Here is a 121,896-nt window from a genome sequence, read left to right as displayed (position 1 = left end):
GCCACCGGCGGCTCCAGCGCGGGGCAGCTGTGAGGGCCGGGCCGAGGGGTCTCCCCGCAACCGCCGGGGCGGGAGAGGAGGGAGCCGCCAGGCGCGGGCTGCGCGCGGGCGCATGCGCGCAGTGGGCACCGCCGCCTCCGCCGCCCTCGTGCCCGCGGAGGAGTGGCGTTGCCGGCCGGCCGTTGAGCCAGTCGCCAGCGGAGGGCGGCGAGCGGCGCTCGGGGCGGCAGCGCGCGCAGCGGCAACACCCGTCAGCCGCGCGGAGCCACTGCCCGCCCGCCGCGAGGGAGCGGCGCCGCCGCCCGGCCTCCCCCTCCCGCCCCTCCTCCTCCTCCTCCCCCCTCCCACCACTCCTCCTCCCGCCGGAGCGAGCGAGCGAGATGGCGGCCGCCGGGGCTCTGGCAAAGCACGAGCAGATCCTGGTGCTCGATCCGCCCACCGACCTCAAATTCAAAGGTGAGGGGGAGCCCGGCGCGGGAGAGGGGGGGCAGCGGGACCACCCGGCCAGGTGTCCCGTTTCGCCTCGGTGCTGGGCTGCCTCCAGGCGCCTCGTTCTCCGCCCCGCTCCCCCGGGCCGCGGGGCCGGGCCCTGCCCGCCCCGGTCCGTCGGGGGGTGGGGGTGGGGGCGCCGCCGAGCCGGTGAACGGGTTCGGCCGCCGCCATCTTGGGATCCCATGGGGACTGGAGAGCGTGTCCGCGGCCCCGGCGGGTGCTCGCCCGCCGCCCGCTCTGCCGGGCGCGGCGCTCGGGGGCCCGCCCGCCCCCCTCCGGCCCCCGTCGGTGCGCCAGTCCGCCCCCTGCCCCCGCGTGTCTTCCTGCATGCCGTGTCACCGCTCCGCTCGGGAGGCCCGGTAGCCGGGGCCCGGGGAGGGCGAGTCGCTCTCCTGTCATGTCCGTGGCCGCGGGGGTCTGCGTGGCCGCCGGTCCCTCCTCGCGAGGGAGCCCCTCTGGCTGTAGCGGGTCGGAGAGGCCCCGAAGTGGGCGATTGAAGCCTTGCCGCCGTGCGAGGAGCGGGGCGGGGGGTGGGCACAACTCGCTTGAGGAGGTTGCCCTCCCGTCAGAGCCCGGCCCTGGCCCCCGCCGGTATCCCCGCGGGGGCCGGTGCGGTTTTGCACCCTCGCTCCCGGGGCCGTGGGAGCAGGCGGTGTGCAGGCACTCGCAGCCCTTCCCCGGTGCAGCCTGGCCCGGCGAACGGCTCCCCGCCCTTTCCCCCGGGCTGTCGTGTTGCGGGCAGGGTGTCGGTGCGTAAACAGGCAGCTCGCCCCTTTCTTGGGGAGGAGGGAGAGGAATGCGGGCATTTCGGAAGTTTCTGTGCGTGGGGTATTGTGTGCCGACCGCATGACTGTGACCAGCGTGACATGCTTCTGTCAAAGTAGGTCCCAGTTAGTGCTGTTAATATGTGGGGGGTTTTCTCTCCTAATAAATTAGATAGTTGTGAAAAGGAAGGCTCTTGCAGAGATGAGTGGTGCTTGAAAGGTAAAGCCATAAAGAAAAGCATGATAGAACGAGTAGTTTTCAGTAGTATCCTGTGAATGTATTTTATACCAATAAGGGGCATTGAGGAAAATCTCAGAATGTTTCAGATTTAGAATCAGCAATATTAGATTTTTTAAAAAAACCTGTTAATATTATCTGAACTTACATTTTAAATTTTGTGACTAGTGTCAGCACATGTATTTGCCTAATGCTATAAATGTTTCTATTTTATTTTCTGTTTTTAGTAGACTCATTTTTCATTGTTTTAGAGGGACAGAGTGGAATTTATGATGTTATAAAAATCTTTAAATGGAGAACTAGAACAAATTAGTGTTTATATCACAGAAGAACACTGTATTGCCCCAAAATACCTTGGGCTGGCCCGGCCTTTAGGAATAAAGCTTAAGTCTGGTTTATCAAAAAGATTTTTAACAAGCTATACTTGTTTTATTGATCCATCAAATCAATTAAAAACCAGAATCTGATTGCACATACTAATTTATTGATGGCTTCAGTTTTTAGATGGCACGTTCATAGACAGAGACAAAGCCACAACAGGGACTTACCTTTTTCCCTTCTGTTCTGTGTTGTTAAAATGCTGCCAGGTCTGACTGCACTCAGGTTTCAGTACCCTGTATTGTTACTCCAAGAACAGGTTGGAGGAAAAAGCATGGGTTTTTTTTTTGTGGTTTGTTTTTTTTTTTTTAATTAAAAAGCTACTGTGCCTGATTTGAAGCTTTCAAATGTTGAGCTGTCTTCAAGCTGGAAGTAAGCTGTATTGATGTGATATGAAACAGTGTTGATACAGGGAACGTAGAATAAGTACTAGGTGAGAAATTCTGTCTGTACGGAGCTATTGTCAGTCAGTGATCTTTATTGTGCTCTGTGTTTATGTACTTAGAGTATGAAATGTGTATTCTTTAGGCAGAAACTTTGGTTTCAGGCTGATGGATATATTAGGAAAATTTCTTTAGAACAGACTAAGCAAAAACAAAATCTGAAGCATAGTGAGACTGCAGTCTTGATACTGCATGGAAAGCCCTCCCTATTCCTGTGTTATTACAGTAATGTGCTATAGCAAGAGCTGTCTATTGAGAGAGCATTGAATGTGCTCTCAATAAATATTTTTTAACTGCTTCTGCTTCTGAGGTGTTTAAAAAGGTTTGTGGGCCACAAACTAACTCACTTCTAAAGTACTGCATTGACAAATACAATATTGGGAGAAGGGAATTCCTAGTGTTATCTTTCTAAAAGTAGTAAGAGTTTGTATGACAGACTAAGTGTAACTTGATGTAGGAAAATCGTACAACTTCGTTGAAAAAAAGAAGTGTCTATTTTTTTAGTGCAGCTGGTTATTCAGAGTTATTTTATTGGGAGAATTATCTGTTATTGTTACTGACTTAATACTGCTGATGTGTGTGTAACAGAGATACAGTTTAAGTCTAAATACCTGAACTGAACAAATAGTTTTGTTGGTTTTCTTGCCTCAGGAACTTATGGATTTGCTGACCTTTAGGGTAACACTGAAATGATTTAAATTAAATAGTACATAGGACTTAAGGAGTTGTTGGCAAAACTTTAAATTCATAATTCATCATTGCCTGATGAAACTGCCTTTTTTTTTTTTTTTTTTAAGCCTACATTACTCAGTCAGCAAAAATAAGGTCTATAGGACATTGATCCTGAATTTTATTCCACACAGTTCGGGAGGGTGTTTAAAGAATGTGTCACATGGTGGCTAACGCATTACGTATTTCCCATAGTGACCACAAATTAGAATTCTGTTTTTGTAGTACTTTGCATTCCTATAAATTTCAGTCATTAATAGCATTTTGGGTCATGGTTAATTCCCTCTGCTTCTATGGTAGCTAGGTTTCTTTGGATTCTGTAACCGTCAGGAATACCTAAGGAGAACCACAAAACAAATAAGTACTTTTCAGAGCCTTGTGCAAATGTGACAAGGGGAAAAATTGTACTTAAAAATGATGGAACTAAGAGGCAGTTGCTAGACTATGTAATACTGCTTTCAGAGACTCAATATGGAGCACTGAGAATTTGCCTCGTGGTTTTTGTATCCAGGTCTTCAGCCATATTACTCCTGTAGGCTAGATTTCTTCTGTGTTTTAGTCTAATGTATTTTGTTTAGCTTCTCAAATCTGAAGTTGTTTGGCTTTGTTTAGGACTGGATAGGAAGAACTGAAACATAAGACACTTAAAAGCAACTGATTTGGAAGGTGGAACATCTTTTGCTTCTTATTGGGGTCTTTTTCATGTGACTCATGCCTATAGTCATTGTGTATAGGTCTAGTTCAGTGAAGATTATGGTAATTTGGAATTGGTTTGTTGTTTGTCCTTAAATCAAAGAAGCCAGTTTTGCAATTGTGAGTAACGTGTATTTAAGCCAGTCTTGGAGACGGTCCTTACATAAAAAGCTTGGCCAAATCTTTAAATCAGTCATAAGACATGCTTCTGCAACACCTGATTGAAAATAAACACTAGTTGATTTGATGAGCCTTAGAAGATTAGTAGACAGTGTTCAGAATTTGAATTTCATGTGATTCAGAGGTGTCTGAATATTCTGAATTGATATCCTTTATTGAAGTTTGTGCTGACAAGTGTGTGAAATCCAGTTACATTACCTTTGTAAACTTAGTCTCAAAATAATGAGGCACACATTTTCCTTTTTTTTTATTATTACCTCATGGGTAGAAATCAGTCAGCAAGTAAGCAGACTAAAATCAACTTTTTAACATGTCTGTATGCAATAAATTTTCCCTTTGATGGTTTGAGTTACTGGGAGAGATCACTATAACAGATGATGTTTCATTTCTGATTCGTAATCTAGGATTGTTAGTGTATAAAATCAGCTATCAGCTGGTATATGTTCAAATGACTTCAGGTGAGGTTAAGTATTATGGCTCATTCTGAAATGCAGGTTTCAACAACCTTTTAAATAACACAAAAATATTGCTGTGGATTATTTTGTAATCGTTACAGTGTTATTGGTAACATTGAAAGCCACAGGCTGTGTGTTACTGCAAGTCGAGAAGGTGGAATTTAAAGGTAAAAATAGCTCAACGTTAAATGCATCCCTTGCCCTCAGGGTCTGTTGCCAGAATTGGCCCAGGATATCTTTTAGTGTAGGCAGGGTTGAAGCCCTCAGATGTCATCCTGCTGCCTTAGTTTTGTGTGTCTTGGTTACCTCAGATTTTACGCCTGTTTTCACTCTGATCGGACTACCTGCGAATTTGTGGTATCCCAGCTTTTTACGATAGGTTAAATAAAAAAGGCGATTGGGATGTCAGTTTTCTGGTGTCTTCATTCGAGAACATTTTCAATGCTAAACAAAGTGGGTACAGAAGGGAAGAAGTGGTTGTTAAGTTATTACTGACACAGTTGTGGCTTTTTGATACTTTGAAATGATTCAATTTCAGTTAATATTTTTGCTGGCTGAGTATTGTGTAACAACAAAGATTGAATATCCCATAGAATGACTCAGTATTCAAAAGTAGTCTTTGACTTCTTTCTTTTTAAAAAAATTTTAAATCCAAGAAGGATTCCTGGAATTATTTACTCTTGCTATATATCTGTACTTCTATCCATTGTTTCCTGGCTCAAATATAGTATTTGTTAGTATTTCAACTTTTTTTTTAATGATAGGTATTAGTGAAAATTGAGACACAAAATGATTGGTGGGAATGTGTTGAGGAAGATAATGTAACATCACCTCATAAGCAACACCTGGTAAAAAAGTTAATACGTACATTATCTATCATGGCGTTAGACTGCACTGAAAACTGACTAATAAAAAGGGAGCCGTATTGGTCTGTGAAGTCAGGTGCATTATAGGTGATCGATTATATTTTGGCAGCTCTAGTTTGCTGTTTGTTTTAAGATTCAATAATGGAAGACTTTCCTGTCATGATAGAGCTATACAGCAGTGAAGATTTGGAAGTTTTGTCCTTTACCTGCAATTTGAAGGATGCTGTTTTACATAATACTGCATCTTCACTAAACAGAGAAACACCATGCAAACCTCACCTCAAGTCTTGTACTTCTAGTGTAGTTGTTGGTATAAAAGCTTCACGTTTACATTGTAATTAGTATATAAAGTGCCTGCTCATTCTGCTTGTTGATGGCCTAAGCAAGTGTTCTAGATCACTGTAATACATTATTATTATTAAAATCATAAAAAATACTTTATTATACATGAACACTGTGCCATTGTTCAAGGCCAAGCTGAAAAGTAGAAACTTACTGTGAGCAAGAGGCTGTTTTATGCATCAGGTAACAGCTCTGAATATTTAGTGTGCTAACTGTCCATTGTGGTATTATAAATTGTTCCTGTTTCAGCTTGACTGTGGTTTATGAAGTTTTACTTTCTGACCAACTTTGTCTTTGGGAGATGTTTGGTAACCAGATCTTTGTGACCATCAGTCATTAAAGGGTTATTACATGCTCAGCTTACAAGCCATAAATTCAAGTTGGAAGAGGCTGCTGGAGAGAACTTGTTGTATGTAAAGTGGGGAAAAAAAATCACTGACTAATTAGATAAGTATTTCATTTTCCAATGTGAAAGTTGTCAAATTACAGGGATTTTATTGTCAGATGAGCCACATAAGTGTGCATAAGGTAATTTAAAAAAAAAAAAAATCAGCAAAATGACTCTACTAAGATAATTTCTGATTTGGTATTGTTGAAAATAGAAATGCAGAAACACAAGTTAGAATTTTAGTAACTTTGATTTCCTTAAGGTAGTAGGACTTTATTTGGTGCATAGTGATCTTGGCCTCTTTAGCTTCTCTTGACTTTTAGTGGTTTTTTTAATCTTTTATACAGTTATTTCATTGCATTGGGAATTAATTGGCAATGTAGATGTCATTTCATTTTATGGTTTGAAAGTATTTAAAATACATGGTTATGTAAATGAAAATAAATACTTTCAGTTTACTTCTTTATGAACAAGGTCTTGAGAGTTAAGATAGTATGTTAAATATTATCCTTGTGTAGTACTTCAGGTGTTTGGTTTTTTAATAACATGAATAAGGAAGAAAAGAAAAAGTGATTATTTGCCTGAATTTTAAAAAGATAGTCACATAAGAATTTTTCCCTCCTGTGTTTGTCAAAATGTGGCTTCACTTGGAGTAATTCTTAGTTTGACACTTCAGTACTTGAATAGGTCTGACGTCAATAGTATGCAAAGCCTTAGAGGAAAGAATAATTAAAATGTGGAGAGAAATAGAATGTGGAATAAAATGCAGCATGAATGTCCCAGGTAGAATGTGCCAGTCTGATCTGAGACCTCCTTCTTTCTCTGTGCCTCTTTTTTTCATCTCTTCTGTGTGCATCCCCCAAACAAAACCTGATTTACCACTGGATTTACTGGATGTTATTACATTATTTCATAGAATCACAGAATGGTTTGGGCTGGAAGGGACCTTAAAGACCATCCAGTTCCAACTCCCTGCCATGGGCAGGGACACCTTCCACCAGACCAGGTTGCTCCCAGCCCCATCCAACCTGGCCTTGAACACTGCCAGGGAGGGGGCAGCCACAGCTTCTCTGGGCAACCTGTGCCAGGGCCTCACTGCCCTCACAGGGAAGAATTTCTTCCTAATATCTAATCTCAATTTCCCCTCTTTCAGTTTGAAACCGTTACCCCTCGCCCTATCACCACCCTCCCTGATCAAGAGTCCCTCCCCACGTCTCCTGCAGCCCCCTTTCAGCACTGGAAGGCGGCTCCAAGATCTCCCCGGAGCCTTCTCTTCTCCAGGCTGAACAATCCCAGCTCTCTCAGCCTGTCCTCACAGGGGAGCTGCTCCAGCCCGAGCATCTTCGTGGCCTCCTCTGGACCTGCTGGAGCAGGTCTGTGTCTGTCTTGTGCTGGGGGCCCCAGAGCTGGACGCAGCCCTGCAGGGGGGTCTCAGCAGAGCAGAGGGGCAGAATCCCCTCCCTCGACCTGCTGGCCACGCTGCTCTGGATGCAGCCCAGGATGCCATTGGCTTTGTGGGCTGTGAGTGCACCTTGCTGGGTCACGTTCAGGTTTTCATCTACCAACACCCCCAAGTCCTTCTCCTCGGGGCTGCTCTCGATCCACTCATCCTCCAGCCTGTGTCTGTGCTTCGGGTTGCCCTGACCCAGGTGCAGGACCTTGCCCTTGGCCTTGTTGAACTTCATGAGGTTTGCATGAGTCCACCTCTCCAGCCTGTCCAGGTCCCTCTGGACGTCCTCCCTGCCCTCCAGTGTGTTGACTGCACCACACAGCTGGGTGTCACCTGCAAACTTGCTGAGGGTGCACTCAATCCTACTCTGTCATTGATGAAGACATTGAACAGTATTGGTCCCAGTACAGTTCCTTGAGGGATGCCAGTTGTTCCTAGTTTCCACTTAGACACTGAGGCATTGTAACTCTTTGGACACAAGCACTCAACCAATTCCCTCCAATTTAGAGGTAAGGATGTTGTGGAGGATTGTATCAAAGGCCTTACAGAAGTCCAGGTAGATGACATCCATACCTCGTCCCTTGTCCAGTGATGTAGTCGGTCCATCATAGAAGGCTACTAGGTTAGTCAGGGAGGACTTGCCCTTGGTGAAGCCATGCTGACTGTCTAGTATTACCTCACTGTTCTCCATGTGCCTTAGCATAGCTTCTAGGAGGATCTGTTCCATGATCTGAATATTGATTATTTGGTACAGAGATATCTGTAAAACTAATAATTAAGTTGGAGGTGAAAGAGCGTAGTGTAAAAACGTAAGGTAGAGAAGGGACAAGCAATAAAATAAACCACAGCAGTGCTGTTAGGCTATTGGAAGCTTAATATGGACATTTCTGAAGCATGGACCAGCGTCGTGTTGGAACTTGGTTTACTGTCTTCATTAATGACGTTGATATGGGTGGGACTGTGCTGGTGGAGCTCATTTGAAATGCAAAGTTAGGAGATGTGATGAACACAAAAAAAAAGTGTGCATTTCATGTGTGCTAATAATAGAACTGCTATTTTCTCATTTTTATTGGAAGTGATGAACAAGGAGTAAAACTAGAGACTAGTACTTAATTACAGGTTTATTGCGAGTGTGACGAGTTATGAAACGGGGCAAATATGAGACTGTAATTTTGTAGAGAGGGAAGTATTAATGTCAAGGTTTATGGCATTGATGGAGCTTTATCTGAGTGCATCACTGGCAACACCTAGTCAGAGAAAATGAGCCCAGATGGGAATGGTGCAAAGAAAAAGTTATTAACATAAGTGAAGTAGAATAGCTTGGCTTGTTTATCTTGGCAAAATGAAGACTGAAAGGGGATCTGATTGCCATCTATAAATAGAACAGAAGAGGGAAGCACTGGGGAAAAGAAAAGCAGTGTAGGCTGAAGGGTAGGTTTGGTACAAAAAGGAATTGGCATCAAGTGGCTATGAATGTATTTAGATCATTAGAAACTAGTTGAGTTTCAAATCTGAATCATGTCAGTCTGAACCAATCTTTTAAAAATTATGTGAGCAAAAATAGTTTTAAATTCATCAGATACCATCTTGCAAAGCAGTTTGTTTCATGTGGACTTTAGAAGGCTTCTCCTAGGTTGTGAGGCTACAATGGTCTTGAAAGTTTGGTTGGATGGTGGTGATACCTAATTATGTACTTCAGCTAGAAGCTGGTATGTCATGTTGCATTCCAAGACGCCAGAATAGCTTGACTGAGGTATGTGTTTAATGTTTTTTTCTTTGTAAGAAAGGACGTTCATAAATTTAAAAATCACATATGTAGGAGTAACTGCTCCATATGTGAAGTAAACTTAGTAAGTGTAATTCATAGGAGCATGATGTTGATTTAACATGTTAACAGAACGATGTTAATATGACCACAAGTGTAGTAGACCCAATGAAAGTAAAAACTGGTTTTTAATTTAAATGTCCACTAGGCATCTACTAGACATGTTCCATGTTGCAGCTCAAGTTAGAACTGTGGCTGTTCTATAGAAGTGATCTGTCTGCTCCTGGGAAGTGTGGCTCGTTAGCTCAGCTCAGTGCTGTGATGTGAAGGTAGTGAGGGAATGGAGTTTGTGATCCTGTTTGAGTGACAGGACTGTGACTGAATGCAACTTTTATTTAAAGCTGGTGTTTGTTTTGCTGAGTGACTGTAGGATATGTTGCGCTTGGCTTTTTGAGATTTGGAAGGTGGAAACCTGTAATCTGTGCTTCCAGAGAATAACAGGTCACCCTGAAACGGAAGTGAGCTGTTCGTGTCTTTGGGAGGTAGTCCGGTATTAGCTAGACCTGTCTGTAGGAAATTGTAATGTCTGATGTATAAGCCTGTTTAGATCGGGCTCTGTGTTATGTGCTGAGGTTGGACACTATCCAACAGGCAAACACCTGAAGCTGGTTGTCGGAGAACTTTCTGGGCTTTTGTCCACACTCGGAGAAGTGTGAAATTGATGTATTTGTGACTTTGTTACACTGTTGAGATAGTTGCGAGGAAAGAGGTGCAAACCACAAGAGCTCTGTTTTTCTGTTTAATGTTTGAGGCTGGTCTCTGGTACCCCTGTGTTGGAGCATGCTGGGGAAGTGCTAGGTGTAGCCTTTGGTCAGGTCTTCTGTGGAAAGACTGATTTTTCTGTGTGCCACTACAGCTGTCATCTGAGATGATTAGAAGTATTCTGATTACTGCTATGGAGTTTGGAGAGTATCTTGTATATTGCAATTCCGATCAGAAAGGGGTATCCAATTGGAAATTCTGAACTTGAGGATGCATACATATTTTAAGTTGCTGAATATTTGAATATTTTAAACAGCAAATCTGGGCTTTTCAGCATCACTGAAACATTTTGTAAGCCATATCAGGTTAAAATACAAAGCAAGTTTGAAAGAAAAAAGAAAGGGAAAAGTTACTTGTTTTAGTTCGCTTGTTCAAAACTGCTAGTGTTCTTTGAAATTTAAGAGCCTCTGTAATTATCAAATTCATTAGTTATCCTGCCATACACAAGTAAATAGAATAGTTGCTCCAGCAGGAATGGTTTATAATACAGCCCTTACTGAATTTAAGTGTTAATATTGCATTTGTACTGAAAGATTGCTTGTACATGTTACTTAATTGTTTCATGACTTTGGGGATAATTTTCTAGTTAAATGTTCATGTTTAGCAGTAGTAAAATATTTCTGCTGCTCTTGTTATTTCAATGGTGAGAGTGCTTTGGGGTGAATAATACTTTATCATTAGATTCTTAAGACTTTATCCTAGTGGAATTATGAACTACTAATTTTAGTATGCTCTTAATGGGTATTTGTCAAGAATAACAGTGTAACCAAATACAGCTAAATTGCAAGTAAGGAATTCACAATAATGTGGAGGTTAAGTAATGAACATGCCTTTGATGTTAGTAACATATGACAGTTCTTTGGTAATGGCACTCTTTCAATAAGAAAAATTTCAAGACTAGACATATATGACTGAATTGGACTCAGACTGCTAGATTTTAAAGCTTAAGATGAATACAAGCATTAATATATTTGGATGAAGTTATTCCACATTATAGCATCTTGTTAATAGTGGGTTTTGTTGTTGTTGAGACTAAAGAAACCATTGTCCATATTTAACATTAAATGCAGGACAATCTCCTTCTAGTCTGTATTTTATCTAATATATAAAGTAAATAATGTTCTCTTTACCTGAATTCATGGTAATGATCTGTGGATATACTTTACCTTAGATACGTATTGCATTTTTACTATTTGTTTTGACTACACAAATACAGGCTGGGCAATGAGTGCATCGAGAGCAGCCCTGCTGAGGACTTGGGAGTGCTAGTGGATGGAAAAACTGCACATGACCCAGCAACGTGCACTTGCAGCCCACAAAGCCAATGGCATCCTGGGCTGCATCCAGAGCAGTGTGGCCAGCAGGTCGAGGGAGGGGATTCTGCCCCTCTGCTCTGCTGAGACCCAACCTGCAGTGCTGCATCCAGCTTGGGGCCCCCAGCACAAGACAGACACAGACCTGCTCCAGCAGGTCCAGAGGAGGCCACGAAGATGCTCGGGCTGGAGCAGCTCCCCTGTGAGGACAGGCTGAGAGAGCTGGGATTGTTCAGCCTGGAGAAGAGAAGGCTCCGGGGAGATCTTGGAGCCGCCTTCCAGTGCTGAAAGGGGGCTGCAGGAGACGTGGGGAGGGACTCTTGATCAGGGAGGGTGGTGATAGGGCGAGGGGTAACGGTTTCAAACTGAAAGGAGAGATTTAGGTTAGATATTAGGAAGACATTCTTTCCTGTTGAGGGTGGTGAACACTGGAGCAGCTGGCCCAGAAAAGCTGTGGCTGCCCCCTCCCTGGCAGTGCTCAAGGCCAGGCTGGATGGGGCTGGGAGCAACCTGGTCTAGTGAGAGGTGTCCCTGCCCGTGGCAGAGGGTTGGAACTGGATGGTCTTTAAGGTCCTTTCCAACCCAAACCATTCTGTGATTCTCTGATTCTTATACCAGCCCCCAGTGAAGCATGCATGCCAGCATCTGCTCATTCTAGTAAGCTGTATAGGCACATATAGGCTTTGCTTGCCCCTTTGACAGAAGAGGATGAGCTCTTTCAGTATTTAATAATGGGCATTGTTTTAGCATTTTTTAGGAGGAAAAGTCTTTGGCAGATACATCATCAGCAGGGATGTTGACAGCATGTCATTGTGGGGAGCTGTGGTGCTGCAGGCCCCCCTCATGATGTTACCCATGGTAAAGAGTGCTAGCCTAGAATTAGCCTTCAGGAGCTGTGGACATTGAGGTGTCTCAGGTTTCTTATAAAACCTTTTTTGCATTCTGACATGTACATGCAGGTTGATGATAAAACTAATAACTATTTCTCAAGTGCCAGGGTAGAATAAGTAATGAAAGATTCTGTACTACTGCTCTAGTATATGGCTGCCTACCTGAGCCATGGTTATTTGTAGCTCTTACTAATCTTGCACCTTCATCCACTGATTATTCCTGTTCATTCAGACCTATAATGTTAAAGTGTGAATCCATGAAACCTAAGCTGTTGTGCTTCATAGACTGTGAATAATTTTAACACAGGTGATTTGTTACAAGTCAGAATTTTTCTTCTAGTTGAAGAAGGTATTTGAATGGTTGTGGTTTTGGTATTTCAGGAGGAAGGAATTATGTTCATTGGCAATGCATGTTGTGGACTCTCTTCAGATTGTTTTCACAGAGGTCTGAATATTAATTTCTTAAAACTAATTTATGGAAATAAGCAATACTCCTTGCGCTTTCCTTTGTGTCACCTGTGTCTCCAGTGCCTTTTTTTTTTTTTCCCCAGAAAGTACTATAAAATTCCATTTGGAGCAATTACGTGCTCTGTGTGTATTTTAAGATTAGTTTTCTTATCTGATAGTCTAGTTTTGACTTGCTACAGAACACTGGTCTTTCATTTTTAGATGTCTGTCCTTCAGTACCCTTGCTGGAAGATGATCAGGTCAGGCACTACTTAAGTAAACTGGATGTAAGTCCGTGGGCCCTGATGGAATGCACTTAGGAGTGCTGAAGGAGCTGGCAGATGGAGAAACAGGCTGACAGGAACCTTATGAAGTTCACCAAGGAGAAGTGCAAAGTCTGCACCTGGTGAGGAACAACTGCCCGTACACCACTACAGGCTGGGGTCTGACCAACTGGAAAGCAACTTTACAGAAGAACACCAGGTTGACCCTGAGCCAACAATGTGCCCTTGCTGCAAAGAAGGCCAGTGGTATCCTGGGTTGCGTTAGGAGGAGTGTTGCCAGCAGGTTGAGGGAGGTGATCCTTCCCCTCTGCTCAGCACTGGTGAGGCCACAGCTGGAGTGCTAGGTTCGGTTCTGGGCTCCGCAGTACAAAAGAGATGTGGACATACTAGAGGGAGTCCAGGAATGGCTGCAGAGATGATGAAGGCACTGGAGCATCTCTCCTCTGAGGAAAGGCTGGGAGAGCTGGGTCTGCTCAGCCTGGAGAAGAGAAGGCTCAGAGGGATCTTGCCAATGTATACAAATACCTGAAGGGAGTGTGGAAAGAGGACAGAGCCTGTCTCTTTTTGGTGGTGCCCAGTGACAGGACCAGAGGCAATGGGAACAATCTGAAACACGGGAGGTTCCCTCTGAACATCAGGAAACACTTTTCTACTGTGAGGGTGGCCGAGCACTGGCACAGGTTGCCCATGGAGGTTGCGGAGTCTCCATCCTTGGAGATACTCAGAAATCGCCTGAAAATGGTCCTGGGCAAGTGGATCTGGGTGTCCCTGCTTGAGCAGCGGGTTTGGCCCAGATGACCTCCACAGGTCCCTTGCAGCCTCTACTGTTCTGTGATTGCTATGTCAACTGATGGGAAAGAAAAACAGTTAAATTTTGGCCTAATTAAAAAATTCTTTATTATATCATATAGATGTAGATTACATGGGGCTATGTTAATTTAACTTATTCTTTCTTTATTACGTTGCTAATTCTAATTCTGGCAGAAGGAATTGATGGAGATCTTACTTTGTTACTGTCAGGTCTATCATAAAAGTCAGTTAACTTGTTCTCAAAATTTGTCTTGCTGGCTTTATAAATGTCCTGGTTTGAATTGGAACAGAAGTAGTTCTGTTCGGTGATTTTTACTTTTCAGTTAAGCCTCTTCTAAGTAACTGCACTTTCTGAAATCAACAACGTGTTTTTCCAGACAGTGTTGGCTCTTGCTAGTGACAGCGCTGGATGTTTATAGTCAATACCAAGGAACGGCATGCAGAAAGGCTCTTGCTTATACTTGCTCCTATAGCAACCAAGATCACTGCTGAATCTGGTACCCCCTGTTGAGGTGCTGCAAGTTAAAGGGGTCGTAATGAAGTAAAAAGGTTGCCCCTGTGGGGAGGAGCGAACCAGACAGGTGACCCAAACCTGACCAACAGAGTATTCCATCCCATATATGTCATGTTCAGTATAGAGCTGAGGGATCTTGAGGGTTAATCCCTGTTCAATGGCCATATTCGGAGGAGGATTCCGTCTGTTCTGTCTTTGATCCAAATCTCTGCGTGGCTGAATCCAGTTCCTGGATCCAGCTCCTGAGTCCTGTTCCCATCTGTTTCTGTGTCCAGCCTGGGGCTTCCCCAGGGCCAGCCCTGCAGCATCAGTGGTGACCTGTCGTCATCAGGGGGATTGGGTTCGGTATTGGTTTTGTATTTATTTGTATATCTTTCATTGTTTTTTTTGTTTGTTTTCTTTTTACTGTTACTGTTTTATTAACACTGTTTTAGTTTTCTTTTCCAAACCGTAAGTGTCTCTCCCTTATTCCATCTCTCTTCCTCTTCTGGGAGGGGAGAGGGGTTAATAGAGAGTGTCTGTCCTTTCTTAGTGGTCAGCCCAACCTCAGCCCTTGACAATAATATTGCTCCTAGTTTTTATCCTGTTGACTTTAACTGCTTTCTCCTTCATTAGGGCTCCACTTGTTAAATGCAGTAAATGGTTTTTCTTTGCCTGCCCAACCTGACTTTATTTTGTGCTGAAAGGAAACTACCCTACCTGAGTTTCTTTTGGTAAAGAGACCTTGAAGTGTTCTGTATGTTTTAAGGGCTCTTGGAATTTCAAAGGTGATGAAGCAGTTGTGAAAAAACAGCATCCCATTTAAAGTATATAATCCCAATAGTTTTTGAAGTTAACAGTGTAATTTACACATTTTAAGGAGTTTGGATTCCTCTTGCCAGTCTGTGTACTTTTTTTATGTGTGCTTATATTGTTTTTAGATGTGGCTGAATATATCACTTTGTGCCAGTTTACAGCTTAAATAAACTTTGCTTCTGTGCATGAAATAGAGTGCTTTCTGGCAGAGTCGGCTTAGGTATTAGTTTTTATAACAGCTACAGTTCAGTGTCTTAAATTGGAGAGGACAATGTGCTTAAGACTTACGCTGTTTTGTATAAAATGCTGTTGAATTTGTTTAATAATGCATGCTTGTTTTTGTACAACCCTACAAGTTATCTGCCTTCTAATTATCAAAGATTTTAAGTAATTTCATAAAATTATAATTTCTTACCCAGTTTTAGGTAAAGGTGATATTCTATGACAGGCTCTGTGTGTACATTATGACAGTCTTACTAATTTTGAATGGAGCTTCTTGATAACCAAACCTGTCCTCTTCCCGGAAGTTCTTTGTGTTTGCTGTGGACGACCAACAACTAGAAATACTGACAGTGATCTCTCACCTTTCCCAGGGGTACCACAGGCTGATGAGGTTTGTCGAAGCTCTTCCATCCCACTCTAGAAAGGCATATTCACGTCATCATTTTTTCCCTTATGTTTGACCATCCCAGGTGGTAGAATGATGACTTCTGGAGCTGAGGAACTGAAGGAGATCTGAATTTGAAGAGCAAATGACACTGTTGATCAAAATGATTTCTGTACCCGTCCTACCTGTCCAGTAGTACATCGTATTTTGGTTTTACTGCAGCGTAACTGGCAAGATTGTCGCAAGCTGGGAAACTTGGCCCTGTGTTTCAGCAGTGGAAACTGGCTGTGCAGAATCTGTGTCATTTCTTCCTGCTCACTGGTTGCTGTAGTCTGAGATGGGTAGTTGCCAGAGGCAGCCCTGGCATTAATGTGGTGGCTGCACTGTAAGACTGCCAGAATAGAAATTCATATGAAATACATAATGTTGTTGGAAATCTCTAGTATTTCTGAGTGGGATTAGACAGGTGTCTGTTGTTCCTTTCTAAGGCTCTCATAAGTCAAAAAGACAGGAGAAATGTCAGCATGGATTGTCACTGCTCCATTCAAAACAGTTGGAATAATCTGGCACTCTCACAAGTTTTATTCTATGAAAACACTGTAATTGATGTCTTGAATATACACTTATTAAGTGTGTTGCTGGACTCCCTGTCCCGTTAAAGTAGCTCTAACTCCCAGAGGTTGTTAAATTGAAAATACAGGTTTATAAAGCCCTGATCTCTTGTCATTAGACATCATAGCTTCATCAATATAGTTTCAGGATTTCATTAGTCACTATGTGCTACAGTCACTGGTCACTATTAGCTTCTGAGAACCCTGATTGCAGATTCATAAGTCCATTGTTTTAAGTTGTAGAAATACGAGATAAAAGATAGTGTTTAAGCAGTTTATAATGGAAGGTTTTGGCCAAAAACAGTAGATGAGTGCTCATAAGGTATTTTTTGTGGTGGGTACAGTTAGACATGAGCCTGTCTGAGGTATAAGTGCTCAAATAAAAACCAGCTTTGGCCTGGGTGCCATATAAGCACTGAGTGAGTTGCTCTTTGTGAGAGTATAATGCTGTCCTAGTGTAGCGGTATGTTTTCTGAGATGAAGTTGGCATGCGTTTGTTCATCTTGCTGCACGTGCAGAATGTCCTAGAATCATAGAATGGTTTGGGCTGGAAGGGACCTTAAAGATCATCCAATTCCAAACCCTCTGCCATGCGCAGGGACACCTTCCACCAGACCAGGTTGCTCCCAGCCCCATCCAACCTGGCCTTGAACACTGCCAGGGAGGGGACAGCCACAGCTTCTCTGGGCAACCTGTGCCAGGGCCTCACCACCCTCACAGTGAGGAATTTCTTCCTCATATCTGACCTAAATCTCCCCTCTTTCAGCTTGAAACCGTTAACCCTTGTCCTATCACCACCCTCCCTGATCAAGAGTCCCTCCCCACGTCTCCTGCAGCCCCTTTCAGCACTGAAGGCCGCTCTAAGGTCTCCCCGGAGCCTTCTCTTCATGCTGAACACCCCCAGCTCTCTCAGCCTGTCCTCACAGGGAGCTGCTCCAGCCCCTGAGCATCTTCGTGGCCTCCTCTGGACCCGCTGGAGCAGGTCTGTGTCTGTCTTGTGCTGGGGGCCCCAGAGCTGGACGCAGCCCTGCAGGGGGGTCTCAGCAGAGCAGAGGGGCAGAATCCCCTCCCTCGACCTGCTGGCCACGCTGCTCTGGATGCAGCCCAGGATGCCATTGGCTTTGTGGGCTGCAAGTGCACGTTGCTGGATCATGTTCAGGTTTTCATCCACCAACACCCCCAAGTCCTCCTCAGGGCTGCTCTCGATCCGCTCATCCCCCAGCCTGTGTCTGTGCTTCGGGTTGCCCTGACCCAGGTGCAGGACCTTGCCCTTGGCCTTGTTGAACTTCATGAGGTTTGCATGAGTCCACCTCTCCAGCCTGTCCAGGTCCCTCTGGATGACCTCCCTGCCCTCCAGCGTGTCGACCATACCACACAGCTGGGTGTCACCTGCAAACTTGTTGAGGGTGCTTTCAATCCCACTGTCCATGTCATTGACAATGATGTTAAATAGTGCTGGTCCCAGTACCGACCCCTGAGGAACACCACTCGTCACTGATCTCCACTTGGATACTGAAATGTTGACTGTGACTCTTCAAGTGTGACCGTCCAGCCGATTCCTTACCCACTGAGTGGTCCATCTGTCAAATCTGTGTCTCTCCTATTTAGAGATAAGGGTGCTGTGTGGTAATGTCTTGCAGTATACAGATGCTTGTGTCCATTTTTGCATTGTTTGGATGCAGTCTGTGTAGTATGGTCTAAAATCTTTTCTCCTTCCTGGTTCTCCCTCTCCACCCCACTTCCCTTGTTTTTCTCAAGGAACTGTCATGATTTAGGCTTTTGCACTCGAGCTGTTAGTGCCAGCTTGTACCTTATTTCCCTGCTCCCCCAAGGGTCATAGTATTTATGTTTGTGTGAATGGGAGCTTCAGAATCCTCTTCTGCTATTGCATGGTTTCTTTTTTGAAGGATATGTCGTGCTAATTTAGATTGTTGGCTCCTCTGAATGGTAATAGATATTTTTTTCTGATTTACTATCCTTGTGATGGCTCCTGCCTGTCCATGCTCAGATCAGTGCTGTCTGTCGGTATGCCACTAAACTACCAAAATAGCTGGTTCTGCAGGAACAGTGAAATTTAGTTGTCTTTTCCTTTTGTGCACCAGTTTATTAACAGCTATTTATTAAATCTGGTGGATGCAGTTATTGAGAGGCTTTATACAGCTTTTTTTTGTTTTTTGAAAGCTTTTAGAAAACAGGTGAAAGGTAAAGCTGTCAGAAGGGAACTCTAGACCTTGAAAAAGATTTCAGCCCACTCTGAAAGAAATGTCTGATACTAAAAAATGCCCCTGAGCTAAAGGCTCTTTTTTGGGAATTATCCAGGAAATGCAAAGGAGGTCACTGCATTCTTGTACCTGGGGAACAAAACCAGACTTTTTTAATTATCTATGGTATTAGAACTGACAGTAAATATCAAAATAATTGGAAAGGTATTTTGAAGTGGATGTTGTCTACCTCGACTTCAGCAAGGCTTTTGACACGGTCTCCTGCACATCCTCATAGGTGAGCTTAGGAAGTGTGGGTTACATGAGTGGTCAGTGAGGTGGGTTGAGAACTGGCTGAAGGAGGGAGCTCAGAGGGTTATGATAATCGGTGCAAAGTCCAGCTGGAGGCCTATGGCTAGCAGTGTTCCCTAGGGTCAATACTGGGTACGATCTCAATCAGTGACCTGGGTGAAGGGACAGAGCTCACCCTCAGCAAGTTTGCTGATGATACAAAACCAGGAGGAGTGGCTGACAGGCCAGAAGGCTGCGCTTCTCTGCCATTCAGCGAGACCTGGGCAGGCTAGAGTGCTGGGTGGGGAGGAACCGTATGAGGTTCAATAAGGCTAAATGTAGGGTCCTGCACTTGGGGAGGAATAACCCTGTGCACCAGTACAGGCTGGGAGTCGACCTGCTGGAGAGCAGCTCTGCAGAGAAGGACCTAGGAGTCCTGGTGGACAGCAAGTGGACCATGAGCCAGCAATGTGCCCTTGTGGCCAAGAAGGCCAGTGGTATGCTGGGATGCGTTAAGAAGAGTGTGGCCAGCAGGTCAAGGGAGATTATTCTCCCCCTCTACTCTGCCCTGGTGGAGCCGCGTCTGGAGTACTGTGTCCAGTTCTGGGCTCCCAGTTCAAGAGGGACAGGGAACTACTGGAGAGAGTCCAGTGGAGGGCTATGAAGGTGATGAGGGGGCTGGAGCATCTCTCTTATGAGGAAAGGCTGAGAGACCTGGGGCTGTTTAACCTGGAGAAGAGAAGACTGAGAGGGGACCTTAACAACACTTACAACTATCTAAAGGGTGAGTGTCAAGAGGATGGAGCCAGGCTCTTTTCAGTGGTGCCCAGTGACAGGACAAGGGCCAACGGACACAAACTGGAGCACAGGAAGTTCTACCTGAGCATGAGGAAAAACTTTACTCTGAGGGTGCCAGAGCACTGGAACAGGCTGCCCAGGGAGGTGGTGGAGTCTCCTTCCCTGGAGATACTCAAACCCGCCTGGATACGATCCTGTGTGACCTGCTCTAGGTGAACCTGCTTTAGCAGGGGGGTTGGACTAGGTGATGTCCAGAGGTCCCTTCCAACCCCTGCTGTTCTGCGATTCTCTGAATCCTGTCTCGTTACTATGCACTTTGAGAAGGCAGGCGTGAGGGGATCTTTCATGTCTCAAAAGCAACAGAACATGGGTTTTTTCAGTTTAAAAACCAGTTTGCCATCAGTTTATAAATTCTCTGCTTCTTGGTCTTGAAATAAGCTATTTTTGAATAGTGTAGCTCCCTTTCCTTGATGACTGTGCCTTTCAAAATGAGCCTCTGAACTGAGCCTTTTTTTCCTTTGAGCAGAATTTCCGTAGTAATAGTAGAGAAAATTGAGAAGCAGAGCTCCTCAGGTTGTCTAGAGTTGCAATTAAAAAAAAGCAACCCACACCTTTGAAAGCCAAATTCAAGGTGCTGTGTGTCGCTGGGCACTGCAAAGGCAATGCCTAGGTGGCTATTAGTAAAACTCCTGGAATAACTTCCTCAAAAATGTTTGTGTAGCTCAAAAAATAAATGTTTGCTCTTTTCTGAGTGTATCACCAGTCTTAGATTTGTATTCAGCTGCCTGATTTTAGATCAGCGTGTGGTATGGGTGATGCAAGTTATTTTTGGATCACACTCTGTAAGTAATGCAACTGGATCCTACAAGAGCCATCAAGAAGCAAGTGGCAGGAAATTTTGAAGTAGTTTTGTAAATCTTTCTCTTGCTGGCTCTGTCAAATGTCCTTGGATTGAGATGGTGACTATTTTGTCCACTGTGTAAAGCTGGATTAGAAATGAAGTTTTAGACAAGTAATACCAGTTCCTGTTTTCCCAAAAGAGTCTCGCTGGCTGTAAACCTAGCTCAAATGTATCTTCATCTACATCTCAGTATTCCTGTTCTCAGTAATTCCTGGTTTAGTCCTTTATTGATTTGTATCTTGGTGTTTTGTGTCAAGACTCTGTTTAGCACTCTCTCAAAATAAAGGATTTGGAGTGAGAGTTACAGAAACAAAAGACATCGGTCAGATAGTGAGCCCTCTAGTGTAGTAACGTTTAGTGGCCAGTACCATTTCTTTCAGAGTCCAGACATCTCTGTGGAATAAGGTGTTCAGAAAAGAATTGACTTCCTCTGTCTCGTGCAATTAGTGGTTTTATTCTACCTTACCACTTGTTCACATCATGTCTATTATTCATCCAATTTAATCTGCTTGTGTTTTTTTTTTAGTGGAAAGTAGTTGTCATGTTTTCAATACTAATGAAAATTATTTTGGAGTAATTTAATGTGTAATTTTTAAAGAATGATAAAGAAGGTTCTTAGAAGTTAATGTACACACAAAATACTGAATAAATTCCATGTTCATATGAAATTCCATTTTCTAAGTTCCATTGTTTTAGTGCCTGTGCATCTTGCTTTCTGATGGCAAGCATAAGGGAGCTTAACACAGCTCGGAACACTCTGAACCTTACTTGATTTTTGTGCTGTTACTGTATGGCACCACATGGAGGTGATATCTGTTGGAAGATGTGCTTTTGCAGCTTGAGATTGAAATTATGCCTCTTGTAAGATCCAGTCTTAGAGGCAGTTTTTATGCTGATGGTTACAAACACAGTTTAGACAATACACTGCATTGAATACATAGATCTGGCAGGTACAACTTTTCTGTCGGTCACTTGGAGTATATGCATAAGCAGAGTACCATCTCTTGTCTGTTTTGAGTTTAAAAGATGAGGTTGATGCCTGTTTCTGTCAAGTCTATAGGAGCGCAGAAGAGCAACAGAAGTTGAAATCTCAGGAGCACTTAGTGTGTTTCAGTATCACAGTGTTTTCTTTCTTTAAACATTTGAAAGAGTTCCAAAGTATGGGTTGCTTCTATCCTAAAGAAAAATCCAGCAAAATTTACTTCTGCATATGACCATTACCTTCTAGGTATTTAAAATGCTAAGAATGATTTAGTGAAGTTAGCATATGTATATATGAACTTTTTGTGCCAGCAGCTGGAGTCTATCATACTATTTAAGAGTTACTTGTTCATTGCGGTACTGTATATTATAATAACTATGGTGATAAAGTGTGCTTTGGATGTAACTGTATATGTGCTTAAGAGATATATGATTTAACCTGCTTTTAGAAGTTTGTGGCCATCAAGTTATATTTTAAGAGTAATTTGTACTGTATAAACAGATTTCTTTTCCAGAGATACATGCATATTTAAAAAAAACAACCCTTTTTTCAGGTCCCTTTACAGATGTAGTAACTACAAATCTTAAACTACGAAATCCATCAGATAGAAAAGTATGCTTCAAAGTGAAGACCACAGCGCCTCGTCGGTACTGTGTGAGGCCGAACAGTGGAATTATTGACCCAGGATCTTCTGTAATTGTTTCAGGTAAGAGCAAACATATGCAGTTGTAGGTTGGTTTTAGGCCTTTCATGAAGTTTTCTAATGCTTGATTGTAGAGGCTGTTTGAAGTATGTCAGCTTTTAGAAAGATATTTTTAAAATAAAACTGTTCCCCTTCATTAGTGCAATGTCAACTTGATGTCAAGCTGCAGTGTTACATGAAAAAATCCTTCATACAGAAATACTTGCATTTGTCACATTATCTGCAGCTCTCTGAAAGGACGAAAAGAAAGTTGGAAATGGGCAGTGACATTAACAGTACCTTTGCTTCAGACTACTGTGTTCATACTTATATCTTGAAGTAGGGCATTGCTTGGCCGCTCTGATGTGTTTAAAGTTTAACATTTTACAGTTCATTGCATTAACCCCCCCCCCCCCATTCATTCACAATTGTAGACTAGTTGTTTTGACCATAATACTGGTCCCTGAACTCTATTGGTTCATAATTTTTCCATTTATTACAGTAGTATATGTTAAGTGGCAATCATTAAATTGCTTTTAAAAATTATATTTTCTGTTATTTTAGGTAAGTGGAACAGTTTGTAGCCCTTAAGTTTGAAGAATCTAGTTCGTTTCACTATAGTGATACTCTGTTCTGGGTGGGTTGATTTTTTTTTTTTTGAGTGAAGGGATTAAAAAAAATAAAAATCCTTACTTCTCAGCAGAGTGTGAGCCCTGAAGACAGACAGTATTTTCTTTTTTTCCCATGAAACTCCCATGTAGGTTTGAGTTGCCTACTTCATTCTGACAATCTGCAGAATTTTGATAGCTGGACATACAGCGGTCTAATCCAGTACTGGGCTGTACAATGTCAGAAGGACCAAGTGATAGTAATCGTGGGAGGAGACATTCTCAAGAGAATGGGAAAGGACTAGGTATCAGCCTTCTGATTTGGTAAATGATTTTTGTAGGTAGTTCTGATGATTTTGAGGTAGGAATCTCCAGAATAAAGGGGATTCTCAAACCAGTGACTGTAAGAGGTGAGAAACTCTTATTTCTCTGGACCTACCATATTTCCCAACTTCAAGAGAAGGGAATGCTCTTTTTATAGGCTGTAGTCTTACAGGTTGTAGAGATCTCCTGAGTCTAGAAGGCTGATTTTTGTAGAACCCTTGAAGAGCTGTAGAGAAGCAAAAGGGAAACATGGAGCAGTCCTCAGAGCTTTTCAGATTCGTATCCTTTGGGGTGGTCAAAAGAAGCTGGAGAACTAGCTTCAGGTGATACATTCAAATGTGGCAAGGAATGACTCGGGAAAACTTTATATTTATGATTGATTAAAAACCTTAGAGTAACTTCCATTGTAGGAGAGACTCCGGTTTTCTAATACAATCTGTGGAATGCGACCCTTTAAAACTTCAGTATTGCTTACCGTGGACGGCCCAGCATCTTGTGAGTGAAAGGTCATTTTACTGAGAATTAGGTTCTGTATTCTCAGATTAAAGAATCAAGATTCAAGTAGTCAAAAGCCTACTTTACTTACCGTCTTCAACTTCGACTTACAGTCATTTTGTCTTAATTGTGTGTTTCATCTGATGTCAGGGATCTTTCCCATGGATAGCCATACGTCATGATCAAGATATTGCTGTATGTTCTCTTCAGGGAATTGAATAGATTGAAATATTCCATTTTCCTGTTGTAAAGTGTGTTTTTGTAGTTATAAATCATCCTTTTAATGCTTTGAATATTTCAGGTTTTTTAAATGAGGCAGTACTGGAGCTGTAAACAGCTTCAGGTTCACCAGTAAAGGGAAACAGTATCATACTGCTTGACTCTTCAGTTTGCATAGTGGGGAATTTTTGATATCCCTTTTTCTGTATCGTGGGATTCTCATGTAGTTATACAGCTACAGTGACCCCAAGGTGCTTTCATGTGCAGTTGTTTAGTTATAGTGACTCCATAATGTTTTTCGGAGTTAAGTTCTCTTCCCCAAAATGTCAGCTTCATCTTTTTGTTTTTAAGCACATAATTTATTTTGGGTCACTTGGTAAGCTAAGTGCACAGATAATTTTTCTAGTGACCCACTTTATCTCATCAATCTCTCAACTAAATGTTTTCAGTGTTGACTCATCTTTCATATAATTAAAAATAGATTTCTCTCACATTGTTGTGCAGAGAGAAAGCACTATAGGATACCATGGGCTGAAACTCTGTGTTCAAAACTAAATGTTGAGCTAGTTGGAAGTCTTCAGCCTGTGTGATGCATCATGTGGATTCAGAGTCAAGCCATTTTTTAAATAAATTTTGGAAGATGTGATTTAACAGTCATTTTAAGGAATTCCATGGGAATTTTGTGTATCAGTCAGTTGTGAATCACTAGGTAACCTTCTTCAGCCGTGTTATACATTTTTTTTTCCAAAAAGATGAATTTGGTAACGCCTGTTTTTCTTGACCTTGATGCCCTACATTAACTATTTATTTTCTCATGTATTGCTTCTTGTTAACTTGTTAAGAACAATTGCTTGTTGTTGATTTTTCTTTTCAGAATATATTTCTTCCTCCTTCATGACTTGTTACTGTTACTTATTACTGTTTCCTTGTAGTTTTCAGACCCCTTTAAGATACAGTTTATGGAGATAAAGCCCTCCTGTGTAGAAAACCTAGGCCTATTAACAAGAGGCTTGCTTTGGTAACTGTTTGTTGCAATTCCCCTAAAAGTGGTCTCTGGACATCTCGGGAATTCCAGGAACATGTTGAAAACGGTGGCGTCATATATTTCTGAGGTTTTCCATGATTACTTAAAACTGTGAAGAGCTTGAATAGCTCTTTGAATTTGTGGATTGTCTTTTTCTGCTACTTTTCAGTTCAATCTGATTTTAAGCTGTTACTGAGTGGTCAAAGAACGTAGTTATTTGACTAGTTATCCAAGGATTCTGCCAGCATGTGAAGAAGTTCTCTGATGATGGAAAGCTGGCTTTGCTATCTTTCAAGTTAGTGCATCTGTTCCCTTGGCTTCAGGAAACTGAAGTACTCCATGCTCTTCAGTAGTATCTTGTTGGAACAATTCTTAGAGATAAATTGCCATAGCATCCATACCTGGAAGAAGCATTTAGTTTGATCAGTTATGTTTTGGACCACAGCGAGTGAGACCAATGATTAAGGAAACCTGACTTTTAAACCTTTCCAAATAGGATTGTTTGAAATCATGGCAAATCCTGCAGTTCTTTTATGTACTTTATTTGTGAGATATATCAGATTCACATTATTTACTTATTCTTTGATTATTCTGTATGTAACATTTAAGAAAAAAAAAAATAATGAGATAACCGTCCTGTAGCAAACACTTGCAATTTGTGACTAGTATTTAAGGCCTAAAGTTAGGTGGCAGTGTAATTAAACTCAGAAGTAACTTTCTCCATAGGTACTAGGGAGTTTGGAAAGACCAAATTAATAATTTTGATACTGTATGTAGCATTTTATAAACTAATGCAGTTCAGTCGTACCATGAGGAATTTAATCTTTGTGTGACTAGAAGCATGTTGAACTGTACATTCCATGAAGATTCAGAATTGTGGAAAATATAATTGAATTGTTGAAAACTATAGCAGGATTGAAGGCTACAGACTGAATTGGTTTAGAATATATGGGAAGGTTGTTAAGAGCATACAATATGTTTTTCTAGCTAAATCAATATTTGTGCTATAGCTTTTCCATTGCTGTAAAATAGGTAAGTGCACAGATACCTGTTGATAGGACTCTGTAAATGTAATTCTTGGTTGTTTTTTTTAAAAAACTTTGTCTGAAACTACTTCAGCTTTTCTTTTAATTTTGTAGAAAGTTATGCTGAACTGGAATTTCCATTCTGTGGAAGACAGGTGTTTGTACACTCTAATTTATCTCTACCATTCACTCGGAGTCCTCATCCTCTGGTAGACCAAATTGCAAGCATACCCACATACACATATTTAAATACAACTCATGTGGTCCCATCTGGAGTAAGGCAACTAATTGTCTCTGAAAGGGACAAGGGGGCTAACAAGATTGTCTGGAGCAGACCCTGAAACAAGCTGACAGCATGATTGGAGGTAGACTCTACTGGTTGTGTATCCATCCCTCTGCTTCAGTAGTGCCCCAACACTACCATAGCAAAAACCCTGCGTATTCAGGGATTTCTGCAAGCCCTTATGTTATGCCCCTGGATATGCAACTATATCCTATAAAAGTTCTCATCTCCTGGTCTGTATTATAGACATCATGTTATTTCAGTCCCTTTGAACTAAAGAAACCATACACAAAACAATGATGCCAGGGTAACCTGGACAGCCCCTGTGTGATGTAAAAACATACAGCTTGCTCCTGGATGGCCTTGGATGGATGAAGGTACTGTGCTTCTGTAATTAAAACTTTCATTTACAAGTGTTGCGGTGCTGTAGAAATAATGGAGGCTATAAATACTGTCAGTGATGTCATTTTTTTCGCTGAGCCTGTGTATACTTCAAAACAATAAGTTGAAAGACATGAGTTTCAGTTCTTGACCAGCAGTTTTCAACTTGGGGAAGCTGAAAGTACAGTACGAAGGCTGTCATTCAGAAAGTCTGAACCACTTGCATACTCTATCTCTGGTACTTGTACCATAAACTATGTTGTACCAAAAATATCTGGTTTCATCCAGAGGGATGACTTTTTTTTTTTTTTAAAATCTGCAGTACAGTATTTTGAAAGCTGAAAATGCAGTGAGAAAATACGTAAGATAAAATGCAAGGAGCAGGTGTTACAAATTTTATTTTCATGTTTCACTTAAATCTGCCTTTGCAGGGAATTTGATTTTTAATCCTGTCCGTCTTTCTTCACTGGTAAAACACAGTGGAGGCCCAAAACTTGCCATAGAATTAAAGAGCGTACCTGGATTTTGGAGTGCTTTTGGACAAATGTTAACTGTTAGACTGGGCTTACGGTTAAGAATGTTAAAACCTGAGTAAAATGTGTTGTGTGGTTATTACATAACTGATCACAAATTTTTTTTTAAGAGCTCCGTTTGAAAATGTTTTAAAGGTGTATTACTAAAGCACCAGGCAGCTTTACCTCCTGTAATAACTGTAGTTTGAATGAAGTATTTTAGTAGTTTTGCTCCTGGCTTAGGCTAATATACCTTTAGAAGTCAATTGAACTTGCCCCACTGCTGGGTGGTCTACCTAATGTAGGTTCTCTTTTCATTTTGTTTTGTTCCTGAGTAACTATCATAATATGTGCTACGATTCTTTAACTTTGCATCCACTTAATCATAAAACGTGTTTATTACAAAGAAAAGTCCTGTGGTGTTTGCTTAGTTGTTGGGGTTTTTTTTGTTGTGTGTTGTTTTTTTTTTTTTATTTGTCTGTTTTACAGGATCTGTTTGTTCATATTTGTACATGAAACATCTTTTAGCTTGTCCTGGTGTGGCTGGGACAGACTCCCAGCCCAGCCGTGCCAGGCAGCCGTTAGCAGTTTGGTCAGCCAGGGCAGCTGCCCTGAGGGAGCTACAGGTGCAGCCCATCCCATGTCATGTCATGGGCGTTATAAAGGGGGGAGGTTGGCCGAGGAGGGGGAGCTCCTGTGGGGTTTCTGCTGGGGTTCTCCTTCTTCATGCTCCTCCTCTGGCCTCTTCCCTGCTTCTGAGGTACTGCTCTCCTGTTGATGGTGACTGCTGCATATTCATTTGGCTGAGTATAACTTTGTATGCCTTTGTTGGTGTTAGTGCTGTTTTGTTAAATCTGTTTTCACTTCAACCCGCAGGTCTCTTTGCCTTTTCCCGATTCCCCGTCCAGGCTGGCGAGGGGTCATTGAGTGACTGTTAGAGTTTAGCCCCAGATACAGGCTAAACATAGACATAGCTATAGTAATTACAGAAATAATCATGTCAGCTACACCAGACCGAAAAACTTTTAAGGTCTTTCCTCTCAGACCCTGTTGCTACAGTGTGTATCTGCTCTTTTTTCAACACTGCCTTTGCGTTTTAACTTTCAGTGTCTGTTCAGTGAGAAGCAATCTAAAGTGGATGCTGTGCTTGTTACAGTGATTAACTGAAGAATCACAGTTTTATGCTTTATTTTTTCTTTTGAACAGTAATGCTGCAGCCTTTTGACTATGACCCAAATGAGAAGAGTAAACACAAGTTTATGGTACAAACAACCTATGCACCACCAAATATTTCAGATATGGAGGCAGTGGTAAGTAAAAATGGGGTAAAATGAGTGTTGTATAATGAATTTTTTTTTTTCTTAAAGGCAGGCTTAAGTGTAAATGAGTAATATTTTTGCAGTTTATTTTTTGAGAAGAATTGGGTTTTCTCTGAACAAGTATGACTTCCATACGTGATTCAACGGTTTTGATACTAAATACAAGCTCAATTCTTAGAACTCACCTAGTGAACTGGTTGAACAAAAATATTAATAAATCTAAGGTAAGGTCAGTTCAGCGTTAAAATACAGGCATGTTGTACCTTACATGCAGCTAATCTGAAAGAGGTAAACAGACTGTATTTGAAGGAATCAAGAGTATAGATAGTTTGGAAAAGACCTTTAAGGTCATCGAGTCCGACCATTAACCAAGCACTGCCAAGCCCACCACTAAACCATGTCCCTGAGCACCACATCTACATGACTTTTAAATATCTCCAGGGATGGTGACTCCACCACTTCCCTGGGCAGCTTGTTCCAGTGCTTGACAGCCCTTTCAGTGAAGAAATTTTTCGTAATGTCCAGTCTAAACCTCCCCTGGTGGAACTTGAGGCAATTTCCTCTTGTCCTATCACTTGTCACTTGGGAGAACAGACTGACCCTCACCTGGCTACAGCCTCCTCTCAGGCAATTGCAGAGAGCAATCAGGTCTCCCCTCAGCCTCCTCTTCTCCAGGCTGAACACCCCCAGTTCCCTCAGCTGCTCCTCATCAGACCTGTGCTCCAGACCCTTCACCAGCTTCCCTGCCCTTCTCTGGACACGCTCCAGCACTTCAATGTCCTTCTTGCAGTGAGGGGCCCAAAACTGCACCCACCATTCGAGCGGCGGCCTCACCAGTGCCGAGTTACAGGGGCACGATCACCTCCCTACTCCTGCTGGCCACACCATGGCTGATACAGGCCAGGATGCTGTTGGCCTTCTTGCCCACCTGGGCACACTGCTGGCTCACATTCAGCCGTCTGTCGACCAGCACCCCCAGGTCCTTTTCTGCCTGGCAACTTTCCAGCCACTCCTCCTCAAGCCTGTTGCGCTGCTGGGGTGGTTGTGACCCAAGGGCAGGACCCAGCACTTGGTATTGTTGAACATCATACAGTTGGCTTCAGCTCATCAATCCAGCCTGTCCAGATTCCTCTGCAGAGCCTTCCTGCCCTCCAGCAGATCAACACTCCAGCCCTACTTGGTGTCATCTGCAAACTTACTGAGGGAGCACTTGATCACCTCATCCAGATCATTGATAAAGATATTAGACAGAACTGGCCCCAGCACTGAGCCCTGGGGAACACCACTTGTGACTGGCTGCCAACTGGATTGAACTCTATTCACCACCACTCTTTGAGCCTGGCCATCCAGCGAGGAGTTTGCCCCTCCAAGCCATGAGCAGCCAGTTTCTCCAGGAGTATCCTTTGGGAAATGGTGTCAAAGACTTTACAAAGTCTAGGTAGACAACATCCACAGCCTTTCCCTCATCCACTGCAAGGGTCATCTTGTCATAGGAGGAGATCAGGTTAGCCAAGCGGGACCTGCCTTTCATAAACCCATCCTGACTGGGCCTGATCACCTGGTTGTCCTGTACGTGTCACATGATGGCACTCAAGACGATCTGCTCCATACCCTTCCCTGGCACCGAGGTCAGACTGACAGGTCTGTAGCTCCCCAGATCCTCCTTCTGGCCATTCTTGTGGATGGGCATCACATTTGCTAACCTCCAGTCAACTGGGACCTCTCCAGTTAGCCAGGACTGCTGGTAAATGATGGAAAGTAGCTTGGTGAGTGCTTCCGACAGCTCCCTCAGTACCCTTGGGTGGATCCCATCTGTCCCACAGACTTGTGTGTGTCTAAGTGGTGTAGCAGGTCTCTAACCATTGCCCCTTGGATTCTGGGGGCTTCTTTCTGCTCCACATCGCTTTCTTCCAGCTGAGGGGGCTGGGTACCCAGAGAACAACTGGTCTTACTGTTAAAGACTGAGGCAAAGGCGACGTTAAGTGCCTCAGCCTTTTCCTCATCCTTTGTCGTTATCTTCTCCCCCCCCCCCCCCCAATAAAGGATGGAGATTCTCCTTAGCCCACCTTTTGTTGCTAATGTATTTATAGAAACTTTTTTTACTGTCTTTTATGGCAGTAGCCAGATTAAGTTCTAGTTGGGTATTGGCCCTACTAGTTTTCTCCCTGCATAACCTCATGACATCCTTGTAGTCCTCCTGAGCTGCCTGCCCCTTCTCCCAAAGGTCATAAACTCTCCTTTTTTTCCTGAGTTCCAGCCAAAGCTCACTGTTCAGCCAGGCCGGTCTTCCTCTCTGGCTCGTCTTTTCAGCACTTGGGGACAGCCTGCTCCTGCGCCTTTGGGGTTTTCTCCTTGAAGAATGTCCAGCCTTCCTGGACTCCTTTGCCCTTTAGGGCTGCCTCCCAAGGGACTTTGTCAGCCAGTCTCCTAAACAGGCCAAAGTCTGCTATATACAGACTTTTTATACAAGTTTGTGTATTTAAACAAGCTTGAGCTGTGTGAAATGGATGCATTTTGTCTGAAATGTGTTTAAGTGAAATGTTCAATGGGATTATAATGAATTCAAACATTTGGAAGACTGAGAGGTCTCTTTACAAGATAACTGAGTGGCTAAACACAGCACAAATGACAGATTGATTTTCTGTTTTATTAGAATGTGTTGTAGGTTCAGTACTTAGGCAGAATCGGTCTGATAAAGGATCCAGAAAGAAGGTACTGAGTTTGTGTTTGTTAGTTCAGAAGTAAGGACACTTGTTCCTGATGTTACAGAAGCTGGCAGCAATGGGAAGGAAGCCTTCAGTTGTCAGAACATGCCCTTTGGAGTGTGTGTGAACTCCCATAACATGCATATTAAGGTGGAGGAGAGTGATGCCCAGCCATCTGCCTTTAGAGGCTGTTTTAAGGAATGGCTGAGTTTACGCAGGTGCCTTCAGTGTTCACTCAACGCAGAGGAGGAGAGAGGAAGCAAGGGATAAAGATGAGGTTTTGTAATCACTGAAATCCACTAGGCCTCTGCAGGTTTAGGCTCTGTCCACTTACATGAAGGCAAAAACTTATCACTCTTCACTGGAAGTAGTGGAAAACCTTTTAGATTTTGTTAAGCTTTTGACACGTAGCTAGAAAGTTAACATCTCTCTTCCTTGTTGGTCTGGTTTACTTGTTCTTAATATGCTCTGATAGCTCTTGGTTGTATGTGGTAAGTGAAGCTTAACTATTTGGTGAGGATATAAAAATCCACTTTAGAAATACCTTTCAAAAAACTGCTTTCTCAATGTGTGCAAGTACAGAATACTGAGAAACAGATCTTGCAGAAAATGAGTAATTGTAGTTATAAGTTAGTGTACAATTAATGCCACTAAAAAAACGAACAAAAAAGAAACAGGAAAAAAAGGAAGGATGTTACAAAAAGCCTGGATATTCTATTCTGTAAGACCTGCTAAGGTAACTTCAGAGGACCTGTTGTTGGAAAAGTTGCCACAGACTTCAGATAAGTCTCTGAGCCTCAAGATTTAAGGCAACTACGTGAAGTGTATGCTTTGAAAGCTAATTGTCAGTTGAGCAGAGAGATTCCAGCATATTTCACAATTATTTAAATATATTGGTAACCATTAGAATTTAAAATATTTTTTATAAGCAGCTTTGAGAAATTCTCTAGGCCCAAATTGTGATGTATTATGCAGTGAAAGGAGGAAGTGGTTACAAATCTAAACTATGAAGAACTAAAGAAATTACTCTGGAACTAAATACAGAATCACTAAAAGATGTCTTTTCAATCTTTTGTTTAAAATTGGTGCTTCCAAGGTGGGACCTAAGGCGTACACTTACCAAGGAGTGATAGGGCTAGAACTTTGTTCTTAAACCAACTCAGATGGTACTTGTTCCTCGATGTGTTAAAGGAACTGCTGTGTTGTCCCCTCCCTACCCTCTGCAAACCTCTGGATCCGCCCTTGCATTCAATTTACTCATTTCCACTTCCAGACTTAATTAACCGTTTCTAGCTTTCATTAGTTCGCAGCAGTACGAGTGAACAAAAAAACCATTGTTCAAAAGCAAGTCTGAAAATTGCAGGTAGGGTAAGGACAGTGTTCAGCTATGTAGGAGGCAAGTACTAAGGTCAAGCTTATGAACTGTTCAGCTGTTTGCATGAGTCTGGCATGTTAAGTAACTGTATTAATTGTTGTCTTAGTGGAAAGAAGCAAAACCTGATGAGTTAATGGACTCCAAATTGAGATGTGTGTTTGAAATGCCCAACGAAAATGATAAACTGGTAAGTAAGAAAAGAGTAAGAAACTGTCATACACTGACTGTTGGGATGTCACGGAAATTTGTTCTGAGGGTTTTTTTTTTTAACCTATTTGATTTGTTGATTAAATGGATTATAGGCATTTGCACTAAATTAGACAGGAGGAGTGTTCAGTGTGTAACTTTTCAAGGATTCATAAAACAGCCCAGGTTGAAAGAGACCTTGAAATAACCATCTGGTCCAGCCTTTCATTGGAAAGGGAGCACCCTGTCCAACTGCACCTTAATAACCTCCAGCAATGGAGCCAAGTGCCGAAAATTACTATATTTTTGCTATTTTTATTATTGATTTGCTTTAGCATTTTATTGCTGTCAGTTTAAAAAGAAAAGAGAATCTTCAGTACTGCATACAGTGAAAATTAGAGTATTAAATGCTTTTCGATTTTAAAAATTCTGTTACTAATTCAGCTGAATTAGAGAAGGAAGTACTGATTACAAATTAATGCATGCTTTGGGAGTCCTAAATGCATTTTTTAAGATAATGGTAAAGACAGATAATCAGACAAAAAAAAAAAATCCCATTACCTCTTTCATGCTCTTACCTTCCAGTTGCGTAGGAGATGACTGTTTTGTTGCATATAGGCTGAAGATGTCTGTGTTGCCTGATATTTGGAATAGTAGTTAACTATTGGTCCTAGAAGTTTTGCAGAATATTGACAAAATTCTTATGCGTTAACTTTTTTTTTTACCCTCATACTTGAAATTCTGATTTATGGAATCTTAATACTCTATATTCTGGGTTGTTTGGGTTTTTTTTTTGTGGAGGGGTTGGGTTTCTTTTTGGTGCTGCTTTTAGCATTGTGAACTAGAGTGCTAAAGGATTTCTGTAAACACGACTATTCACTTTATGACCTTGACTTTTCTTTTAAGTACTGTCCAGTTTTTACAGTAGTTTGTAAGGCATGTTGGGGAAAAGTAGCGTGAATCCATGCATGTAAAAGCCATCTCATTGTTTACGTGTATCAAGGGTCTCAGTGAAGGCTGCTAGCTGGCCAGTAGCTGTCTTTGCAACCAGTCTTTTAATACAGTTTTTGGAGCGTAAAGTAATGATATTTTTCAGACATGATGTCAGTATATGTTTTTGGTGGGCTTTGTTTTTTTTTCTGTTGTTTTGTTTTTGTAAAGGATAATTTATGAGATGCAGCCCTTTATTCAGGAGTAGGCTGCCTAAGTGTGTGTTAAATGCTAAAACTGTAAAGGTTAAACATTTGTTATCAAGGCACTTAGTTGTCTACTTTCGGTGGTTTTTTTCTTATTAAATAGAAAAAAATTTGGTTTAGTTTTATAAAATATATAATGTAGTGGATTATACAAAACTATCTCCTTTTGTACTTTCTTTAAGGTGATACCTTCATGATTTCAACTGTACTTTCTGAGTAGCAGTGTAGGGTTGCAAACCCCTGTTTTAGCAGGTGATTTAGTCAATCCCTTAAACCTGGTAATGAGAAATCTGCCAAGTCCTGAGTAAGCCTCACCTGCCACCTCAGGATATACCTACACCAGGACACAAATGTTTCACTCTGGTCAGCAAGAGCTTTCTTCGGATGCCTACCAGTTGTAGCCGGCAGATTGATGTGAAGCAGTGAGGTCGAACAGCAGAAGGAGGTTTGTTCCAGGCAGATAAGTCTTAGGTCTCCAGTGAAGTTTCTGTGCTGCTAAAGGAATTCAGTTGAGCTAGCAAACCAATTAAAAAAGCAACAGATCCTGACCTGCTTACTCGTGATAGATATGTTGGTCTTTTTAAATCCAGTTAGTAGTACCTGTGTGGAGTAGAAGGATCTGGCTCTTACGCTGCCTGTGGCTGCATTGCAAAAAATGTCAAGTGCAAGTAGATGCTGTAGACCAAGTAGCTGCTACTTGCAGAGGAACCGGGGAAATTCTTGCATCTTTTTTTTGAGTTGCTTTGTTGTTGTATAGAAGCGTTTACCTGTTAATAGGTTTTTCTGTTACATTTAGTACTTAGCCTTGGAGTACTTTGGTTATGGAAATATGGTCCTGGTCTAAGTGACATAGCTGTGAGCCACACAAGTAGGAGAACAGAAGCCTGAATCTGAGTACGAACTGTTTCTGAGAGTATCACCATATGAATATTGTGTTTTTACAAACAGTAACCTGGGCTATACAGTTAAATCTGTTTATTATTAATGTCTACTGAAGGTCATTGTATATTTTGAGGAGAGCTATGGGAACTAGATTTTTAATTTTATTTTTGGCTTTCACAGCTTTTTATGTGACTTTTCACTTGTATTCAAAAGTAGGAATGTGTATTTCAGAGATGCTGTGAGACTTAAATTCCATATTTGTGCAATACTTAATTTTCCTTCAGTAAGTGGTGCTATAAGTGCAAAATATTTCTGCCATTAGACTTCATATTACCCTGTGACACAGCCTGATTTCTTTTTACTTTGTTTTGTTTGGTGTGTTTTATGCCATCTTTTTTATGCTTGCTGGATCAGTGTTAAGCAGCTAAAGTATTAATTTTTGTCTCAGCGTGTAGTAGCAAATGTAAACAGTGCACTCTCCTTTTCCTTTTAATGCTTGAGCTAACCAGAATTGAACTGGTAGCAGAGGTCTTTGTTCAGATTACTGTAAATATAAACTTAATTGAACTAGTAGCTGGATTGTTTCAGTTTTAAGCTGTGGATGATTTTTCTCTAGGTAAGTAAAATTCTCAAGTCGTTCTTAATATTTTAGAATGATATAGATGCAAGCAAACCCGCCCCAGTACTGAACACATCTAAGCAGGATGGACCGATGCCAAAACCACATAGTGTTTCGCTTAATGATACTGAAACAAGGAAGCTAGTGGAGGAGTGCAAAAGACTTCAAGCAGAGATTATGAAGCTGACGGATGAAAATCGGCACCTGAGAGTAAGTTCTGCTTCCATATTTAAACTGAAGTGGCTTCACTCTTCTTGATTGAAAGGTCTGGTTTGTAATTAGACCAATAGATGTGTATTCCAGAAAGTAGATACAACTGTTAGAATGTCAAGATTGATTTGTAATACGATTTTACTGACCTGTATATTTTGAACTTCTCAGTCATTCAGACTTCGTGATTGACATGGATGAGATACTGAAGCTACGTAATTTTCTTCTTAAATGAAATGATCGTATTTAAGGGGGTTTAAATCAGAGATACCAAATTAGTAGCTTTTAATAAAAGTGCATTATTCATTAGGAATGAGTAAATGAGATCCAAAGTGGTAACATTCTGTATCACAGATTGGTAGTGAACAAGAATAATTGTTTGGCCAGAGGTAAGCAAACACTGCTTTCCAATGCCTTTACCTAAAGGTGCCATTTCAGTAACCTGTAACTAGTCAATATGTGACTTTATGTGACTTTTCTGTATATTTTACTTTGGGTATCTGACAATTTCATTGGTCCTGGTAGCCTTTTAAAGAACCATCAAATAATGGTGTTTCCACACCTGTAGTTCTGATGACATTGGAGCATTTGGAGAAACGCTACACAAAGCAGATGTTTCTCCTTAACAATAAGGAATTACTGCTATTTAATTCTGACAGGTAGTAAGTAAAAGCAGGATTCTTTGTTGTGCCTAGCAAGAATTTCAGAATCTTTCTTAACCAGAGCATGGAGAGAGACTGGATTACCTGTCCTGATTTCAAATGTTGTGGTTTGCTGTGTTCATGTTTTGGATTTTGATGTGGTTTAATTTTTTTTAAAATTTATTTAGGTGTTCATCAGTAAATTTGGCCTTTGAGTTCAGTTTTTAAAATTATAAAGAAGATGTGTTCATAAATATTTTCCATCTGTTTTTTTTTCCCCCCTCAGGATGAAGGCTTGAGGCTCAGAAAGGTAGCGCACTCGGATAAATCTGGATCACCCACAGCTTTGGCCCTCAGAGATAATGGCTCTAATTCTCTTCCTTCACTCCTTGTTGTAATTGCAGCCATTTTCATTGGATTCTTTCTAGGGAAGTTCATCTTGTAGAAAGAATGAGTGAGAGAAGCATGCAAAATGCAGCTTCCTTTTTTTTTTTTTTTTTTTTTTTCTTGGCCAGAAAAAGATTTGTTTACCTACCACTTCATTGGTAGTATGGCCCAAGTGGCCATTTTTGTGTACAGCATCATAACAGGCTTTGCCTTTAATGATCTCGCACGGTTAGAAAACACAATCTGAAAAGACAAACTGTTCGGCTACTGGACAAAATTGTACATTAAGTCATCAATAGCAGGTGTCAGTTGCACAGTCAGTCCTTTATGAAAATTCATAAACAAAGAATTGTTCTTTCTTTCTGTGGTTTTAATAAGAATACAAAAATTGTTCAGAGTCTTGTAAATGTTATTTTAATAATCCTTTAAAATTTTATCTGTTGCTGTTACCTCTTGAAAAATGATTTATTAGATTGCTAATCCCACTCATTCAGGAATACGACAAGAGGTATTCTGGGGGAAATGGTGCCTCTTACTGTGTAAATTTTCTCCTTACCTTACTTTGCTAATATCATGGCAGAATTTCTTTCTTATTCCTTGTGAGGCATTGTTGAGAGTTCATCCTTACAATCCTGTCCCATAATATTTAACATTACAAAAGAAATAAAATTGTTAACAGATTTTTCTGCTGGGTAGCCTGTTTGTGTGTGTCGTACTTTTAGAAGGGATTCCTAACAAGTTCATTGTTCATGGTAATTTGCTACTTGTAACAAATGGCTATTTTGAAGTTTATTTGCTTAAGTCTCTGGCTTAGACTGTTGTAATTGAAGCTTGGGTGGGTGGGGAGTTTCCATTCCATTTGTTTAAAAAAAACAAACTGTTTTCTGGCTGCTTTCAGCTACAGAGAGGATGGTTATCAAACTTGTTTTGGGACAGAATGATTTGGGTATCCAGCAGGTACAAACAGCAGACATGAATGTTTTCAGTATATTAACAATTTGCTTGAATTGTGTGGGAGTGTAATAATCAACCTTCTGTTCCATCTTTGGATCTTCTGGGTGTCTTCCAGGAGTCAACATTATTCTTTGATTTCATAAGGGTTCTTAATTCACATATACTAACTTACTCCGTTTGTAATTCTCTTTAGCAGATACTCAAAAACCCAAGTTGAATCACTTAGACACCCATAGTGAATTCCGTGATGCAGAAGAGTTGATAGTTGCTGTTTGAGCCTCAGTTGCTCACCTTTTGAAAATGAAAATCATTTTTATGCAACTCTTGGCAGATCTACCTGTGTTAACCATGTATAGCTGAGTTCTAAAGAATGCAGTTTTTTGGGGTCTGAAATGCTTCCCTGCACTTAATCTTAGTCTTGCCTCACCTCTGAATATGTCATAAAAACGAACAGTAGTATTGGAACAAAATGTTACCTGTATTTCTGACTAAGCATAATCCAATACAGGGAATTACTTGTAAACTGAAAAATTGTGGAAGGGGTATACTCCTGTAAGCAAAATTGTGTATGCTCTTGGACAGCTTGACTTGATGTGGTGCAGCTAAGTGTGTTAGACCTTGGTGTACGCACACCTTATGTAGCTGAGAAAAATGTTTTGGAGAAGATGTACATTATCTTGGTTGCCTTTTATTTCTAGTGCTTCTTTTTTTTAAAAAAACCCCAACACCCTATAATTACATCATGTTCTGTCATCGCTCTCTGTGATAAACTTTTTTTTTTATAAAATCTTGCACATGTGCAAGGAAGATGATGAAGAAGATGCAAATACTGCTTATCTTTTCACTTAAGCATGCGAGCACAGATGTTTCCAATTACTTGTTCCAGTGTCTGCATTCAAGTCTCCTTCCATCCCAGTGACTGGAAAAAACTGTGTTAAGGTCTTGATTATTTTGCTTCCACTGGTTCAGAATGGTGTAATTCTCCTGATTTTTTTTCTCTAACAGAACATTGCCACGTCAGACTTCCATAGTGTGTTCCAAACTGATTACATGGGAAATACCGAAAGCGACAGTGTGCAGGATGTAGTTTGCTTCAGACAGAGCAGTCATTCCTGCACTGAAGGGGAAAAAAAACCCCAGAAACTCCTCTGGAAGGTACTAAAGCGTTTACAGCCTAGTGTATGGAGGTTTTCAAGGGTAGCTAGCACTTTCAGGACTTGAGAGCAGAAAAAGGAGTCCTTGCTTAATGCAGCTGACTCAGGTTTTGATGTCTGGCAGAAGTTAGGTAAAAATAATGATAAAATGGGATAGAAGTAACTTTCTTCATAAATAACAAACAGGTGGTGGTAAAACTTGGTCATGGTTTAAGTAATATCTTCAAAGTGAAAGTGTGCAGCAGTCTCGTAACCAGTGTGCTTACTAATGGTGTAAGGAGACTGTCTTGGTTTCCAGTAATCCCTTCATAGCTGTATATAAAATGTAATGCTAAAACTATTTTGCTCTCAGGAGTCACTTTGGATGAGATCAACTGTATTCAGTGAATTATGTAATACGGATTAAATTGTTTGTCTTTGCTCCTGAAATGGTTAGGACTTGTTGCTTTGTCTGCCTGCTTACTGGTGTATGTAAGCACAGGGAAATACAGTCTCTCCACTGCTCCTGGTGGTATGGTCAGGCGGTGGTGCCCATCAAGTCGTGTGAGGCTAAATGTGTAACTTCAGTTAAATATGCATTGCAGGTTGCTCTTCTGATTCTCAAAAGGGCAAGATAGAACAATTATACAGTATCAAAGTAGTATTTTGAAGTTTTTATGAATATAGCACTTTAAAAAAGGGTAGTATGATGGTTCAGGGGAAAAAAAAGCCTAGTTAAATAGAAGATAACAGCTTCGGTAGTAATTCTGGGCACCAGATTTAACCCACTTGAAAATATATATATGTGAAGTTCATTTAAGAAAAAGTTATTTGTATCAATGCACAAATTATTTGTGCATTTCTATGCATTCTCTAAAAGCTGTTGGCAAACACTGTTGCCCAGGCTTGCATGTTTCTGCTGCTATGATTGAAGCCAATTTACAGATAAGAAGCAATGAAACACTAGCTTGAAACTTCATTATCCTCTTGGGAGGAGGGAGGGTGGAGGGAAGAGGTGGACGGTGACATTTTGCCAAAGGGGAAAAGACAAAGTCAATAAGCAAAACTTATCTTTCAGGCCTTCTTCAAAGTTATTAAAAGTTGAAGTGTTAATAAACCATTAAAAATGTAGTACTGTCCTTTTTATTTTGGAACTTCTCTCTGCCTGTGTGCATTCTATAGAGTGCTGAGTAGGAGTATCTGGTCCACCCCGCAGGCGGTGTGCTGCCCCGCTTCCGGGCACTGCTAGTAAGTGACATGAAGCTGCCTTGGATGAAGATTCAGTGTCGGAGTGAAGAGCAGGTGCCTGAATCCAGGCAACACTGCAGATGCTGGTGGTTTGTCAGATGTCGTGACAAAGGGTTTTCTTTTTCCTGTTCGCAGTCCCTAGGTGTTTGTGCTGGAACTGACTTGCCAGGGTGAACGCTTGCTTCAGTCCGTGGCCAAAGATGGAATGAGAGCTACGCAGTTACAGAGCAACTGTCTCATTTTAATGTTTATTTAAAAAAATAAACATTTAATGTAGTGAAATGCCCTGCTCTTCATGTTTGCAGCTGGGATGGGAATGCTGTAGCTTGTCTTTTCAGCCACGTTGCTGTGAATGTAACAGCTCACTGCTTCGTTTTCTATGCTGGGTGCTGTGGAAGGGCTGTGGGGTGTCTCCTGGAAGGCACACACATGTGTGGCACTGACTGCTGCTGCCAGGGAGGCTCTGCTTTGCTGGTCTTGATCTGTGGCAGCTTTAGTCTGGTGGCACACCTAAGTGTGGGACAAGAGGGGGAGATAAATACAGGAGTCAGTTTTCACAAGGGTTTGAGCTCCTGTAGGAAGGACTGAAACTCATGACGGTTCAATGAGGCTGATGTCTTTATTTCCTGTCTGAATTCCTTTTACAGGGACACTCAAATAATGCAGCCCAGTGTATGATCGAAGTTGGTCTGTGATGTTTTTCTTTTTGAATGCAGGTTGCATGTTTAAGAATTAGGGCTGCATAAGCAGAGGTAGTGATGGTGTCATCACCTTTATTTATTTGCCCTTTAAGTGACGAATGGCTGTGTAGAAATGAGGTCTTATGCAAAAGCAAAACAACTGATTCTTATCTTCTCTCTGTCTCATTACTGTTGGATGGTAAGGCCAGCGCCTGTTCCTCATTTGCTGGGACAAGGGTTTATGTGTTTGTGTGGTGAACTGGATCTGGAAACTGCTTTGGGTGAAATCTGTTGTTTCATCCTTTACAAATTACATTTGAACTAAATCGTGGTGTAAGCATCTCCCACCATCTTACAGTGCCATTTTATTTAAAGCTTGGTACCGGTTTATGTGATGTTGATAACACTGCCAGCAGTGTATTGAATCCCTGTTTATACAGTAGCTACCTCTTGCTGGCAGTGGTGGAATGCTGCTCTTCCCCTCCCTCTTCTTTGGAAATGATTTAAAGGGCGTTATGGTATCTAGGCACAGAGGCGTGAGACAGACGGCTGTTATTATAGCTAAGCAGTCTGAGCTCAGACACTTGAAATAAATGCAAAATTAATTGAAGGGTGACCGAAATAGTTCTTCTTACCGTTAAAACTTGTGTATAAGAAAAAAAAAGTAAGTTTTTTTTTTTTACAGTTAGTCTGCTTATCATCCAGGTTCTGCATAAAAAAATAGATTACTGTAGTCTGGGAATAATTATTTCAGGATATTCTTGAAAGTTTTTACTAATGCTGGTGTAGGTTCACATGCATAGGTGAATTCAGAGAGATTGTCACTGGTGGCCAATGTCTAGGCTGTTCTCAGAGCGGGTAGTAATTAAAGAGCAGTCTTGGTGATTATCTAGAAATCTAGTGAGTGTCTCAGTCTGCCTGGTAAGGATGGCTTCTCCTGGCTTTAGAGATGGGGAAACTGAGGCACAGGTGTTGGGACGGGATGGTTTAGGCACAGCCCCTGTTCTCTAGCCCACACTCCATCGTGTTTCTCATCAAGCCGCCCTTGAGCCTTGTCCACGTCTTTTTGTTTGCTGGATTTCCAAAATGCTGCTTCATGTTGCTTGGAAGTCTTTCATAGGCTTTTAAAGCGCCTTCTTAAAGACTTGGCTGGTGCCTTGTCTGTTCCTGAAGCTGAGTGTTAAACAGGCAGAAAACATGGCTGTTAGAGAGGTGTTTAACAGTGGATTGTGCTCACTGAGGTTACAGTGCCTGAACTCTACTGAAGACAGTAGAGAGGGGAAAAAAAAAAAAAGCTAAACATTTGGGCATGTTGTGTTTGTAGTCTTAAAACATAAAAGTGTGTCTGTGTAGCAAAAACCCTGTGGAGCCAGTGCTGTTTGTACTTTTCAAGTAAAAGAAAACAAACAGTCCTAAATCTGTACCCTGGTAGTGGTGGTATATATTGCTCTGCCCACAGGAGTGACAAAATATTTTTGCATGGCTGCTTTGATAGTCCAAATACAGATGATACAGGCAGCTGCGCTCTGCTTTTTGGAGGCACTTCTTCAGAAGAGCCAAGCACTTTTTTGTTTGTTTGTTTTAAAACCTAAACATGTTTGACTCCTGCGAGCAAAGATGCTCCAGCAATAGTAGACTCTTCCAGAGGCTAAATCCACTGATGGGTTTTCACTCAAAATTAGTAGATGCTCTGGTATGAGGGCTGGTTTGAGGAATATTAATGAGAATCCAGTGATTATGTGAATTATAAAGATGTGCTCTGTTAATGGCTGAGAGGCATTACTTTCAATCATTGTGTAGAACAGTCTAGTTTATAGAACTGTGTTTTGGAAGGGCTTAGAAGGAAAGTCTACAGAAAACAAAATTGAACCCTGGGTCAAATAGAGAGACAGCCCTCTGGAGCAGTAATCAGAGGTACTGAAGAGTGCAGCTTTGATAATGGAGGGGTTCATCGAAGGTGGGAGCTCATGTGGTGCCTGATTTTCCTTGATTGCCTTAATTGCCTCAGGTTAGTTATAATTTTAAAATGATAAATATAAGACACCCATCCCACATCTTGGGAGTGGCTGGTGTCAAGTGAAGGAAGAGGGAGTATGGTAGGGAGTGGCTTTGTCTTCCCAGGTCAGCTGGGCTGTTAGAAAGGTCTGCATGTGCTGCCTTCTCCGCAGACTTACGATGGAAGCTGCGGTGGCCTTCTCCAGGAACTGGGCCTTCTTTCCAGTCTCAGGGTGTAAAGCCTCAAGCACGGTGACCAGTCTTGTAAACAGGAGAATGCCAGGAGAAGGATTTTCATTGTATTCGTGTCCAGGATTGTCTAAGCTTGGATTCCCAATGCAGCCTTCAACTTCATGGCACTGCTTTCAGACTTCACTTTCTTGCATAATACATTGAAATACTTCAGCCCTTGGGCCTCTCATTTCATGTCCCAGCTTCAAGAAAATCAGAACGGATTGCTTTCCTGATTAGGTGAAATTATCTTCATCCTGCCTCCACAGGAACCAGATTACAATGGCAAAGGAAGGTCAGCATATTTGTGGAAAAACTTACCTTCTGAAAGAGACAAGGTTTACGTGATTGCAGTGCCTTTGTGCTGCTTCTCCCTGTGTGGATTTGAAATCTAATTCAAGCTGCACTTGATAGAGAGGTTGTTTCATGATACCAGCTACCTCCAGTTAGAGGAAGATTAGAGTTGAGATGAAAGACATTTAAATTGGTGCTCCCATCCAGGGCAAGCCTGCACAGTGAGCTGGAAGGATACCTGTCCTGCTTGCTGCTGTTTGACCAGTTAGTGCTGGTGTCAAGCTGGCTTGCCAGGCTGTCAGCGTGGGCATGGATCAAACACCTCGGCAGCTGCTGGTGGTGGCCCAGCACTTGTCAGCAGTGTGGGTGAGACAAGCATGTTAAAGGGAGCAGGTTTGCAGGCGTGGCAGGGGAAAGCTCGAGCTGTTGCTGGAGTAACCTCGTGGAGGGTGTGTGGGACCTACCTGAAGGTAGATCTACCTGCGGGAGTCGATCTACCTGGGGGCAGGAAGGAGGTGATGCAAGAAAACTACTAAATAATGGGGTGAGAAATGCTAAAAGCTGGAAGAAAGTATAACCCTGCATGTATGAATCCTCACTTCTCTGGCCTGCTCTGCTCAGGCACATCAGAAATACTAATGATTCAGTGACTGCAAACAGGACAAGGAGTCTGATGTTCAGAGTAGCTGTGACTTAGCTGAAACCTTCTTTTAGACCAGTGATTTTTGGTTTTTTAAACATAATTGTGGTTTTGTAAGTCCACTTCTAGAGGTATGTACCAGTTGCATTTGTGGAACTGGAGGCATAGAAATGAAGCAGCTAATCAAAAGTAAGCATTTTCACAACATAACCAGTGGCATACAGATAGGGCCCTCCTGAGCTCCTTGGCTCCTGCTCTGAGGGTGCAGCAGAGGAAGGGTGACGTGTGACCCGAGTCCTCCGGCGCTCTGTGCACGCAGCGTGGCTCGTTAGGTGAGCCACACAAGCATCAGTCCCCCCGTGGGCAGGCATAGTAATAGGGTTATGCAAAACCATTGTGTGTGTCTGTGTACGTTCCTATTTATGTCTGATTTGTGAACACAGATCTCTCTGGGGTGCCTGTATGCTAATGTGCAAACTGGTGGTTGCAGTGGAGTGGGTGACTGTAGGACTTTAAATTGTATCGTATGTTTGTAATCGCTCCAGTTGCCACTAATCCATTTTCCTCCTTGAATCTGCTCCTAATTTTTGAGTTGCTTTAAAATTGCTAATTTTGAAGGCGACTGGGTGCAGAAACACTTCATTCTTGCCAAATGGGAGCCATCTTGTCCAAAACCCCTTCCTAATGCGCTCTGAGCCTCTACAAGTATTAGTTTGAGACCTTCAAAGAGAAATGGGAGGCTTAAGCAGGAGGATGCTGACACAAGGTGAATTTCTGGCATCCAGAACCGTTTGCTGCTGCTTTTGTCAAATGCAAAGATCTTGGTTGTCAATGCAAAAGCATTTTTAGATTTAAGAAATTAAGCTATTTTTACAGGAAATCCTTCCTAGTCTAATCCCTGATGGCCTGTAAGTCCTGTACACTCCCTTTTGGGGAGCTGTACATTGATTGTTACAAGAGAAGTGCCTTAGCTTTCATGATTCCAACCAGGACTAGGAGATAACTGAGTGAGCCAATAATAATCTAAGATTTAAAATGATAGTGTCTGTCAAAATTTAATATTTTTAAGCGTACATAGTGCATTTGAGTTTATGTAGCTTTTAGAACAGTTTTAGTGAACATGTGATACTCCTTAAAAAATTTGATAATCCTGTGCATGAAGTACTTGCATATTAGCTCTGTGTGTGCATGATTACAACTTTCCGTTGCCATTTATATATACATTTTTGGACACGTGGGCATATGTTGAAGCAATGCAAGGTAATAGTATTTTCCTTCTAGTATTAATTAAGCTTAGACCCTGCAGTTATTTCCCCAGTATCCCGTATGGAGTGGGAAGAAGGGATGTCCATATTCCAGAGGTTCAGAAGGTTTTGCCCTGATCGTACGGCACTGGGCATGCAGGAGGGGCTGCAGCGGCAAAGCTTAATTTCAGCATTTCTTAACCGTGAAAGCGTGACTTCAGCTTTCTTCTGAGGGTAGGACCTGTGCTTTCTTCTGTCGCTGCTGCTCCCAGTGCCAGCGTGCCGCTCTGAGAAGGAGAGAGCATCGCGGGGAATGAAATGGCGGTGTTAGTCTGATCCTCAGGGAAGACTGGTAAAAGGTCTTTGAAAGCAGGGTGTGTGGTTTATTTTCTGGATGCTAAAACCATGAGCTCAGGAGAGAAACGGGCGTCAGGAGCACCACACGTCTCCTGGTCGTGGGCCCGGTTCCCCGGGCTCTGCCATCCTTTGTCTTTTGCGAGGGACGATGGTGTCACCCTCTGACCCCCCCCCCAACACTCCCATTAACCGCTGTACTTGGCGCGAGGCGGGCTGGCCTGGCAGTTACCCGTGAGGGGGCCTGAGCCCCACGGCCCGGCTGCCTTGGGCCCCGGCTGCCTTGGGCCCCGGCTGCCTTGGGCCCCGGCTGCCTTGGGCCCCGGCTGCCTTGGGCCCCGGCTGCCTTGGGCCCCGGCTGCCTTGGGCCCCGGCTGCCTTGGGCCCCGGCTGCCTTGGGCCCCGGCTGCCTTGGGCCCCGGCTGCCTTGGGCCCCGGCTGCCTTGGGCCCCGGCTGCCTTGGGCCCCGGCTGCCTTGGGCCCCGGCTGCCTTGGGCCCCGGCTGCCTTGGGCCCCGGCTGCCTTGGGCCCCGGCTGCCTTGGGCCCCGGCTGCCTTGGGCCCCGGCTGCCTTGGGCCCCGGCTGCCTTGGGCCCCGGCTGCCTTGGGCCCCGGCTGCCTTGGGCCCCGGCTGCCTTGGGCCCCGGCTGCCTTGGGCCCCGGCTGCCTTGGGCCCCGGCTGCCTTGGGCCCCGGCTGCCTTGGGCCCCGGCTGCCTTGGGCCCCGGCTGCCTTGGGCCCCGGCTGCCTTGGGCCCCGGCTGCCTTGGGCCCCGGCTGCCTTGGGCCCCGGCTGCCTTGGGCCCCGGCTGCCTTGGGCCCCGGCTGCCTTGGGCCCCGGCTGCCTTGGGCCCCGGCTGCCTTGGGCCCCGGCTGCCTTGGGCCCCGGCTGCCTTGGGCCCCGGCTGCCTTGGGCCCCGGCTGCCTTGGGCCCCGGCTGCCTTGGGCCCCGGCTGCCTTGGGCCCCGGCTGCCTTGGGCCCCGGCTGCCTTGGGCCCCGGCTGCCTTGGGCCCCGGCTGCCTTGGGCCCCGGCTGCCTTGGGCCCCGGCTGCCTTGGGCCCCGGCTGCCTTGGGCCCCGGCTGCCTTGGGCCCCGGCTGCCTTGGGCCCCGGCTGCCTTGGGCCCCGGCTGCCTTGGGCCCCGGCTGCCTTGGGCCCCGGCTGCCTTGGGCCCCGGCTGCCTTGGGCCCCGGCTGCCTTGGGCCCCGGCTGCCTTGGGCCCCGGCTGCCTTGGGCCCCGGCTGCCTTGGGCCCCGGCTGCCTTGGGCCCCGGCTGCCTTGGGCCCCGGCTGCCTTGGGCCCCGGCTGCCTTGGGCCCCGGCTGCCTTGGGCCCCGGCTGCCTTGGGCCCCGGCTGCCTTGGGCCCCGGCTGCCTTGGGCCCCGGCTGCCTTGGGCCCCGGCTGCCTTGGGCCCCGGCTGCCTTGGGCCCCGGCTGCCTTGGGCCCCGGCTGCCTTGGGCCCCGGCTGCCTTGGGCCCCGGCTGCCTTGGGCCCCGGCTGCCTTGGGCCCCGGCTGCCTTGGGCCCCGGCTGCCTTGGGCCCCGGCTGCCTTGGGCCCCGGCTGCCTTGGGCCCCGGCTGCCTTGGGCCCCGGCTGCCTTGGGCCCCGGCTGCCTTGGGCCCCGGCTGCCTTGGGCCCCGGCTGCCTTGGGCCCCGGCTGCCTTGGGCCCCGGCTGCCTTGGGCCCCGGCTGCCTTGGGCCCCGGCTGCCTTGGGCCCCGGCTGCCTTGGGCCCCGGCTGCCTTGGGCCCCGGCTGCCTTGGGCCCCGGCTGCCTTGGGCCCCGGCTGCCTTGGGCCCCGGCTGCCTTGGGCCCCGGCTGCCTTGGGCCCCGGCTGCCTTGGGCCCCGGCTGCCTTGGGCCCCGGCTGCCTTGGGCCCCGGCTGCCTTGGGCCCCGGCTGCCTTGGGCCCCGGCTGCCTTGGGCCCCGGCTGCCTTGGGCCCCGGCTGCCTTGGGCCCCGGCTGCCTTGGGCCCCGGCTGCCTTGGGCCCCGGCTGCCTTGGGCCCCGGCTGCCTTGGGCCCCGGCTGCCTTGGGCCCCGGCTGCCTTGGGCCCCGGCTGCCTTGGGCCCCGGCTGCCTTGGGCCCCGGCTGCCTTGGGCCCCGGCTGCCTTGGGCCCCGGCGCTCTTCCCCTTGTCTCCTGGGGAAGGCGGGCGGGAGCGGCGCTGTTCGGCCGGCCACAGCCGCCAGGTGGCAATGCCGGCCCGGCCCTCGGCGCCCCCGGCCCAGTTCCCGCCCGGGGCCGCCATCGCCCCCGCCCCGCCAGCGCCGCCCGCCGGCCCACGGACCGAGGCGGTGGGGAAGGGGCGCTGGAGTCGCGTCTGTCTGCTGGGAGGCGGCCGTCGCGGGCGGTTCCCGTTGCTGGAAGACTCGTCGGGATGAATTCCTGCCCTCCGGGCCTTGTAGCGGGGATCGTCCGATAGGCCGGTCCTGCCCCTGGGGCGGGCGGGGGAAGGAGGGTGCCCGGCGAGGGACAGCTCAGGCCGCCAGCTTCCCCGCTGGGGAGGGCACTGGTGGCGCGATTCCTCATAGCCGTGTTTGCTGCCGCCTCACTCGGTAGTGGGGTGGGAATTCTGTTTCTTCGGTTCCTTATTTATCGCTGGCAGCAAATAGCAATTAAAAAAATCAACGGTGGTTGCACTAGAGAGGACTAGAAGGAAAAATCCTTGGCAAATACTTGTAGCAAGAGGGAAAATTATGGAAAAAATAATGAAACCATCAAATTCAGAATGAGTGGTGCTGGGTTTTATTACCTAGACTTCCCTGTTGTGTCAGGAGCAAGTCAGTTATGCCCCGTAGAATCTCTCTATGCCCGAATCCATCCGTACCCGCTGCTTTGTGTGGAAGGGAGGGCACTTCTTCACAGGCTGTGGCTGCTACATTTGGGGTGCCCTGTACTTCAGGGGGTGCTTCCTGAAAACCGAGCTCCGCTTTCAGGGATCTCCGGAGTCACCTCTGAAAACCCAGAAATTGGTCAGCTCCAAAGCTTTTTGTTTTGGTGGTGGAAGTCTCACAGACTGCATTTCACCTCTTCTTTCTGGGCACAAGCAAGGCAGGAGCGAACCTGCACAGCACTGAGGAAAGATGCCTGTGTTACCCTGAGGCTTGCTTCCCCTTCGCAGTTCATTTCAGGTTTTTCTTCCGTTTGGAAAAAAGCGCCCTTTCCAATCCCTCCCTGCTCTCTCCCCCAGGCTGTAGCCCTTAAAGCAAGTGAGATGCAACAGCAGAGCAGTAATGCTGGTTTGTTTGCTTACATCTCATTTATGAAAATATTTTGTTTCCGTTGAACTACACCCTTTGTCCTGACAGCTGCTCTGACCGTACTTTCCTTGCAGTCCAGCACCGTGATTATTCACTGGGCACTTCCAGCCCCCATTTTATTCGGAGAACCTGAAGATGTGAAACCCAAATCATCCCAGCTGTATCCATCAGAGCTGTTCCTAGTGACATGTTCTCAAGCAAAAATGTTTTCTGGTGTATATAGTAAGAAATGAGCTTTTCCATGCACAAAGTGCTCAACAGGGGGATTTTTGTTTATCGCTTTGAGACATCTGTCATTTTTTACAGGTTGAAAGTCAACAGAACAGAAATCCAACCTGTACAGGAGGCAAAGAAATGCTTAATTTTTCAGTTGGGCTTTTTTATTTCAATCAATAGTTTAACAAGTGCTTAAACTTCCCCGGCAGTTTAATCTGGAACATAGTTGAGAAGAAAAATATCTTCTATAAATTTACAAAAATAAAAAGATTTTTTTCTTTTAAATCCTGCACTTCAAGCAAGCACACTCCAACTCAAGCAAGACAGACATTCTATCTTAAAATATGGACTTTTGTTCATAAAAATGACACTACCCCAGGGCAGCAGGCACAATATGTCAAGGGTATAGAAACAGAGCAAGAACACTTGATTTTTCTGATCCCTTCTGTCCTATTTCTTAAGTAGAACATGTTAAAACAATTTGCCTAAGAACTTCTTCAGGTTACTCTCTCTTCTGTCAGGTGGCTCCCTGAGCCGGATGTTACTGAGGGAAAAACTTCCACCTGTCCTAGCAACATTGGCAGTTATTGAAGATACCACCATTGTTTCATGTTTTAAAGCTTCTGCATTTCGGTATGGGACAAATCATGCACTTTGTAGGTCTTTCCCTGCTAAACCACTTGCAGCTTAGCTTCTTTAGCAGCCAGGGCTGCCAGCACATGACATCAGGTTGGAGAAATAAAATGAACAGAATATATTGCGTCACAAATCTATATGGTGCTGTGCAGCAGTTAATTTAGTGTGTGATGAAACCGAAAGATCAAGGAAGCTTCTAGTTCTGTGCCTGTAACGTAGGAGAAGCCATGCAGAGAACACAGATCTGCAAATAAACTATGCACTCTAAAGGCTTACATCTTTGTCCAACTTGACTTGCATTGGCTAATAGAAAAACAAAGAAAAATATATAGGCACAGGGAGGGAAGCTGGTGCAGCATGTGCTAAGAATCCAGATCATAAAATTACGTTTCTGGTCAACACTACAAATAAACTAGAGGAGCCCCCAGTCAGATTTCTTGTAATGCATTATGAAGGCCTTTTTTCAAATACTTCCTTCGCAACTATCTCTAGATGATAGGGAAAAAAAAATGCAGTTCTTGTACAACTTGTACATTGAGTCCTGTTTGCATTTAGTGTAACTGTAAGCCTCCGAAAACCTAGACTTTCCCAAGTCTGTGATTCAAAACAGTTGAGACAGGAATGTGCTTTTTGGAGGTAAGAATTAGACTGGTCTTTCTCTTGAAACTGTTCTAATATTTCTGACAGTAGTGCCTTATGCCTGCTCTGTAAATTGCCTAATAAACTGTAGATCGTTGCCCTGACGAATAGAGAACATTGTGCTGCAGAGCAGCTCCCTTGCTCTCTGCTTCAGTCCTGCATCACCAGCATGTGCCGATTTCAGCTGGGACCGAGCTGTGTGTGGCACTTGCACAGGGAAGGATCAGGGTCCAACAGCTCCTAGCCATGGATGTTTTCCCAGAGACAGGATCACCTAACGTGGCAATGGTCAGTAGTGGTGGAAGAAACTTGTCTTGTGTCATCTAAGGAATATCATGCCATACCCATCCTCATAAATAAAAACTAACGTGAATTCACTCATGCTGCTAGGTCTCAAACAGAAGTCAGAAATGAAGCTAGTATTTAAGGGATTTGTTTAGCTGTAATAGCTCAGTAGTTCTGTTGGAGATACACTGATGTCAATCTGCTGAATACAAAACTCAAGTCTAGCTAGAGAGAACCAAACTCCGTCCTGGTTCCTAGCTTCTCTTTCAGGGGCATTGTGTCTCCTTCTTGACCCTCTAGTTAAAGCTGTGCTCCTGATGCCTCCCTACCAGCAACTGATCCAGAACTGGCTCTTCAAGTAGGTTTGACTGTGTGGAGCAGAAAACCATCACGAAATGCTGATCAGAGCAGCTGTTGCTCAGAGGCTCAATTGATCATGATGAGTTGGCTTTCAGCTCCTTCCAGCAGGCTGAAGGAGGATCTGATATCAGATGGATGGATGAACACTTTCTTTGGTGATTCCTGAGCTGTGCTGAGCTCTGTTCCTGACTCTTAATGAGCTTTCTGTGACTTTTCATCTGTCTGAGGAAAAAATGTCAAAGATGTGATTTGACCCAGCAGTAAGTCTATGATACTGTTCCTTCTCCCCTTCTGCCTGCTGTCTCAGAACAAGGTGAACTGATTTTGTTACGACTCTGAGGAAATTCATGTCCAAGGCTGATACCAGCTTGCAAAAACTGTCAAGAAGGCATGGACTTTGCGGAGGTAGGGAGCCTGAGCACAGCCATTTGCTGCTCAAATGGCTTTTTCCTGCTGTTTTTGCTAGTAAGATCCATGCTGTCGCTATGTTTTCAAAGAATGCTTTTGCTATAGCAGACAGTATGGAGACTCATCTATGTAAAGCTGAAAGATCTTCATTCAAGACATACTTCTATGATGCTGAAAATAACACATTAAAGGCTTTTTTCTCCCATAGTACTCGAGTGAGCAGCTAGAAGCCGCTGATGCTAGTGAAGAAATGCTATGACCATACTCCTGATGTTTCTCACACAGGTTCCTGCTCCTCCTGCAAGCCAAAACACGTGTATGCATCAGTAAAAGCCACAGCCCAAATGCCGCAAGGTTAAGCAGTGTCCTCAGCTCACATTAAAGCAGGGGAGCATGGTTGATCTACGAACTTGTACCTCTTTGCTGGCTGTAAATATCTCCCCTACGGCCTCCAGAGTCTGTTCCGATTCGCATCAGCCAAGGATGTATTTGCCACTGGGGGAAACCTGAGCATCTCCAGGGCAGGCACTTGTTGAAGAATGCTCTCTGAGGGCTGTGCCTATCCACAGTCCCAGCAGTGTCCCCCCAAACCAATGCTAATTTAAGCTCTGTGAAACCATGGTATGTGTTGGGATAGTCCAGCAATGAGAAAAGGGAGGACATGGCTGCATTTGTGCAACTCCTCCCTCTGGTAAGACTGGGCCTGTCTCCCTCCCTCAGATGGATGCGGGTCTGTTTCCAGCTGCTTTCTTGCTCTACTAGGTGCCACGGTGAGCTTGCTGCTGAAACCCTTTACTTGTTCCTGCATGAGGTCACATCACTAAAAATATGCTGCTAAATAGGGTGGTGGAACATGTCAGACCCCACTCGCTTCTTTACTTTGCCCACCTGGCTGACACAAAATCCAAGGCACAAATACTGCTTGTGCAGTAAGTAAGGCCTCGGGAATATGAAAACAGAAGAAGTCCCTGCAGCCTTGTGTCGGCAACTGACCTGCACTGTGTGTGTCTGACAGAAAAATGCTGCTTCTGTCTGGCTTTAAGGGGGCTTGGTTGTAACTACTCACTAGATACAACGGGAGGCCTCGAAGCAATTGCATAGCTAAGGAAATTGAACAAGAAAATATTAAACCACTGGTTATTTTTACAATCTAATGATTGTAAAAATAGCTTAAATTACTTGAAATATTTTTAAATTAGAAGTAACAACCGTTTAGGACTATCTGAATTGGAGGGCTGTTGATTTGCCGTTTCTTTTTGTGTTACGAGCTGTGAGATAATGGCAAGGTAAATCTTTGTGGGTTTCCTCCTTATATACATATCTACATCAGAGCTGTGAAGTCAGAGGGGGAAGCTGCTATCACAGTACTGGCACAACACCGAGCCCTTCCCCAGCGCTGAATTCTGATGAGAAACGGGGCGCTGGGGAGAACAGTACCACAACGGTAAGATGGCAGAGACGACTGAAGCAGGATCGTAACGTTCACCCCAGCAGTTAAAAAATAATAACAAAAGGAGACCCCCTCCCTCCCCCCAGAAGTCTGCAGTCCTAAAGTGCAATTACTTTTGTGCAGTCATGTCAGGCCAGGGATCAGACTGGATGAAGTTCAAAGCACAAACATCAAACGAGTGCCGTTCGGGATTCGAGGAGGAGGGGGGAAGTAAGGAAAAGAACAACAGTTCTCAGGCATTCAAGTGCATCAAGAAAATAAATGTCCCTTTCTTTTGGAAGAAAAACAACCCCCAGTCTGGTGGAATCCTGGCTTTGTAGTCATGAAAAATAAGTTTTTTTCACTTCTAGCTGAGAATGTCCCAATATGACACAGTACAAATAAACAACACCAAAGCAAGAGCTGGGGCAGTGGGATATTTTTCCGGTGCCCTGCTGCTATACAGCCTTATTTTATTCTCCTCTGGTGACTCTTCAGATCTGGGTACTGACGAAGCACACTGAATTAAAGGCATCTGGTAGGAAGTGGCTCTCTTCTCTGGTCGGTCGGGGCTGGACCCATCGCTCGGTCTCTGGCCGTTGTACAGCAAGTACCTGCCCCGGGCGTCCTGCTCCATTTTGAAGATTTCATACTCGGTGTGAGGTAGGCGGATGCCGAGCGCGATGCAGCCATTCGTGTGGGTGACATCTTGCTGGACCCCAACTTGCCAGGACCCCTGTGCTCCACACTCGTTCCCGTTGAAGACGTTGAGCAGAGAGGCCGTGGATACATCCATGGGAGTGACCTTCATGTGATTTACTGTGAAAGAGGAAGAGAGGAGCTATCAGCAGAGGGACAAAACCAAAACCGAAGACAACATGTGGATTGAGGTGTACCTGTCAAATCAGAATTGTCTCTGCTTCTTCATTCTTAAATTAATTTTTCATATTACAGGTGCAGCCAGCAAATCTATTTGCATAATTTTACATCTTTGTCGTGATTGCTTCTCACACAGAACACACACACATGAACTCAGCTGAAGAAAACCTGATGGCCACATATCTCAGCCAGAGATTAAGCGGAGCTTTTCATGAATTCCAGACAATCCTTTACAGATAAAGCCTTGTTGGTTATATTAGGAGACAGGTAAAAGAGGAAACAATAAAACTTTACTCATGTTTTATTACGATCTGTGTTAATCCATAAGTAGGATTGTTTATAATGTATTTCTCGTCATTTTTTTTTAACATGTTACCCTGTAAAGCTAATGAAGCAATTAGTTCCAATTGGAAAATTTGGAAAGCACAGCAGCTGTACTATCTTCCTATATTACCTGTCCTTTTTTGCATGAATTATAAAGTATTGCTGAATGACAGAGAGATGCTTTTTCTTGTATCTAAACAGTGGCTGCAGCTTGCAGTATCAAATGTAGAAGGGCTGCAGCTTCTGCAGTTCCAAGTTGCCTGTATTTCAAAGGAGCTTAAAGCACATAAAGTTTTTTTTTTTCAGCCGAGTTTAAAGAGTTGGGAAAAGCCAAACTGAATGAGCCTATGGAAGCTGAATGGAGATCTTTCCTGCTGTGTGCTTGACACTGTATATCAAGAAAAGGGGATCGGAATAGATCAGTGCTGACTAAAACAGAAGCAAAAGACCAGCCTTCATGCCGCCCAACACACCAAAATCCTAAATTCTCTTGCAGGTCATTTTATAGTAAGATTTGTTGGGAGTTTTATTCTGAGAATTTATAAACATCTCAATGGCTCTAAGTTCACATTATTTGTCCTAGCTGGTGTAAAAGGCCATCTGTATAGAAAGTGAACCTGAAAGTTTTACTAAACCCAAATTAGTGATCTTGATCTGTTAAGTAAATTGGCATACCATAAACCAGAAATTCAAGCAAAAACTGGATTTCACCCCAGGAGCTGAGCTGCGACATGCTGCATGCAGCTGTAAAGAGCAAAAGCTCTGACAGGAAAGGGTATCTCCTGCCTCTGATGAAAATCCCAGATTGGTAAATTATTTCTTACAGTTAGATGCTTTCCTAAATTGGAGCCATGCAAGAAGCTACATACTTCTCACATGGTAACTGAAATAAGGAGACGAAGAGCCCACAGAGCGCTTGGGGCTTCCAGAGGCTCCGCTGGGGCTGGCGCTGTGGCGGGACATCATGTTTTGGAGATGTTTGTTTGTGTGAGTGGTTAAAGCCATGGAGCTCTTTCTAAGCAGGGTCCTATGGAGCTGTTTGCACAGGAAGGCATCTCAGCTGCAGGGACCCGGGTGGCGTCACCACTGAGTGCTGCTTCCTAAAGTACTTGAGGGGTTTCAGTTAGATCCATCTTGTCTTCACTGTGATGGGATCAATCAGAGCTGTCTTCAGGGACATCTTTACTTGCTTTAGGGCCCCTTGGAAGCTGATGAGAAGACACATGCTGCTGCTTGTACTGGGTTTGTGTGGCAAAGTTTTGGTAGCAGGGGGGGTTACAGGGGTGGCTTCTGTGAGAAGCTGCTAGAAGCTTCTCCCATGTCCGACAGAGCCAATGTCAGATGGCTCCAAGGGGGACCTGCCACTGGCCAAGGCCAAGCCCATCAGTGACAGTGGTAGCGCCTCTGGGATAACATGTTTAAGAAAGGGAAAAAAAACTGAGCAACTGCAGCCAGAGAGAGAGGAGAGAGGACATGTGAGAGAAACAACTGTGCAGACACCAAGGTCAGTGAAGAAGGAGAGGGAAGAGGTGCTTCATGCACCGGAGCAGCGATTCCCCTGCAGCCCGTGGTGAAGACCACGGTGAGGCAGGCTGTGCCCCTGCAGCCCACGGAGGTTAACAGTGCAGCAGATATCCCCCTGTAGCCCATGGAGGACCCCACACAAGAGCAGGTGGATATGCCCAAAGGAGGCTGTGACCCCATGGGAAGCCCATGCTGCAGCAGGCTCCTGGCAGGTCCTGTGGCCCCGTGGAGAGAGGAGCCCAGGCTGGAGCAGGCTTGCTGTCAGGACTTGTGACCCCCTGGGGGGCCCACCCTGAAGCAGTCTGTTCCTGAAGGACTGCACCCTGTGGAAGGGACCCAGGCTGGAGCAGTTCATGAAGAACTGCAGCCTGTGGGAAGGACTCACGTTGGAGAAGTTCATAGAGGACTGTCTCCCATGGGAGGGACCCCGTACTGTAACTATGTGACCACCTCTGCCCCCAGTGCTGCGAGTCACTCTACCTTTGAACACAAACTCCGTGCCACCCATCACTTTGGATGAGTGCACTCCCCGGCTGTAACGTCCCTTGGCGTAGATGGTGAAGGTGGGGTGCTTGCAGATGGGGTCGGAGTAGTGGTAGTAGTGACCTTCCCAGGTGTTGTTGTTGTCATGGAAGATGAAGTGCCGAGTGAGGAAGAGGACCTCCGGTCGCACCTCGCAGCGCTGGCTCACCCACTCTCCGTGTAGCCCTATGGTCAGATCTGCCTTGGGGGGTAAGATGGGAGGATGGTGCTCGTCCGACCGGTAGATGATTCTGCATGCAATGCACGTGCGGTCATGGTTCTGAAACGAAGCCGAGAGAAACCTTCATTAGGCATTATCTGCAATGAATCAGGCTGGCTGTTATATGCTGAAGTGACACCACCTCCATATTTTAAGGAATATGTTGTCATTTCTTAACTTCTTAGTTTTCTGCAGGTTCTCACCCTTCAAAGCACCTGAAACATGGCACCATTTGGTTTTGTGTGTGTAAAACTGCACAAGAGAGCAGTTGATTAATTTCCTTTCTCTGAAATGAACATTTGGTTCAGCTTTTTATTGGATCTAGAAAAGGCTGACTTTATCCTTCAAATCATACAAGAAGTTGGCAGGTGGTAATTTACTGTGGTAGGGACTTGGCAACTCTTGTGTTAGAAGTAAGTACATTTCCTGAGCTCTTATTTTGCATGTTACCTTTGGGTACTGTAGATGGACATGGGTGCCCTTAGTACGTTTTTCAGTTGGGTAGCAGCCTGGGAGAACAGTAACCGGTGATTTAAAACTTTTTCAGCTTTTCTGAGCCGTAACACAAGCTTATGAAGCGTATAACATGGCCAGCTGCTGCTGGACATGGGGAAAGCTTTATGGCCCTCTCCAGTGGGAACGGGGTCCGTGGTGCCTGCCGGGCTCCACGGCAGCTCACTGCTGTGGGCCAAGCACCAGCCTTGAGCAGCCACGTACCCCCAGCCCCATCCATGAGTGCTGGGGGTGTCTTACGAGGGGCATGCAGGCTCTGAGTCCGTACCTGCCACCTCCTGACATCAGAAATGAAACTACAGAGACCTGTACGCTGTTCCTAAGGCTGTTTCCACCTCTGCAAGGATTTATCTTGTTGGCAAAAGAGTTTGGCCTCTCAGTTCCCAAACTGCATTCTGCGTGTTTTCAATGGCGAGAGAGACGGCGCCATTAGCTTTTGTCTCTGCTCTGCTAAACCTTGAAGTAAGTTCTATGGACCAATAAGGGATTATGAAACTGATCTTTTAGCTTACTTCATTGATGACAATTAGATCAAGAAGAATAAATGCTGCCCCGCAAGATGAAAGCAGTGTTTTCTGTTTGCCTGGTGCCTGTTTTGGGTGGGTGATGTGCTGTTCGTTTGCATCTCGGGACCTGATGGTGGAGGCTTGCGAGTTGGCTGGTGACGTGCGGAGGGGCAGTGCTCTGAGCCGTAAGCAGGCTTATATTCAGAGTGAAAGGCAAAGACCACACAGGCAGCTTTGTGCCTTCATCTTTCAAGGACACTACTCGATCCTTCCTGGAGAGAGGGGGATGAACTGGGGGGTTACACACACCCACCTTGTTCAAGCTGCAAGGTGTTTTCCTGAGGTGCAATTCAGACTGCACTGACTTAAGAGCTGAAGCTCCCCACACAGCCATTGGGGAGAGAGATTTATACAAATACTTTTGTGCCCCTTTCCAGCCCTGCTTTCTGAGATCTCTCTGAGCTGCCTCTCTAACACAAATGCTCACATTCATCCCTCAGACTTTAAAGTCCATGTGAGCTGCTGTGGAGTCAGCACTTCTCCACTCACTGCCTTCAGCTCCCAGCACACTTCAGGAGTGACATTTACACAACCTTCATTAGTGCCTTGAGTTTCTTCAATAATATGACCGTAGGTAGCTTTAGAGAATCAATATACAACTCCCACAATATACCCCATTTACACATATTAAACAGAGTTTATATTTGCCCCCACCCCAGAGCAGATAGACACCAAAAGTCAGCGAGATCAATGAGAAGTCTGCTGTTCTGCATCCCTGGGATGTAGAATAATGGTCTAGGTGCAAAATAACTATAAATGATGCAGCTCAAGTCAATCTGAACCAGTGCAGGCCAACAGCCCTGCTTTGAGGAGGAAGGAGGTCGGACTTGGTGACCTCCAGAGGCTCATTCCACCCCAAAACATGTGGTCTTCTGGGAACCACGTGTCAGCATGCTATTACAGCGGATGCCGCTCTTTCCCGCTTGGAGCTTGTTAACTAATTTTAAGATACATTTTTCAGCTAAATTCCACAAGCAGGTGCAAGGGCCATTAGTGAAAATACAAAGAACCTTTAATCGAGTAATTTAAATGCAACCGGTGAAGTTACCACAGATTTGCACCATAGTAACTGACAGCAGAGGCTGGTGCAAAACATCTAGTTCTCCCGAACACTGAAAGCACTGATAACGTGTAAGGATTGTGAAACTAAGCCATTTTCTGAGATTGCAAGTTTCAGTTTAGATTTTCTTATGGTCAAGAAAGGTACGAAAATCCAGTTATGTTTCCTAGTTTGCTGTAGATTTCTTGTATGACTTTCCTGTGTGACTTAACCTCATTTCATAGAAACACAGACAACTACAGCTTTTCTGTTTGGGACAGGACTGGTAGGAGGCTAAATAAAGACACTGAGCTGTCAGAAAGCAGACAGAAATTTCAGGGGCCTGGATATGATTAAAATAATAATAACTAAAAAGTGTGTGTATCTCTATTCCTGGAACAAACCTTCAAATATAATCCAGTTTTCACCTTCCTCTTGCCTGCAGTAAAATCTCACCAGGCTTCATCTGCAGTCTTGTTTGGGACTCATGAAACCAGACTGTTGAATCTCTAGATCTCTTCAGAGAATGTCAGTTTTTTCTCCGAAAAGCGGTCTGGTTTACTGGGCAGTTTGTGGCTCAGGATTGCTGAGGGGCAGATGACTTATGATTGACTAGGAAACACGTTGGTGCTGGGGAAAGGTAGAGATTGCCTTGGCACATCTTTGGCAGCAGCAGAGCCACCTGGTTTCCCTTGAGCTCCAGCCATGAATAGGGATGCCAGAAGCTGAGCGTCTGCCTAGTCCGAGGCAGTGCTGCTGGTGCTGCAAGAAAACCGTTAGATGAGGTGTGCGATGCTGCTCACTGGCAACCAAAGCACCAAGGAAAGACACATTTCTGAAATGTAACAGAAATAACGCTTTTTCTTCTTGGAGATCAACATCCAAAAGATGATGCCACTGCCTTGCACAGCCATCTGCAGTGATTCAGGCCAAGGAGTTGCTCTGTGGAAGATGCTGGTGTCAATCAAGCACTTGTTTCTCCAGTGTGGCTGTCCCGCCATGGGGCAGACTGGTGTCACTGCTCCCTAACACTTTAAGGGCTAACGAACTGCACTGATGACATAACTTTATTGCTGTGATTGTCCCACTCACACAAAGTGAAGCAAGAAAGTGAGGAAGAGAGTGTTATAAAACTAAACATAGCTTATATAAGCTGAATTGGTCAATAGTAGGAGACAATTTCTGCTACAGACCCTTCTCTGTTGAAGTGAAGTTGAAAGCTCTTAACATCTCCCAGAGAAGACCTGGCAGAGCAGTATGGTGGTTTGGTTTATATTCACATTTCCCACTCAGGAGCCTGTCCTCCATAATCCATTTGCAAGCCAGGGCAGTTTAACCTAGGAATGAGTGGTTTCTGTTGCCCTTGTTCAAAATCTGAAGAAAACCAAATGGAAACCCAGCCTGTTGTCTTCTTGGCCACCCTCGGTTGATTGTGGGATTCCTCTGCTGTTTCTCAGGTCTAGTGGATGGACGAGAAGGAGATCTGCAATCAGTCCTATTTGCAGCAACATTATTTTTCGACTTTTTTTGACCAGAAAGGACTAGCAAGCATAAACATTATTTTTGCTGTTCTTCTAGCAGTGATTTTAGGTTTCATCTCTCTTCTATGACATTAAAAACCATGGGTGTTATGAGTCAAGGCTCTGATGCTGGGCAGGGAGTCTTATCATAATTTAATGTCTTCTCCATCATACTGGGAGCGTGCAAGTGCAGAATGGTAACACCTGCAGCTGCTTAGTCCCTCAGCTGTGGCCAGCAGCAGAGTGGGCAGAAGAAAGTCCATGGAGGTCCATGGTGGAAAAACCTTCATAACTACAAGCAGCCCCTTTCTTCTTATCAGGGTGGGTTCATGTCTTGAAGCATAAGGAGGAGTTACTTCCCAAAACTTACAAAACTTGTGCAGTGTGAGTACGCTGGCTGCCATTACACTGTGAGTGGAGGTGACTCCTTGGGTGACTCAAGGAAGGGCCAGGTTAACTCACTGCTAAACTTCACTTTGACTTCTGTGAGTTTTCTCTAGCTCATCTGGCTCTTTGATTTCTGTGGTCCTGAACTGCTGTAACTCTGTGCAGCCCCTCTAATTCCAGAGGCTTTGCACCAGCCCTGAAGTTCTGGCCAGTTGCACTGCTGAGACATGTCCAGCCTGCCTGCCTTCTAGCTACTGGTGGCCTGCCCGCATGAAGGGGCTGAGGTGAATGGGCATGTTTTGCAATGAACAGGGAGTGGGACAGGGAGAGGTTGGGGCAGTGAGGAGGGAAGCAGAAGTATCCTTTTCACAGCAGTGAGACGTCAGGCTGGCTCAGGCACCTCATACGGCCGTACCCTGAACACATCGCTTCCCTGAGACCAGCACTTGAATCTAAGCCCCAATAAACCTTTTTATTTTTTCACGGTGATACTATCTTTTACAGAGTTATGAACTTCTTAGCAGAAGAATATGCCACATGCAAACTCCCTCAGTAATACTTTTGTCCAAGTAACGGACGAGGGAAAGATCTAGTTTTGTTATGAGGCAATTCGACTTAATTATGGAGTAATTTATGTTTAACAATCGACTGTATTTTTCATTGTTGCTTTTTTAGGTCAGCTGCTCTTGGCTCTTAATTACATTAGCTGAGGCTTTGCAAATCACTCCCTTTCCATGTGTCTCAGGGAAAGATTATTTTCTAAAAACAGACGTTCAAAGAAAATAGGGAACAGAGGTGGACGACATTCGAGTCGAAACACAATTAAGTACTCTAATAAAAAGCTCATTTGGGCATGACATAAACTAAAAAGCAATAAAATGAGCAGTGCACAGGATGAACATCTGTTCTCTGTTTTGATTATCTTAGGTGTACAATGCAATATTTTTAATAGTGGGGTCTTGCTAGAAGGACTGGCCCCTGAAATGGCTGCTGCCCAATGACTGGAAGATCCCTTCCCGTGAAGGGTGCCTCCTTGCAGCTCTGCAATGCCAAATCCATGGTGCCCCAACTCCTTGCCCTCCTGGGTGTTTCTTTAAAGCCAATTTCTGAATTAATCCATGAGGCCATGTGGGCTGAAACAAGCCAGAATCTCTGGCTGGAAACTCAGTTCTTGTAGTTGTGGAGAAAATAGTGATCTGAAAATTTCCACCAACATTTTTCCTTATCCCTCCCTCCTGCTGCCACAGCTGAAGTGGTAACAGTGCCAGAGAGTACTGGAAGCCAAGCAGGGAGGTTTCCAATAAAAAAAAGCAAAGAAGAATGAGGTTCCTTGGTCTTTTTCCCAATTGCTGTGGATAGTCAGAAACATAAACCCTCTCAGCACAGTTTAATGTTCTCTTAAGTTCTACGGGATTCTATGTCTGCCATGGACTAATTTGCCTCTAATCAATTCATAGTGTTTTTTATGGCCAGGCCAAAAAACTATCCCACAACTGGAATGCTCTCTGAGCAATGGTGAAATGAGCTTTGACTAACACCTAGAAAGATATTTTTGGAAGGTGTTTTAGTTTTCTTTGTACACCTTTGTATTGCAATGCTGTTGTTACAGAATAAGATCAAACCCTTTTCAAAATGTACAGAAAATCTACCCTTTCCTTATGGTTCAAGCAGAAGCTGAAATCAATGCTTAATATTGAGGAGAGGACCTGTACGATGTACTGCAATTTGTACTTAAGGACAAAAAAACCAAGCCCTAATAATAAAGAGAAGGCTGAAAATACAGCTATTTTTCCACTGAACACCTTGTTCAAAAATATTTGCTCTCTCCCCTATCTGTTTATTCTTTACAAATTGAAAATATGTATGTATTTCAATAAAAAATTTTTAAACCACTATTTGAAACAGCTTAGATTCTGTAACTCAACCTTTCTCCTGTAGAATTACAATAGCTGGTTATTCTGATATTTTGCTATTTACATAATGTAAAATTAACGTTATCTCAACTATAACTTACTTTTTTAAGGGAAGATTCATTGGTCAGACTACTTAGAGTCTGAGAGATGCAGTGCATTCTTAGCAGAACAGACTGAAAAATTAATGTGGTATTTTTCATTAGATTCTTATTTTAAAAAGGACATGGGAAAATATCTCATTGAGTATACACAGTCCAGAGGAAGAGATATACAAAGGAAAATTTTGATTTCTGGTATTCAATTTTTCTCTGAAAAGCAAATGTTTCTCTTCAAAAAATGAGAAAAGCATTTTTAGGGGACTTTTGTATTTTTAATGGATAATTTTGACCATTTTCTGACAGGCTCTCTCTGTCATCTTTTATAGTTGCAAGTAGTTGGTATTTTACCAGACCAGACAAAGAAGAAGACAAAAAGCATAGAAGGCAGCGATGCATAGTAAGGTCTTAAACCATCCAAAAATATAGCAACTCCTGTTACAAGAGGCCTGGTGTTGGGGCAGACATGGGACTGCTGCTGTTCAGAGCTGACCTGGGCTAAGAAAAAGCAGTGAACAATTCTGAGAAGCAGTGAACCCTACTATTTTTTTCAGGAGCAGTTTTTTACACCTGCAACATCTTTAAACTTGCATGAACTTCCACAGCAGTTTCCCAAGGTAATTTGGTAAATAGTGTCTCCTCTTTTTACCTGGAGCCACTGCACAGGGGACACGTCCTTCCCATACCATGACCTGGCTGAGAGATTCAGATATCAGCTCTGCCTCAGCAAGATGGAAAAGCACATGCTCTTTGCAATTGGCTGGGCCACCTTTGGACTCCTCCTCACTCTCCTCTTTCCCCCCAGCAATGCCAGTGTCAAACCAAAACCCAACCCACAACCCTTGGCAGAGCAGTGGCTTCTTTCTGTAATGCCTCCCTGGGGCTCAGGGCTTTCAACTTCCACCTTTTACTCAAACCCAGGCATTTGACGTGGCTACTCGAAGTACACCCTTCCCTCCCTGTGCCCCGCACCATTGCCAGTCGGGTCTGGTCTCTCCTCAAGGGCTGCTGCCACCACCCCTCTTCTCAGTTACAATAATGCCATGGTGAAGTCACTTATTTCAAATTTCTGTAGCAATATCCTGCCTTATCAAGTCATGTGCTGACATTAACAGTATTTCTACAATGCACTCCTCCTGCTGTCTGAGCCCCCACATCTGTGCTGGTGGCTGTATACCCTGTACACGCTGGTGGTGTGGGAAGCTTGTCTGGAAGAGACAGGTTCTCAACTGACAAAACCACCTTTGGCCAGCCCTGATTTGCACTGGTTACCAGTGCATGGCAAGAAGAAGGTCTCATTCATGGTCAGAAAAGGACAGGTTGCATTTATACAGGATTGCAAGAAGCAAGGACTAGCAAAACCCCCAGCACCCATCGCTGCACCCTTCTGCAGCCTCCCATCGCTGGGGAAGGTGTTCCTGACCAAGCTGTGGAGCCCACGCAAGGCAGCCCAGGCTCCGGCTGTTCATAAGGTCAGGTTGCTCTTGCATCGGGGGCTTCCCTTTGAGGGTGGATCCTGTGACCAGCTTGTCTGACATGGTCTGTGCGATGTCACCAGATGGGTCATGTAGCAGTGGCTGGGTCTGGCACGTTGCACCCAGCATATCCTCGTTGCAGGGAGCTGTGTGGTGAGGGACCAGGCACTGGGTTGGTTTCCTCAGGCACAGGCTCAGGCCTGAACTGTGTGTGCCGTACTGGTGGCCTGAGTCCAACAGTCACAAAAACTGGGGTAGGAAACCCCTGCCACGTGTACGGAAGAAGAGGAAAAGAACGCTTCGCAATGATCTCTTACACCCACCCGAATACCGTGTGTCAAGGTCAGGGTAGATGGGACTGGAATGAGGCACGCCTGGTCAGGATGCTTTAAACCTCACCACCCGAGAATACCAGGTGCTGGGTTTTAGTGTTAGTAAGTGAGTGCTCTCAGGATGAGTACAAACGGAAACCCTTGGGAGAACGTCAATTCAAGGAAATGCTTTCAACTCAACAAAAAAATTTGGATGGCTTTGCCTCGCATTGCCAAGGAGCCGAGTCCACAGACAGGACACTTTTATGAATTGCTCAGTATAGTAACAAGCTCCACTCCTCACCGTTCTAGATAACTGCAGACCAAGACAACGCTTTAACAAACGGCTACAATCTCTCTCCACCACAAGTGATAATTTGCAGGCTTTCCATGACCTCATATGAAGCTGAGTTGGCTAATGTGCATTAGGCTGGCTCTAGGGAGTTGACAAGCATGGTTGACACAATTATTATTCAGCCTGCCAAATGGAATGAAGAATAACAAAGATTTAAAACTTTAATTAAAAAATCTTGAAGCAAGTGAGATGCTGGAGAGAGTGGTAACTCCTTTGCAGGCCTGTCAGTTTGGGATTTCTTTTGGTGGGGAACAGAGGAGCTGCAAGCAGGAAGGAGGGTGGAGATATGTTCAGATTTATCTGCGAATGCATACCATATATTTTAAGATATTGAGGAATGGTTTTTATTAACTGCTCCCATGAAGCGAAAGATAGTGAAGGAATCTGAAGGCACTACCATTACACAACTGTCTGATCTACGATGTTGATGCTGTTGCACAACCCTGCATAAAACTGAAATAAACACAACCGCCATGAAGTGCAAAAGTCTTCTAGTTGTTCTTTTCTGATATAAACTACTTTAACCTGGGCAAAAGACAAGAACAGAGAAGAACCGGCCTTCTTCTTAGATGAATGTGCTTGCATGTCATCTATCCCATAAAAATGATACTGATTTATGGTGACATGAATATTTTGGGAAGTATCAACAAAAAAATTCCTGGAAAACCCGAAGGGACAGCTTGAATGTCCATCTTCAGGAACAGTGTATTCCAAAATAAAGCTGCCTTATGTGTTTATTAAGCCTTTAAAAAGCAACGTATATAGCCCTCTGAACCATGTAGCGATATTACCAGTAAGTCCTCCCTCCCCTCTCACAAAAGATGAAGCAATTGTGGTTAGATGCCAACAACAAACAAGGTGTTAGTAGTTTAGATACATATGTTGAGTTGATCTGAAGGCCTGTGTTTTATTTTGCTAGGCTAAATAGTTAATTTTGATTCCTGGTACTGTATTTGTGCTGGGACAGGCTTTTACTGCAGTTGCAGAACAGACAGTGGTAGTTAAATCAACAAAGATGAATAGGGTTTAACAGCAACGCTTAGCTTTTGGAGGTTCACACAGAGAGTGAAAAGCAACCTTTCGCTTCAGCCCTTGTCTAACACTAATGCTGGTGTAGGCAGTAAGGGCAGGGCAGCACCTTCAAAGGAGCACTCTTCTGCAAGGCCACAGCCAACAGTGCTGCCAAGCATGGCCAGGACCAGCCTCAGCTAGAAGCTGTTTGTTTCTCTTATCTCTGCAGGGCATCACATGCACTGTTATTGTTCATAAACCTGGAATTAACTTATTTGAACATTCTTCTGAATATTCCTTCTTCCCTTCCCCTCACAGTTTCCCTAACCAAGAGTCTTTTGCAAGTAATAATGCACAAAAGAAACCCTTCAAGTGTTGGCTTAATCTAGAAGTCCAGTGGCACTACTCTGGCAAACAAAGGAGTTTTGTCCTCCAAAATTATACTTTTAGGTTGAGATAATGGTTTGCATATTTCTCTGAGGCGCTTCACATGTTTAACATCTTGCATTTCCCTGGGAGCTCCTCGAGTACATAGCATTCCCCTACAGATGAAGTCACTGGGTTTCAAAGAGATGAAGACTCAAATTTTAAAAAGCACAAAAAACTTTGCGCACTTTGTTCTTTCAAAGGAAAGCCCAAGCATCAGTCTCCATACATTGAATCTGTATTAGCTGCAAATGCCAGCTGCTCCTGGAAGTCAGCTCCCAGCAGCAAATAAACTTGTAATAGAGAATTGATCCATTCAAATTGCATTTCCAAGGGAAAATGTCTTACTGAATGTGTGTGGCCAGTAAACATTTAAGCACAGCAAAGGCAGAAGGAAGGTTATCCTAGCACGTTTCAGGCTTCTTGTGATGTTCCAGACCACTCCAGCCTTATTCCTAAATAATGATCTAACTAGAATGACCAGTCATCAGAGCCCTGCTCTGATCTTTCAGATGATAAAATAGCACAAGGAGTTCTTTATCTACAAAGCACTATTGCTGAGGCAATTACATGTGAAATAAGTGTCCCAGTATTACTGTTGTACCCATTTCCTGTAGTTTTAGAGCAGATATCTCTGAAAACATCTCCTGTCCTTCTGCATAGTGAACGAATACTGCATTCAAGCCTTCCTTCAAGCTACTAGTCTCTGTATGCATTCGTAAATAAGGTGTAATTTTATGACCCATCAGCTAGCTCCCTGGTGTTGCCCTCATCAGGAAGATTTTGTATACTATGTGCGGTGATGGCCAAGCAGTTCTCCCATCCTGCCCTCTCCACCATGTGCTCTCTCATGCTGGCTGAGGAAGCTGTATGTGCAATAGCTTGAACCCCTTGGTAAAACCCGCAACATCAAGAGACATCAAACATGCTCAGCCCCATTCAGCAGCCTAAGTCCTAACTGGTATCTTGAGCAAGGCTAGAGGACTGCTAAGATAAATCTATACAGTGGCCTATTCATCAGCTGCACTCAGGAACATCCACGTATTTTACAGAGGAATTTTTTTAAGGTAAGTTCTTATCTAAGAGAATTCGTAAAGCCTTAAGAGATGACATATTATATATTTTTAAAAGCTCCCTGATTTTATATGAACACTTGAGATACGGTAATCTGTGAATTTATTCAGATTTGTAGCTCAGCATAAAGCTGTCTGCTTTTTGGACAGCCCTTTTGATTTACCATCCTGTGGTGAAATCACTGCAGGAATTTGGAGAAGGTCCAATTCTGTTTGTTTAAAGTCCTGATCATGTGGCTTTGGCATTCCTAACATATCCAGCAATCATTTGCTTTTAATTACCATTCATTTCAACCACATAAGTAATGAATGTGGCTACCACATCCAACTTACAGGCTGTGTAAACTCGAGCTGGGTGGAACTTTCTTCTATATAGAGGCTTAACTATAAATTTAACTCAAAATGTGAATCCTCTTAACTTATTTTAGGCAGGCCTTTATAAGTTAAAATAAAAATAAATAAAAAGGAAATGAAAAAAGCCTTAAATGAAAGATTCCACACAATACACCTGATTCACTTCAGAAGCAATTTCCTGGCCTCCCCAACCTCTGGGTATGACTGTAGAAACCTTAAAAAAACAAGTTGATTTAACGTTTCTATTTATTCATGGTGTCCAGTTTCCAGAGGAGTCTGTGAGTTGTAGTTTTAAACTCAATTTAGCATTTAAACTCATTTTCAGCTGGGTCCCTGTGGAGCAACAATTAGAAAAGGAAAAGAGTTCAAAGAAGAAGGGTTATAACCTTTCAACGGTATGTTTGCCTGGACTTTAAAAAAAAAAAGCACCTCTGTTACTATTCTTCTTACATTTGGCAAACAGTAGGTCAGATGGCTGGGTTGAGAACCTGTTGGTATAGAGAACTACACAGTTAGGTACAAACCAACTGTCTCTTTCATTGCAACTAATGCAAAGCTTCATTTGTTAGGGGTATTGTTATTTATATTGTGCTGAGAGCTTAGTATCAGCAGGCCCAGCTTCTCTTGTGAAAAAAAGAAATCTCACATCAAATCTGAGCAAGAGGAGGCCAGCCAAAAACACAAGGAGAAGCTGCGCTGTTGCACACTTAAAACTTGTGTTAAATCTACGCATCTTTTACCCTTGAAGGCTCCAGATGAGACTGGTGTCCCAACAATCCAGAGGCTGTATATATACGTTGTGGGAGCCAAGCAGACCATGCAGGCAACAGTTGGAAGAGGAACAGAGGTAATGTAACTTGTCAGAAGTCATAAATGGCCAAACTGGGAGTCGAGCAGTGGCCTGCAAATCAGGATGTGGGGCCCCCATTTATTAAACTACAGTGGTTTTATCATGGAGAGCTGGAATCTGTATCTATTTTGGTGTACTCAAAGTTGACCTGTGCTTTCTCTAGTAATGGCACTTTCTGTAGCCAATACCACTGTTATGAATGGGCTTCCAGTGTCGTAAATTCAGCCTCAAGATTCAGCCTCTGCCGAGACCTGGCTATCAAAAATCGTATTTGGAAGCACTGTACTTCATGAATACCAATGGATACCTAGTTGGCTTTTTTGCTTTTCCTCTCCCCCAGTTCTTGTAAATATAGAATATGGAAGCCTCCCCTGGGATCCACACTGCAGGCTCTCCCAGACTGGAGCACACAGGTACCCTGGGCAGGACCTGCCTGTCCAGACATGTGGGACTGCAGGATAATGGCGTGAGGGTGACTCAGGCAGGCAGGCTGAGGCTGCTTTTATCTTCCACACGGAGATGTCACTCACTCAGGTCAGAATGGGTCATATCATATCTGAAATAATGGGCTTTGTGAATGCAAATGAGAGTTTCAGTGCTCTCACAGTTTATTTAGATAACCTGGCTCAAGAAACAGGCCTCTTATGCAAGATTTAATCCCTTAAATTTGAGGCATTATATTTTAAAGGGAAAAAGTGATGCTACAGTAGCAGAACAGACAGGCAGGAAAATCTCTACCAGTGTGTCCTAAAATTACAGGAGACCTGGACAAAAATCTTGTGTTTATAAAGCTGGTTGATAGTACACCTGATCATTCTGACTGTAATGAAGTTACTACAAGGTGGAAATGTAAGCATTTACTATGTTATCTATCACCACATAATAAGACAAGTAGATTTGACCAGAAAAAATAATCAGCTACTGTGAATTAAATCAAGACTTTGTTTCTGTTTCATGTGGTCAGAAAAAGTTCTACAATATTTTCTAGAACAGGTACAACATACAGCTGGTGTCAGATAATTTGTACCTACAGATACCTGCAAGTAAGAGATTTAGGAAAGAACCCTCACTCCCAAATAAGCAAAGAGAAAGTTGATGTACTTGTTTGAAATAATTAAAGTAAAATTTTGATGAGAAATGTGCTGTAGTTCATCTGCTGCTGCTGAAACTCTCAATTTTGTAAAGATATGTTTAAAAAGAAAATGCAAATTTGTCCTTGGTCACTTGAAGAGAGCCTAAGAATGGCAGAAATGACAGCAGCTTTCATAGAGACACAGTTGACTGTGGACTAAAATCATCCCTAGGCCAGGCTATTAAAACAATTAAAGGTCCTGAACCGTTGAAATTTGATGTTCACAGGAGGCAGACGCAACCCAGGGCAGACGGTTTTGAATGGAAGGGAAAGCCAAGGCTTTCTCATCAAAACTCTCCCTTCCCCTGTTGTGTTTCCTGCTATCGCTGATAAGCTGTGGCTGATTTTTGAACTGGTTGCGACGTGACGATTAAAAATGGTGATAACCCATTAGCTGGAAGTGATGCTGTGGCAGCGCCCAGCTGGAGCACCCCGACGGCAGCAGCACCAGCAATGTGAAATGTCACCAGGAAAGATCTACAGACAGCCCTCTTGCTACAGGCCATCAGTGTCTACTCTTCCTGTTTGATTTTTGTTTAGCTTACTACGGGCTGATCAGTTCCCAGTGAAGCTGAGGGCACTTTGAGGCCCCTTTGAAAACTGAATTATCACATGGAATTAGAGCCCCATTCAAAATTCACATGTTTTCCATTTCATTAATGTGTGTGCCTGCGTCTGAATCCATGACCTGCACAGCCCATCAGTTTTTTTTCTCCTTCATGCTGCCCCTTTCATGTGTCTACCTTCCAATTTCCTTTTTCTCTTCAGGTTATGGATCACCCAACTTCCATATGCTGATACAATTTCCTCTCTCCCTGGCACTCCTGCAGCTATACAAGCATCTACTGATGCTGGTTTCTGTTCTTTCTCAGTCCTGGATGAAACACTCTTCACAGCTGCTAGCCTACAGCCATGGTCCCAGCCAACCCCTCCCACTTCTGCGTATGAGTCTTTGATTCCATCTTCAGAGTGGCCTTTATTGACCTATGTTCATCAGACTACTTTTTGCATATTTGATGCAGTCATATAAACCACAGAAAAGTTACTATTCTCAGAAAATACGTCCTGTGAACTTTTGTTAATTGGCTGCATCATCTGTAAGGCTGCAATCAACCTCTTATTTTAGAAACACACCTACATTTTGGGTTACACTAGTGCACTGGCTCAGAAGAGCTGAATAATGTAGACTTTGTCGCATAACAGGGCACACATACACACACATACCTTGGCATTTTGAAGAGGAGGTTGATAACTAGAGGGCCGATAGTACCTCCTCTGTGTAGCATCAGTATGAATGTCTCCGAGAAATAGCTCCTCCACAAGGTGGTCTAAATTGTGGTGCAGGTACTGCTTCTCCACGCGGATCAACTGCAGTTCGTGCATGGCAAAATTCAGAGCTTTGGTGCATTCACAGCCATTCTCTTCTCTCAGCAAATCGTAGCTCACATCCTGCTCCCAGGGACTATCTTCTGGTATAAATCCAGGACACGTATGGTTCACCAACTCACTTAATTTTTTGGCTACTGCTTCGTTGTGGCATATGATCTGTATGTTGCGTAGCTGATAATCAGCTTCAGTACCCCCTCGGATGATCCAGGATGCTTGGCGGAGGCGTATTTTGCCACGTATGACTAATGTGTAGATAGGGTTTGTGCAACGATTGCCACCATAGTAAAACTGGTAGGCCTTAAATGTATTGTTGTGGTAGAACCTGTAAGATCTTGTGATGAACTCTGGGCCTGCTCTAACTTCGCACCTGTGGGAAGACAGAAAGTGATGGAAACAAAATTTTAGCAAGGTGGCACATCATGTACGCTACAGGTGACAAAACTGAGCAAACCTGCAAGGGTCCACAGAGACACTTGGGTGCTGACGTCCCTCTGGCATGAATGGGAGTAAATAGGAACTAGGCACCTGTGGCCTGTCAATTAACCAACAGTTTCCTCCGCTGTTACGCTGTTATTAATGTGCTGCGTCATGATGATCATATCTAAGGGCTTTATCTCTTTAGGTTTAAATATTCTGAGTCATGTTTTGCTTTTTCTTTTTGTCTAGAGACCACCACATAACTCGATTCTCCTCTGAAAAAAGTAGCGGCTTATTAAACATCTATTCTTATCTCTTGCATGGTAGATTTAACAAAAGGACTGATAACATCAGAAAGTGAAGTGCCAAATGTCCACAGAACAGTAGGAAGAACTGGCTTCTATGCTGCTGTAGAAGCTTCTCAGTGTAGCTCCACTAGCTCTGGCCAGCAGAGGACATGGACAATCAGGTCCTTAGCTTTTCCACTCCAACTTTCAACAGGGGTGGCAGTTAATACAAGCTTCTGACCGTTAACGCAAAACTATTTGGCTTGAATTTGGACTGTACAATATTTGTAGGGTTTCTTTTTCTCTGAAGGTGTAAATGGCAGTTAAATTCCACTTCCTGTAGCAAGTCCTTTTGTGCCTTCAAACTAGTCCCCCTTGTCACATCCACACTACTTAACATAAATAACGCTCCCTTCTGTTAAAAAACCCCAGTCTTCCCTACTACAAGTCACATCAAATAAGCATGTGAATATTGCCTGCTGAGACACAGAAAGCAAAATAACTCTCTGAATTATCTCTGAAGTCATCATGTATAGAGAGTAATAGAACTGGTGAAATACAGCTTCATAATTTCTTTTGCTAATAAAACCTGTGCTAGATGCATGCTCTGAAAACAAAGACTCATTCAACAGATCTAATGCATGTAGTAAAAGACAGTACAATGTTAAGTTTGAAAAAGTATCCATTTTGGCAACTTGTTGGGCTCCTTCCTATTCAAAGAGAGATTTAAAGATATTTCACAGCATGCTGTTTAAAATCCAGACTATGAATTAATTCATCAAGACAGCTTTATAGCATGCTATTCTAATGTACATAATGCCACTCCTTCTTCTTTTATGCATAAACATACAGAAAGCATCTGGAATGTAGAGCATCACCATATTAAAGACAATATTTCCCCTGCTGCTTAAAGTGGGAATATTCATCCTTCCCTCTCTGCTTCCTTCCCCTCTTCCACATATATCACTCAAGCATCTTGTTTTATCTTTCCTTACCCAGTAGAGACCCAGTGTCCCTCAATATTGGGAGGCATCTGCACAGTGATCCGGGCTCCATTGTGTAGGTGTTTCAGCATATGATGACACTGTGACTCCTTGAAAGCCCTCCATGCACTCTTCTCCAAGGACCGAGGGTGGGACCTGCTGTCCGGGTGAAGAAGAGCAGAACCTTCTCCCAGCCCTGTGATAGAAAAGTGTAAATTATCATGAGATCCTGCTGAGAATGGCTTCCACACGATAAAAGGAGATTGTGAACATCTTGTGCTGAAGGACACTTGTTCCCATTGTTATGTGTATGGGAATGTACTGGTTACATTTTTTCTCTCATCTGAAGAAAAACAAAATTTGCAAAGCTCTTCCTCTCTGTCAGCCCACTAATAATCCACTAAATAAATTTGCTTTACAAAATACGCTGGGGAAAAGGGCTTGAACCAAAGCGTTCCATCTCCACACCCAAGAGATGTGGCTGTCAACCTGAATTTTATAGACGCCTCTATAATCTCTGGTCAGGACAATTGAAAACCTGGATCTTGATACTCTTAGGAAGTTGCATCCAGATCCAGACATGAACTTTGTGGCTTCAGCCCACCTCTAATTTGAACCCTTCTATAACAAACTCGCAAATAAAGACTACTCTTTAAAGCCAAGGGAGAACAGATACTAAATGCAAAGCCTCCACACACAGGAAGCCCCTGTGATGACTGAGGTGGTCAATTAAAGGCAGATTCTGCTATTTTTATTTTAAAGGGAAAAAGGAATTTCAAAAGTTAATTTTATCTCCAGCACACAATAATTTTGGTTTCTAGTAATGTATACATACAAAACCCACCAGCGCTCTCTCTACACAATATTAATTGAACAAAATGAATACATAGCTTCAGAAGGAATGTGTCTTTACTCTTTTGGGCACAGCCTGATCTTAGATATGTTAGAAAACACGGGCCAAAAGAAAAACACACATCTAGAGGTTAAGAGGTGACAAATATGAACCTTACATAATGGGTTGGAGACTGTATTACTTGGCCAGAAGGAATTTAAGAACCAGCAGGCTAGAAAACAAGTATGGGATGGGGTGGAGGGGCTGGTTTTGTGCCTGGGAAGTCAGGGCGGCCATCTCGGGAGAGGGATGTCTCGCTAACACGTGCTCCTAGGGGCAGGGCCTGGGATTCACCCCCATCTTTTCTGGTGCCTTCTTGGCTGACCTGGCTCGGGAACTGGGCTGTTGGGGATCGCCAGTGTGTGGTGCACCCCTACACCATGCTGAGCTGCCTAAACGCAGGACCCTACGCTTCATTCCCCAGGCCCCACCTAACGCTTAGGCACGGGCTTGGGCAGCACACAGCATTGCTACACAAATGATAAGAAAATCAGTATTACTTTTTTTTTTAGGTAGACACTGTTTCAAACCTTTTCCATTTCCTATTGCAAAAAAGAAAACGGTGTCAGTGATTCATTAAGTTGGCTACATCCTAGATCTTCCGGAATAAACTTGGGTAACACCTGGGAAATGGCATTGCCAAAAATAGAAATACATGTCCACTATTTAAAAATAGCAATTCCTAAGCTAAATGAAGGCAAGGACTTATCCAGTAGGCAGGGCAAAGAATGATCAGAAAGAATACAATAAATACCTGAATGTAAACAGTGCTTACCACTGAATGATCTCAAGGTTTAATGACATTAACGAATACAAACTCACACAGTCTTTACTGCAAAATTCTGGTAGCTTTGTTGCAGGTTACAAACAATTCTTCCGTGTGAAGGAGAATTTATGGCCTTAATTTCTAGAGGGTAATAAATACTGGTGATGCTTTGATATTTGAGCATGCCGTCTGAGATGCCCTTAAAGGAGCCTGATTTTCAGGGGGTCAATTCTTCTCCCTTTCTGGAAGTCACGGCTTCTCACATATTTCTATACTGCTGAGCAGAGTCACTCACGTTCATGCCGAACAACTCCCATTCTGCAGCCAGAAATGGTATGGCACTTCAGAAATGGTATGGCCACAGCAGGGTGATGCTCTGTTTGAGCTGACTACATCTTTGGAGAGACAGGATTTACTAGATAGGGTCACTGGTCCATGTACGTGCTGGTACAGCCTTCTGGGCTGAAGCCAGCACCTCTGCACAGCAGCTCTGTGCTGTGCCGTGTCTGCAGCCCACCCCAACTGGAGCAGCACTTGACACTCTCAAAAACTTACTTGGTTTATCTCAAACCTTGTGGGTATGGGGCGGATATCGCAGGCCTTTGCATCACCAGGAGAACAAGTTCATCCAGGTACAGATGAGCTTACCAGTATATGTATTTTTGTCATTATGAATCACAGCTAGTGACAGAGCTTGCCTTCCAACACCCTTCTCCATCTCTAAGTCTCCACACACTCAAACCGCTCACATTACTTCAGCAGCTCATTCTGAAATGGAGTGACTGTTCCTGTCCATGGGCTCAGAGCACCTTTTGGGTCAGAAGTAACACCTCCTGCAAGGTTCCTGGTAGGGGCTGTAGCCATCAGTACTAACTTCCAACAGAAACATAGCTGTTAGGGTGTCTCCTGCAGACAAATTATCTCACACTGGAAAAGTCTTTGAAAATTTTGATTTCCACTTGAAGTATTTAAGCGTTTGAAATCTGCCATCAAGAGGAGGTTTTGAAATGGTTCAAGTGACTACTTCCAAGGCATATTTATTATACCACTTGCTTTTAAGCAGTTGTATTTTGCCTAGCTCATGTCATATGATTCATGAACACAGACGCACTTAAAAATGAATGATTTATTCATTTAAACATACTTGGGCATTTAATTTCTCCAAGCAAAAATCTTTCTGTGGGTGGATCTTGTATGCGCACATATCAAAGGAGAAAATGCAGTAACCACATTACACGTTCCCAATTATTCCCTGGAGGAAATAGTGAAAAGAAGGGGTTTTCGAAAAGGAGTCAAACTTTATGTGGTATTATACAGTGTCTTTTCTTTGATGTAGCTCAACAGCAACTGGGTCCCAGCTCTCCCTGTCACACGTATGTAGCTCTGTCTGCAACTTGCAAATGACAAACTGTAACCAGCGGACGGAAGGGAGATTTGCATTGATAGCCCCAGAGATCTGTACCTGCGAAGAGGCTATTTGTTTGGGACTCTATCCACCCAACTGTGACAAATGAGGGCTGGAACAAGTTTAAGTAATCAAGACAGGCATGAGAACATAAGAAAGGCTGCAGAGACAGAGGAAGGGATGTAGAAAACACACACATGCTAGGCAACATCACGTAAATAGGACATGAGTATCAGGATATGAATTATGGTATAAAATTAAATGGCAGTGATGGGACCTTTACCTATGTTTGTGTTGCTGAGGCAAGGAAATACTTAATTTATCCTTACCAAGCAATCATTTCAACACTTTTGTACTTGCTGACATATGCCTGTACATACGACTACCATTCAAAGGAGCCACAACTTCCCCTTGTACCATCTGAAGATCAAAGACCAAGACTGGTGATATGCTTCCCGCACAGGGCAGTAAACCGAACACCATCGTCCTGTGCTCTTCCTCGCAGCAGCTGCTCAGAGGCAGAGCAGTGTCCCTCTGCTCCACTCTTGGCAGTGCACAATGAGGTGCTCCGCAAAACTGAGGTCCTGCAGGGACGATGTCACTAATTTTAAAAGATCCACTTCACCATGATAAATGGGACATTGCTGGAAGGCTCAAGGTTAAAATGTTCTTTCATGAAACTGGGAAAAGAATTTCATGGCTCTTTAACATCCCACTTTGGAGCCTAGACACAGTTGCAACATAGTTGGAGCCACTGCTTTCATTCAAAGAGATCCAAGTCTGCTGTTCTCTACAGCACAGACAGATGGTAGGTTTTAGTACCTCCATGACATGCCATGTAAGTATCTCAGACTCTCTCTGACTGACTGACTTGTAAACTTTTGTGTGTTATGAAGGAATATTACCCACTTGTTAAAAAAAATTTAAATAAATTCACCGTATTATTACTCAAAAGTACGGCAGACTTCAAACAAAACACAATCTTTGCATGAAACGAACAGCAATAATTCTGTGAAGCCTCTGGTTGGCTTTCACTTTAGCTACATCCCAACCAGAGGTCGTAAGATTGTATCACCCACCCCATGGTGGCTGTTTACACAAAGCAGCAAGTCCAAAAGGAAAAGGAAAATTCCAGAATCCATCAGAAATGCCAGCTAGAAAAACAAAACAAAACAAATGCATTTTCTGATGAGTTGATATCCAACTTCTCTTTCATAATCAAGCCCTAGCAGCGTAAATCACAGCTTTAGCATCGAACTAACTGAAAATAGTGTAAGAGGTGCTACAGCTAGCTGGGGATCCTGCCCAGGCCCTCACAGACCACACTTTATAGGGTCAGATGCAACATCCATCTGAGTGGGAAACTGGTGGTCGGCACAGCTGCCACTCCAGTAAGACATGGGTAGGAGCATGCACTATACCAGACAGAGGACTTCAGGCTCTCAGGTTCACCTATAAACCTGTATCTGATGTGGGAACAACCATTCAAGATAAAAATAATTGTTAAGGGAAGATAGGTTACTTTCAAGTTCTTCAAAGATTTCCGCACATAGCTGCGAGTAAAATACAAATCTTAAAAGAGCAATCTGTTGGCAGCCCGTTACCCAAACGTGTTTCAAATAGCAAAATGGCTATGACAAAGCTCTTCACCAACAGTTCTGCAAAAACTGCAAGATGCTGGAATAAATGTTTCAGTTTTCTGAAAAATAGTAGGCAAATAATGTACAATTGCAACAAAGATAATGGTAAGTAGAGTTGTGCTTGAACACAAGTTCTTGTAATTTAATTCCTGCCTAAACACCCTGGCCAAATTCTGTTCTCAGCTACGCCAGATTGCTAAAGTATAACACAAATAATCTGTTTAGATTTAATCAGTTTAATGACTACCTCTACCAGAATCTAAACCATGGCTTCAAACATGTCCAAGTGGAGTGCTTCAAACCAGACTCAAAGCTACTAGGTGTTCAGGGGGTTCATCCTTTCCTAAATGGGAGAGTAAATGTTACCTGAAAGTAGGATTCAAACCTGGATTTACATTGGAATTGCTCAGCAGGAACCACTTCACTTTTTCTTTCATTTATAGCAATGTAAATCTAGAAGAGCACAATTTTATTACGAATTGTAACAACCTTGAGTGATAGTACAAGTTCAAAATACGTGATGGCTTCATCTCCGATAGAAACATTTTAACATTTGTGCTTTATTTCTGTGGCAAACTTTTCAAGTTAGAACTTGTTTCAAACTTGAAAAATCTTACAACAGATAAAGAATAATTGGCTGGATTAAGATTGTACCTCTCCTTATCTGGGCAGTTGCTCTGCACAATTAAATAAATAGACATTTGGATTATGCTCTTTCTTGATGTGGGATAGTGTTAGATAACGCCCATGACAGGCTTTTAGCTACAGCGTAAACTTACGTAATTGCCATGGAGAATATAATGTCCTGTTACCAAGCCGCGGTCTGTGTTTACCAGTGTTTTCCCTGCACTTGAAACTTCAAAGAGTCCTCGCAGGATTGGGACCTAAATTAGCTACTACAAACAAAAGGGTTGGGAAAGGAAAGCTGGGTTTTATGGCCATGGAAGCAGACGGGATAATGATTTCCTTTCACATGTATCTGTTGCCTTTCTTGTGCATACAGAATTTCCAGCTACAGCTTTCAAAGAGATGAGAACTGAATGTTTCAGTGTGGAAGATCCTGAAGAGAGATCTGAAGTATGTTTAGATGGGACAGCTAAAAAAAACCTCCTCCAAGGCTGACAGGCCCAGCATTGAGGTCCCCTGTTCTCCTACAGCTCAGTCGTTATTCAATTCCCCATCTTGGAAGAGATCAGAGAACCAAGTGTCAAGCAGCTGATAACCACTAAGTAGAAGTTCAGCTCTTAATTGGGATGACTGCTGCTGCTGCCCGTGCCAGGCGAAACACGACTGCCCAGAGCACGGGCTTCCTTATGAAGGTCTGAAGTGTGAAAGCCCATCTCCTGTCAGGGCAGCAGGAGCTCTGGCACTGGCATGAGTGGGTGCAGCACCGGGCTGTAAGTGCAATTCAATATCGATGGCAGTTTGGTCTTGCCCTCTTTGAAGGAAACATCTGCACTCTGGCAGAGACACCTGCCGTGCAGCCTGCAGACCTCCGCCCCGTCCTCCGCCCACAGCTCGGCACCAGGATTTAGTCAGGTGGAACTGCCCCCAGCGCCGATGGGGCTTGCGTCTGAGTAACGACAACGCTAAACAAGCTCGCTGCATATAATCCTGCCCTCTATCAGCCCTGCTTAGAGCGTCGCATCAGTAATAAAATCCTAGCCTTGCCTTAAATAGCTGAAGGTATTTGCCTTCAGTGTGGTTGAGGCTAGTTTTGGGCCTCATCTCGTGTCTGCCTACCTCCTGTGGACACCCCACAGAGCGCAAAAATTGCCCTTTCTCTTCATGACACCTGTATCATACCACTGTTAGCCCATAGTCAAGTTACAGAGATGAGTGAAATCAAACTTACACTGACGAAACTGGGAATAAAATTGAGTCCTCCTTCTAACTCTCCCAGCAAACTCTACAAGTCTTACACTAAGCAGCGTGTCTTCCCCTCTTTCTCTCTTTATTGGCCTCCACAATTCCAAATGCAGTATTTCACTGGGGGAACAGATCACATGCACCTCTAGCACGGAACACAGTATTTGTCCGTTTTATGGATACGGGTATTTATGTCTTCTGATACATTTACTTCTTATTTTTCTGAACAGCTTTTGAAATAAAACACTTCTATGCAACTGATTTAAGCAATATTGCCAAAGAACTTCTAAAAGCATAAACAATTCACTCTGAAAAGCCTAGCAGTCCTGTCTTCATCATCTTTATTAGTACTATTTCCATGATGTTATCAACAAATTGTTTTAAAGTTTCTAATTCATTACTCTAACAGTAACATAATCAGAAATACGCTAAAGTTTCTTCTTAGCATCTCTATTTGTAAAAAAAAGTTACATTTACAAAAGAAATTAGCCAAATTTGTTTTGAATCCATTTGAACATAGCTTTTATCAATTGGGTTTTCTGGAGCTGAATGATCTCGACATCTGAAACTTCTGTGACTTTTTGTCTAAGCAAAGAAAACAGTGATAATGGACAACTTCCAGCTGCAAACCTTTTTTTTCTTTTTTTTTTTTTTTTTAAACACTGTACAGGTTTTATTTAACAAAGACAAGTTTTTCCAAATTTCAACTCAGTGATGTTAAAGTAGGCATTTCTGAATGCAATGAAAGCAGAAGCTTTAGCCTTATAGGACATTTTAAGTTGTGTTATAAAGCTTTAAGCCCCCAAAATCCTCAAGCACCCACCCACACTCACTCGCTTTTAACCCTTAAATTGCCATGTGCAATAGAAATGCAAAAGAAAACACCACGTGCTGTAAAGAGGCTTAACACTGTGATCCCTTGGAGTTGCTGGTTATTCTTACATATTACCAATTCAGGCTAGCTGCTGACTGAAGGATGTTCCTATTGACTATGGCACAGAGGGAAAAGCTGTAGGCGAAGTTAAAGCCACAGGGTAAATACATTTAGATGAGCTACATTTCAGTGCATTATATGCCACTGATGTCATTTTCAAGTTTGTAAGAGGGCAGTAGTTTCCCAGTGCTTGAAGCTCAGAGCCAAACCACGCACTGCTACATTACCAAGGTGTTTATCTTTACATACACAGCACTGAGTTGGATCTTTCTACAAGAACTCAGGTTTGTGTTATTTGCTGAAATACAACTGCAGATGGAAGAAATAGATGATTTTCCTCCTTCATCCTCTTTTGGCAGCTGCTGTTTTGATCTGATCACTGGCCCTGATTTGTTTCCTGCTCTAGCCAGGGTTCAGCTCTGCTCTGTAATTCCAAGCAGATGAGCTGGGGAGTCCAACCCTGTAATTACACCTCCTCTCTCTACCCTCTAACTTCAAACCTCCCATTTTGAGTTTTACATCTCAGATCACAGAGTTTTAAAGAACACCTCTGGCATCCCAGCAGGTCTGGCTCAGCTAAACGTGTTTCTACACTCTCTGGATTTCATAGCTGAGCTGTGGGAAGGGTATAAAACCCCCTCCTGGGGAACAGGGTCTCCTGTTCTTTCTTTCTCAAAACAACATACACAATCAGAAGCCCATGCTCTTTATTATCTATTAAATACCATCTGTGTGCTTAGCACTTGTACAAACACAGAGAGAGACAATCCCTGCTCCACAAAAATCAACCCCAGGAATAGCTTTGAAATCCTTACAGATCTCACAGATCTCACACTGAATCCATGTAGGTTACTTGTGTTGTAATAGTTAAAAAAAATTCCTCTTTTTACGAGTAAGACTAGGGTCCTAAGAAATTTAACCGAAGAAGGCTGGATGCTACAAAGTACTTCAGAATTAGGAACACTCTTCAGAACGATGCTGTAACAGAGTAGGTTGAGTCACTCTTTCAGAACAATATCGCGCCCAGATTTTTCAAATCTGGCTGCCAAATGTTAGACATACCTAAGCAGCTCATTAAGTAGCCTCCTTTACAGGAGCTGCTCTTGAAGAACACCAGCTTTCTGGAAAGGTGGCTTATCTGTTTAAGTGCCTAAATACAGATTTACAAGCTGAACTTGTAAGTTTAAGTTTAAATACACGGGCTTTTCTCACTAACGTTTTGCTTACTGTGCAGTTTCAGAGAAATGTCAGACCAGGGCTAATCTGAGAGAGTGTCAAAGCACGACCGTGCGTAATGACACCCAGAATCTCAGTGCTCTGCAGCAAAGCAATTTCATTTGGGTACACGCCTCGGTGCTGGTACACTCTGCTGCCCTAACGCTTCCCAGCTCATACTTCCACGTCAAAACCCTCTTTTTCACCTGCAGGTCAAACGCGGGTCCCGCAGGATGCCTCGGCCAAGCTCCTCGGAGTTTGGTAGAGCCAGCCCTTCGCCCGGAGGTGAGTAAAAGCACCTTTGTGTTGGTGCCCGGACCAGCCGCTCCATCCAAGCAGCTGCGGGCGCGCAACATCACGCCGCTGACCCCAACTTCGGAGCGGGACGCTTTCTGCGCGATGGTACCCGCACCCGCGCGTTTTGCGAAGGGGTGCCGCTCACAGGGGGGGGTCCAGGCAGAGACAGAGCCAGCGCACAAGGGCTCTGCCCGCTTCGGCATTCCTGCGGACCCTTCCTCCGCCAGAACCCGTCCCGGCCCCAGCAACCCGACGCCCGCAAGGCACGGCGGGCGAGCGAGCGCACCCACCCGCCACCCTCCGCCCCCAGCAACGAGGTGATGGGGCCCCCTCGCAAACCAGCCGGCTGCTGCGGGCGCACCACGAGTAGTCACCCACCGGCTGGGGACCCCCAGGCAGCCGATCCGGTGTCCCGCCCGGCCCGGCACTCACCGTGCAGCAGCAGGGCTGGGAACAGGTATCTCATCAGGCTGCCGTACGGGGCGGACATCTCCCCGCCTCGCAGCCCCCCTGTCCCGCTCTTTCGCTCCGGCCGCCACCTCCCGCCGCGCCGCCCGCGCCTCAGCGCCGCCGCGGGCAGCCCACGGCCCGGCGCTGGGGGGCAGGCGGCTGGCGGGGCCGCGGACCGGCGGGCACCCTCCGGAGCCGAGGGGGGGGGCCGCCGCCGCCGCCGCTGCTGCTGCTGCTCCTCAGGCCTCCCGCCCCTCACACAGCCGCCCCGGCAGGGCTCCGGCTCGGCCGCCGCCGCTCGGTGCCCGGGGGTGCCCGATCCGCCGCTGCTGCGTCCCCCGTCGTCTCCGCGGAGCGCAGCGGCGGCTCCGCTTCATATTTCCCCTTCCAGCAGGAGGAGGAGGAGGGGTCGGGAGGTGGGGACTTCCCCCGGGGCGGGGAGGGGGGCGGCCCCGCCGCTGGGCAGGCGGCCGCGGCGGATAGCGGCGGCACGGCGGGGGAAGGGGCGCCCGGGAGCAGGCGGGGGGCTGCTCCGCGGGGCGGGGGGCTGTGGCGGGGGTTGGGGGGGGGACGGTGGCGGGCAGGCTGGGAGTCGTGAGATGGGGCGGCGGGTGGGATGTGCCCGCGGAGGGGCTGGGGGACGCGTGGGGGAGCGTGCGGGGGCTGTCGGTCCTTCCTCGGGAGCGGGGACGGGGGGTGCCGGCAGGGCGGCGGGTCCCGGGGCCTGGATTCCGCTTCCCCCGGGGTGCCGGGGGGGTCTCCCCCGCCGCGCCCCTGAGCTGGAGAGAGGGAGAGCTGGCGTGGGTCCTTGCCTCGGAGAGAAACCTTTGTGTGGTTGCGGCTTTCCACGTAAATCGGGCATTTTAAAAGCTAAAAATAGATGTCAAGGTTGCCTTCTTTGGTGCTGCACTCTCCTGCACGCTTTCCCCCGTGTCTGCTGTTGATTAGTTTTGCTTTTTAGTCTAGTCTTGAGCCCTGGTCATGCAAAGAAGCACGGACTTAATGCTGTACGTGTGAGCGACTCGTGCCTGAGTTTTAAGTGTGGGGCTTTCGTTCATAACATCCTCTGGTCAGGGACAGTATGTTTTCTAGTTTGTGTTTGGACTCGTGGGCTCATCTGTAGGGCCTCATGGCAAAGAATGTGTAACAAATTGGAGGAAATTTTGAGAAAATCAACGTAACTGAGTTTTGAACAGCTTAACTGAGCTAAAGCATTTGCACGCTGCATGCTTAAAAACTAATACAAACAATGATGATTCCTTCCAACTCTCCTGAGAGGGAAGAATAAATTTAATCTTCCTCCCTGATACAGGGAGGAAACTGAGACAGAAACAAGTGGTCAGCCAGAATTAGAGCTCCGGTGCCTTGGATCCTCAGGGTGACACTTGTGCCTTCGTACCAATGTTTTTAAAGCCAGAAAGGATGGTTTCCAGAGCACTTGGTGGCGGTCTGTACAAGCCTGTAGTGGTCAGATATCCTCTCATTGACCTGGAGAGAGATGCACAGAGAAAAGCAACGCCCTTTGACAGATGTCCATGAACATGAGCAAGTAAGGCTTTAAAAATACCCATACCCAACGTTGCTTGCTCATCTTCAGCCCTTTCCTGTAGTTACCACAGAGGTGTCTGTGAAGGGAGGTGATTCTTGCCATAGACTCACTACCTTTGGAAAATTGTTTGGGAAGCCTTGTGTATCCACTTAGTGTTTGCAGGGCTAATCCAGGGCAAAATTCTGATTTTGCCACTTGTAACAATCCTACAGTGCTAGAGACACCCAAGTGGTTTTTCTTTACCTGTGTGTGAAACAGCTCCAGTGAGCAAGGAAAACAACAGTGTTCGCTTAAATACCATACAATTGTTTGTATTTCTGAGTCTTGAGGACCCATGATGCACTTCAGACCTGTGTGTGGCGGTTGCCTCTCCTAAGAGAAGTTTGTGCCAGGATGATCAGTGAGATAATGCCAGGTGTGCAAACGGGTGATGGAAAGGAGAAGGGAAAGGCAGCATATGTGGGAAAGGCAGCATATGTAGGAAAGTGGATTGCCCTGTTGTTGGCCATGAGCACCATATTATTATGAAGGGGTCCTGCCTGGTGGCAGAAGCCAGCTTGAAGAGTCTCATGTGTTTGTCAGGTGTGCAGATAATATGGTGTGTAGGAAGGCTCTTAATGTAAGTCACCTGCTATTTACCTGCCTGTAAAAGGTAGGCCAGTGTCACCAGGAGCAGTAATGAAGGACTAGCAGTTTTGAAGTATAATTGTATAAAAGCAGCAACATCCAAAAGGAGAGGCTTTTTCTATAGACACAACCGTACCCAGACTGAGCAACATAATTATCTGCAAAAAGAGGAGACTGAGGATCACCTGCAAAAAGTCATTTATCCCAAAAGTCAGTTATCGCTGAAGCTCACAGTTTCTCCCCTGGGAAGTGACAGCCCCCCACGGCAACATCACTAACAGCTGTTTGTAAGAGGAAAGGGGAATGACTTTACTGCTCCATTGGCTGACTTGGTAAATGTGGCTCTGCTTGTGATTTACTATCAGTGCAGATGTGGTAATGAAATAAAATAAAATCAATACCAAATCGGTTCAGACACGGGAGAACTTTCCAAAAACAACGCAGACTATACTTTGTCTTTTACTCATCTGTTTTCTTATTTTGTGTTATTTTAAGGATATGTTTTTTCCCAGACTGATGCACAATATTTTTTTTAAACATACCCAGTCCTACTTGTTTCATTACTGTGCCCCTGTTGAGAATGCGCTCTAATGGGAAGCAGTGACAAATAACAGTCCTTTGCACTTTGATCTAAGCAGCATGTCACATCAGTGCTCATTAAAAATTGTGTTAACCAACCCAGCCATGACTTTCTGAACTGGAGTTCCTGGGGCAGGGTATATACCTAACGTAGGTGTAATGTAAAATCATTTACAAAGGCACCTCTCAGCCATGTTCTCAAAAATATCATAGGGGTCAAAGCGATTCAAAAAGGAAGTCATCAGCAGAAGATTGCACAGTAAGGAGCTTGTCTGAAAAAAAAAACCCCAAACAATCAAAACAACAAAAACCTGATGGGAAATGTACTTTGTGGCTGGGGCCCTCTGCAAAAAGCATTAAAATAGGAAGAAAGCTAACTTGTTGGACTTGTTGTGTGGCACTTCAAAGATCTAGGCATATCATCATAGCACTTGTCTAGCTAAAGTGCCGGCTGGTTGGCCGGCCGCCAATGCCAATCTGATGGTGAAAGATATTTGAAAGAGAGAGGATGGGAAAGAATGGAGGCAGCAAGTGTGTGGGACACTTCATGCTATGGAGAAGAATGGGATGGGGCAGCATCTTCAACTCTATAATGCTTTGGCAGTGCCACGGCTATGGTTTGCTCATGGCTGTATATGTTTTTAAAAAGGCAGTATGTTCTCTTGAGTAAGTCAGGGGAGCGGGATGTAAAGATTTATTAGGAAGGAGTGACTAATTCGTAAAGAATCAAATGCCTGTCAGATTTCTATTTGTGGATTGTCAGTGACAAATTTATCAAAATAAGTGAAGCTTTGGTGAAAAGTTTTCCTACATGTCCAGCTCGAGTTAAAATCTGCAAGATGAGCCTGGAGCTTGTCTGATACATAGAAATACGCACTATGTGACTTCTTATTTTGGCTTCAGCTGCTTGAGGGAGAGGTTAAACTGTTTTACGATGTAAAACAAATGGCAATCAGCTTGTTTCTCCTTTCAATTTGGACTGAAAACACTACAGTTTATGAAGTAGAGCAGGGTTTATCAGCTACTGCATCCATCATTTTTATATTTCTAGAATAAGGTGTTTAAGCTGCTGAATTTTTTCTTATTCATTGTTAAAAAAAGGAACCAAAAGAGCCTTTGGCATTATTTTCTAGATGCTCGGTTCCCGAATTGTGCAGAATATTTCACCTTCCCCTACCAGAGAATTGATCTTCAATGTATCCACTGAAGCCAGTGGAATTTTATGATTGTTTAAGGGATGCTGAACCTGGGTTTAGTTCTCTCAAGCATGTACCTGTGGTAATGCTCGCCTGCAAACTGTGGCTCTGAGATGGTGCAGGTTACCCCAGAGGTCTATACTTTATTGCTCTTCCTTGTTTAGATAGATAAATAGTCCAAGAAGTATATTTTGTAATGAATTTATTTTAGTAATCTAAGACACAATGCACATGTTGAAGGTCTGGTACCTGGTAACAGGCATAGAAAATATAAACCAAACATGGTAAAAATGAAGGATTTGTGGCCAATTTCAAGATAGGCTCTTTTCCCTCTATTTTGTTCAGATACACGCAGAGGCATGCATGCTCACATACACAGACACAGAGCCCATCTGCTAGAACAGACTTGCTGGCTTCACAAAAATGTAGTTATCTGAAGTAGTTTTTTTATTTTCCTAGAGCAGTTTGAAAAGTAGGTGGGAATAAAGGTATAAAACAACATGAAGTGTGGACCCTGCAGAGTTCGGGCCATCCCAGACAAAGAAATCAAAGAAAGATGTAAAGAACTCAAACAAAGCAAATGGCTTTCTATAAAATAAGCACTCTCCTTGTTTCTCAACTTCTTTCTGGCATTTAAAATGTGCTTGTGATTTGATTGCTTAAAGCCAAAAAGGAACTTCTCTGTGTAGGATTACTTTACTACGAGCACGGACAATTTCATGGTGCCGTTGCTGCAACCAGAGCTTTAGGGCTGGGTCCAGCTCCCAGTGAGCTCGACGGGGGTCTTGCCATTGACTATAGTGAGGGCTGGATCAGGCCCTGGATGAGGCTGTTGGAAAGGCCAGCTGGAACAGCACGTGCTTCTTGTACCCTGATGGCATTCATCTGGAAGCACAGCAAACAGGAGCCAAGGGTGTTCCTTCATTCAGCATATGTATGGGCAGCCATCCTAACCCTCTCCAGTGCTGCTGATTTCATTCATTTATGGCACTCGAATACCATGAAAATGAGTGTGGTAAAAATGCCTTCATAAATGATCTTTATGCCTTCTATGGTTTGCACAGTGGATTTCTGATGTTGTGACTTAAAAAAAAACCCCAACCACCTCACATGGCCAAACCAGCAGATTGAAAAATCTGTTGCAGTCTGGGAAGAAGTGCCCTCCGTATAGCACCTTGCTGTGCAGCACAGTGCAACTGGTTGGAGTGATGATGGTTGCTGTTGCTGAAGGCAAAAGAAAACTTCTGTAAAAATTTAAACACATGTATGGTGTTGTTCATTACTGCTTGCATTTTCTCAGAGTGAAATTAAACTTTGATTTTGATTAATTTCTCAGAGAAAATGGAACTTCTGGCAGTTTTTTATAAACCATCCAAAGATGCAGATTTCTTTTCCAAACTGAAAAATAGATTAACGCGAACCGCCAAGCTTGTGTGAGAGTCTCAAGTAGCAGCTAATGCATCTGGGAGCTACTCTGTTAGTTTATATTCTTCCTGTAGTCCCTTTGTGGCCAATACTTCTCCAGGTTAATAATATCCTTGGGGAAATGGGATTTTCATCCCTCACAGAGCACTGACCATGGTCTTCCTTCCACTTGGCAAACTTCTACAGCAGGGAAGAGTGGGAAACTGAACCTATTCCAGGCAGCCCTGTTCAACATAGAGCCGCTCCTCAGTGAGGAGAGGAGAAAGCTCTTCTGCCCATAGCTGACCAGAGTGGTCAGCTGGACTGAGGGGACCCTGAGTGTTGCCTTGAGGGAGCAGATAGGAAATTTTATTTCATGGTTTTGTTCAGTGTTAGTATTCAGTGATGGGTCTCTTGTAATGCGCCTTAGATATACAAATGGCCAAACACAAGTCGCACGTATGACCCTGTCTCAGAGTGCCCCTGGGTTTTTGTAGTGGCCCTTTGGCTGGCTTGTATCCAGTCTCATTCTCATGCTAAGGTTGGTTATTTCTGTGTGATATTACAGCAGCCACTTTCAGTCTTGATCACGAATCGCAGGTATGACTGTCTTGGAGTCCTGCAGTTATCTCAAGCATACCCACATACAGGATTTTTTTTTTTTGTTCTTTACAAAGCTGGACCTTGTTCAGAACATTCACTGAATTTTAACTCAGGGTCCTGGCTCTCAAAACGATTTGTATGTTCAAGCACAAGTGGATTTTATCAAAACTCCTTCCCAAAGGGGGCTAACCAGCATCTTTCAGCAAAAACAATACCACTTCCACACACTTCCAAGCAATGACATAATCAAGATGTCAGCATGGCCACTGAGGGCAGAGTTGGCTTCAACAAAACATAGAAGCATATGCTTTCCCAAGTGGTTTGAAAATCAGGGAGAGAAAAATAAAATAACTAACAAGAGGTGTTGGAGACCATGTTGTTACCATTTCTAGTCTTGGCAGCCAGGGTGGAACAGAGGCCGGGGCGAACCTCTGCTCTGGCTTGATGTGCAAGGCCAGTGCAGGTCGCTCGGTTTCTCAGGGCCTCAGTTTCCCCAACAGTGGGAAAAAAAAGTACCAATCTGTGGATAACTTCGTGGACTAAAAGCAATGCATGTACAGTACTAACTGTGTAGAGATCACCCACACAAAGAATGGCATTAATATGGCTTTAAATAAGAAGTATTACAGAATCACAGAGTCATAGAATGGTTGAGGTTGTAAGGGACTTCTGGGGATACCTGGTCCAACCCCCCTACTCAAGCAGGGTCACCTAGAGCCAGTTGCCGAGAACCATGTCCACATGGCTTTTGAATATCTCCAAGGTGGGAGACTCCAGAACCTATACAGGGCAACTTCTATAGGCATCATCTCAAGGTATTCCAAATCAACTGCAGTAAATTTGAAATTTGTTCTATCATTTCCATCTATTTACTAATGTAAAATGTATGTTATATACATACATTTGTATAGGTCGTGTATGTACATATCCATTACATAAATACATAAATTGTGTAATTTATGTATGCATAAAGTCTTTGGAACATCTGGATAGTGCGTTATCCAAGCACATGCTTTTCAAGTCTACACGCAGCCAGCCAGCTTGCTGACTGCCTGAATTAAACTGCAGTCTTCCCAGAGAATTCTGTGTGCAGCTGTAAGGTGTTCTCTAGGCTACTTAAAAGCTGCCAGGTTCTGTAGGAAAACTGCTTATCTGCTGAGAAAATATTACCGGCAGCTTCTTGGAGAGAAGCTCCAAGTTTCTCGGAGCAGTGGCTAAATTACAGTTCTAGGTAATAAAAAGATGAGAAGAAGGAAAGACACCAGTCAGCTGAATTCTGGCTCATTTCTTTCCTCTCATGTTTCTGTGCTTGGTACAAGAAGTAGGAGTGTAACAGCAGGGTGGTGTAAGACATCTCTGTGTTTTCTGGGGCTGATGCATTTAGACTCCAGAAAAGACCTAGCACGTAACTGCCCAGAGTTACAGAGGGCTGCTCTGTCCCTTTTTGCATTTTTTGTCTATTACAGACAACTGCACCCAGCAATCGCATGGTCTCTGTCTGGAGGATACCTTCTATCTCCCCTCCTGCCTTTTATTTTTTTTGGTCTGGACAAAGTTACAATTAACTTGTGTCAAACAGCACATAGAGTTACCTTCTCTTCCTGCTGCGGAAGGGACCACCAGCAGCACAGAAGCCCTCTATCCCTATCCCTATCCCATCCATGGGCTGTGGCCTCGGGAGCTCCAGTAGCCCCTTCCCCAGCCCTCCTCTCAGCCCCTACCCTTCGCACCGCTGCCTGGCCTCGCACCAGCGAGGAACACATTCCTGTGGGGGGTTGTACAAAACATCCAGCAAAAGGGGCGTCCTGGCACCTGCGTTGCCGTGCGCGGTAAGGGGCTGTGTGCGCGGGATGCTCCAGGAGAAAACAGAGTGCAGAGATGCGGAGAAGGCAGCCCAGGCATGCTAACCCTCACACCATTCTCCCTCTGTCAGACACATGCGTGAAAAAATACCCCAGGCACAGACAACCTGTGGAACTGTTTTTCCCATTGGAATAATCGCAGCTACTCCAATTATAATCACACGTGTGTGCGACCTGCTCCTGGCAGATAATTCAGTGATCTTAAAGCTATCAGGTTGCTAAAAATATCCCCTTCAGCCCACCCTTTAGTTACCGAACTGTTTCCCATCATGTTACAGAAAGAAAAAGTACCTTTGTTAGTAATTGTCTGATGTGAAGGAGTCTACACACAGAGCTCTGCTCATCATGAAAGTGTGGTAAACTCCCCGAGATATTTTTGAAGGAGGATTTTGCAGAGGTTGCCTCCATTGTGAATCAAGGGGCAGACAGGTGCTGCCGCTGCTTTCACTCTGGTCTCTACTCTCCTAGATCTGGAGGAAGCTGATGCGGTCAGAGTGAGCAGCCGGTCGGTGACTCTGCATTGATGCAGGTGTAGGGAGCAGCATTTTCTTCTGAGCATCATTGTGTGTGAAATGGGAGCAAGCTGCCTGTGTGAAAGGGAGCTGTTTGGCAGGAAAAGGAAAGGGTGAAGTTCATACAAATTCCTCAGGTCATACTAGATATGCCCTGTGGATTTTCAGTTTTCCATGGGGTGCACAGAGGGACCCAAGCAGTGGATAGGAGCTAACATTTCACTCACAGAGTGTAAATCAGAATGCCTTTCTGTACTTACTGTCTATTTTTATCATTGTATATTATGAATATGGACAGTAGCATGGCTACTGTTTTTTGATGATGCCACCACAACAGAATCCATATTCCTATGGGCTAACACCTCTGAGGAATACAGGGAAGAGGAGTAGGGCAGCTGGGTGTAAAGGGCCCTCTGCAACCCTCCACTGCTCATAGACTCTCTCCTACCTTGAACATCAAGACTGGGAAATTAAGAACTCAAGAGAAGTGCAATTTGATTGCTCACATGCTTTCATGTTCGGCCATTACCAACCTGTTATTACTCATCTCATTCCTGTCTGACATGAGTCTGTTGCTACTTATGAGTTCTCCAAACTTTCTTTTATTTGCTGATACTTGGTTTTGGGCATCTTATGAGTACAGAAGTTTCCTCTGAAGAGCTCTGTATTCCTTACTCATTGGTGAAATGTCCTAGATGTAAGCACAGGGAATGTTTTATGACATGATAGGCAGGATAACTTGTATCCCAGGAACAGAGACATGCACAGTAGTCCTTAAATAAAGGATAGCAATTAGCCTGCTTTTTACCAACTCTGATGATGGTGAAAATATTTATCCCTTTACTTGCTTTTTCACTTTTCAAGCACATCGCTTCCACCAAGTATGTTGCTCCAGGTTTATACAGTTCAGTAGTTTCCTACTGCAGTCAGTGGGAGTTTCACCTTTAGTTTCAACAGAAGTGGGATAGGTTGTAGGGCTAGTGACAAATCCTTTATAATTCAGTCTGAAAGCAAGTGCAAACAACTAAAAGAAATGTCTTAATAAAGATAATTTGCATGTTGAAACTTACATTGCGTAAATGTGCCATTAATATCATTAATATCTTCCTGGAGATAAGATGCAATAAAGTTCTTTGAAGATGAATTGCTCAACTCATCCCTGGCATGACTTCAGTGGAATCTCACCCACTTCTGACAGTGATTTATTTCGTCTGGAGCACTTTCCTCTGGGAGTCCAAGATGTCTATCTTTTCAAATCCATACAATCTAACATCAGAGAACTCAGAAGCAGGACTCTCAAGTTCCAGTACTAGCTCAGCCATGAACTAGCATTATGCTAGTTGTCTCATATACTTTCTGTGGGCCTTGGCTTAATCATAAATCTCACAAGCATGCTTATTTCTTGCAAAACTTTTCAGAATCTCACTTTGAAAGTTGCACTCATGAAAAATTTAAATTACCACAAATTAAATACTTCTAAAATAATTTGCAAGCAGAGAAGGAGATTTATTCCCACTAAAAGGAAAGGAGGAAATGTTCCCTGAGGCTGTTGTAGAAATTTTTGATTGTGCCTAATATGATGGAATAGCAAGAAATATTCTTGGGGTGTTTGCCACAGAAAGGAGGCCCTGGCCTCAACTTTCTCTGTTGTATTGGTGTTTGTCTGTGTATTCAAAAGTTGAAAGTGTTCACTTCTGTTGTAGGAGAAGTGGCAATAGTTCAGGCTTGAGCATGGGTTGCGAAGGGCTGCATTTAAAATTTGTGACATTTGACATGGAACAAAAATTGTCTGCACAAATGTTAGTTTAAGAAAACAATGCCAACATTTTAATCCTTTATGTTAGGTGAACAATTGTGTGTCTTTAACCCACTTTTATGCCTCCTTGATGTTGGTTGGATTCGTTTTGGGTCTCAAATGGCTTTAAGTGTTCATTTTCAAAGTCGTAAGTTTTAATGCACGCTTTGCATCTTGCCTCCAAGAAGGCGTGAATGGTAAGAGTGAGAGTACAGGCACATTTCCACAGTCGAATGTTTCAAGGAAACTTGCCTGTATTGCAGGCTTTAAGAGCGGATGGAGCCCTTATTGATCCTCTGCTTTCGTACCTCCACTCTTTTATATACACTGACTTTATGTTGTAAGAGTTTGGGGTCCTTTTTCTCTCTGTCATGATAACACCAAGGGACCCCTGGCCTACCTTGACTTCTTGTGTAACAGAAGGCTTTTAACTAATAGCACAGTCACTTGTTGCTGAAGTTGAAGAAACCATGATTTAGCTGAACAGTCTCGGACACTTGGACAAGCAAAGACAATTCAAAACTATCATAGGCAAAAAATTTTTTACTATAATGATATAGGGAAGTAACACTCTCAGAGATATGGCATCAGTAACACTTAGATGTGTGAACAAAAAAGTTCTACAAGCCTTTTTGTAAAGAAATATATTTATCTGCTGATGAAGGACACTTGGTAAATAGTTGCAGCTGAAGAAACAAACTAAGCAGAATGCGGTACAGTTCATCATACCAACTATATTATATTCCCCTGTTACTATTTCTCTTCTGTGTATGAATATTAGTGTTAAAATACTTAAGCTATATCTTAAGTATGTGTCTGTTCATATATATGTTTGTGTATATATACATACACACACATACATATATATATGTATCTATGCCAAATCCTTTTATGTCTAAACTGTAGATTGTGTCACAAGATTAAACAGCTTGGTTTCGTAAAACTAAAATAAAACATCTGTTTGGAAAGGCCCTGGCATTGTAAGAAATTTTTGCAGGCTGTATCTGTATTCAATGAACATTAACCCATATAAGTTTTTATAATTATTTCAACTCAAAGCTTTTCATCACATACATTCAGAAACTGAAGCTAAAGGATCTGTTGAACTTAAGCAAATGCTTCTCCTGAATTGCAGTCATTAAGTTTGCATAATGTCCTCTATGGTAATCTGTTGCTTTCACTGGGCCATCATTTTCTGAGCTGTCTTAGCTGGGTCCCTACTTTAAGGCGAAATATGTTTTTCAAAGACTTCAGCAAGTAGTGCTTAATTTTTTAGCACTTCTGTGAAAGGCAAGAGAAAAAGTTCATGTTACTTATCAGAAAACACTCTATGTGAACCTAGTGAAGAGGCCTGGGGCTAAGACAGGGGATCTGGCGATCAGTCGTTCTTGTACAAAATATTTATTAAACATACAGAGAAAGATGACCCCATCTGAGGTGTTCAAAATTAGTGAGCATTTAAGAAATAGTCTATACGATTTATCCCAGGTCTTACAGTCAGGTCTTGGTACCCAGCGTTCTGAGATGCACAGCACTGTTTTGTCTACAAGACGTGGTTTCTTCTCAGATGGAAATGATTCCAGATTCTGTTCAGTTCTGGTTGCTGGTGAGCAGAGGATATGTTTACCCATCTGGGACAGTCACTTTATGATCTTTCAGGGAAAAACACTTTGTAATTGCCATACTTTCTTACTGCTGTTGCTACAGATTGGCTGTCTGCGGGTGGAGGTCTGCTTCTCCTCTGGAAATCAGATCACTTAACGTTACACCATAATTTCTTAGTCCTTTCTGGATTCCCATCAGATAAGATAGCTCAGATTTGAACACTTGTTCTGAGAGCAGGGCAAGGACAGAGCAAACTGTTGTCTTTTCATCAACATAGCAAAATCCATGTCAAAGCAAAGAACTGCTGGGTCTGAAAAAGAAAGTTCTTTCCCGCTATCTGCCTAAATAGAAATGAAAGCGGAAAACCAGCAAAATGCAGTTGTGAAAAATTTCACATTTTTCCAGCTATAATTGTCCCTTAGTAAAAGCACAAACTGGGAAGTGTGAAGGATTCAGTTCTGCGGACCTGGCAGAGCGGAACAGGCTGGGTGGTGATGCAGTGTGCCTTTTGCCTTTTGTAAATAGGCTCAGTCCGACTGAGGGACTCTCATTGCTCTTCCCGCTCTGCATGACTCATTTTGCACACTATTTGTTGCACCCTACATTTGGACCTTGGAGAGATGATCATTTATAAGCAGCTCCAGGTCCTGGACCTTTTAAATGTACAGATGTAGAGGAAACAAAAAGGAAGAGAAGCTTTTAGAAGAGTAGAGACCGAAACGTATACCTTATTGGTCTACATTTGCAGGTGGGGGTTCTTCAACATCATGATGCATCCAAATAATTGCACTAGGCTTCCAGTACTTGCCCTCCCGTTCCTACATTCATGTCCCCTCAACCACACAGACTAAATAGTCGTGGTACAGAATTGCTGTTTTTTAATTTTAGTCCCCCTTCTTTCCCATATGCTTTGTGTTTTTGTTAGGCAACTGGCTAAGAATTTAGAGACTGCTTATTAGTATCCATGTGGATGTAATTTAACTGTCCTTTATTTCAGTCATGCTTTTATTTGAAATTTTAAAAGATAGTGGTACAATACTAAAAAGAAACAAAGAAAAAAATTAACACGCGATTCATTTCAGAAAAGACATGTTACTCTATGAAATGGTGGACTGCTGTGCAAAATAAATCAGGCTCTTAAAGAATAAGAATTAAAAAGGAGAACCAATAAATAATAACAAGTGTCAGTGTCCAGCAAATACTAATGTACTGACTAGACACTACAGACAAAGTTTAGGTTCCATTCTTGCATGTGTTTATGTTCTTGAATAATCTTATATACACAGGGATCCAGCTATACTTGTGTCTGGAGGACATGGCTCTGTGAACAGCCTTGCTATGTGAAATGAACTGATGCATCCATTTCACTGTTAGAGCTCTAGGTAAGTGGCACTAAAGCTTTGAATTAAGTTAAATCAGATTAAAATGTTCTTGTAATAACCTTAAGGAGCAGATAAGCATTATTGCATACACACAAGCAAAGATGAGGCACAAGGTATATTTTCATGTGTGTGCTCTGTAGGTCAAGCAGCTAAATTAATTTTGACTGAGGTCTAGTTCCTGTCTTTGTTAACTGTATTGGATCCAACAGTGTAATATACATGCTTTTTCTGCAGAATGAAGCAAGATCCCATATCCACATAGGTCATTTCTCATGAAATCTCAACTTATATATTTGTAAACATTACTATTTCCTTTCTGGAGGCTCCTAACATTATGCATAATTTCATCAATTTCTGGCATAACCATTTCTGACATAACACGTACTCGGGCATGCAGCACATGCACACGGAGCAGTTGCAGAGGCCAGCGTCAGCTGCACTCTCACGGAAGGATGGATTTGCTTTTACTTACAGGGCTTTTGGGCTGCCAGCACACTATGTGATGGTGGAAGGAGCAGAGCTGTCCTGTGTGCAGGGACAAGCGGTTCCCCCAGGATACCCTCTTGGGGAGCCCTGCCAGGGGCTGCCTGTCCTTTGCACGGCCGCTGCTATCCCTGGGGCCAGCACCAACTTACCCTCCCGATAGGGGTCGGGAAGTTCAGCCTAGCCTTCCCAGAGATGGGGTCTGTAATTTAAAAAATGGGCGCTGAAAGAACCAAGATGGATTTTCTGATTTTGGATGCTTGTTCCCATCTGGGAGAGAAGACGCTTCTTCTGACCAACGCAAGCTGCTCTCTGGTCACCTGGTGACCCTGAGCAGGGAAATGATCTGCCCAAAAAATAACCACTGCTCAACTCAGTCACTTTTTAGCGTAAGGAGATCGTGGCTACGGTAGCACCAGGAACATGGCTACGCTAGCGTTAGGAAGGACTGGCCAAGGGTTAGGTGGCAGCCCAAGGGGCATACTCCTTGGGAAGAGATATGAGGGATGTGGAGCACCATGAGTCCAAGGCTATGGGGAGTTCCAGGTGAACTGGACTTACAGCTGAGGCCAGGTTGTGGTTTGACTGTTTCTGCTGTAGGACATTGTACATATGATGGGTGGAGACAGATTTAGGTTCAGTGCTTTGCCTATTTAAATGGAAAAAATTTGCAAAATTGAAGTTGCATTTTAAACAATTCTTCATTGACATCTTTGTTCTCTCATCAGTTTTCTCGAGTTCAGTATAGAGCGATAAAAATATTGATTGTATTTTTTATCTCTTTTTGTGACCTTTTTCTTTCCAGTGCAAAGAAAAACTTAAACAAAGATAACAGAGAGAGGATTGGGAGTTTTCTTCTGCTTTCAAAGTAGCAAATGTCAAAGCTTTTAAAAAATAATAATAAAAAAAATCTGTTGGGATTGTTTAAAAAACACAAACATCAAAACTCTGTTTACAAAAATCACATTTTTTGATAGAAGAAAACCCTCTCTAATTGAAAAAATGCCTGCCATCCTGCTGACTGAATTATACAATGGTTTGGTGACAGCTCCAGAAATGAAACCCAGATTCTTCATGTCAAGCAGGCCACATTGCCCCATTCTTCTCCAAGCGGAGCCAATTCTTAGTGCAGGATGTCTCACTAGTATGGGAGGCCTATTTTGAGAGTCTTCTGAAAAGTTGAAGTTTGGGATGAGTCCAGAATAAGTGTTACTGACCCTTTTTAGACTGAATATTTATTAAGCAAGCCCAGAGGATTTTTAGTTTGACCCTGTCAAATTTAGCAACCAGGATTGTTGTTGGATGTTCTGTTGTTGCTGCATTAGTGTTTATGCTTTCATTGTGTATAAATAAATTAAAAAATATCTATTTCAAACAAATGGGGGAATGTTTGCATGTAAGTAAACAAGACAAAAGGTTCACAGGCCCTGAATTTTTAATTACAGTTAGACAAGCTTGAAAATATTGTAGTTCATCTTGACAATGAAATATATTTATGTTTCCTCCATAACACCTGAAGTTTTCTCTGCGAGAAGTTTCTTTTTTTTTTTAAAAAAAATACTTTTCTTCACCCTAGAGGAGAAGATAATCCAATGTAGCTCTTGAAATATCATACAGGCATTTATACAGGACATTGGTAAAGCAGGATTTTTTTCTGGTTTTGTTTTTTAATTGAACTATTTCCCTTTAGCTTTAAACTTACAGGTTGCGTTCAGCCCAGCCTATCCTTTGGTCATTCTGCTCTGACACGTCATGCCGATTAAGTGCTCAAAGCGTGTGGAATCAGGTATTCTGTGGATTAATTTACCCATTGCTTACACACCTTCTGTACGTTGCAGTGTAAATACCATAGACTGTTATCGAGCATGTGCAATTCCCCTTGACTTCAATATGGTGCGGTTCCTTACCAATGGCTGGGATGTTATCAATGACTTGTCGTCCTTATCAATGACTCCACAGAAGACTTATCTCCAGAAATGTCCTCTTCTGTGGTAAAGATGAAAGACAAAAGTGTTGGAAGAAGAGTGTCTAAAGCAAGCTGTCGTTCTCATAAGAAGAGGATTGGCAGGTAACTTGGGTATGAGATGATTGAGATGCTAGCAAAGATCTGCCACTGAAAAGTAGTTTTCAGCATTAGAGAGAGACAAAAGGAAATGTAGGGATGGCAGCGCTGGTCAGACCAGACACCCATCTAGCCTGGGGTCCTCTCTGTTGGTGAGCTGTGGATGTCTGGGTGAAGGAAGAACAGGGCTTAGTACTTAGTGAGTGGTACTCGCCTTGCATGCTCTCCTGCCAGCCAGTGATTCAGAGCTCAACCCCCCTTAGCTGGAAGTTGCATCTGTAAAATCCAGCAGTCCCCTGCAAACCTTTGTTCCATGAATTTGTCTGTTGCTATTTGAAACCGCTGGTATCCACAGCATCCCACGGCAAAGTACTCCAGAGCTTAATAACACATTGTGTGAGGAGCCTCTGCCTTTCCCTTGTTTTCCACCTGCCACCTTCTTACTTCATGCTATGCCCCCGGCTCCTGCCCCGAGGGGACAGTGCTCCCATTGTGCCCAGCTTGCTCCCTCCATGACACACATGTGTGATTTATGGACCTCTGTCATACCCCGACTCAGTCATTTTGTTTCCAGCCTATTCTGTTTAGTGGTTCCTGGTGGGGAAGCTGTTCCACACCTTTGATCATCCTTGTGACCTTTCCCTGAACCTTCCCCTGTTCAAATATATCCTTTTTGGGGTCGGAGGAGCAAAACTGCACAAGGTAATCAAGGTGCAAGCACATGAGAAATGCACACAGTGGCATAATAATAACAGATCTCTCTGGTCTTTTCTTTAAAAGTCCCACTGTTTGATTTTCCTTATTGATGGCTTCTCGATACCAAATCTGTATTTATGTGAAAATATCCACATAAAGGATTGTACTCTAGAGGGGTAATCGTCCTAGAGGCCATCATTTTATAGCTGTCTGGCGAGCTAGACTAGACCAGCCTAGCTGAACAGTAGTTATACAAAAAAAAAAAAACCAAACAGTTTGTTTAGAGAAAAACAGGATAGGATGATTTTTGAAAAATAAAGAATGAAAATAAGCATTTCCGGGGTGATTCACCCAAATTTTCTTTTCACACTTTTATTCGAAAAAGCTTTGTCTGAAAGTTTTACTTATTTTTCTTTATTTTTTAAAGAAATATTATATTGGTTTAAAGATGATTCAGGAAGTTTCAGGCCATGAACCTTACCTTCAGACCTTGCAAAAGTCTTTGAACTGATGAAATAAAGTGAATCTGGAAGATCACAATGCATGTTTGCAGTGGGAGATTGTCTTGGGCTAATCCTTGGACTTCTTTGAATATGCCAATGAAGCGGTCAGTGGACAAAGAAAAATGAGTTGGTAAAATTTATTTAGACTTTGAAAGACCTTTGACGACAGCTATGAAAAAATTAAGTAGTCACTGGCTAAAAGTCAAAGAGTTATTTTTTTGTTTAAAAGTCAAAAGTTATTTGACTCAGTTATTACTGAAAAAGCAGGAAGGAATCGATTTCCATCAGTGATCAGTTTTCATTATTGCAAAATCCTAAGAGCAGGGTCTGACAAGTTTCCATATTAGGGCCAACATTTAGTTTACAGAGTAATAACTTGGAAATGATGGTGAGCCCAGAGGCAGTAAGTCAGCAGGTGGCCCCCAAATAATTTAGGTTAGTCAAGGTGAAAGAAGTAGATAGGAAGACAAAGACTGAAAAACTTGGTAAACCTTAAGGAATCTAAAGAAATGAGCTACTTATAGCAAATGAAGTTCAGTATTGCTAAATGCAATTTATAAATGCAATAATGGTACAAAAACAATGGATAAAAGCAGTGCAAATGTACAGAAGTGTTCTATACACTCTAGACAGTCCTATGCTACAGAAATTCCAGAAAAAAAGTGAAAAATCTCTGCCCAGCATGTGCATACTAAGCTGCTAGAACTGGCATATGCAGTAGGGAAAGTCCTACCCACACAAGAAATAGAAACAATTCAGGTAGGCAAATCACTCCTTTTAAATTTAAGAAGTGCCTGAACCACACAGGTTTGAAAGACAAAACATTCATAAAGAACATAATTTTGAAGATGTTGCTTCCCTTTGCAAAATTAGAGTCTTGGTAACGGCTAGAAAAGTGTTCTGACTGGCCAAACCCCTGACTTTGACTAAATTAGGTTAATTATCATTGTAAGTTGTTTGAAGATTATAAAGATAACTGTCTTTTGGTGTGCTGATACTACCAGTAAGTTTGAGAAAGTTCTTACATCACAGGCTTAATTTACTTAAGACTCATGGAGTTGTTTCTGTTTTGTGACTGTCCAGTGTAGTCACAAAATCCTGCTTCTTCTTGAGTTAGGGGATAAAGCACATTTAAAATTTGTTTTTCCTCAGTGTGTAACCTTGTGTATTTCTGCCTTCTACAAACATTTAAGCTAGCAAACCCCAATATTATAAATATCCAGAAAAACCAAACACAGAAGAGCAAAAAACAGCTGGGAAACATTTGTTTAGAAAGTTGATCAAATATTTGCAGACTTCCCCCCTCTGCCCCGCCCCAGTATTCACTCTCCTATATAGGCATGGAGGTAGCTTTATTTCTTTACGTAGGCAATACTTTTCACCTAGAGAAGTCCAACCCCTTTTACAAACAGCAAACAGTACATAAACTTCAATTACAATGCTGTCATCTGAGCCGCGCATGCCTGTGGAGTGAAGCATGCATGGCACACCAACTCAGTTTTGATAGTGTGCCAATATTGGGGCAAAATAAATGGTAGAAGTGGAATTTGACTAGCAGACTTGAATCAACCCTTTCATTGCCATGACGAATATCCTAGGTCTTTGGCACGGGGCAGCTTTTCAGCCAGACCCTCTGAGTGATTCACTGGCTCAGGAGTGAGGATGGGGAGAAGGTGCAGAGGGCTGCAGCACTTGGATCAGAAGCTCGTCAGAAGTCCTGCAGTATCCTACAGACCCCTTCCAGCTTTTTTTTTTTCACGTGAAAGGAGGTATGTAAGGCATCAGAGAGCAGTCACCATGGATTGTCCACGGGGCACTCAGTGAACTGTTGTCTGTCTCTCTTTTCTCTCTTTTTCTTTCTTCTGCGCAGGTAGATTTGCCGCAGCTTGAATCAAACGGATTCCATTTGTCAGGTTTCAGGGCTGACAGAGTATCTTGCCTTACATCTTGATTGACTTTTCCCTCTGTGCTTTTTGCTCTGCAGCTGCTCACAATTCTTTACTGTAAGTTGTCACAGATGTAGACTTTGACTCACATGCTTGCAAAGTGAATCAGTGGCAACATCTGTTCCCCCAGAGGGATGGGTGCACCAGCCTCAAACCACCCACAGCGGCGGTGCCTATGGAAGTTGGTATTTCCTGGCTTGTGTTCCAGCAAGCACGTTTATTAAGAGGGGGAAAAAATCAATCCATGCTTCTGTGCTTTTGTGCATAGGTGTGAAGATCTCCCCTGTATACAGAAAGGCAGGGTCAGAGAGAGGGAGTCACGTGGCATTACTACTAACACGTATCTGAAAGTTCCATTTCAACCTGGGGTTACCTGTATGGTTATTGTAGTCAGAGATGGCATTTTTCATGTGTGGCAGATGTTCCAACACCCTGTAAGGAATTATTTGTTATTAAAACAAAAAACATTTGTATGATACATTTTCCCATCTGTTGCTTTAGTGGATGTGCATGCACGTACCTGAAGCTGACCTGTACGGATGTTCCATGCAGAACTGAACGTGGATACTTGTGCGATTCTACCAATCTGCAGTGGCATCTGCAGTCTGACTAATGCATGTAGTGGTGAATCCAAGAAAACTCAATAACAACTCAGTGTTATTAAGCAGGTATTCTTTACTGCGGTGCTGGGCAGCATGGGGGATGGCTCCTTCCATACATGCACACCCAAGCATTAGGATTCTTGCCTTATATTTGCAGCTTTCATGTTTATTCATTACATTTCTAAGAAAAGGTTGGGTTATTCTAATTATTTCCAGGAATTCATTAACATAATTTCATCTCATAGTCCCACCTCAGTTCGCCCAAGTTACGCCTCTGTCGGGGGTCCTTGGTGGTTGTTGGGGATGAAGGTCCGAGTCTTCCTCAGGCCTGAGCTTTTGAACTTGTCCTGTGGCACGTGCCCTGTACCATCCTGGGTCTTTTCCAATTTACAGAACCAGCTCTTGCTCGCTACCCTCGCTATTTCTCCTGCTTAGTCTTTTGTGTTCCTTGAGCCCCACAGTCTGACTGGAAGATTCCACCTGGTGTCCTTCGCTTGGCGGATTCTGCTTCATTCTTATCTTTAAAGTGTTAGTCAGCAATGGATATATGCATAAGGGTTAGTACAAATTAGCCTCCCTCCCTATCTCTAAAGGCTGCTCAGCAGTTCTTTTCTAAAAGCCAGTTTTCTAAAGGCTAGTTTTCTAAAGGCTAGTTAGCCATTCTTTATTACAGTGGGATTTGGGACAGTTCAGAAAAGGAGATACCAAGAAGGGGAGAGCATGTGTGAGACTGATTAGGCATCAGTTTCAGTACTGCATCATGACCCAAGTCTATAGTTCTGCTATTAGCTGTGTATTCTCCTTTAAAGACCACCTCTGAGACAGGTCATATGGTTGAAATGTCTCCAACTTCAATGGTAAAATGGAGGAAAGCCAGAGATGAATGGCTACAGAGTCAGGAGCAGAGGAACTGATTTATGGGGAAGGATTAAAAATGAAGGGAGGTTTACCATGGTGGCTTGGTTTCCCCTTCCCTCTATTAGTGACACAAGGAACATTGCTAATTGTGGGTGAAGTAATTGTGAAAGAGTTGTGTCAAGGTGTGGCTTCACATCCTCTTTGTGGCTGCACTCAGCCCTGCAGCATCCTACATGGAGGTCTGGGTGGTCAGTGGAAATGTCCCTTTGATCCTGAGGAATCGCTGGCCAGGTGTGCAGGCTGGCCAGGGGGAGGCTGTGTGGGCATCTTGGCCTACATGTATTTTGAGGGTTTAAACATCTTAGTTCTATAGTTTTAGGGCAGGGGTGCATAATGTCCGGACCATTATTCTCCAAGACAAAATCTTGGATGGAAATATCTTCATCTCTTGTGTGAGGAAATACAGCATATGGGCAAGCAGCCTGAGATCTCTGTGGTTTGTCGGCAGCAGCTGTGCTGGGAGAATCATAAAGGAGTTACTTCTTTACCAGACCCTTAGGACACCGGTTTACAAACAAGAAGTCACAATACTTAAGACGTGGCTTGATTTGAACTTGATTGCAGGAGTAGGGTTTGCAATCAGAAGTGGGGTCGTGAGCCTCAGAGTGCACTGGGAAGTGGGGTCATGAGTGGAAAAATCTGAGAAAGTGCCTAAAGAGCTGTGTTTAGTGCACAGTTGCCCTTGGCCTCTCTTACATGCTTCCATCGTGTCCTTAACTCTCCTACAGAGGATAAAAAAAACCCCTTCCTGATCCATGAGAATATTCACTTGAATCCCATTTCTTTGGTACAGTTCAAAACACTTGCCAGCAGGCTAACAACAATCTCCTTTGTCAATGTGAGGAAAAACCTGGGAACTTTGTGATCAAGGACTATTTCTCATTTTCATGAAAGCAACAGGAAAGGGTTGAGCCACAGGGGAGACATTTACAGTCAAAGAATAGAACTTGCCTCAGCAAAGCTATAATGCATATACACACACCAACCTGTAGAGCTTAGAAATCACAGAGTCTTGTAGCAGCAGACCAGCTTCTCTGTGAGAATGATCATACATAAGAAATGAGACTTAATAGCTATTTGTAATTAAAAAAGCTTATTTGTTTATATGTGCCGTTCTCATGAATCCAGAAGGCGGCTAGTTTTTCTAGGTCTAGATAAAGTCAAATAATTCTCATATTTTCCTTTGGAACAGTGTTACTGGAGTAACTATCGTAAAGCATGTAAAAAAGGTGGTGAGATGTTTAATTAATATAAAAACATTAGAAAGGGAGATGGTGCATTGTTCTATGCAGGCAATATAATACTTTATATGATAGTCCTTTTACTGCACAATATTTATGGCCATATAGTTTATGTTTTATTAGGAACATTTTCCTGAATGTGCAATAAGATCCTTATCTGTATGTATTAACAATGTCCTCTTACAAGGAGGCATTAGACAGGGCTCCATGATCTTCAGGAGAGGCATGGGAGATGCAGGATTTCCTTAGAACTGCATTTGATCTACGAACAAAGTTCCTCTCTGTATCTCTGAAAGTTTAAATGCCACCGCTTAAGCAAGAAACAATAGAAATATCTCAGAGTTTGCCAGTTTTGAATAATTATTTTAATTGAAAGTGTTGGGTTCGATTCCCATTCCTACACTGAAATGTCTTGCAGGCATAGAGAAGAGGAATTATTTGTGGAATGCAGCATCAGCCAAGTCTCAACACACATGCTGGGAGGAATTGGCATAGGCTCACCTGGTTTTGCGTGCAGGAGAGTGTTGAAGTGTAGGAGTTTGGACTGTTTTTTTCTTTTTAATTCTTTTCATCCATATTACAGAACAGCAGATGCAAATTGCCCATTACCTGCTTGCTTTTCACATTTCTCTAAGTCAGAATAAATGTGGCTGTCAATAGGACTTGCCTTGTTACGGACAGCATAGGACAGTTTCCTCTTCTCTTCTCTTCTCTTCTCTTCTCTTCTCTTCCCTTCCCTTCCCTTCCCTTCCTTCCCTTCCCTTCCCTTCCCTTCCCTTCCCTTCCCTTCCCTTCCCTTCCCTTCCTTCCCTTCCCTTCCCTTCCCTTCCCTTCCCTTCCCTTCCCTTCCCTTCCCTTCCCTTCCCTTCCCTTCCTTCCCTTCCCTTCCCTTCCCTTCCCTTCCTTCCCTTCCCTTCCCTTCCCTTCCCTTCCCTTCCCTTCCTTCCCTTCCCTTCCCTTCCCTTCCTTCCTTCCTCCCTTCCCTTCCCTTCCCTTCCTTCCCTTCCCTTCCCTTCCCTTCCCTTCCCTTCCCTTCCCTTCCCTTCCCTTCCCTTCCCTTCCCTTCCCTTCCTTCCCTTCCCTTCCCTTCCCTTCCCTTCCCTTCCCTTCCCTTCCCTTCCTTCCCTTCCCTTCCCTTCCCTTCCCTTCCCTTCCCTTCCCTTCCCTTCCCTTCCTCCTTCCCTTCCCTTCCCTTCCTTCCCTTCCTTCCCTTCCCTTCCCTTCCCTTCCCTTCCCTTCCCTTCCCTTCCCTTCCCTTCCCTTCCCTTCCCTTCCCTTCCCTTCCCTTCCCTTCCCTTCCCTTCCTTCCCTTCCCTTCCCTTCCCTTCCCTTCCTTCCCTTCCCTTCCCTTCCCTTCCCTTCCCTTCCCTTCCCTTCCCTTCCCTCCCCTCCCCTCCCCTCCCCTCCCCTCCCCTCCCCTCCCCTCCCCTCCCTCCCCTCCCCTCCCCTCCCCTCCCCTCCCCTCCCCTCCCCTCCTCTCCTCTCCTCTGCCCTCCTCTCCCCTCCTCTCCTCTCCCCTCCTCTCCTCTCCTCTCCTCTCCCCTCCTCTCCTCTCCTCTCCTCTCCCCTCCTCTCCTCTCCTCTCCTCTCCCCTCCTCTCCTCTCCTCTCCTCTCCTCTCCTCTCCTCTCCTCTCCTCTCCTCTCCTCTCCTCTCCTCTCCTCTCCTCTCCTCTCCTCTCCTCTCCTCTCCTCTCCTCTCCTCTCCTCTCCTCTCCTCTCCTCTCCTCTCCTCTCCTCTCCTCTCCTCTCCTCTCCTCTCCTCTCCTCTCCTCTCCTCTCCTCTCTCCCCCATTTTCATTTTCCCTTTTTCACCTGTCTTACAATAATCATATTGTCTTGTACTTAGACGTGCTTGGCACAGCTTTTTCTGTTGCAGCAATTTGTTTTTGTAGCCTGGAGTTCTTACGGCAGCTGAGCAAGTGAAATCTAGCTGTGAAAGTGAAATCACAATTGATTGAAGGTATCATTAATGCTATGTGAAGAATTGATTTTTTTTCTCTGTTGACTGGGTTAAAAAAAAAATCAAGATTTTAGTTTGGATTAAAGTGAATCTAGACTTTTTTCCATTTGTTTTTTCTCCCCAAGGAAGAATGAAAACTCCCAAAATTATCTTTTATGTTGAATGAAACATTCTGTTCAACCCAAAATGAAACATTTCGTTTTCCAAGCATTCGCAAGAAAAGCAAAGGAAATGAAGGGCTAGATTCACAAAACTGGAAAATGAAAGGGAGGAGTCGGACACTTTTAACCTATTGCCAGAGGACTCTTCTGTTTTGTCACTTTTCAACTTTGTATAAATATTTATTGGAACACAAAAATGAGCCCAGAGGAGTGTTCCAACTTGCAGGCTACCTACGCCTTCTCCTGTATCTATTTCCCTTGAAGATTTTAAAAAATATTTAACAAAAAGTAGACCAGAAGGCAGGACCTTCACTCCAATCCATGTTCTGAAGCACAGCAGTGGTAAGGAAGGGTGAGTTTATGTGTAGCCTTTAACCACTTCTGGCATGTACAGCTCACTTTTCCTGTGCTACCAAGCCCCTGAATCGGAAAGCAGTGAATGTTAAGTCAGTCTCTGTAGTAAACATCCAAACCGTTAGGTTTTAGTGGGGGTCCCTCAGTCCCTTCTGTTGAAACTCTTCTACCCTGTATGGGATTTTTAAGAACTGAGACAACTAGAGCAAACGAATGGGACTCCCTACCCTGACGGGTGGGATGCTTAACTGAAAGGTGGGAAACCTGCAGTTTAGTAATTTCTTAAGTTCTTTAATTACTAATGAAACTAGTTAACAAGGCATATGGAGACAGATATGCTGCCTTGAATATGAAAAGTGTTGATATTATGGGTGAACTTCTGGGACGTGAGGGCTATTGGTTACATCTCCTCTGGCAGAGGAAGGAAACCAGTGTTTTCTCACATCAACCTGAGTTCTCCAACTACTATAATACTAGTTAAAAGAATACCACAACTAATGCTTTCCTGAGTCTGGCTTTTTTAACTTTTCTTCAAGCCAAAATGATTCAGTGAATTTGACCAGTCTGCCCTTTGCTACATGTATTACATGGCAGATATTCCACCAAATAAAAAACGCCCTTGAACATGTGTGAGTTTACAGTACGAGTCCAGAGTAAACAGTGGGCTGAATGAAGCCTTTAAGGTGAAATTCACCTTTTCTTTCAGAAAGCTCTAGAAATCAAGACTATACACGACATTTCTCTTTACACAAATAGAGCTATAGCAGGGTGGTCTGTAGGCAGTGAAGGACTTTGAATTGTAGATTTTATAGAGTAGATACCATATCCTCTAGGTATAGTTTTGTACTTGGTCTAAACCCCTGACTGAATAAGCTATGCTGAAGTTGCTTTCAGAGTTTGGGTGTCTATGGAGAGCATATTAAAGAAGAATAAGAGGAAACAGCCACTACTTTGGCGATGAGGATGAGTTGCATTAGTAACAGTGAAGTACTAGTGTTCATAGCTTGAGGGTAAGCATAGGGAAAGAGTGAGAAATGAGATTTTTCATTCCAACTTTTGGTTAGAGCTAGAAGATGAAAAGTAATTTTGGAAAAATGAAAGTTTCATTTTGTCCATAAAAATTCAGAAAATTTAGACAAAAGTGAAAAGGGAGAAGGAAGCCTTGACCCAAGTGTTCCGTACAAGATCTTCACTGAATTTTCAGTTTGGTAGCTGAATTGAGGACACTGGAATAGACTCTTGCTGTCATGGTGACCCTAAGTGAAAATTCTTTCCTCTTTTGCAAGGACTGAACATCCGGACTTTTTTTTTGGCATTAAAATACAAAATTTCAGTATATTTCAGAACAGGTAAAGAAGAAAATGCTTTTCTCCACATTTTGCCTCTGTGGCTGAGTAAGTAGATAAACATGATTTACTTTATGTTTAATATAACTGCATAAGTTTACAAAATATTAATGTTAATACTAAAAGCCACATACCCATATGTAATTATACTACAAACCCAAAACTATTTTGAGATTGGTTAAAACTTTTAATTTGACTCAAAGTCAGATATTCGAATTCCTTTGTGGGATTTTAAACTCTTTCAAAAAACCTCTCTAAAGTAATTGGACAATTTTAAAGAAAAAAAAGCCATTTTGAAACAAAGAAGGGAAAGAATACTGAAAATATCAATTGAAACACCTTTTGTACATCTTTCTAAGATCTCACTGGCAAAACTATTATTTAAATTTAACCTATCCTCCCCCTGCCCCCTTGCAAAAAGTGCTTTTCAGCAAGTAAAATACTCACTGAGAATAAATAACCTAATCTACCCTAGAGTCCTTATGCCGTACTCCTTTCACACATGATGTATTTGCTATTATTTCCATGCTCAAATAATTGCCCTGATATTCACTTACCCATTGAGTCGTGCACAGAAATGTGCAAGACATACTCTTCAAATGTTTAAACAGAAAAATCTAAGATAAAAATATATATAAACTGATGCAGAATTCGAACAGCTATCCTAATAAATTTCCAAAAGTACCGTGAGCAATGTTAATTTAAGCACTGAAAATGTCCTGCTATACCACTTTTGGTGACCTGCCTCTGATGGGTCTTTCTTTTCTGCCTCATGGACAGCCACGCTGGTTCTGCTCAACCTCAAGTTTAGGTCTGCATGCTTGGAGAGGAAATTGGATTATTTTTTGCACATTTGTATGCTTGTTTTTTTTTCTTCTGTCAAAAGCATTTTTTTACCTGAGAAAGAAGGAGTTAATAAAAATAGACTTTCTGCTCTTGAAATGTCAGCCACAGCTTCTCATCACCCCATGAAAAGCCCTCTTGTTTCCTTGCTCAGCTCCTCCAGAACTTCAAACAGTCCTGTAATCCCTTTGACCTTAGAAGGTCAAAGATATATAAAAAGTATCATTCTTTGTGTAAAAGCACATTAATCATTCTTACCTAGCCCTTTTTTCTCTTTTGAGGGCCCTGTGATATTTTAATTCAAGAACCACCTTCTAGCATTAACATATATAATTTCAACTCTTTTCTTAAGCAGGTAAAAGAGGAGAAATCCTTTCTGTCCCTGCTTTTGCTGACTCCCTGAGTACAGGCATCTAATTTATTGTCATAATTCATTTAATTGCATAATTAAAAATATTAATATTGACTCAAAATACACATAAGTATGTTCAATTGTACTATAAATATTGTTTAATTAAAATACTTTAATGAGTGAAGGTAGATTTTTAAGTATGCTGCTCTCCATTTCTATGAATTTGGCAGGACTTGAAAGTCCTAGGACTAAATTCTGATGTCAATGCAAATCTGGAGTTTAATTTAGGTCAATGAGAAAAACCTCCGGACTTTCACCTGAAGACAGAATTCATCTCCCTTGAAGAGCTGTATCCTACAGTGGAGGTGGAAAGGGAATAGGCAAAGTGAAACCCCGCTAGAAGTGAAGCAACTTACAGCCAACTTTAATTGTGTGGAGCCTGTCAAAGGTCAGGGCGAGATCATGGTGGGAAGTGCAAGTGCAAGACGTGGGAGAGCAAAGTGAAAAGCAGAAACGAGCCTTTCAGGCCAGCACAGAAGCACGGCTTAGTGCTGGAGCGCCAAGCCAACCCGCTGGTGAGGTTTAGCGTGCCCGCGAGGGAAGAGCTCCTGTCTCCTCAGGTCCTGCCTGCGACAAGCAACTCAGCGGGTAGCGATGCCAATGGGAGGTAACCAGCTTTTCATCAGGCATGTACTCAGTGCACTGCTGCAACAGCCCCTGAATTCAGAACAGGGGAAAGAGCTTCACCAAGGAAGTCGGTGAGAACCGGGCAGGCGCTGAAGTTCTTTTGAGCTCGAGTTGTGTGTTCTCAGCTACCCTTACTTTTCTTTTCTTTTTTCTTTTTTGAAGTAGAATTTTTTTGCCAGTGGACTGGCAGTACCATTTTTAACTCTAGTTTCATGTGCAGTGTTGGGACTAGTAGGTTTGATCGCACATTTGGTCAGAAGATGTCTGTGATGAGATGCTTGGAAAGGGAGTGCGCAGAATGGGGCGGTTCGAAGAAAACCACAGGCTGCAGAACTGCTTCAAAGTGTCACAGCTGGGGAAAAAACCCCAAGGTGATTTATTCTACCTTTTGCATTGAATTTATTTTTCTCTGTATAAACAGCCTGGCAGTAAAAGCATCTAAGTAGCAATGGGTTGCTGAGTTGATGTGCTAGGGAGGTTATACTGATGTGTCCAGAACTGTCCACCTTTTTCTGTCTCTGCTCTTTTAGGACTGAAAACCAGTTCTGAGAACACATGGTGGCAACAGCACTGCCCTGAAATTTGGGTATCTGTCATGGCTGTTCTCAGCTTCCTTCAGCCTTCCTGGCATTATTCCAAACCCGGCATAAAGTGCTCACTGATCTCCTTAAATCTTTGGAGCAGGGGAGTGAGATGATGAGAGAAAGACCACCCAAAATACATGAAAAATCCAGGGGAAAATGTCCAATTTTGGTATGCTGTTTCCACATAGGAGGAGGCAAAATGCCTCTTGCTGGCTGTTGTTTCCCACTGGCTACAGAAAGGCTCTTTCCTACAGTTGTATGGTTTCTTGGTATTTTTATCTTCCCTTCTCTCTTCCCCTTACCAGAAAGCAAGGGGAGCTGCAGACTTTTCACCAGTAAATTGTGTAAGCTGAAAATGAACCAAAAACACGGACTGATGCTAAGAAGGCAAAGGGGCACTACAGACAAAATGTTATCTTGGCTGATAGCATGAATGGATGAGCCATTGGGCTGTTCTTGCCAGGGGAAAGCACATAGTAACCCAGAGGACTGGATGGAGAATAGGAGGAAATATTCTTGTTCCTGCAAGAGATTTACGTGACTGTGAAATTCTCCTGCTTCTTAACGTGGGATCCTGCTGTCAAATTTATCTCAGACCATCAGCCCATGATCCTGTCGCACACTTGTCTTCTCAGTCCTTTGGCACTGCCACCCTTGCAGCATGGCAGCTTTCTTGAGCTGTTAGTGACGGGTGCCCTCAGCTCAGACCCACGGCTCCCTTTCCTCCTGAGCTTCTCTGTTAGCCCTTTCTTCCCCACAGTGTGGTGAGGCCCAGACTCCTTCCTGCAGCAACTGCCTCTTCTCTTTTCCCAGTATCAAAACTCAGTTCCCACCACCACCACCCACCAGGACAAATAGCCACAAAGGGCTCTTTCCCCGGGTCCTCACAAGGGTGCAGCGCTGTACCCCTGGCCTGTCTCTGCAGGTATTTTTATCTTCTTTCTTCTGAAGCTTCAGCTACTTTTGTCCTGAAAGAGTTCAGGCATCTCTCTGCCCCCCAGGGATGTGATCCATTTTAACCTCCTACCTTCTGCACTAAACCTGGCTTTTACCTACCCCTGTGTCACACACACTATTTTTGTCACTGAGCCCACTGACTGTACAGGAGGGCTTTTCCCAGTCCTTTTCATATATATGAGGACTCAAAATCACATCATGGGAGGTGTGTATTTACTGTTCTTGGTCAACAGCTATTTCTTTGTCCAAGCCATGAGCAGCTTGGTGTCCTAATCCTGCTAAAGGTACCATCTGAGCTGGCCTAGCCAATATGAATCCTCACCTGGCTCAGACATCTGATATTTGGCACGAATTTCTCTAACGTACCTCCCAGAATTTGAGAGAGGTGGGTCAATAGTTCAAGCCTGTTTTGTGATCCCAGCCCAGCTTGGAAAACCATTGAAACCAAACCCTCCCATAAGGTAGAGAGGACAGGACTCTCCTCCAGAGACTTGTAGAGAAAAGTATGTAGTTGCCTGCAAGTTTATTGGGGGGGGGGGGGGGGAAGCATAAAAAGTAACCTAGGAACTGTCAGGCCAGGTGCTTTACCCAGTGTTAAGGGTTTCAGGGTATTGGCAAGCTCCAATGTTGTTAATGGACGTCCCAGGTTTCCTGCTGGGACACAGAGAATCGGGGCATTTATATTTTAGCAAAGAGCATTTCCAGATACATGTGTGGAGGAAAGAATTGAAATTGCAAGGGCTTGCATGAAAGTTAAAGAATCTCTTGTTTATATCTTTGGGAACAATGCACAGTTTATTCTGGGTACTTCAATGTGCAGGAAGGGTCCTGACTAAGCCCTGTTGCTTCGGTGGGAGCTCTGACACACTGCTTGCCTTCTCCTTGCCCAAAACCTTCCCAAATCCAAGCACAGCCTGAGATGTGTGCCACATACTGAGCTCCTACCTGTTTCTGGCGAATATGAGCAGGAGTTCAAGGGAAGGATTTGAGGCATGCTCCTCATCCAAACCTTTTGCTTTCTTTTCACTCCTCTTCTATAGCTGGAGCAAAGCTAATAAGCCTGTCTATGAGAAAGGCTTTTCATGTGTTACAAAGAAGCTGGCTGGAGGAAGTTACAGTTCATTGGGATCCAGGAAGAGGTCGATTTCCTTCTTTATGAATATCTCAGAATAAGGCTATAGAAGTAATAAAATATTAAACCTGCACCTATTTAGTTTCTTGTGCACTCTTGTGTCAGGAGAGGAGAGAGGGAAAAAGTCAGAATCATCAGTGTGCCCGTGCATAAGATTGGATTATTTCCCCAGAAAGGAAATAAAAAAGCCAGTCTGTGAGTATCTTTTACAGGTAGGGGGGAAAAACACATAACTTCTTGCTGTTAGATTCATGAACATCCACCCAGCCCTACTTCCTTTACTGAAGAGGCCAACAACTTTCTGGATCATACTGCTTCACAGATGTTAGGAGATGATTAAAGGAAGGATCTAGTACAGGCTCTAGAACTTATTAAAAGTTGCTTCTAGCTTTGAGAAGGTATATGTTTGTGCAGCCTGGAGAAGAATCTGTGCATAGTATCTGCCTTGTTCTTATTGGGTTTCCTAATGTTAGGCAGAATCATTTTACACCTATTTTTGAATATCCTGTGTATGGGAAACTTATTCTGCATACCCAGGACCCAACAGCAGCTAAAGCTAATTTTGCTTGAGTAGCTTTGAGCTGATTCTGAGTTTGGTGATATGGAAGAGGATCAGGATTTTTCTAACAACAGTCCCATTTCCAGTTTACAGTGCTGTCTAATCTAAGCTGTTTGGGTGTGTTGTAGCACCCAGAGCTCCAAAGAGCTTGGGCATGCAGACAGAAGCATCCCACCTTCTCCACTGGATGCCACTGGAAGGAGTCAGCAGATGCAGCCAGGGTGTGGATGGGGGAGTTACATTTGTCAGTGGGGCTGGGCACCTCTTGCTCAAGAAGGAGTAGTTCAGGTAGAGAACAGGGGCCTTCAGGTCAGGAGAGGCAGACAAAAGGAAGGGCAATACTCTCATGGCTGCTTCGTGTCCAGCCACTCAGTGATATTGCCAAATATTCAGCTCTGTGACAGGGACCGTATGCTGTGCAAGATGGGACCAATAACCCCGTAAGAATCCTCTCTTGGTTGACACACTTGTTGGACTATGAAGATCAGGATGGAAGTGGGAAGGAGAGGTAAGGTAACACAGGAGAGTATCACAAAAGATATGATGAGACCGGAAGAGTAACATGAGAATTGGGCATTTGAATGGTTAGCACTGCCTTGGGCTGATGCTGTCCATTGCCAGAGTGAGAAATGCCTTTTGTAACAAAACATAGAAAAAGACATCTTTTACTTGGAGTGTGCAAGATGGGTCCAGGTTATCTACTGACAGCTCAGAGCCTCTACTGGATTCAAATGCCTAAGCACAGGAATGTAAAAAGAAATGCAAATAATTTCAGCCCAAATAATCTCCCCAAAAGGGGGAGAATTTTCGAGGCAGAAGAGATTAGCAATGAATGTAAGCTGGATATTAGTAGTCATCACAGATGACTCAGGAGCTACACTGCCACGTTCATCTGCCATGGGAGGTAAAACCCGCACAGTAGGGTAATCAGACCCCCTGACAAGAGTCAGACTGGAATCAGGTTTGGAGATGGGGTGAAGGTATTGCAGTCAATTAGAATCTGGGAAATAGGCTGCACTTAGCTAGAAGGTCTGGTCAAGAAGGTCCTCAGAGGCTTAACTACAAGATTAGGGACTGTAAACTCAGAGAAGATTCTGGGATAGCAGATGAGATAAGGTTTGAGCAATATAAGACAAGCAGGTCAGGATTAGGAGGAAGAAAATTAGCAAAGGTCAAATCAGAAGCCTGTGAAGAAGGGTCAAGAGCTAAGTAGGGAATTACAAGTGAGGTTCAAAGGCCAAAGCAAAGGCTGAGCAGACAAGGAGCACTGTCTGCTGAAAACATATATATCCCCCATGGCAGAGTCTACCTGTACTGGATTAACTAGGACCAGAAAATCTGGTTTTGTGTTGAGTCTCAAATTCTTACAGGGACCAAACCTGGAGGCTGCATTTGTCTTTCTTCAAAGAAAGGAGCTTTATTTATCACAGACAGAAAACTCTGAGGTTCCTCTTTTTGTAGACTCTATGAAGATAACTAGCTTTAAAAAGAAAAAGATCTAAGGCACATGATGGTAGTTCTTTCTCCCTGCTTGAGGCAAATATTCAAAATAATTTCCAGTGTCCAAATCCTTCTAATCTAGACCTTCCAAGTCACCCAAGAGTTGTGGTCTGACTGCAGGAATTGATGAATGACTTCTGTGGTCTGCGTGCTGTGGGCCCTGATCACAACAGTCCCGCTTGTCACCAAGTGTCAGGATGCTTCGGAGAATGTCACACCTTGTAATACCCACAAGGGCTCCTTACCCGTTGCTGATGCTTATTCTAGTTAGTCTTCTCTTTCATCTGGGTTAAAAACCATCAAGCAGAGAAAAGAGGGTAAAGTCATTGCCATTTTCTTGGCCTCAACAGGCTACAGACCCATATTATCGACTGCAATAAAACGATACTGGAAAGGAATTGAGTATTTTGGTGCAGAGTACTTGAATGAGCTTCAAAATCTTGTGTGTTCCAGCTGAAAGATCAACATCATTTTAGCTTGAAAATGCTGACACTGCTCTGGACGGCTGCTGCCGTTATGACTTCACTAGTGTGGCACAGATTCTTGTCTCCCTTGCCCTGGTTTTGCTCTGATGTAGCCCTGTCAGCTCACTGGAGGTATATCTGACTTAACTCAAGCTGAGAGGAGAATTAGGCCACAAACGTCCTATGCCTAACTCTTTCAGACAGGAAGGAACTTCTGGTTTGGAACCCTTTGAGTTAAGAAAAAAAAAAAGGGGGAAAATGCTTATAAAACCTCAAAAACAAACATAACCTTTCTCTCCCCTCAGCAGCAGGTTTTGCTTATGAAGTGATAGTATATGACTCTATTTAGTGTGCTGGAGCTGCCCCACAATGGTACAGTACATTTTCTATTTTCCTTCTGGGAAAGAGTTGGCTCCCAGCAATGATGTGTGGACACAGTTTGATTAGCTGTTGAATCAGGAAACAGTAGGTTTGCAAAGCTGACGCACTTTGGCTACCTCTGCCATCTTCCATCCTCTGATGGCATTGACAAAATACATCAAGGCAGACATGATCTAGAAGGATGTTTATGCAATAAAACAATGAAGTATTTGTTTCAGGCAGCTCTGATGACACTGAAATGATATCACTCGAAAAGCATCTTTTCCGATGGTAATTGCAGCCTACTGCTAGATCTACATCTTGACAGAATTTTATTAGTCTTACTGCTACATGACCCAAGGTGGGTGTAGTGCAAAACATCAAGCTGAAGCAGAGATGATGAGAATGGCAAAGCATTGACATGGCATGGGTAACGTCCCACCACAGAGCAATGGCAGAGCTGGGAGTGTGTTCTGGGTATCCTAAATCACAGCACCTGAAGTTTGCTTGGTACATGAAACTGTGATTACAGCATACAGGTCCAGTGGTTTGCCAGAGGAAGACAGAATACATCAGTTCTTCTCCAGTGTGAACTCTCTGCTTGTGGGTTCAGCTGAAGATGTTGACACAGATTCCTGTGTGACAACTGGACACAAAGGCTATTGGACTCAAGGATTTTTTATTCCTTACACAGGTTGGAGGAAGACCTTTTGAACTGCTACTTGTCTTGCCAAAACAAGTGAGATGAGTGGATTGTTAATATAAAAAGAAGATTATTAGTATTAATTTATTATGAGCAACCGATGGCAAATCTACTAATTGTAGATCCTAACCAATTATTCTTATGGAAAACTACTATCTCTGTGACTTTTTGTCCCTATTGATCTAGGAGAATTTGAGGCTGCTGATCTTCATGAGATGGTACAAGGCTCAAGTTACTCCCAGACTTCTGTCTGATGAATGCGAGTGGTTGCCTGGATGTTGGTTTTATTCAGTAGTGTGGCTTAAACCAATCTATGACATTGTCTATACACACCCAGAGGCTTTGGTAATAGTGGCACCTACAAACCAGTCAGTACACTACTTGGCAGCCTGTGCTATAGCTTGTGCATGCCAGCACTTTACAACACAATACAATAGGCTGGATTCATCAAAGTGATAGCAGGGTCAAAAGGGTAGAGTTGCCAAGACATAACTCACTGTAGTTTAAAGGTAATTATAGTTTTATTTCCTTTTTGATTAATGTTTAAACTTTGATTAGAAGTTTCCAGGGGAGAAAAATAGAGTTGTGGGATAGATGTTTAAGTCCAAACTGATAATGCAAAACAATTACAAAAAAAGTCCCCCCTAAACCTCTCAGCAGTACTTTTTCCAAGAGATGTCCTTCATGTCAAAACTAAACAGGCTGTTCCCTTTCCACCTCTGTTGTTCTGTAAAAAAGGACTGTCTGTAAAATAAAATGTTGCCCATCTGTTATGTAAGAACTTAAGGAAATTTCAAGACAATACTACCAGAACTCCCAAAGATACCATCTAACCCCGTAAATAGTTTATTTTCACAGCTCAGATCAAAGAGCTCATGGATGTTGGACTCAGTCCACTGATGGTGTGTCCTTTGGAAGAAACCCCCACAGTCATGTGATTGTTTTGCCACTGCCCTCTGAAAACGTCCTCAGGCTCAGAAGTTCCCGTTGCTCCATTTCCCTCCCCTGTCCTCTGGATTGCATTTCACATCACTCGTGCTGTGGCCGTTCAGGCCATGCTGTCTAGATGAACAGGGGTTTTACTTTTCCTGGATGGTGCTGAGGCAACCCCTGTTGCCCTGTGGAGGTTGTTGGGTTACAGTGGGAGTGGTGGAGTGTTAGAAACACCTTGAACTTGAAGAAGGAATTTTTCACTCCAAAGTGGGCCTGTGTTTCTTGCCTTTAATCTTACAGAACTGGCTGCTGACCTGTGTGTAACGCTGCTGAGACAGCTCACCAGTAACCTTGTCTTAGGTCTACCAGCTTTGGGAGGCTTTATGAAAATGCTGGTGCCATTCATACTTCTAGATAAAGCGAGTAGGGCTTAGGATTTCTCTTGGGACCATGCCATGGTCGTGGTGATCAGTAGTGGATTAGGTGTGATGGCATGATGTTGTCACACACAGGAGACTTGCAGCTGTTGCTATGTTTTTAAAGCTGGCCAGAGACATGCAGTGTTACGTGTTATGTTGGGTTATGTGTTAGGTGCGTCAAGCCACAAAAATATTGAAAACAGGCTTCATGGAGGGGCAGACAAGTGTCAGCTCAGACATATTGATGATGGTCCAAGGCCAGTGCAGTATGAACAACCAAGAAACTGGCTTTCCAGTGGTAGCTGGGAGCTCTGTGGCTGCTCTGTGTAGATCGGCAACTTAGGGTTCACAACCAGATACAGATTAATGCAAAGGAGCCACACAAAAGTGGTCTTCTTTCTGGTTAAATGGTCACTACTGATTTTTCTCATGAAATGAGGAATGTTGCTTCATCTATGTGGCAACCATATATAATGGCTGTCATACTGCTCCCAGGGAGTACTTTTTGGAAACTGCTCCTTTAAATTTGGTAGAGCAAAACACCTGTGGTTCTAACTCAGGTGTTTGGTGACTTGATCTTCCTCTCAGCTGGTAAGCTTTCTTAAGGTTGTTTTTTCCCTTCTTTTTCTTTAAATCATTGCTAAGAAATCTTATGATTTTAATAGACTGCCTGTGATAAAAATAATCTCTGTAGCAGCCTTGAGTCCTGTGAGAAGCAGATTGCATAGCCATCGCAGAGAGCTAGCAGAGCTCTGACAATAGGAAAGTGTGGCCAGGGCCCAAGATGTAGGGTAAAAGAAGCCATGTTTCGTGTAGCTTGTTGAAGCAGGGGAGGTTGAGGAGAATGGCCACACTCAGACGTGTTTTGATAGCTACTTAAGCTTCCCTGTTCTTAGCCAATTTTAATCCTCTGGGGATCGAGGACTTGAGTTGGTGGACTGGGAAAATCTGTTTTGATTTGCCATACAATGTATGTATGCCTAAGCAGTGAGACGAACAGTAGGGCTGTTTGTAGTGCAGATCAGCATACATTATGTTAGCTCTCAAAATGCCAGGAATGAGACTACTTATTTTTTGAAAAAGCTGTGCTATACCCTCATCTACATCCTAATTATTTACACATATACAGGAACAGAGCAATTTCTCAACATGATATGCTTAAGGCAGTAGCTAAGTATCTAATGATCACATTACTTTAAAATTCTTATTGCTTTAAGTTACCTACTTTATTTACTGTGTTGGGTCTGTATATTTTAAAATGGCAAAAGGCAATATGAGTAATTATAGAGCAGCAATATCTGCATCGAGTGATTATTTTTGCTTAAAAAGAACATTGAAAGTGAAATAAAAGGTATAAAATAAATAAAGATATAAAGATACAAATAAAACTATCAGGATATACTTGGATGTAACTCACACAGCTTTTGCAGTCTATTAGTAAACTTAAATTGGGTCATAATAAAGTAATACCAGGGATAAGGAAGATCTGGGAGGAGGGAAGATCATCTCAGTTATTTGCTGTAGGCCTAATGAGTCTTCCACTGAATCACTAGACATTGTTGGAAACAGGACTGCAGACTGAGACTTTGACTCTTACCCAGTATGGCAGTTTTTATATCCTGAAAATCAGTATTTGGGTATCATTATGAAAGCTTTATGTTCAGCATATAAAAAAAGTACTCAAAATCAGACTTATTGGTCAAATGCCTAAGAGATAGGATGTAAAAAAATTAAATGCTCTGATGTCTTCACAGTGATGTGGCCTCATCGGAATACTGTGTTCAGTTCAGTCATTCAATCTTAAGACTGATTTTAGAGTTTATTCTAGAAAAGAGATAAATACCTCTGGAGATGCTGATATGGACAGGTCTTGAAGATAAGGTCGTAGACTAGCTAGGGTGATTCCTCTGATTTGGTTCAACATGGTGTGTTTCCTTTGTCTTTAGCACGTTAAATATTTAGGCAATGACTGTTTCATTTCCTGAACTTGCATTCATCTTGTTTAAAGATGCACTTAACCAATGTTTAATAAAATATCATGGATTGTCTTGAATTTAATGAGTTGCCATGTCAGATTTCATTTGAATCCTTTGATTTTTGTCTTAGGTTTATAGCCTAAAGCTCTGTGTTTCATTTTGACCAGAATTATTGCTCTAGCTATTGGCACTGGATTGCCTGTATTTACATACCTACAAAATAAAGATTGAGCCAAACTAAATTAAAACTTAATAATAATAAAAATCCCTCAGAAAATGAAAACAACAACTGAGGTCCATACTTCACCTCCTCAGAAATCCTAAACCACAACACATCAGCAAAAAGTACCTTTTTTGCTTTATTACTCAGGGCATGTTTATGTATTTTGGGCCTCAAATGAATGGGCCCTTCTTAAGTACAACGTCTGTGTGTTTTAAACCAAGCTAAACCTTCCTGTGGGGATTACGCTAAATTGACACCCACGGAGATTAGAGACTCATCTTTTCATGTGGAGAGGATGTCACCCCACATGTTTGTTTTTGTATGCGTGTGTAGGCCATGCTCCTGCAGTGCCTAAAATAGCTGGTTTGCTGGGGTGGATGGAGGGATAATGCAGCCCATGTTGCTGGAGCTCCAAGTCTGCTGGGATTTGCATGCATGCCTTTACACATAAGCAGTCATGGACATAGGCGCGTGTTACATGCCATACATATATATGGCCCGGTTGTTGTGATGTGTGGCTGCAAGTATCCTGTTGCTACATCCACATGTGAACTGGTGTGCCATACTTGTGCACACAAAAAGCAAGTGCAGGGGGTTATGTTACTCTGCTAGAAGCCATGAGGCTTTTTGATAAGACAGAGCAAAACAGAAGGAGGTATGTGCCGCCCTTGCTGCTAAAGGATTGGTCACAGAATAGAATGTTTCTTTTTCTATGTGACTGACATTTTCTTTTAAAAACTGTTTCTGCTTGAACAGATTTTTTGAAACTGAGAATAAATTTTACAAGATGCTTGAGATGATTGCTTTTTTTTTTTCACTAGAAAAATTCTTGGATATTTTGTGGTGTTTCAGATTTCTGCGGTGGGGGAACTTGTGGTTCTGACCTTTGTAGTACACTTTTATTCTGTCTGGTAATGTCCTTATTTTGCAGTTCTGAATATACGGGTATGTAAACAGAGTGGTCACTAGTACACATGCAGAATGGCACAGATGAGCAGAAACTCCAGAGTTCACAATGTGAAATTCCAGTCCTCAAGACTGCTCTTCATTTTGTATTATACTATATTATCTGAGAAACAGAAGCAGGCTTGTCATTAGATATAGTGTGATGAAGACAAGCAATCCATCCAAGAGAGCCTTGTGGAAACTAAGCTTTGGCATTTCAAATTCTCCTATTTGTCCTTACTCTTAAATCATAAACTTGGATCTTCTCCTAAATTAAATTTCTAATAAGAAAGATGTTTACAGGCTTGATGCTGATTTAAAAAAGTGGCTTTGTGAGTCTATTTTTGGTTCCTGGTGTGAGACCCTTTAAAGTATTGTTTGACAGCAGCTACTGCAACCGTATTCTGAAGAAGCAGATGCTCAGGTGTGCTCTGGTCAGATAGACACAGCCTGTGAAGTTAATTAGTGCATGTAGCTATTCATGCCATATTAATCGTAAGATGTATTAGCTGCTCTTTTCTTCACTTTTGATGTAATCTCTTGAGAAAAAAGGTCTGCTGGAGGGAATGGCACTCCATATTCTCCTGGATAAATTAAGAGGCATGTTAAAGTTGTAATCAAGTGTTTTCCCCACACCAGACTCTGTTTAACTAAGTAGCTCATGGGAGAAGTTTATTCTCCATTTCTAGTGAGTTCAAGTGGGACAAAGGATTTGTGTGGCCAAGGATTAAGAGGAAAAGACTAAGGTAGTCTTTCTATTATTGTGTCCCCCTCTAAACCAAAACCCAGAATGGTATGCAAAATACTTCCCTTGCACTTCAGTAAATCACAAAGTTATTTCCTCAGTTTTCCTTTACCTCAGCATAGGGCATTTTACTTCCAAAGCAGAAAATGTTATTTATATACTTCTGTATTTTTTCCTCTTCGAAGTTTTTCCAGGGATTACAAAATAAACAAACCCTGTAAAAGTAGTTTGAGAAAGTGCACTGAACTTCCCCTCATTAATGAAGAAGAGGTGATGGAAATGAAACATAGATGTGTCTGGGGCTTACTCTTTCAGAGCTGATAATGAGATTAAAAAAAAAAAAAGATAAGTAAATGCTCCTTAATTAGGCACCTGTTAACGTTCTGACGTGACTAGTGCTGTGTGGGACAAAAATGCCAAATTTCAGCAACATTTTGCACAGTTTTGAAAAGAGAGCATTTCTTCTCACCCTTTGCTGAAGAAATACGATGAGACTGGCTTTGGTTTGCTAATAGATATTTTTAAATCAGTTTGGGAAAAGTTATTCCATGAGGTAAAAATCCTGTTTGAAGTCAAAGCTGTTCATCTGAAGAAACATCCGTCACAAGACATGAAAAGAATAATTTCTTTGTGGCTGCAAAATCAATGAGACATCTGTTTTAATGTACAGCCCAGAAATAATGCAGCTAGTTCAAAAGGGAATCATAAAGAAGGCTGCTTTTTGTCTTTTCTCTCCAGAGTGTTTAGGATGGGATTCAGTAAGGTATTTTGCATGAGCAGGACTTCTTTAGTTAGTGCCCTTAACTATGTGGTTGAGGTGGATCTTTTGAGGACGGTGACATGTAGGGCTAGATGAGCTATGGGGATTCATGTTTACTGGTCTCATGAAAGAACACCATTTGGGGCTGGATTTTGCCTGTTTTCCAGGCACAGATTGATCGAATGGTTCATCCTGCCCCATTCTTGATGAGGAGCAGGAGCTGGAGGCTGCACAGGTGCTGGGATGCCTGGCTGGAGGTTGAAGCACCAGTTCACCGCGGGCTTGCTCTTCCTGGAAATACTGTGCTAGGGCAGCAGAGTCCCCAGCTGGAGAGGCAGTGGAGCATGCGTGGACATCTCTGCACGTGGTATGATTGTGTCCGTTTGTCCTGTTTTCTTCCTTTTTCTCCTCTGGAGCCCCTGGAAACCTTGCTGTGTCCCTGTCTCTTGTCTTTCAAGTGCATATGCAATGAATTTAAGTTTTCCCTTGCAGGCTGTTCTTTGCAGGCTCTTTAGCTTTCCTGAACAGTAATGGTGTGGGAAGCAGCAGAAAGAGGTTTAATAACAGTATATACGTTTTTATACTGGAAGGACCCTCCCCACAAAACCTAGATACCGTGAATGAGACCTAATCCCTTATTTGTAAGGCTTTTTCAGGACAAGAAGAAATTAATTATTGATGACTCAATTACCTCAAGGCACATCAGATTGGTAGTGTTTTATAGCTCCCTGGTGCATACATACTGTGTAAGAACCAAGACCAAGAGAAACCCCCAGGCATTAGGTAATGGGCTTGTTTGAGTCCCACTA

The 121,896-nt window shown here is 43.5% G+C and overlaps 2 protein-coding genes across 4 annotated transcripts; one reads left to right on the top strand and one right to left on the bottom strand.

The window, feature by feature from the left end:
* Positions 1-371: 371 nt before the first annotated feature.
* Positions 372-39,578, top strand: VAPA (VAMP associated protein A). Of its 3 annotated transcripts, XM_086472500.1 has the most exons (7): positions 372-456; positions 22,003-22,155; positions 28,209-28,312; positions 32,508-32,588; positions 35,318-35,494; positions 36,422-36,445; positions 38,482-39,578. In XM_086472500.1, the coding sequence occupies exons 1-7, from the start codon at positions 381-383 to the stop codon at positions 38,695-38,697; spliced, it is 831 nt and encodes a 276-aa protein (XP_086328626.1). In that variant the 5' UTR covers positions 372-380; the 3' UTR covers positions 38,698-39,578. The 3 variants fall into 3 exon arrangements, with proteins under 3 accessions (XP_086328626.1, XP_086328627.1, XP_086328628.1); XM_086472501.1 differs by lacking the exon at positions 36,422-36,445; XM_086472502.1 differs by lacking the exon at positions 38,482-39,578 and having other exon boundaries at positions 36,422-37,217.
* A 13,314-nt stretch (positions 39,579-52,892) lies between these two features.
* Positions 52,893-81,598, bottom strand: APCDD1 (APC down-regulated 1). The gene is made up of 5 exons (XM_086472671.1): positions 81,541-81,598; positions 72,103-72,286; positions 70,239-70,770; positions 55,733-56,054; positions 52,893-53,344 (listed from the first exon to the last, which is right to left on the bottom strand). The coding sequence occupies exons 1-5, from the start codon at positions 81,596-81,598 to the stop codon at positions 52,893-52,895; spliced, it is 1,548 nt and encodes a 515-aa protein (XP_086328797.1).
* Positions 81,599-121,896: the final 40,298 nt, after the last annotated feature.

This window comes from Leptosomus discolor, chromosome 13, assembly GCF_034619465.1.
Source record: "Leptosomus discolor isolate bLepDis1 chromosome 13, bLepDis1.hap2, whole genome shotgun sequence".
NCBI lineage: Eukaryota > Metazoa > Chordata > Aves > Leptosomiformes > Leptosomidae > Leptosomus > Leptosomus discolor.
This window is presented reverse-complemented; position numbering and strand designations above follow the sequence as displayed.

Excerpts from the sequence above, each read along its gene's own strand:
- VAPA (XM_086472500.1), top strand. The coding sequence starts at position 381 with ATGGCGGCCGCCGGGGCTCTGGCAAAGCACGAGCAGATCCTGGTGCTC. Across the intron at positions 457-22,002 it reads CACCGACCTCAAATTCAAAG|GTCCCTTTACAGATGTAGTA; the intron begins GTGAGGGGGAGC and ends CCCTTTTTTCAG. Across the intron at positions 36,446-38,481 it reads AAGGCTTGAGGCTCAGAAAG|AACATTGCCACGTCAGACTT; the intron begins GTAGCGCACTCG and ends TTTCTCTAACAG.
- APCDD1 (XM_086472671.1), bottom strand. The coding sequence starts at position 81,598 with ATGTCCGCCCCGTACGGCAGCCTGATGAGATACCTGTTCCCAGCCCTG. Across the intron at positions 70,771-72,102 it reads GGACACTGGGTCTCTACTGG|GTGCGAAGTTAGAGCAGGCC; the intron begins GTAAGGAAAGAT and ends GTCTTCCCACAG. Across the intron at positions 53,345-55,732 it reads CACGGAGTTTGTGTTCAAAG|TAAATCACATGAAGGTCACT; the intron begins GTAGAGTGACTC and ends CCTCTTTCACAG.